Consider the following 144,179-nt stretch of genomic DNA (forward strand, 5'->3'; position numbering starts at 1 on the left):
AAGTTGGGGTATCTCTTTGGCAACATATTATCCAACAGCTCAGGGGAGAAAATGTTTCTATACGCTGTACTGGCAACTTTTTTATATGAAAAGAGTGTATCGAAATTAAAAAATAAAAATTACAGAACAAGTCATAGAAGTGAAACTGCCTTGTAAGGGGTTGTCTCTTCCATCTCAGCCTGAAGCCTGACAATCAAGGGAATTTGGTTTGAGGGAGAGGAAACCCAACCACTTCAGAGCTTGACTTTGCGTGGCTCTTCGGGTAAGGTGCTATTGCTCCTAAAAAGAAAGTTTGGAAAATCGTCCTCACCCATTGTCGGGGACAAGTTGCTGTTTCTCACGATTTCTGATGGTCAAATCTCAGTATCAGTATCTGTGAATCGCTTTATCCTTCCAGTATTTCCAGTGGGAACTCAGGTTGCTATATGAATTGAACAATTGAGGAAATTGCCCACTATATGTAGATTTGAACACATCTCGCAGTGTTTTGTGCACGCGTTGGGGTCAGCTCAACCTGCTTCTGTGAGTGTTGTCATAAAGTGAGCAGTCCCTTTCATGCCTGAAACTCCTTTTTCAGGGGCAAAACTTTCTTTGGGTCGAAGCACTCAGTCTCCAGTGTTCCTTCTTTCGCTATGGGCTGTTATTCTCCATTGTCCCACGATACCAAGATTATTCTTCACCCCTTTCTGTCCTGCTCCACATCTCAGAAGACTGACCTCTAAATCACCATCACCCCGGGGGTGCCCTGATCCTCTGGCTTCTTATGGGTTCAACTAGAAGCTTGGCTTCTCCATGATTTTAGTATTCACAGAGGCTCATTTGTTAGTGCTTCTACTGAGAAACCCTTTCTCCAGGGTTCCAAACTATGGTTCCGTACCCTTACTTCTTCAGGGCCACGGTGGTGACAACTTCCCATGATAGCCAGCTCCTGGACTCTCCTCCTCTCAACCCTCCCTTAATTCTTCTCTCCCCTTCTGCAAAGAGTCCCTTTATTAAATTCACCTCATTGAAACCCTGTGAGTGTGCCAGCTGCTTCTTTCAGAGCCCCAGATGAATTTTTATATGCAGCTGGTCTTGGAATATCAGCTAACGAAATGTGAAATTTGGAGATCACCAACTGAAGGAATGGGTCAGAGAAAGGAAGCTTCTCTACAGTGTTTCATGCAATTTGGAGCCCGGGGTGCAATCCAGGTTGTAGAAGAGGGCCGAGCAAGCAGTGCAAGGTCTGTGTGAATTGTCTCCTTGGGGTAGAAGGAGACAAGGTGCAGGGAAAAGAAAATGTGAGAACTGAAAAGGAAAGTCAACTGGCTGTGCCAGCACCATCGGTAGAATGAACACAGAAGGCCAGCCAGCGTTTTATTTTAGCATCAGCTTTGGTAGTAATCATGCTTCATAAACATATGTGTCCACTCAGGGGCACCTGGCCCGGTCGGTTAAGCGTCCGACTTCGGCTCGGGTCATGATCTCGCGGTCTGTGAGTTCGAGCCCCGCTTCAGGCTCTGTGCTGACAGCTCGGAGCCTGGAGCCTGCTTTGGATTCTGTGTCTCCCTCTCTCTCTGCTCCTCCCCCGCTCATGCTCTGTCTCTCTCTCAAAAGTAAAGATTAAAAACTTTTCTGAAAAAAACAAAACAAAACATATGTTTCCACTCACCATACATTGAAAGCAGAGAGTTGAAAAGATCTTTAAGGATGTGTTTGCTGAGAACTGCTCCCATTGCATTGTGAATGCCCTCCCGTTCGGTCAAGGCAAGCTGAAGGATAGAACATAACTTCTGACCTCTTTGAAAGTTTTCATAGTCCTTCTCTTTGCTACAATAAAAGTATTACATAGCAAGAATGAAAAGTCTAAATAGTTCTGTTTCTAAGTTTATTTTAAAGTTGTATCTACAGATGCTAGCCTTTATTTGAACTTCCTAGGGATGGATTTGCTGCTTTAGGTCATACTGAAAAGCCTGAACTGTTTCTTTGTTTGTTTGGTTGGTTGGTTCTTTTTTTTTTTTTTTTTTTTTAATTGTAGAATTATACTCGATTTTTGAAAAGAAGAAAGGATATGAAGGATCCATTATCTATTGAAGTAATCACATTTTTTAAGTTGGAAATTAAGATGTGGGTCAGAACTTCGAAGAGCGAGGTCATATAAAAATGGCCAGTAAAGTCAACCAGCTGTCAGGGATTCTTTTTCAAAACATTCTCAGGAAACTGCCCTTAAATTGCGATCAGGTAGGAAAAATGAAGACACATGAGTCAGTACTAACATTTCATATTTTCTATGATACTATTATATTTCAGAGTTACCAACATTTAGTACCAGGATTAATAAATGCACTATTTAAGTAAACAGAGTTTTTAAAACAATTTTTTAATGTTTATTTATTTTTGATGGAAAGAGAGAGAGAGAAAGAGAGGCAGAGCGTGAGCAGGGGAGGGGCAGAGAGAGAGGAACACACAGAATCCGAAGCAGGTTCCAGGCTCCGAGCTATTAGCACAGAGTCCGATGCAGGGCTCAAACTCACAAACCGCGAGATCATGACCTGAGCCGAAATTGGATGCTTAACTGACTGAGCCACTCAGCTGCCCCTAAAGATAGGTTTTTTTTAAATGTTTATTTATTTTTGACAGAGAGAGAGACAGAGCATGAGTGGGAGAGGGGAAGAGAGAGAGGGAGACACAGAATCTGAAACAGGCTCCAGGCCCTGAGCTGTCAGCACAGAGCCCAACGCGGGGCTCGAACTTGCGGACCACGAGATCGTGACCTGAGCCCAAGTCGGACGCTCAACCGACGGAGCCACCCAGGCGCCCCACATAGTTTTTGATACAAAATTATCGCACCACTTGGCACTGGGAGCATTAGGCACCTCGAACCTGTTTGCGAGGGCACGTGCTGCATCAAGGACCCAATTTGCTGATGGTGGAGCAGGGATTGGAGAGTGTGGCCTCGGCTGCCTCACTCCTGGTGCCACCCCACGGGAGCAGCTCGGTTAGGGTTCAGAGCAAGGCCCTCAAATTCCCAGAGTACCCGTCGCCTCGCCTGTGAAAGGGATTTATGATAACCCCTCATGTGGTCGTTGTATCAGATCAGCAACGCGTGTGGAGGCCCGTTCGAAACCTACATAAAGACAACACCAATCGTGTGAGTGTTTGTACTATATCACACAATGCCCTCCGTGTACCTGATGAGAAGGCTGGGGCTGGGGTTGCAGGTTGAGTTGTGAACGCTCACCCAGGAGGCGATTCCAGAATTGGGTCTCAGTTCCAGTGCCAATTCTTCCGTCTGTATGTTGTTGCTACAGTCCTCAGCTCCCTCTCTCTGACATACCCACCAAAGCTTTACAGCGGGGTGTGATGCGGACCCAGAGAACAGGACTGGGAAAACCTACTTTGCATAGGATCGAACAAATCTCCACCTAGGAAAGAAAGGGGTATTCAAAGGTTCAACGATGCCAGTTCTGGTCGTAACGGCCATAAAGATAGTCTCTCACTTATAGATCTTAATCTAGTTCGTGAAATGTTATAAGAGAAGGAAAAATCTTACCCGTATCTACCTAGCTGTATAATAATGGAAGTATTTCAAATTGTCAGAAATTTTAAGTATCATATGTCACACAGCATGGCTAATTGTATGTAATCCCTAGGACATGCTTTTATTCTGTGTGCCCCAGGTATTCCAAAATACATTACAAGCATCATAATACATGCAGCACAGTATGGTAAATATCCCTCAAATATATTCGTCAACATAAAATAGAGTTGCCTGTCTTTATGCCTTGATTTTAGATATTAATAAACACCTTGAGACAGGTGGATCTAAGGACAGGAGCGTGTCGAACTCCTGAAATCCGTAGTGGCTTCGAATAATAAAACAGCAGATGGAATCCTGACGTTATCACTCTGTGCTGGTCCCAGTACATTCTGTTCCTTCGACATTTCAATATACGTGAGAGTAACTGTCAACTGAACAGGGCATGTAGGAAACATGCGCCTAGTAATTCTAACAAAAATTTGTAAGTTGCTCTGGCCTGACATGAGGTGTTTTTAGTAAACTCACGAGATTCTTTTCTAAAGATTCTTTTTTTATTTTTAATTTTTTAATTTTTTTTTTTTTTTAGAGACAGAGGGAGAGCGTGAGCAGGGGAGGGGCAGAGAGAGAATCCCAAGCAAGCTCTGTGCAGTCAGCGGTCAGCAGGCCATGCCCCACGCAGAATTCAGACTCACGAAACTGAGCTGAAATCAAGAGTCAGACACGTACAGGGGCGCCTGGGTGGCTCAGTCAGTCAAGCGTCCGACTTCGGCTCAGGTCATGATCTCGCGGTCCATAAGTTCGAGCCCACTTCGGGCTCTGTGCTGACAGCTCAGAGCCTGGAGCCTGTTTCAGATTCTGTGTCTCCCTCTCTTACTGACCCTCCCCCGTTCATGCGCTGTCTCTCCCTGTCTCAAAAATAGATAAACGTTAAAAAAAAAAATTAAAAAAAAAAAAGAGTCAGACACGTACAAGTAAGTAAGTAAATAAATAAATAAATTTAAAAATGGGGCACCTGAGTGGCTCAGCCAGTTAAGCGTCCAACTTCGGCTCAGGTCATGATCTCACAGTTCGTGGGTTCGAGCCCGGCGTCGGGCTCTGTGCAGACAGCTCAGAGCCTGGAGGCTGCTTCGGGTTCCGTGTTTCCCTCTCTCTCTGCCCTTCCCCTGCTCGTGTTCTGTCTCTCTCTCTGAAAAAATAACTAAACATTAAAAAGGAAGAGTCTGACACTTAACCACTGAGCTACCCAGGCGCCCCACTAAACATTATTTTCTAAATACTACAGAGTATTCACTACAAAGAGTTAATTGCATATTTCAGACAAAATTCACAAGAGTCTCTAGGTTTCTGGAAATTCCAGAAGATCTGTAATATTTGCCATTCTCCAGTAAAAAAAAAACAAAAAAAAAAAAAACACCTCTTCGTACAATCCATACATTTTTTAATTATGAAGTGTTTCTGAGATTATACATATGTATTTAACACATTCAGATGTACTTCTCATGTACATAGAGATTTGAAATTATTTAAAATGATAAGTTTAATCATATCTGTTCTTCACAGCCCAGCAGATTCGCCCTGTTTGGGACCTTGACGGTCTGGGACCGATTTCAGAGTCGAAGGCACTAAAACCAAATGGAAATTGCACTTCTACCTGTGGCCAACATTGAGTCCTTTGTCCCCAAGGCCTATGCCTTCTTGATTCTTGTCGCTTCAAACAAAAAATCTGTATTTTTCCCCCAGGGTTTCTCATGACTGTTATTTTTCACGGGCTTGAGCCTTTCCTGACATTGTTCTTACGGGTTTGTTTTATGCTTTCCTCGTATTTCCATTTAATTTTGCCTGGGTACATCCCACTTACAGAGGAGAAACCCGTTTTGTGTGATTCACCGGAAGGTTAGTCAGAGATGAAGACCATCAAGAGAACACGCGCGACGCGAAGATTCGTATCGGGCTGGCACATCTGAAGACCTGCACACACACTTTCCAGAACCCTGTTGCCTAACGCTTACCGCCGCCTCCTCCTTCAGAGGCCATCCCTCGGGAGAGTCTTCCTGGGAAAGTTCCTGGCAGTGACTCCACTCACTCTGGGACGGGAAGCCCCTAGGTCCCTGAGCCACCTCCCCAGCTTCACTCCTTCCAGCTGCTTGTGTAAGAAACTCCTCATGTGGGGCGCCTGGGGGGCAAGGTCGGGTAAGGGTCCGACTGCAGCTCAGGTCATAACCACCCAGTTCGTGGGTTCGAGCCCCACGTCGGGCTCTGGGCTGACGGCTCGGAAACTGGAGCCCGCTTCAGAGTCTGTGTCTCCCTCTCTCTGCCCTTTCCCTGCTCATGTTCCATCTCTCTTTGTCTCTCAAAAATGAATAACTTAAAAAAGTTTTTTAAAAATAAAATATTAAAAAAAAGTAACCCTCCAACTCCCATGCTTCCCAGAAGAAACAATAGGAGCTGAGCCTTCATTCACTGATTCATTGATACATTCATTCATTCATTCAGCTGATGTTTATTGTCCACCAAATGAGCCAGGCACCATTCTGGGTGCCTAGAATACCTCAGGGAAAAGAAAACAAAACCCCTTCCCTCCTGCAGCCTACTGCTGACGTTGTAGGCATTCTAGTGGATCTTGAAGGACGAAAAGGCAGAGAAAAGAAACTTCAGAGAAAAAAACCCCAGCACACATGAAAGCAAAGAGCCAGAGAACAGCCCGGTGTTTTCCAGAAAGCAGCTGCAGGGTCCTCAACGAGATGAACACCAGCCAGGAGTCTGGAGAGACGGGCCGGTCTGTCAAGGGGGCTCTGGCCATTGCAGGGTCCACCCAAGTTCCGACTTACGATGACAAATATTTGTGGAAATGAAGCAAAAAAGTGATGCCATGCAGCTTAAATTTGCTTTTGAGGGGCACAGTAGTTCTTATAAAAACTATGAGTTTATGGGTAGTGTTTTGACTCATGAATAAATAAATGGAGGAAGGAAATGGTGACATAAGGAATTAGAACAGAGTCGGATTTGCATTTTCGGAAGGTAATTATTGTGCCAGTTTAGAAAGTAGATTTGAACGGGGAAAAACAAAAAAACAAAAAACAACCAGAACAGATAAAAAAATCTGTGAGCAGGATAAAGTAGCGGGAGCTCCAGGATGAGAATCAGAGCCTTGTGGTGGCCTCAAGCCCAAGGGACCGGAGGGACACCAAGGGAACGCTCACTGCGCAGGCATGCCCCCTGCCCCTGGAGCTGTGCATTGGGCCGGCTTTTGGGTGGCCGGTGGCAAGGACAATGGGAATGAAATGTGGGAGCAAAATAAAAAATACTTGGGGAATGAAAACAGGTGGACTTGATGACTGCTTGTGTTTTTAAATATAAATTTAGTCTATGGCTAATGACAGGGGTACTGAAAACTACATCTAGCCTTCTTTAAATTTTATTTGAGTGACCATAGTGTCCATTTTTAGGTTAGCATTATCGAATCGTAGGGGGCACCTGGGTGGTTCAGTCGGTTAAGCAGCTGACTCTGGGTTTCAGCTCAAGTCATGATCTCATGGTTTCTTGAGTTGGAAGCCCTCGTCAGGCCAGAGCCTGCTTAAGATTCTCTCTCTTCTTTCTTTCTTTCTCTCTCTCTCTGTCTGCCCCCCCCCCCCCCCACCTATCCTGTCTCTGTCTCTCTCTAAATAAATAAATAAACTTAAAAAAATGATCAAATCAGGGGCGCCTGGGTGGTTCAGTCAGTTAGGCGTCCGACTTCGGCTCAGGTCATGATCTCACGGTTTGTGAGTTCAAGCCCCGCGTCGGGCTCTGTGCTGACAGCTCAGAGCCTGGACCCTACTTCCGATTCTGTGTCTCCTTCTCTCTCTGCCCCTCCCCAACTTGTGCTCTGTCTATGTCTCTCAAAACATACATAAATGTAAAAAAACCCAAATTATCAAATCATAGAATACAAGTAATTATTCCGAAAAATTTTTTAAGAAGCATTTTTTTCACCTGTTATTCCCTGAAAGCCTAACAAACATGAAAATCTGTCGCTGTATCTATATGTGTTGAATTCATTGCACAGGTAGTTTCCTTCAGGAAGATTTTGGATTTATCATGATATCCTCCTGGCTGCACCCACTGTCTCCTCTTTGTCTAGATGTCTGCTGCATTCAAATGCTTTAACACATTACTTAATGCTGGGTCATATATTGCTTTCTAATTATTTCTTCCTTGCTACTATAGCATCTCCAATACTCCTTTTATAAACCACCATGAGAGCAAACTCCTCTTTGTAGGTTAAAGGTGGCATAAGGATTGGTGGGGTAAAGTCATGAAATTAATGTAATTAATTACATTATTCAAGTTGTGCACAGCCATAGCCTCCCTCTTGCCAAAAAATCTTTGTTTTAAATTTATATTTTCGGTCCAGTGATTTCTGAAATGTCTTCATATAAAAATTAATGTGTTAGAAAAGATAGTAAATGTCTTCCCGTCTTAGCATTAGAATGATTAAAAGTCACCGATCTGTTCTTTTGGGGGCCATTTAATTTTTTCATCTCAAAAGTTTATTGCAAGTTTGTAAGATTTCATGTTTCTCAGTTTCTATTTCCAATGTGTGGATGTTATTTCTATATTTGTTAAAAATGTGTCTGCATTTTGCACATTTCTAAGATGATTTGCAGGTGTGAAGTTTCTGTTCAAATTCTTAAGTAACTTGGTTTTTAAAATCTTATCCTTACATTAGAAACTCTAAGGTGCTGGAGGCTGATTTAGTTTTCAGAAGGCAGCCTTGATTTTTAACGGCTTATTCATTTTTACAGTTAAATTCAGAATGTTTATAAAAGGCCTTCCTAATAAAATGTTGTTGTTCTTCACATCATGATTTGGGACCTTTAGCAAGATGAAGAGACTGTAAACCAGGTGGCACAATAAATTTGGGTAGGAATAAAAGAGGATCGTTTATTTTCTGGCCATTACTGAGATTTCCTGGAAGAGTAATTTTGGAGTAGGCAGGGGTAGGGAAGCGTGTTTCATCATATTTGCTGTGAGCTGACTTTGCACTTGAACTCCGTTGAGTGCTACCCTCATGTGTAGGTTTCATCAGGGGGCCTCAGGCAATGAGAAAGCCTCACAGGTCAAGGTTAGATCGTGGACGTCAAGGTCATCAGGCTGCAGCACCCATCACACCGGAGGCTGTACAATTGACCTCCACTTAGCAAGGCCTTCCTTCCTCACTAGCTGCTGCCCACTGTCTCCGCCTGAAATGGAATCTGAGTCAAGGCACTCAACAAGAGGGGTACTATTTGGTCAAGAATATTGGAGTAGTTCTGCAACTCCACTGGAAGTCCAGGCAGACTTCTGTGCAAATTTTGACTTCCTGCCCGGGAGCATTCTGCTACCCCAACTGCCCTGGACTGGTGAGGCACAGGCAGAAAACAAGACAGCAGGAAAGGGACTGATGGCTACATGATACATCTCAGGTCAGCCTCAGCCCTGCTGACTTATGACATCGACCTTTCTGATCTCTGCTTCCTCATTCTGAAATCTGGCCAGCCACGATGGTTCAGGAAAGAGGTCAAGACCAAAGAGCACTGGCAAATGTCCACCATCTCTTTATAAACAGTCAAGAAAGTCACTTGGTAAATTTCATCTTTATTGGGCCTTCTTTGTGTTCATGTCGATTCTCTTATTGGATGCTGAACTCTTTGAAGACACATCTCCTGGCTCGGTTCTAAGCACCCAGACCATCTGCAGTTTGCTTCACATGTAGAATGATGAAATCACAGAATCTCAGAAAGGTTCCCAAACTGTGAATCACCAGCCAGGTTCCTGACATTTTACTACATTTCTGCCTAGTGTGCATTGAGTTGGTTGATATTCCCTGTTAACTTGGCTAGACTATGGCGCCCGTTTTTGGTCAAAAGCTAACCTACATGTTCCTGTGAAGATATTTTTTAGAGGAGATTAGCATTTAAATCAGTATATGCTGAGTAAAGTGGATTACTCTCCATAATGTTGGGAAGGGTTCATCCCATCAGTTGAAGGCCTTAAAATTTCCCCAGGAAGGAGGAATTCCGCCTCCAGATGGCCTTTGGATCCAAGACTGTAGCATTACAACATCAACTCTTCCCTGGGGCTCCAGCCTACTAGCCTACTCTGTAGATGTGGGACACGCCAGCCCCCATAATCTCACGTAGGCTCTATTTCTATGGAAAACCCTGCCTAATATAAGCATCTAGCCCCTTCTAAATATTGTCAAGTGACCAGGAGTGTTTTGCCAAGATTGACCCTGTAACAATACAATCTGAACCCCACCTCAGCGAGGTACTAACTACGATTTTGAACAAATTACTTAGACCTTTCTGAACTTATCTCCCCATCTATGAAACAGGTATAATACAACTACCCTGATAGAATGTCTTAGACATTCCAGATGATATGTATGAAGCGTCCATAACATAAATATTTCTTCATTACCGGTAGTCACCATTTTGGTTTGATTAACTGAATGTGAATAAATCCTGCTATTAACCATACCAGCAGAGGGGCACCAGGGTAGCTTAGTTGGTTAAGCAGCCAAATCCTGATTTGGGCTCAGGTCATTATCTCACAGTTTGTGAGATCTAGCCCTGCATGGGGCTCTGCACTGACAATGCAAGAACCTGCTTGAGATCTCTCTCTCTCTCTCTCTCTCTCTCTCTCTCTCTCTCTCACACACACACACACACACACACACACACGCAAAAAAAATAAATACGTAAGCATTAAAAAATCTATAGTACCAGCAGCTAATAGCATAGCTACTTTGAGCTTCTCAAATGAATTCATCTTTCTTGACTAGAAATGATCTGGGTACTGCATATTTTAGGATGGTCTTTAGTTGCAATGTTGCTGTACAGACTATAGAGAGATACTTCTAGAATAGAGTCAACTTAGTTTTCTATGAGGCAGGGAAGAGAAACTGCTCAAAATGGCTCTCCTTGGCTAATAAGAGCAACGGTTCACTGGGGGAACCACAACTGATAACCAAGGAATTGACAGACAATGGTTTGAAGAGTTGATTGGTCCATGGAACTTGCCTTAAAAACACATAGTATAGGAATTCAAATGAGAATCTTTCTAAGGATGGTTTCATTGCCATTAATCAAATTCCCAAGTGAATCAGATTTTTAAAAAGTGATAATCAATAGCCTAATGTGCACGGGAGACATGGGATAATTTTTTATACATGAGGACTCACATTTTTTCTAAAGACCATAACTACTGAGTAGGCGGTTATTTTCCAAATGTAAGTATTAAGGATTCTAAGGGCATTTCAGCATCACAACTGACATTTTGGATATGAGGTCATAATAAATTATTAAAGATAATTAAAAAATTTTTTAATGTTCATTTATTTTTGAGAGAGAGAGAGCATTAGTGGTGGAGAGGCAGAGAGAGAAGGAGACAGAATCCGAAGCAGGCTCCAGGCTTTGAGCTGTCAGCACAGAGCCCGACGTGGGGCTCGAAACCACAAACCGTGAGATCATGACCTGAGCCAAAGTCAGACGCTTAACAGAATGAGCCCCTAAAGATAATTTTTTAAAGGGAAAGCATAAGCTTATGTGAAATTGAATCCTTATATCTCATATTTAATTTGATGTTACGATGGTTTTAGAAAGATATATTTCAATTTGATGTTATCTCGCTACATGCACGCTGTAACAACTTTTATAACGTTTCTATTCTAGGTCCCAAACTACTTCAGACAGGACTTTGGGACATAATCTTTGTTATTAGTCAGTGTCTAAATTCATTATCTCCAAGAAAAATATCAGAACAACTTTCAAGGAAGATTTTGTCACCTGTTCTTAAAATACATTTCAAACTGATAACCCAGGATTACATACAGCACAAGTGAGACCGTGTGTTTAAGAATCAAGAGAGGCAGACATGACTTTAAAGTGGGAGAGAGAGAGAGTCTGGAAACACAAAACCTCTTCCCTAAGGATAATTTGGTTGTGCACTGTAGATATTGCCAAAGAGTTACCTACTAAACTGTATTGAAAATCGCTAGTAAGAACTTATTAGGGTGTCTAGCTCTATGCCAGGGGCCCTTCCTTAAGCAGAGGCAGCTGGCCCATAGCCTTTGGCCATCTGAATAATCACACAGGAATAGGAGTCACTCAGGAACTCTCAGCCCAAGCCTAGAACGGTGACTGCAGCAACCAGAGACAGAATCCAAAGGGTAAGCTAGGAGGATCAACCAGGACTTGTCTGGAGTGTTCTGGAAACAATGGGTGGGAGAAGGTATAAATCAAGGACGTTTAATAGTGTTTTCTTTGGTAATAAAAATAATATGAATACTGATAAAATTTATATTTAGCTACTACCTATGTTTAAGCCCATCCCTTCTGGGGGAGAATTGGGAGAAATTATGTTACTTTGAATCGGTCTTTGAAAATAACCAGAAACTTTTTCATAAATGACCTTAACATCCATCACCCAAGAGTTTATTCAACTTTAACATTTGTCATTTTATCTGCTTCCTGTTTATTTTATCATTTAGTGTTACTTCTTAAGGGATTTTTTTTTTTGATTTGTCAACAATATGGGATAAGACTCTTTATGACCCTGTGAGAGAGTTCACAGGATCAGGATTTAGATATACATCCACAAGAATAAAAACTCGGTCCTCTAGACTGTCCTTAAGCAATCAATTTCATATTGTTTCTTTCCCTGACCTTATGATTATTCAGGAACAAAATTATCGCTCTTTGCTTGACTTTGTAAGGCATTTGATATGTTGGTTTTGCTTTTTCTGTCATTTGAAGCCAGTCTTATCTATCTATTCGTGGGAGCTGTCTCAGCAGTTAGCTCTCGTCTTAGGGCAAAAAAGAATTTGTGCAGTAATATTTCATTTTGTCATCACAGATAACAAATCGCAAAAGAGTCGTAGCTCATGATGTCCTGAAAAAGAATAGTTCTTAAGGAAGCTCGTTTCAAAATAACACTAAAAAGAGAAAGACATTCTCTTTAGTGATTTTGAGAATTACCAGCTCTTGCTTCTATGAGTTTAGGAAAGGTATAGTCTATCAAATAAATATTTTTATATCAATACTTAGGCAGTCTTCATAATTTTTTAAAATTCAAAATGTGTAAGAAGTTAAAGTCACATGTTTAAAGTTCGCTTCTGCAGCCTATGCTGTTTCATTATGCTCTATAATATCCATTGCTAAATTTGCATTTAATTCCTGCCCTGCCATTCACGGTGGGAACATGCTTATTTTGAAAGCCCCTCCTCATGTCCTTTCCTTGTATTCTCATTTCTAGTTGGCAAAGTATGAGGATAAACCACATATTTACCTGTAGGAGTTTTAATGAGATGAACACAGGTCCCTGCGGAATGCGTAAAAAAATAAAAAAGTTGAAAAGTCTTTACATTCGAGACCAATATACTGAGGTGTTTAAAAACAAGGATTCCAGTCAATGGTTAGATTAGACCTGTATTTTTGGCTGGATTCTACTAAATATGAAGTACGTGGCCTGGAGGAAATTGTAATTTAGTCACTCTAAAACTATTGTTCTATGAAATTAGCATAATTTTCATAGCTACCACATGGAGTTGTCGTGAGGCAGGAAAGGGCATTTAGCATATATCCTGGATCTCAGGGCTCAGCTGGCATTGGTGACCATTTACTATTACATGAATAAGAGTTGATTAATCTATTTCCATCTAATTAAAACTATTTCCTTCAGGCTGAAAAGCAGGGCTCGTTCCAGTCTCAACCATGTTTCTCATAATAAGAAAGGGGTATATCACTGCATACACCCTGCTGGAAATGCAGGCTGGGATCTTGGGTGAAAAGTCTTAGCTAGACCTTGCTTTTCCAGAGTCATCGGTCGTTGTGCAGTAATTGAAGCCACACACTTGGAGGAAACAACCCAGTAGAATACAGAGGGTGGAGGGGAGAAGGAGGTGAGAGGGGTAAGGACAAATTCATAGGGAACACATGTAGTGAAGGTCAGGAAAAGAGAGGAGAGGGTGTGTATTTTCCCTGAAACAAAAGGGACGCAGCTCAGACTGGGTACAGACACAGCCAAAGACTTTAGCTGGGAAGGGGGTAAATAATTGACATATTTAATGATCTCTACTTTTGCCGATGTGGGTTTTGAGATAATTAACTAGAAATAAGGGAAGGACAGAGGTAGGAACAGTCAATGGACCAGCTTCAGGGATGTGTAGAATTCATACCTGAGACTTGAAGGCAAGGCTAGAAGGAGACCTGGGGCCAGTCGGGAAGATCTTAGCTGTGAGAATAATATTTATCTTCCCACTGAGGGAAACGATAAGATGAACACAAACACTTTAGAATCTCAAATTGCTCGTAGAGAGCAGGATACGTGGTAAAGAACTTCAAGTATCACTTTTCCAGGGTTGCTCTCCTTGCCATCGGGTCCGATCTTAACATCCCTCCTCAATATTTCCGGAGCACCCTGTCAAGAAACTCATCACACTGGCTCATCTACCTGTCTCCCCCTACCCCACACTAAGCTGCAAACTTCCTAAAGGCAGAACCAACCTATGTGTCCTTATTCCCCGGCATCGAGCACATAACCTGGAATGTCGTTAAAATTCAGGGAAGGGGAAGGAAGGTGAATAAATGAACGTACAAATACGTATATACAGAAGCTAACTAGGTACTATTGATATAAATAACAAAATCAGAAACGAAACATGGACATGGCACATTTGTAGCAAGCATGGAAGGAAGGTGAATAAATGAACGTACAAATACGTATATACAGGAGCTAACTAGGTACTATTGATATAAATAACAAAATCAGAAACGAAACATGGACATGGCACATTTGTAGCAAGCTATGTGAAAATGGGTGCTCGGAGAAATGAAGGATAATTAATGAACCCTTTTTGCAGCAAGGGTCAATACATTCTTGGTAAGCCATTGTAGCCAAAATTTGCATTCATACAACAAGTGTGCCCCTCACTATTGCTTCCAAGTTATTCTGCAAAGCACTGAACAGAAGCGCTAAGCCTTCGCCCCATCAGCTGAGCGCCAAGGGGGTGAGAAAATATCCAAAGTGCTTTCTTTTCCAGGAGTTCTTGAACAGGCTTTTCTGTTATAGGGCCGAATCAGTCTGACCTTCCCTGCGACAAGTGATGTCTCTACGGTATTTGAGAAAATGCCACGCGGAAGGCAGTGCCTTTTCTATGGCGAGGCTTCGCCTATGGTCACGCCGAGTCAGTGATTTTACGGAATTGGCGTGCTAGTGACTTGTCACAACTTGGAGATGATCTGCCAGAGTGATTGGGGGGAAACCTCTCGTGCCTTTTATGGAGGCCTAGAAGAAATTAAATCTCCTAACTCTGAGAGCATAATTTATTGTAGCATCCCTCTCTACACTGATTTTCAAACCTTTTTAACATGTTCCCATGCGACTATGACCTAGTCATCTCTACAGGCATATGCGCATCAGAAGATTCATGAATTTTCCTCTTTTCTCTCTTGCCTCACTCCACTGCTCCTCGGCTAGTCTTTGGAGAGCCCCCTGGAACCCACACACTGATTTCCCAGCCCTCACGGGTCTCGGTCACAGCGTGACAGGCACTGCTTTGATAACGACCCCGTGCTGCCATCCGAGGCAAGCAGGGAAACCGTGGTCTTCACACACTCTGCTGTCCCACCTTTATACCTGCTTTAACTCTTTTCCCTAATTTCCTTAACCCAGCCGATCGATGCGGTCACATTTCAGGCTCGTGTCTTCCAGGATTAATTTTATCTGTCAACTAACTCTTCCCCCCCGCCCCCACCTGTTTTGTCTTGTCGTTTTGTTTTGTTTGTGGTGGGAGTGAGTGGAGAGAGAGAGAGAGGAATGAAGGACCACGTGAGCTTTGTCTTGGGGTAAAAAGTAAACTCTGGGAGTCAGGAAAGATAACTGGGATGTTAGCGTGGTCCTCCTTCACATGTGTGGACTTTCACCTTGATTTCCAACTCATTCGCATATCCATTCAACGGAGATTTTGTGGCTCTCAGTATCTGTCAAGTTCTGTGGCCAGGCCAGAGCAATTCAAAGATGACATCCAGCTTTCTGCCATCAATAGGCTCGTAATCTGGGGAGGAAGAGAGGGGGAAATTAGGGCGCCTTTATTTTGAAAAGTCAACCTGTTGTTTAAATGTCAGTTTCGTCATCTGGGTGAAACATACCTCAGTTCAAGAAAGCGTGGTAAGACACGTTGCAGCGATGCTTAGATTCCAGTCGATAGAAAAATTCATTTCTGGGTCCGGTACTTGACCGCTTTTTCTGTCTTGCTTTCAGACCCTCATCTTTTTGGAGATTTGAGATTCTTCTCAGTGATACTCAGTGCACGGGGGGTGGGGGGGGGGGTGGGGGACTCGATACCTTAATAAATCCATTCTGCTGATCTTTGTGCCTCGACTGCTCTGCTCTGGGGCCGGTAGCCGCGTCATACGGTTAAATAAGCCTAATGTGTAAAAGACTTAAGAAAGCCAAGGTGTAGAGCACTTTTAAGTGGCATTCAGTACATATTTGCTTTCCTCCTGCGGCTAGCTGGAGGAGATTATCTTGCGTCTGATACCATTTGCTAATAGTGATATAAAAATGCATGTCAGAAGAAAGAAATCCAAAAGCATGAATAAGCCCTTAATTATTTTCAAGGAAAAAAAATGTATAAATAGACCGCTTGCTGGGAAAAGATTTACATTTTACCTTATAAGTCATTTTAATGGCTTATGTTTGAAGCGAAATGTGATATCTAAACTAGTGACTAAAAATACACAGAAAGTTCCAACCAGAAGAGGAAAATGTTGTAGGGAGAGGAGGAAGCAGTGAGAGTAGGTTATAAAGCATTGTCTGATTTGTATTTGCTTTGAAAGTCAAAGCCAGCGAACCCAGGCACATGTGAGCTTCTCAATAGCAACTGTCAGCTCTGTGCTCCGTGTCCAATATCTACCCCTTGGGCCCCGCTCTGAAGCTTCTGTGGCCCTGGGACACAGACAGCTGCCCTCGGTCATGCTGTCCTCAAACCCCAGGCCTCTCGACAAGCCGTGCTCCGTTTCTCATGCCCAGGCTCCTCCTCTACCACGTGTGAGGTGTTCGCGTCTACCTCACCCCATTGTGGCGATGATCACACGAGGTCATGGAAGTCCTGGGGCGCAGTGTGAACCGGAATGGCGGTTGTGTTCAATCTGAATCCGAATTTGTTCTCTCTAGTCTCTTGTCCTTGGATATACCATCCAGTCCCGAGACTCCCCCTATCGTCTTTACACAACAGGTTACCAAATCCTTTCCCTGCAGCCCTAAATCCCCATGAGTCGCATGGCATGCTGAGCATTTTCTCCTGGGTAGGTCACCCTCCCTTCCAAGTCTGTGTGTTTAAATTATTGCGTTTACTTTCCAACCAGCTTCGTGCCCCAGCTTCGTTTCCTCTAACTGATAGAACGATTGGTCAAAATATTGGTGTTATCTTCAACTCCGTTCTTCCGTTCATCAGTTCCACACCTACTTGCCATCTACACTCTGTCAGGCACTGCCTTAGCACTGAGAAGACACACAGTGAGAGCACCCCAGACTTTCAGACTGGTTCAGACCCCGTCTTCTTCGTTATTTTCCTCCACCATGGCCCGGTCGGCTCAATTTTCCTGTGACCTTCCCCTGCCATCACCTTAGCTCAAGCCCTTAAGCGCAGCAGTTGAAGCTGCCTTCCCACCCTTTTGCGAGGTCCCCAAACTCCTGCCAGGCTGCTGCATGGGCACCACACCCCCATACAGGGCTTCCTCAGTTCCTCTCACCTCTAGCCGGTGCACACACTCCTTAGTGCTCTGGAATGAGACAAAAGGACCCTTCCCATATTCCCCAGCACAGCTCCTTGTTACTCTCCTGTCCTAGGACACAATGAGAGCATTTGTACTCCTCTGTTCTGACTTAAATCTCTTCTCTGGACTCCTAAAACATGGGGGAACATTTTTTCCTCCACTCCTGAAAACTTTGCTCATCTTCAAGATAAGTTCTATTATCTTTTTTCCCTAAAGACGCGATAGAAGATGCTTAGCCAGGTTCTGATACAGCCATTCATTCTGGCCGATGCTTTATTTTATGGGAAGAATAGCTCAGAACTTCTCACTTAATTAACGTTGAAAGTCCAGTAGAATCTCGGGTTGCGAGCAGCTTGTTCTGTGAGTGTTCCACAAGGCGAGCGAACAATTCTAATCCGTTTTAACTTGGTGTCTTGCAATATGAGTGCACGTGACACCAAGTGTCCCATGATCACAACTGAGCCAATGGTTCTTGGACTCCACTTTGATGTACAAGTACTTTGGATGACCAGCATGTTTCTGGAGGGAATTATGCTCACAGCCAAGGTTTTACTATACATTTATTTTCCTTAGTCTCTCTGCAAATTTTTGAAGAGAGTGTGCACTGTTCCCACTGTTCATCTCCCTCTGTCTCTCTGTCTCTCTCTCTCTCTCTCTCTCTCTATATATATATATATATGTATACAGATATATATATGTGCCTTTATTTATATATAAAATATATTTGTATATCTATACTTATTTTTATTAAGAGAGAGAATCCAGAGCATCATTCTACTTATATGAAAAGCACAATATAATTTGGAAATTTCGAATCATGTGTTATGTCTGCATGTAAAGGATCATTTGTTAAATCTAAGTGGAAGTGATTTGCCTCCATGGCCTTCAACAATATACCACCAAAATGGCTGAGCTCTGCATCCAACAGGTAGGACTGTAATGAAATCTTGGATAAAAATGGCCTTAAGTCCTTGCAGTAGGGACCTCAGTTTTGAAGTTCACTTTAGTTTCTTTTCTGTAACTCAGTTGTGATTGATTGTTCTGAAACAAATGCCAGCAGATCAGAGAATTGATTAAGGGAAACCTAAATGTTTCTCCTTCGTGTGTCTCCATTCCCAGTGCCTGTCGGGCAGGTGCACTCAGCGCTGGTAAGCAGGTTATTGTTCCTTAGGGGGTGCAGAAAATAGCAAATGTTCTGATTAACACACCAAAGGGGTTTATATTGAGAAAAGGCTGGGGCACCTGGGTGGCTCGGTCGTTTAAGCATCCAACTCTTGATTTTGGCTCAGGTCATGATCTCACGGTTCATGAATTTGAGTCCCGCATAGGGTTCTGTGCTAACAGTGCAGAGCCTGCTTGGGATTCTCTCTCTCTTTCTCTCTCTATCTCTTTCTCTGCCCCTCCTCTGCTCTCCTTATCTCTCAAAAGTTAAATAAATTGGGGCACCCAGGTGGCTCAGTAAGTTGGGTGGCCGACTCTGGCTAAGGTCATGATCTCACGGCTCGAAAGCTCATGAGTTCAAGCCCCGTGTTGGGCTCTGTGCTGACAGCTCAGAGCCCAGAACCTTCTTGGGATTCTGTGTCTCCCTCTCTCTCTGCCCCTCCTCCCCCCTCAAAAATAGATGAAAATTTAAAAAATTTTTAATAATAAAAAAATTTTAATTAAATAAACTTAAAAAAAATTTTTTTTGAAAGAGAAAGCTCAGTTATGACCTAACAACTAAAGACTATTCAAAGAAATCAATCACAGTTTATCTAATAGGTGAACCAATATGTACTAAATTAAAAAAAAAAAACCTAAAATTAAAAAAAAAAAACAGGGAACCAAACTAATATATAGTCTGAAAAAGTGATTTCATAAAGTGCACACATTTGGAGTTACAAATTTATAATTTCACATGAGATAAATTACCCTCCGGTCGTTTCATGCATTTCTTTGAAGTGGATTTATTACCAAAAAAGTTTGCACTGCAAATATTTATACATTGAATTATATCTTTAAATGCACTGCTACCATTAAATATATTTTTTTAAAAGCACCTACTACAAGGTTGTTTTGGGGGAGAGAGATATTCTAAAGTAAAGTGATTTTTTTGCCATTTGTGTAGTGCACTTTAATTAATATACGTAGGATATAGGTCTGTAGTCACTTGTTCCCCGCTGCTTAGAAACAAATGAAAACAGCTTTTTACTTTTCAAAATGTTTAAAATTGCTTTTTAAGCTTTTGAAATGTGAGTTCCAAAAATCCTTCCCTGAATGTAACTTCCTCTTCCCTTCAACCACTGCATGGACAGACTGTTCCTCTGTCCAGCCCAAATCCCTCCCTATCCCAACCCATTATGATCTTAATATATAAATTATGATCTAAATAAGCTGTGGCTTATTTCCCACACAGAAGAGCTTGGGATTTGGTTAACATCTGTTTCTATCAGTGTGTAGTGATTTTAGGTGTGTGGATCGATTGCCCAGCCTTCAGGTTGAATCTAGCCTGTGTTTCCAATCAAAGTTCAAAGTTCATGAAAGAAAAAAACGGGATACAAAGGTCAAGGAAGGTTTCTCTTTTGGATAAAACCATCCCAAAGTTCTCGCCTACAGTCTGACTGCGTAACAATACTTGAAGTGTATGTAGTCAGATGTGCTATTTTAGAGAATATCAGAACCCAGCTTTTTAAGATGGTCTTCAAGACCCTTTATGAGCTGGCCTCTGCTAGCTTTTCCTACGCTTCCTTTCTCACCGCCATGTGTCTGAAATATTGTAGTTCATCCACACCCAAATTCCTCCAGGGTCATGAGGCTCCATGTTCTGTGCTCTCTGTGCTCTCTCCGCCTGTTTCCATCTTTTGTTACTCGGCCTTAGCAGACGCCAGGTTGTCACCTCATCCATAATGTGGGCAAGGATCGTCTCTACCCAGCCCCCATTATATTCCCTGAAACCCTATTGTATTTGAACTATTTGATGGATTAATCCCCACCCACATCTGCCTTGAAACCCCCGCACCTAGACTGGCACCTGACATCAAGCAAGCACTCAAAATAACTTAAAAAAATTTTTTTAACTTTTTTTTATTTTTTGAGAGACAAAGAGACAGAGCATGAGTAGGAGAAGGGCAGAGAGAGAGAGAGAGAGAGAGAGAGAGAATCCAAAGCAGGCTCCAGGCTCCAAGCTGACAGCACTGAGCCCAATGCAGGGCTCAAACCCACGGACACGAGATCATGACCTGAGCTGAAGTTGGACGCTCAACCAACTGAGCCACCCAGGTGCCCCTCAAAAGAACTTTTTGAATGAAATAATAAATTAATGCATGTGGGGATGGATAAAGTTATCAATGAACGTCTCTCTGAGCCCACCATGGATTATACTACACTGTTCTCTTCACCGTGAGTGATATTCCTGCTCCTGAGGTGGTTCTTCTGTGTGTAGACATGCTTTGAATATGGAAGGAAGGGTTGTTTGTTGATCCCCATTCTGAAAAACTTCCTTCTTGAGTGCAGAGTTTTGCAGCTGTGAATCTGGTATAACAACAGAGGAGCATATAGATGAAGAGGTCAGAGGGTTTCAGAAGTTATATTCTATAGAGCCTTCCCAACCACATGAGAAGGCCCTTGTTTTTTGTTGATTCTTGAATAAAAGCCAGTTTCCTTTGCTTTCTTCTTCAACAAGTTACATTTAAGACACATCTTTATCCTTGTTTGATAGTCTCCATGGTGGGAGTAGGGAGCTGGAAGAGAAGCTTATGCCCTCGTGTCTTTCTGATAGCCCTCTGCACAGAGGTTCTTAATATTTTGGACTGTCCGTGTGTCATTTCCAAAAAGTTAAAAATATATTCTGTGTACCCACGTAGAATGAAGGTGTTCAAAGGTTTCATTCAACTCCTTAATTAGTGAGGGAACCAGGAAGGTGATAAATCTGGATCCAAGAACATCTGAGGAAGAGGGGTCTGGATACACCTTCAAGAAATGCATTAAAAAAGCGAAATACTGTAATGAGATATGGGTCAGTCAAATATAAAACTCGTTAATATCCTATAGGACAAAAAAGAGCAAAGTCTAGTGGGATTATTTTTTTCCTGCTGAACAGAAATCTACAATTAACATGTAACTTCATGGCACCTATGCTGTAGTCAAAGAGCAAACAACCAAGTCAAACATGTTGAATAACACTAGGGTGAGTGTGATGAACAATAACCCAATATGATATGGAAAGGGCCCACAATTCACTTTTTGCCTTAATTCCAAGTTTCAAATGATTGTTCTTGAAAGCAGTTAGCCTCTTTGAGAATTGACGGAAACTATGTGTCACTCACTCCACAGCAACATGCACACTAATTGAGGAGGTTCAGGATCTCCCTGAAGCCCATCCATAGCTTCCATGGATAGCTTCCCACTCAAGTGGTCCATGACCCCAAGAGTGGGAACTCCTTCCCAGTTCTTATTCTTCATGGCTGAAGACTGTGCACAAGACAGGAGACATTTGGTCACAACCAGGCTGACCATACCCCTTGGTTTTCCTTTCAAGGAGAGCATGCAAGATACCCAGGACAAGCAAAGTGGATTCAAACTCAAGTGACTGGGTCAGCTAATTCCTCCTGTCTCCAGCGTAGCAGAGGCGTGCCTTACACCACTGTTTCCGCTCGCCAACTCCAAACCACAGCCAGGTGTGGGTGGCCTCTGCCTTGTGCTATGATGGTCACGAAGCCACTGAGCTGCAAATCAGTTGTCTCCACAGGACATGGGAGAAACTCTAGGCTACATAGACATGAAGATACGAGTAGGAATTAGGGGTTGAGCTGTCACGAAACAGGGCAGATGGAGACGAGTCTGTCCCCTGTAATGTACAGTGAAAAACAAATGCATCTCTTTATTATGGTTTTATGATGCTTTTCCTTATTTTCAAGTAAATATTTTGGGTAACTAAATGCTGGGAAAAAATTATTTTCACTGAAAATACGTCACTGAGTTTCCATTTTCTAAGAAAGTTGATGATGCCGTTGCATGGATTGGGTTGTTTTTCAAAGTTTACCTTCACAGGGGGAGAGGAATAGGGCCCTAATGATGCATCAACCACTTCTGAAAGCTCCATGGCATATACCTTCAAAGTTATTTTTTTATTTTTGAGATTTGACCCAAATATTATTTAATACCTTTAGAAAAGGTCATTTCCATATCAGCCTGTAAGGCACGATGTTTCATTTCGATCAATGACTCTCTTAATTAATTTCACTCATTTCTTTTTTCTTTTTTTAGTAATCTCTACACCCAGCATGGGTCTCGAACTCGCAACCCCGAGATCAAGAGTCTCATGCTCTACTGACTGAGCCAGCCAGGAGACCCACACTCATTTCTTTTTGATTCCAGCTTTTTGTACGCACCTACAAAAAAGTGAAACCTTCTCATGTGTTGGCTTCACGGTAGGAAGAATGTGTCAAAAAGTTAAATAAACAATGCCAGTTTTATACGAGTGTCATCAGGTGCTGTAAAGAGGAAAGAAGTTAGTCCTAATAAGGCTTCTAAGTTTTCATCCAGTTCACAGAATCAAAGTAAATCTCTTGGAAGTCTCCGTCAAAGGTGAAATGTGATTGCAAGTGCTTTTATAAAATCAAAAGAAACGCTCAACATTGAAGATAAGACAACATGCTCTAATTGTCTCATTTATTCGATTTGAATGATATATAAATTTTGGTCAAGAACAGCACTGTGATAAAACAATCCTTTTACTAAATTAAGAAACCTAGGGACTTGCTTGTGGTATACAGAGAATTCATATGTGTATCCAAATAAGTTTCAATACTCTGTCAAATATAGAATGATTATCAATATTGTGATATGTGTATACTTAAAAAAAACTCAGCTGCAAATTTTTGAAGGACGCTGATAAAGAATACAAAAAAATCCTTCAGCAGGGCCATTCACTCTGCTACCCAGCCATCAGTCAGGTTTGGGAACATTTTGAGCCCTTGAAGAATTACAGTTTCATACTTAAAATAATACTGAACTTTAGTCACAATTTTGTTCAAAATCACCTGAAAATTTTTACTCACGTTATTTCATATACTGAGTATCCAAAGAAAGTCAACTTTAGGAAGCTTTTAGCAAATTGCAATAATTCAAAACAAAGCATCTGAATTGGAAGATATTGTAAATTTCTCCTAAAGAGCAAGGGGTGCACCAAACAAATTCAGTGGTGAGAATTCAGAAAGTATTCAAAATTCAAATGTGATATTTTATAATTGCATTTTGAAATAAATTGATTCAGCGTAAATATCACTTGACAGAGCTCCTAGTTTTAATTGGGTAAAACAGTAATTTGTAGCAAATCGAAGTGAACTGAGAAGGGCTATAAATGTGCAACATCTAAATTTAATTCTCCTAAAAAGCATTCAAGAAAAAAAAAGTCTTGTGAAAATTATCTGCGGAATAAAAGTATAGAGAGAATCCCAAGCAGGCTCCACACTGTTAGCGCAGAGCCAAACACAGGGCTCAATCTCATGAACGGTGAGATCATGACCTGAGCTGAAATCAAGAGTCAGACGTCTAACCGACTGAGCCACCCAGGCGCCCCTGAAATATTGATATATTTTAATATGAAATCAAATAAAAAATGAGAATAGTATCCATGTGGAATAGTTTGTTTTCAAATTAGGATCAATCTCAGCTCCTATGACAAGCGTATTTTCTCATTTAAAACTATTGGGGTCATAGATGTATTTCCTTGCTGCGTCAGCTCAGTGACTGGAAACAATGACACGTCAGTGGCAATGACACCTCATGGCCAGATCTTGGTATCTAATACCATGCTCTGAGAAAAGAAAGTGGGGCTCTGGGGACCTTTGGCTGAATTGAGGGCTGTGCAGCAGATATATTTGATGAGACTGCAGCCTCTGGTAGGGACAGTCAACCAGGGAGTGCTAACAAAAATAAAGATCTACATTGATGGTGGGGGTGGGGGGAAGGTGTCAAGGGGACCCAGGAGTCAACTAAAGGAGCCCTCAATGGCCAAAACTGGAACAAGTCAAGCAACAATATGAAGCAGTGTGGGAATCTAACCCAGATTATGAAATAAGCGTCTCAACATCCATGAGATTATGCTATTCCAAATAAATGACTGAATAAATAAATAAATAGGAGACAACACACAAATCTCCCAGGCAGAGTAATTTCAAGTAATTTATGGAGACATTCTGCCCTCAAGGAGGTAGAGCAGCCCTTCCTTCTGCTTAAGTATGGACTGTGAATGGACTTTCTTCCCAAAAGGGACAGTGTGGAAAGCTGGGGGCAGTCACTTTCCGGTGAAGAACCTGACAAACACCACCTCGGTCACGTGATCCGTGTTGGCATCAGCAGTGGTAGCTCATGCTGATAGCAGGTAACCTTGATATGAGACAAGAATGGGACTTTCTTTCTGTGGCTTTCCTCCCCAAAACACACTATCCCAATCCGATCTTGAAAAACAAAAATAATAAAGCTAGACAAATTCCAACAGGAAGAGCATCCTACAAAATATCTGACCAGTCCTCCTCAAAACTGTCAAGGGCATCAAAAACAAGTTTAAGAAACTGTCACGGCCAAGAAGAGCTTCAGGAGACATAATGGTGGGGTGTTATGTGGCATCCTGAGTAGAATCCTGGAATCGAAGAACATCAACTTAAAGCAAAAGCCGTCTGAATAAGCCACTGACTTTAGTTAATAATGATGTGCCAATATGGGTTCACTACTAATAACAAATGTATCATACTAATGTGATGTAACAGGAAACTGGGTAAGGAGGTATATCAGGACTCGCTGGACTTTTTAATCAGTCTGTAATCCTAAAAATGGCAAAAATGAGATCTATTTAAAAAAAATAATAAAACGATGCATACAAGGACACATTTTCCCTTTCACCTTGAGCTCCAATACAGTTCACTCAATAATGGCCATATCCCCAACTCATTCAATATTGGGAAGGTCCCAATATCTGGAATATTCATTTTAAGATTGTTGATGTGTGGGGTGCCTGGGTGGCTCAGTCGGTTAAGCGTCCAGCTTTTGATCTCAGCTCAGGTCATATCTCACTCGCGGTTTGTGAGGTTCTGTGCTAATGGTATGGAGCCTGCTTGGGATTCTCTCTTTCTCTCTCTCCCTCCCCTACTTGTGCTCTCTTTCTCTTAAAATAAATAAATAAATTAAAAAAAAAAAAAAAGAGATTGCCATTGTGTTTCCACTGAATTTGAGTCAAGATTTATTTCAAGAAAAAATCCTGAATCTAAAAATACTATAGCAAGCTATGATTTGAGGCAGTCAAAACCCTCAGCAAATGGATAGTTAAAAAAAAATCATCCAATTGGCTAAAAGAGCCAATTTCAAATTCAGGAATCATAAAATGTTGCTTTGAAAAAACTTGCTGGTAATTTTATTTTAAAAATTAAAAATAATAATACACTGTTGAAAACATGTCTTCAGAAAAATATCAGTGCCCTATATCAATGGTAAATATCTGTAGTTTTTCCTCTCCTACTAATTACTTCCACTGAATGTACTCTTGATTTTAAAATCTCCTAATCAGTGAGAGGGCACTTGCTTTCTATATATTCATCATATAGAAATCTTTATATTTTGTGAATACTTTAGGAAAAAAATCCCTTTGTACACTTTCTAATATGTGCAGCATATTAGCATCTAATACGATGCATACTCAATAAATAGTGTTCATTCATTTTGTTTCTATTAATCTGTCTTGTCTGATGCATTGTTTTTTAAATGCTTATTTGTTTTTGAGAGAGGGCATGAGCGGGGGAGGGGCAGAGAGAGAGACAGAGAGACAGGATCCCGAGCAGGCTTAGCCATGACAGCAGAGAGCCCAATGTGGGGCCTGAACTCGTGGACCGTGAGATCATGACCTGAGCCAAAGTCAGACACTCAACTGACTGAGCCACCCAGGTGGCCCTTGTGTGATGCATCTTAACTCTTCACTCCAAATGAAGATATTCCCATTTCTAATTTTTTTTTTTCACACTGAAGGATGCAAATATTTCATGCAAAGTATTTTCTCACATTGCTTTATGCCTCCATTCAGAGTCGCCTTCTTTAACAAACATTTCGTCACTAAATATTAGATGTTTATATTCTTGTGGTTGTACTTGTTCTCACATCTCACTCTGAGTAATGTTCTTGGGATCATGTAAAAAATGATCTTTCCACATCAACATAACTTGGTATTTGTTCATCTTTATAACCAGTGAAAGGTAACACACAATATAGCCAACTCCAGCTAAAGTGATTGTAGGAGGAACCATAATTTGGACCAAAACCTGTCAGAAGAATTGTTCCAACAGTAGATTGAAGTTAATGACAGGATGCTTCCAGAACATGGATAAACCTCAGAGGCACTATGCTAAGTGGAGGAAGTCAGACACAAAAGACCATGTATTGTATGACTCCATTTACACAAAATATTCATAAAGGCAAACGTATAAAATATATATAAATAGGGGCGCCTGGGTGACTCATTTGGTTAAGCATCCAGCTCTTGACTTTGGCTCAGGTCATGATCTCATAGTTTGAGCCCCACATCGGACTCTGCACTGACAGCACAGAGCCTGCTTAGGATTTTCTCTCTCTTTCTCTCTCTTTCTCTCTCTGCCCCTCCCCCAGTTACATGCTCTGTTGTTTTTTTTTTTTTTCTCTCTCTCTCAAAATAAATAAATAAACTTTAAAAACATTTTTTTAATGTTTATTTATTTTTGAGAGAGACAGAGACAGAAGGTGAATGGGTTAGGGGCAGAGAGAGAGGAAGGCACAGAATCCCAAGCAGGCTCCAGGCTCCGACCCATCAGCACAGAGCCTGACGTGGGGCTGGAACTCAAGAGCTGTGAGATCATGACCTGAGCCGAAGTCGGACTGTCAACCGACTGAGCCACCCAGGTGCCCCAAGTTAAAAAAAAGTTTTTAAATAATAAAATAAAATAAAATAAATTAAATATGTATAAAGACCAGTGATGCCCAAGGTCAGGGGGTAGAAACAGAAACTGACTGAAAATTAGTACAGAGGATCTCTTTGGGTGATGGAAATGTTCCCAATCTGGATTATGGTAATGTTTCATAATTATGCAAATTTACTAACGTTCATTGAATTATACACTTAAAAGGGTAAATTTTGTAGTATAGGAATTATACCTCAATAAGTTACATCTTAGTAATTTAAAAACGACGCTTGACAAGATGGGGGTGCCAGCAGATAACTCAGCCAGCTTGACCTCATCGAGATGAATTTCTAGGCTTCAGAATTATTATCATTACTTTGCCTCTGATTCTGCTCTGAGTCTCACAAAGGGGCAAATTGCAATCCTAGTGTGTAGGAACAAATGTGTTCAGGCTGCTTAATACATGCTAGAAACTACAAAGTACAATGACTCAGCTCTACAGAGAACTTCAGAAATTAATTATTCCGCATCTCGTAATTACTTTCTTTCTTATTCAGCCATTACTCCTTCACTTCTATCATTTCTGTTCGACAACTTTAAAAAAATAACCCCTTATCTTTCTTCTTTTCATAGCTTAACGTCAGCTAGAGTTTTAGATGCCCCTTTTCTTTTCACTAATGCTAAGTTCTTTCTTTTTGTACATGAGATGACTGAGTTCAAGTAATTAGTTGTAGAAAAAGCTATGAAAATTGTATATTTCCAAGTGAACCAAAGTTCCTAACCTGTGAATAAATAAATGTCATTGATGGGCTAGAATCAATAAAGGAAAACTACAAGGAAGGCTTTGTTGCAAGATTGGGTGCTCTTAGGCAACCCTTAATTTCTGGATATTTATGGAAAGCGTTCATGAATGTGAAACAGGGGCATTATTTGTGTCTTTGTACGATTGGGGAAAAGGCCCAGGAAGGAGCCAGTTAACAAAAAATTAAAAAGTCCAGTGGTGAGAAATTGAACATACCAACCATGAAATTGTGTTAATTTGATAATTAAAGTGTCTTAGTTCAAATGTAGATTCTGGACACTTAACAAAATGCTGACAAAATAATTAGGAATGAAGGCATGTTATCCACACATTAGTAGCTGAAACGGACAAAGTGTAAAGTTCCCTTCAAGAAAATGCTTTGTGAACAGCACAGAGCAATTATGCATAGACCTTATATTATTTCATCATTCAAAGAGGATCCGGGAAGGGACACGTGGAGCCTTTCCAGTTGGGGTGAGTTCTGAAGGGCACAACCAGAAACAGAGGAAGACCCAGAAAGGAAAGGGAGGAGCGAGGGATTTGGAAAAGTCACAAATGAAGAAAATTGAGCGCAAAGCACCGTAGCTCTCAGCTCCCGGCTCCCCGTCCTTGGACTCTCCCTTCACCTCCTTCCTCTGACACTTGGTCCCTTTAAGAATTTCTCTAGTCTCTTCCTATATTACATCATCACTCCTTTCTTTCCTTTCATCTCATAAAAACATTCATGAAGGCGAGAAAACTCTTGAGAAAGATGAAAATGAACGGTTTAATTTTTGTACTGAATTCGAGAGGTGGCAATGAGGAAAGGGAAGCAATCCATCACCTCTTTATAGCTCAGACGGGATGGCAACCTTCAGAGAAAATAGCAAACCGGGGGATAGAAACCGAGGGCTTTTCATGGAAGAAGGTGATTCATTACGATACCTATTGTTCTGCGGCTGGGTGTGCGAGCTGATATTTGTACAGTTTCAGCTGGGTAATTGGGTTCTCTTGCTTTGTCTCTTTCCCTTGAGGAGTTTAAATTTTTCCTTTAGAACCATAATAGAAAGATGAGTCAGTGGCCCAGTTTTTTAAAAAGTAGATTTTTTTTTTACCATAGTTTACAGTATAGTTAGAAAAGAAATGGCCCCAATTCACCGAGGGTCCCTTCTTGCGCGCAAAGCACCCATCAAGATGGCTCTGAACGAGGAGAAAAAGGTAACTAGATGTTGTGACATTAAATGGCACACCAAACCAATGTTCGTCAAGTCATTTTATATCACCAAAGCCATCGTGGCACTCACTGCCCCTGCCTGGGCCCCTGGTGCTCATCACTGCTATTCACTGTTATTTTTATGGTATGTTCGTTATGGTTTCCATTTTTTGCTTCTGTTATGTAGATAAGGCAGTTGAGGTTAAAGAAGTTCGGCAGAGTCATTCACATGATGCATCTTTAGACGGAAAAGACCCATCCCTTCATCTTGCAAAGAGGCATAGAGATTGCAGAGAAATTCAGGGCCTCCCCCAAGTTACGCAGCTAACAGGAACGGGGTTTGGAACTACAACTCCGGCCTCCTGGAGTGCCCTGGCCACTAGATCGGGCTACCTTTTATTTAGCCTCACAAGGATGCACTGCATATTTTACACGCGTTTGCATCCCTTTCAACTAGAGCTCGAAGCAGAGAACTCTCGCGTACAAACTGGTTTGGATGCGTTGGCCAGCTCCAGAAACGTCAGATTAGAAGACAGAGAAGGTAATTCAAGGCCAGCCCTCGGCCATGCTAAAGCACCCCCAATATTCCAGGAATTTAAACCTTTGCCAGGACAGCAATGAGTAACAGACACCGGGTAGGAAACCTTGGAGTCGTCCCCCTCCCTCCTGCCCTTCTTGAGAGATTGCTGAATACACCTGGATCTGCCTTCATTGCGTCTCCCATTCCATTTCAAGTCAGCTTTCCTTCAAAGCCTCCATCACTAGGCTTTCTATGTTCGGAAAAAACAAGACCACATTGCCATCCATGGTCCTGTTAATACGCGTGACTTTGTTTTTTGTTTTTGTTTTGTTTTGTTTTTTAATTTTTTTAATGTTTATTTATTTTTGAGACAGAGAGAGACGGAGCATGAACAGGGGAGGGTCAGAGAGAGAGGGAGACACAGAATCCAAAGCAGGCTCCAGGCTCTGAGCTGTCAGCAGAGAGTCTGATGCGGGGCTTGAACTCACGGATGGTGAGATCATGACCTGAGCTGAAGTAGGACGCTTAACTGACTGAGCCCCCCAGGCGCCCCAATACACGTGACTTTGAGGTAGGCAGTGGGCACCTGCCGGCTCCTCTCGCACTGACATTACCGAACATGGATACCCGCCACAGCCTGGCCCCCAAAGGAAAAAAGAGGAAATCCTCCTGAATACTCTTCATCATCAATCTTCATTTTCAGAGATGTTTCGTTTGCATGACATTCCTCAGACAAAACTCGGGATACACTGCGTTAAGGTTGATCTTCTAAGAAAGCAGCTCTTTATTCCTTCCCTCTGGTGGCTTCAGGCCGGTGATCCCACCTCTCTGTGCCTTCCTTTCCTCTTCTGGAAAGTGAGGCTAATAGCATGTACCTCAAAGGCCGGTTGGAAGGATCGAATGAGCTAAAGTTCAAATCCCTCAGAGTAAGGACTGGTCCCTGGTCGGACCCAAATAACAGCTGTTCACAATTTTTCCCTTGAAAAATACTAACGTTGTAGATGAGCTATCACATAGCTTCTGGATTAGATTACCTTTTAGAATAATTGTACCTGGTTAGCTATGGACCATGGACAAACAATAGTGAACAGTACGTATTGATCATAAGAAACCAGACACCCCTTTTTGCCGTGTTCCACACTCACGTCCAGTCCGACGTGCACAGAACTTCATCACCAGGCAGGGGGGTGTTTGAACTCAGATCTTGTTCTTTCCGCCTTAGCACCCAATCTGAGACTCTAGGAGATTTTTGACTCTAATGTTTGCAGTGTTCCTTGGAAATAGTTAACATTCGGGGGGGGTTCTCTTTATTATGGAAATTAATACTCTCACTGTTTTATTCATTAATATTTTAATATGTTTATGATGAGGCTCAACCCAAACCAATTTCCAAATCAAATCTGTCCCTCAGTAATTTGATTTGTCGGAACAGAGAACAAAAGCATTACCGACAGAGTACTTTGAATGAAATTATAATTAATTAGGCATCTGAATGCACTAATTTTGGAGGAGTAATTAGATGACTAATTACGTTGAAAACAGAACTGTGTGCTTAATGAGATGACCATGGCCAATTCTACCCACAGAGAATTTTTTTTTTCTATTAGTTAAACTTCTGACTGCTTTGGATGATCTAGGGTCACCTGTTGCACAAAAGGACAAGTACAGGTGTGAAACTGAACCTGTTTTGACTCGTACTTTCCACTACACACCCACAATTAAAGGCCTCTTTCTGAGACGTGTGTTCTGTGACGATCCTCTGCAGATTTATTGGTTTTCCACCCTTTCCCCTTGACACCCTTCACAAGTGGCCTTCCACCGCCCCTTACCTCCTAAAACAATGGCTTGAAGTCCCTCAACATAGCTCCAGTTTATTATTTCTGCTTAAGTTTGGGACCCACAGAATGATAAATTAAACGAGAGGAGAAATGGCACATTGATTGGGCTATAGATAAATCTTAATCCGTCCCGGAGAAGTATCTGAACTGGCAGTTTCTCCTTTGAAAAAGGCGCTGCCTGAGACCCGCTCAGATCACAGGGACCTTGAAGCACTCAGCAGTTCCGCTTTGGACAGCTGGTTCTAACTAGCACCTACTTGGCAGAAAGCTACGTTCAGGATTTCTGGTTTTAAGTTCAAACCAATATTTCATAGCAATTGTGTTGTCAGAATTCAGGTCAGGAAGATGGCCGATGTTAATTTAAACCAAAGGAGCAAAAACAAACTCTTTCCACTTTTTCTTTTTTTATCACGGAACCGGAAGCTCTGCCCAAATGCCTGAACACGAAATAAACTGCAAGTAGGTTAGAGACACGGAGTGTAGAGGAGGCTTGCTGAAGGTATTTTGGTGCCTGGGAAATGCAGGATAGATTCCAAAATCAGGCAAATAATATAATGGTAGGAAAAGTGAGCGTCGCCATATATCGGAAAATAATACCGTTGATTTGCTTTATTCTAAAGAGCAAGCTGAACATCACAGTGATCCCAGCTTTTGTGAAAATGCTTTTCCTGGTCCATACTAACCAGTGAGCCAGATGGGGAGAGCAGTCCCCAGAGAAAGGTACCAGCCCTGGTCTCTTCCTGTGTCCCAGACTTCCTCCGAAAAGACTCCCCTTTCGGAAAGCGCTACATCTGCAAGAAAATGCATAGTCCTACCTAGAATCCAGATAGAGCCAAATCTACATTCTGATAAAAGCTTAAGATTCCCCATCCTTTTAAGGTAAATGCAAAGTTGTGGAAAGGCTCTATGACTCTGCATTCATATATCTGTACGTGGGCATGTGTGTGGGGGTAACGTGCTATACATCTGTCTTTCTTTTCCATCTGTTGTTAGTTTCATAAGGCAAAGAAAGACCTACCTGAACATCTCCCTTTTCTATTTTAAGAGAGCATTTAAACCTCGTAATTCCTCACATTCTTCAAGGGACTATATACTGAATGAAATGAAGAATTCTTTTCACACCAAAGCAATTATTAAAAATTATCCTCAAATCAGTCACCAGCTATTTGACTAGTGTTTGAAGATTACTAGGTGAAATTACCTGCCTGATCAATATTGTGTTCCCATGAGACCAATAAACTATGTGCGCCCCCGAACCTTTTATGGCTTGCTTGTTGACCAAACATTCCCACAGAGATTGGCCGTCACCACTGAGCAGTTCTGTTAAGTGATAATCTTATCTGGTTTGCCATTTGATTTTGGTTATTTTTGCTGACCTGTTCCTTGCCCAAGAAAGCTTTCAGAAATCTGGGTGCTCTCCCTGAAGATATCGAAACGTTATTTACTTTAGATTTGGCGCTTTGGAAGGCCTTGCTTAAGGACACGCCTCATGCGTCCACATCCTGCCCGGAAAAGATCACTTTAAATACCACAGGCTGCACGTGACTTGTTTCCCTGCAGACGGTGTTATACCCCAGGAAAACTGGTCGCTTTTTGCTTGTGCTAGTTTAACCCAAAAAGTGAAACACAGAAGTCCACTTTGTAGTTTATTCCTCAATGGGAAAAAAAATACAAAAGAAAGCTTTGAAAGAGAAACGTGGCTCTACAAAGGTCCTTACGTGGGAATGTAGGCCACATTTGGGAATTTGCTCAACAAAATCCTGAGAATTGCCTCGGTTTGTCCTCTTTTCATGGTAATTTTTCCCCAGCTGGGCCAAATGATGCGTTCTCCTTTAAGGTAACAGTTCCTCCGGCCTCAGAAGGGTAGGCATTGTTTCCTTTCTGCATTGGAGACTTCCTAGAAAAACTGATACTGTGCCAGACAAGCTGCGAATAGGAACAAAGGAATTCAAAATAGTCACCTGCTTTCGGTTTTTTAAAGGTATACCTTTAGCAGCCACCGACCGGCACGCTTTCACAACCTGACAATATTCTGTCCTCTGTTCCTGCGTCTATGTCGGTGTTGAGGATGCTATGGGAGATGGCAAGAGAATTTGACAATAAAAACACTGTTTACTCAGTCCTGTCCCCTACTGCAAATTTAAGCGTCTTTCCATAAATCGGGGAGTCTATACATAATCTTGAACTCATTCAATTCAGGTAACTCAAAGTTAACAAATATTTATTGAGCATCCCTAATATGTGCTGAACATATGCTTGGCCTTATGGCAGGGAAGATACCAGCGGGGCGCCTGGGTAGCTCAGTAGGGGAAGCATCTGGCTTCAGCTCAGGTCACGATCTCAAGGTTCATGAGTTCGAGCCCCACATGGGGCTCTGTGCTGACAGCTCAGAGCCTGGAGCCTGCTTCAGAGTCTGTGTCTTGCTCTCTCTCTCTCTCTCTCTCTCTCTGCCCCTCCCCTGCTCGTGCTGTTTCTTTCTCTCTCTCAAAAATAAATAAACATTAAAAAAGAAGAAGAAGAAGAAAAGACCAGCAATTCAGGAGAAAGAAAAATCTGTTTGCAATTTATTATTGATCAAGAGTTAACTTAGTACTAACACGTTAATGTGTCAATGTACACTGTGTGCATATGTGTATTTGTGTGTGTGTGTGCCCGCATGCACGTGTATGTGTGTGCATGTGTGAATATACACGTTGGTTGTGCGTGTGTGTTCCATGTTTGCTAAAGCATGTGTATTCAAAATTAGATATAATTCAGGTTGGTGTCTCCTCTCCAATCTAAAGCAAAAAGTCTTCTTTTTAATTTTTATGTCTGATCAAACTATATTTGATTTCATGCATTGCTTATTACAGAATTCTGGTTAGTATTTGTATTGAGAAATGTTTCCCTAGCTCTTGGATACAGTAGAGTACACATTTTTCCAAAGCAAATGCATCAAGCACATGGAACAGACTTTAAATTTTGTATTTAATTGTTTTGATGTTTTAATTTATTTTTGAGAGAGAGAGAGACAGAGTGCGAGCCGGGGAGGGGGCAGAGAGAGAGGGAGACACAGAACCCAAAGCAGGCTCCAGGCTCTGAGCTGTCAGCACAGAGCCCAACGCAGGGCTCGAACCCACAAACTGTGAGATCGTGACCTGAGCCAAAGTCGGACGTTTAATCGACTGAGTCACCCAGGCGCCCCTAAATTTTGTATTTAAATGAGCTAACTTTGCTGGCTATGTTTGTCTGATATGTTAATATTCACTTTTTGGTCCTTTGTAGAAAAGACATACATTTATATGGGCCACAGGAATTAGTGTTCCAAATAGAACTATTTCTGTATGTAACATTCCATGATTCAGAATGCAAAGTATGTCTTCACTGCAGCTTATTTATATGGACACTCACTGAAGTCCGTGTTCTAACGACGACATTGGAACTCCTTCAGCAAGTTACATTTCAATACACGTTTATAAAAGATATAAGCCTCGAGAAAATGGATCAAAGAAGTCAAGAGAAGGGTATCACACTTTGTTCTTTTAAAATTTTCAGACCTAGCTGGTCAGTGAGTTCTATTGTTTCTAAAATTATTTTTAAAAGATTAGATTGACTTTAGTGTGCTTTATTGCTTTATAGTTTGTGAGAATATGATAAAAGACTATTAATGCTGCACATGGGTTAATTCTTCCTGAGAATGTCTTAGCCACTTAGCTACCAATTAAGCTAACACAGACCTCAGAGGCTGGAAACCAGGTGTTAGAGCCCCTTATCCTGCACAAGATCCCGAATTGTCACTTTAATGTCAGGCACGTGGTAGGTGGGTGCTGAATGGCCCCGGGGTGGATGCACCCAAAACAAAGAAGTCATGGTTTCTAAATGAAACAAATCGAACGGTAGAAAATGGCTACACACTATCAACAACTCATGAGCTGAAAGGTCAAAGAGTCCGATATCAATTCTAAGTGGAAAATGGAGAAATAGACAAACAGATGTTAGACACAGTTTCTGCTTTTCATTCTTGGTTTCATATAGACCTTAACAAGTCACCCCCTGTCACACGGCGAGCTTCTATACAGATCTAAAGGATCCATTTGTCAATAGGAATTCTTCAAAGCAGTGGTATGTACCGTTACTTTCAAATAGTAAAAAAAAAAAAAAAAAAAAAAAGCCATATTTGGGGAATGTACTTAAAATAGTTAAAAATTATTGGCTCATCAAAGTGAAATCTTGCTCACAGTCCTCGTCACCTGAAATGCAAAGAGGCAAATCCTGTAGTTTCAACAACCATTTTCATCACCTTTTATAAAAGCAGCAACACTGAGAACACAGGAGGAAAACATTCATTTATTAACCTGAATGCACTCAGCCACGCAATCTGAAAGAACCGGAAGTACCACAGCTATAGGGCAGAGTGGAAACCGGGCCACTGGGTGATGTTTCTCTATGGTCGGTCAACTGGGACATTAAAGGAATTAAGTCAATTCTGAAGACACAAACCAAGGAAAATTTGAGGTCAAATAGATGCAAGCAGTTACCACAGATGCATGTGGGAACTGAGCATCCCGGGAAGATTCAGAATGGTGAAAAATATGTAGTTCTTTCCCCGGAAGAAGAAGCAAACAGTCCAGGAAAGGAAGTATCAATGTACGCGAGTAATCCTACTCGTGTCTTTAAAATGCAACCATAGCGTTCAAATTGGTGTCCTTTATTGAACCGCGTGAAAATTCTGCCACAAATCAACCGTGAGATAACAGAACAGCTATTCCGGTCCCTGGTTCACAGGCGAAGATACTGAGAATGTGGCCATTAGAGTCCCGGGGGCATTTCCCAGCTCGGTGGCCTCGCTTCCAACACGTATCATCATCAATGTCATTTATTCTTTGTGCCTGTTTCCCAAGCTGCCAAATGGGATAATGGCACTTGTCTTCCACATGTGTTGACAGGATTAAGGAAGTACGCATGGAAAGCACTTAGTACTACATACACATTTAATAAATAGTTGCATACATAAATATTATTTAAGAACTAATGTCTTCTGAGTTTTAGGTGAGAGCTCATTTCAGTACATAAAGCGTCTTATATTTCTTTGACATGGATGGATTCCAGATAGCTATATCGTTTTAACAGATATTTTATATGTAAACCCACCATAAAGATACACACACTCATACACATACTCAACACATTATAAACTTCCACAGACTCTCATACACCTCACTTTGTCCAATCTGTGAGAATTTGTCCAGCTAGAATTTGCATACTAATGTTCACTGAATATCAATAACTTTGCTGTGGCAGTAGCGAAAATATTAGTCCATTTTTTGGAATAGTCTAATTATGGGATATATAAATTCCTGTCATTGCATGATTATCAAAAATAAAATTTGTAATAAGCACCTGAATTAGTATGAAAAAGAATGTGTCTCCTTTCAGGACAATGTGACGCTGGTTTTAGCTTTGTTTAGAACCCTTCTTTAAGTCTGACTTACTCTGAAGATAATTAAAGATAACAAAACAAAAAGTCATGGAAAATTCAACTTCCAATAGGAAAAAAAAAAGAATCATTATCAAGGCAAGAACAAAGGGGGAGTTTCATCTTTAAAATGTGTCTCTTAGCTTTGATAATATAAGTTTTCAATAAAATGTCTTCCAAAAGAAGTTCAATCAAATGAAAAAGCACCCAAGATGTGTATGATTAAAAAGTATCAGCAGCCTAATCCATCAAGTGTATTCGGGATATTGCTAAGAAACCCATAAAGAAATCCTTTCCAGATTTTGTATGCTCTTCCCATTTGCTCAAGAGCAAAGTATTTTTCATTCATTCATTTTATCCTTTATTCATGTCTTCCTCCAGCCAGCCAATAAAGGTTGATTTAGCAACTAGGAGTACCAATATGTTCCAGGGGCTGGAGAAGCTATGTCCTTGCTTTGGAGGAATGTAACATACATGTGAGTCAAGACACAAAAATATCCAAAACCAAGATATGACCTGGTGTCAAGAAGCATCAGAAAGAGAGTAAGACACTTCTAGCAGCTGTGATCTAGAAAGCTTGATGGAGAGGGAGTGGCTGGACCGAGCAGATCGGGCAGAGATGGGTGGCAGGGCTTTCTGGGTGCAGGAGAATAGAAGTAATATAAAAGGGAGCAGTACGGTAGGGACTCAAAAATAAGATTACAAAGGTTTTTGAGAGCAGATTTTAGAAATATTTGCTATCGGTCATTCATTCCACCAGTATTTGGGGAATACACATGCCAGGCCCTTTTGGTCTCAACTGGCACAGTGAGTAAAACATGTGCCGATCCCTGCCTTCATAGAATCTACATTCTACGGTGATTCGGCGTATCTATCGGTGATTCGGGGGTGGAGGAGAGAGACAACAGGAGAAACACGCAGTACATGTCATATATGTATATATGTAATAGGTCAACTTATATCAGAAAGCTTCTTGTGTACAAGTTCGGCTTAAACTCACCTTTCACAAATAATTGAGATAAAAGCTTATGTAGTTCCCTGTTAGGGTTATCAGAAATTACTAACCGCCCTAGCTCGCTTCTGTAACTTCGCCTGCTTGCTAAATGGATAATTTAGGTTGCAAAACGCTCCCCCATCCCTTCTACCAAGATCTGGCCTAGGCAAAGACCAACATGTAAAAAGTCAGGAACTCGCTGCCCCACGGTATCTTAGGTGTCTAACTATGATTGGTCATTTTAAACCCTCTTAGAACAAAGAACTTTAAATTGATAGGTTCCTGCCAAAACTGACGTCTGTATGTCACAATATAATTGGCTACCATGAAATGCTGTAAATTGTAATTGGTTAACTAAATAATGACGTATTCTGACTTGCTAAAATCCATGTCAGCTCACTGCTACCTTTGTTCGGGGTCATTCTCTGCACTTTTCTCCTTAAGATCAGGAGATCAGGTTTGGCCTGGCCGTGAATAAAATCTTGCCTCACTTCTATTCGGCGTCTGGTGGTTTTTTTCGACAGCACCCTGTTTCATACAGCATATTATATGAGGGCTGAACGTTTGAAGTAGGGTGTTAGGGATGGTGTCACTGAAGTGACATTTGAGTGGCAACCAAGCAGGAAGGGGTGATGTGGTAAGCCCTAATGATACAGGAGGGAAGAACATTCCATGTTAAAAAAAAAAATAGCCAGCGCCAAGGGTCTGAGCTGAGACCATGCCCTCTGTGTCAGAAGAACAGGGAGGACCCATGAAGTTGGAGAGGAGTGATCAAGACCTGGGAGAGAAGGGGGTGAGGGCAGCAATATGGAGGCTCTAGAAGCAGACCCCAAAGAGGTGGGCTACTTCAAAGGCTCTGGCTCTTACGTGAAATAGTATGAGAAGTCTCAGAGAGTGAGTCCATCTCCTTAGGTAACTAAAGGACCATCTACTGAGCGTGTATTCTAGGGGGCAGGGGTGGAAGCCAAGGCAAGAGCTGCAAGGCTGTGGAATGTCCACAAGGGGTAATGGCGGCCGGGACCAGTGCGGTATGAATGGAGTGGTGAGAAGAGAGCAGGGCCTGGATACTGTGAAGGTGAACTTGACGGGATTTGCTGTGGAGGTGGGCAGGAAATGGCAGATCAAAGATAACTCCAGAGTTTTAGTCCTAAACCATTGAAAAGAAGGAGTTGTCATTAACTGGAATGGGAAGACTTTGGGAAGAGTGACTCCGGGGTGGGGAGCGGTTAGGAATGTGGCTCTTTTGGTACCCAGGGGGCTCAGTTTAGTCATTCGTTATTTACCCATTGTTTGTTAATTATGCTTATTAATTATGCTTGTTATGCTGAGATAGCCTCACACAAACCTACAGAATAAGGCTGCTTCATCAACTGATAGTTAAGAGCTTTACCTCTTTAAAGAATCCAATATTGCCAACGTCAAATATCGTATTTTATTTTGGTTGTTTTCTTTTCAGCATGACACAGAAGTGAATAAAATAGGTGAGGAGCAGAGATGGGGGAAAGCATAAAGACGAACTATTTCTGTGAAGCAGGTTCCAGAAATTCCATAATGCCAAGGCAATGAGAGAAGTTTCCAAGGGGTCTATCTAGTCAGATACCGAAATAGACAAAATGTACCATCAAGCTCCACATATCCAAAGCTAACCCAGACTGAAGAAAATGATAGAGCCTTTCCACGAGAACGGGGGCTAGCCATTCCTCTCCTCCCCACATCCAAGAATATCTTAAGTACCGACTCCGATTCCAGTATTGAAAACTATGGAAACATAAATTATGCCTGGTGGCCCCAAGGTTTAATAACCTGCCATATTACAATGAAAAGCTGTCCTATCAATATCAATCACTGAGGACACACGAAGAAATCTGCCAAACGTATAAGAATCTAAAGAGCAAGGCATCTTATTACGCTTCCTGTGCAAATGTACACTAAATGATTTTAAATGCCTGTTTTTCAGTTTTATAAATGGGCGAGCATCTATTTTTTGGCCTATGATTTGGCCAACACTGGCCGTCCATAGAGAAACATGCATGTGTGTGTTTTCGAGAAGTGTTTACAATATTGGATGGTCATATCTTTTAAGGATGCAACTAAAGCTTTCATTTTGGAGAATTTAATTATGAACGCTGTAGTAACCATTATTACCCGTGTCTCATACATCCTCAGGTTTGTTCTATGGAACTTCTAAAACAACGCTTTTTAAAAAGCATTATATACCCTCATTTCTAATTTGACACGCTGGTATTCTTTTATTCTTTAAACTTTCATCTTTTTAATAGGAAATAATTGTCTAATTCATATTAATTTTCTGTATATAGGGCTTTTTTCCCCTAAATTAAAAATAGAAACTTATTTTCTATTGGCTATTTTCTATTTTCTATTGTCTATTTCTATTATCTATTTTCTATTGGCTATTTTCTATTTTTGGTTGGCTAAAGGGCTGCCTGAGGCCCGTTTGCCATTAATGAGTTTAACCTCAGGAAAAACAAAAGCAAAGCAAATTTTAGTCCATCGTTGCACATTGTTAATGCCAGCAGCAGCTAAACTGAACAGTATAATGCTGTTTCATGCAAGAGGACGGAAGGAAGGAAGGAAGGAAGGAAGGAAGGAAGGAAGGAAGGAAAGAAGGAAGGAAAGAAGCAAGGAAGGAAGGGAGAGAGAGAAAGAGAGAGGGAGGGAGGGAGGAAAAGAAAACTAGACAGGAAAAACTGGAAAGCAAAACAATAGAATTTTTAAATGAAAATGAAATAATGCTGGGGCACCTGGGTGGCTCAGTCGGTTAAGCATCCAACTTCAGCTCAGATCACGATCTCACAGTTTGTGAGTCGGAGCCCCTCCTTGGGCTTGCTGCTGTCAGAACAAAATTCTATTCCCATCTGTCTCTGCCCTTCCGCCGCTTTCTTTCCAAAATAAGTTTACAAAAATAACAAGTAGATACATACATACATACATAAACAAATAGAATGGAATAATACTGTATATGAATAGACTGTGCCAACTTCAGTAGTGCTCTGTTTCTCGCTTCTGGTCTGGCTTCTTGTGATGGACCATGTGTTCATGTCTCCCCCAGATCCACATGTTGAAAGCCTCCCCCACTTGGGATGATACTAGGAGGTGGGGCCTTTGGGAGGTGACGGAAGAGGTGCCCTTCTCAGAAGAGGAAGAGAGACCAGAGCTCTCCCTCCACCAGAGCCCAAGGTGAGAAGACCACAATCTACCAGCCTGGAAGAGGACCTACCAGAACCCCCCGGATGGTGACATCCTGATCTCAGGCTCCCAGCTTCCAGAACCATGAGAAAGAAATATCTGTCCTATGATACTCTGGGATGGCAGCCCAAGCCGACTGCACTTTCCCTTGCCCGCCCCCACCCCCCCCCCCCCACCCATCTCGATCCAGGCTGTGGTCTCTTGGCTGTTCCTCCAGGGTCACCTGAAGCCCCAGTGTGCAGTCCTCCTGCTCACTGTGCTATGCGGGTGGGGGGTGGAGGGCTACAGGGCTGCGCCCTGACCTCAGAGGACCCAGACTCAGACACTGTGGGGAGTGAGTTTACTGACTTTTTTGCTGGTGCATTTGCTCGCATGCAGACGGGTATGTCTGAGTAAAGCCTGATGTACAGGGTCAAAAGTGTCAAAAGAGCTACTTCATCCTAAGTCCTTCCTGCAAACGTCAAACAATGGGCTATTTAGTTTCCCAGTCTTTAGAGTGGTCTCCTGAAATGAACCATAAAAGGAACTTCCTTCACATTGCGCATTGCTGCTTGGAATACGCATTCATTTGTGTCTAACAAATGAAACTTACCATTCAGTCTCGATTTCCACCATGTGGTCTAACCTGTGACTCTAAGGATTGACTTCCAAGTGCATTCTTTTTTTTTTCTTTTAATGTTTTTTTTATTTATTTTTGAGACAAAGAGAAGAGCGTGAGCAGGGGAGGGGCAGAGAGAGGGAGACACAGAATCCGAAGCAGGCTCCAGGCTCTGAGCTGTCAGCACAGAGCCCAGCGCGGGGCTTGAACCCACAAACCGTGAAATCGTGACCTGAGCCGAAGTTGGATGCTTAACCGACTGAGCCACCCAGATGCCCCCCAAGTGCATTCTTAAGAAAAGTAACTCATGTCTTTCCCCTCCAATATTTTGCTGCCCACCTGTGCAGCTTTGCTTTTAGAGGTTTGCATTTTAAACTAGTCACAACCCAAACGTATTGCTTGTGTTAGCTGACTGAGGGACACATTCCTTTCATGATAAATATGAGCGAGCGTTACTACCTCGCTGTGCAATCTTGACACCATGAGAGGGACAGTAGGCGACCGCGGGATGTATAAGGTACTTCTTAATATTTAAGACATATGCTTCTTTCTTTAATTGAATGCTTTCTAAAGATGAGAAAAAACAAGTCATTGAATAGAACTAAATTTACACATAGCAAAGTCATGCTTCATGATTTTCTTTAAACAATTTTTTTAATGTTTATTTATTTTTGAGAGAGAGAGAGAGAGAGAGAGAGAGAGAGAGGAAAGGGCAGAGAGAGAGGGAGACACAGAATCCGAGGCAGGCTCCAGGCTCCGGGCTGTCAGCACAGAGCCCCACGCGGGTCACGAACTCAGGAACCGAGAGATCATGACCTGAGCTGAAGTCAGACACTTAACTGACTGAGCCACCCAGGCGCCCCGCTTAATGATTTTCTTAAATACAAATGTTATGTCCATCAATCTCTTTTCATGAGTAATGATAAAGATCAGGGGCTGATCTCAGTTCTGTGGAGCCTCCAGCTTAACGAATTTTTGTGTCTTCTTTAACAGAAAGAAAACAAACAAGTAATACATTGCTAAGCACAGCCGATGGCTCACCGTGAGGCAGCTGGTTCTCTTTGTTTCCATATCTCTACACCCTCCCGAATTTCCACGTACCTCTGTCTCCTGTGCTGGCCTCATTTCCCCAATTGGTGTCTTTTAAAGGGATGCTTTGGTTTAATGCCACGACTTCTCATGCAAACTCCCCGACCTGCTTTCCACCCGGACCTCTCTTCTAAGGTCCAGACCCAACTATGAAATGGGAAGTCTTCACTTATAAGTCACACAGCTTTCCCAAGCCAGAGCAGTTACTCAGATCAGATCTGGAGGAACTTCAAAATTCCCTAACTTCACAGCACACCCCCCTCCCCACCACACACACACACACACACACACACACACATTTCCAATCAGTGATGAAGTGCTCTGTGGTCTCTACCTCCCTACGTGACTCTTGGGTTCACCAAAATCTCTGCTGTGTCGTCAGCATACCCAGTAGTCTGAGCTGTGATTGTCACGTTGACAGAGTCTTTAAAATGCAGCCTTGTTTGACTTCATCAAGTGTCCCTTTATTGTTTGCTAAATTTCAATAGACATGAAAGCTTTTCAAGGCCAAAGGCTGTCTCTTATATTCTTCCCCGTTACTTGATATGCTTCCCCCCTAATTAGCTCTGGACTCTCAGCAGACAACTTCAACATCTCCTAGACAGAAAACAAAAATATTAAGAAAGAGCTGAACTCCTTCAACATCCGAAGACCAAGTATATTGATTTATAGGCATCTGAATCCGTGTTTATTTTTCATTCCTGTTATGATAGAAGGGAAGCCCTCTTGAAAACTCAGGCTCCCCCCACCCACCCCTTCACCGGGGAAGGATTCCACCCCATTCTTTCTTCTTACTGCTTGTTCAACATCTCCAATTCTACCAACATTCCTGACAATGATTCACCATAATTATCTTTCCCACCATTAAAATCATTCACCCCTGGGGTGCCTGGGTAGCTCAGTGGGTTAAACGTCTGCCTTTGGCTCAGGTCATGATCTCACCGTTCATGAGTTCGAGCCCCATGTTGGCTCTGTGCTGACAGCTCAGACTGTAGAGCCTGTTTCGGATTCTGTGTCCCCCCTCTCTCTTTGCCCCTGCCCCACTCACACACTCTCTTTTTCTCTCTCGTAAAAAAATAAATAAACTTAACAAAAAATGAAAAAACAAAGCAAAACATTTACCTCTTCCTGGTTCTCCTGACCTCTTCAATCCTAACACTTCCTGAAATAAGCTCCACATTCACTGCTTCTTCGGTCTAAGCATGAAAATAGTGAGAGGGGCTGGAACGGAGACTGGCAGGAGGGAAAGTTTTTGGAAGAGGCAGGCCAGATATCGATGCACTTCCCTCGAAATTTTAAATTTGAAGGGAAAACCCGGCAATAAAAACAGGTAGCGCTGGGAAAGGTGGAGAACATCAAGTTCCTTCACAAACCCATCAGGATCATCTACCACAGTGAATAATCAACGCTTCCACGGAAAGCACTCATTGTTATAGGAGTTACCTGAGATGTAAATCACGCTGGGTCTGCGAGAGAGAAGTCAAACCACCTGAAATTTGAAACCGCATTGGTAAATTCATATTAAGGAATAAAATAAAAGATGGGGTGGAGCCTTACAGGAAGCTTTCTCTCTCTGAAGTTGCAATTAATGTTACGTGAATAAAAAAAAGGGGGGGGGCGCCGAACTGTAGGCACTTGAGTCCTATAAAATTATAATAGAGTCCACATTATAGAGACCAGCACTTGAGATTTGCATTTGGATTCACAATTGTTACTCGTCTGGGTTTCACTGTGAATCAAACTAAAAGAACTTTCTGACACCCCGTCTCTCCGCGGAGATTGTCACAGCTCTTCCTTTTGAATGTGTCGGCGTGAAACACAGGGGCAAACACATTCGTGTTCGTTCTTGTGCTCTCCCCCAACACATTCTACACCTCCCTGATAGGGATTAGCTGTTTTAGAGCATAAATGCCCCGAGGTCAAGGACTAAATCCAACTCTTACGTATCGCAAGGCACACAGGAGGGCACGTCATTGATATTGTTGATGGTAAAAATGATAAGCATCAGGGGTTGTGAACTCTGCTCTGCTGAGGCTGTGGGCTGTAGAATGCACCGTGCTGGGGCCCGGCCTGTGCACTGCAAGATATTAGCAGCATCCTTGGCCTCCACCCTCTGGATGCCAGTTCCATGCCCACCCCTGTGGTGGCACCGAAAAATGTCTTCGGACATTTGCCAGATGTTGAGGACTACAGCTCTGAAGATGTGTGGGGACGATGACTCGTCACCAAGGTAACACAGCACAGGGCAGAGGAAGGACGCGGGCCCCTGCCACATTCCAGCCATATCATCTCGGTGTGCCCGGCCAGGGAGAGCAGAAAGAGGTATATGCAAGCCATAGGGTCTCCCTAGAATGTGATAAAATTGCCCGCTGGAATCCAAACTAGTAGACAGCATTCTATTTTTAAAACTTTTTCTATGAGGAGGCAATTGAGAATTGATGTCCCAGTGGTAGTAGGCATAAAAAAGCCATTGGGGGGGCATAGGTAGATTAAGCTTTTTATAAATCAACAGTGCAATGTGACTGACTGCCAAACCCACTCCAATTTGATCGATTTGGTCTTCAGCTGCATTAAGAGTTGCATAATTTATTTAATGGAGAATTTAATACTCTGTACTTTTAAGATACATTTTGGGAATGCATAATTTAAGATAATTTCTGGAATGCCCTCAGACTACATTTGAAGAATATCTAGGCATATAGGGGGAAATACTCAAGGAATTGCAAACTGTCAGAGAAATCATTCCTCTCAATACAGAAGAAACAGTCTTAGGAGGTATGAGATGCTTCAATACTGCTTAAACTCAAGCACACCCCCAAAGACCATTGAAAAGGATATTGTAGGAAGGTCTTAAATTCCACATGAGCAATTAAACTTGAATACTGAGGCCCCTTCTAATCCTGACAGCCTAGGTTCCTTAAAATGATCAGTTTGTTTTTTTTTTTCTCTCTGGCCCACTTAAGACCAGGACCAGAAGGGTGCCTGGGATGGGTCTTCCCAAGCCTTCAGTGGAGAATGAACCCTCCAGCACTTTGTGTCTTGATTTCACATGAATTTAAATAACTCAATACTTCTTCACCAGCGTCTTCTCATGGTCTTGTTCTCTTAAGAGCAGGATAAATATCAAGTCCCTGGTCAACCCTACTTGGCCTCTGCAGATACGTAGAATGTATTCCAGACCAAATAAATTATTGACTCTTCTGTTCTAACACAACAGAATTTATCTTTTCTAAACAGCTTTAGTCTTTATTACCTAGTGCATCATTATTTATACAGCTTGGGTTTATCCATGAGAAGGTCACCACTGAGGGTATGATCAGATTCAACTGAAGTTTCCCACCAATAAAGCTGTTCTGATACAGCGGGCTTGTGAAGACGTCCTCAAAGACAAACTTCCAGAATCACTTGCTATTCCCCATACATTGAGTTCCCTATTTCCTGGGAAATAAACAGGGTCTTCTTGTTCACTAATGTCCCAAGTATTAAGTTTGAGTCACTAGTGAGCCCAAAGTGACCCAATGCCATCGCATGAGTGGGTCCCTCTTGTACAGTGTATACTTGCAGAATATGATGTGTTCTTGCCTAAGAATATAAAATTTCATTTGTTTCCCATTCAACCTGGAGATGGCCAGCGTGCACAAATCTTGTTTTTTCTTGTAGAAAACATAATATTTTATTTTTAAAATGCAGCGTTATATCTCCAGCTAGAAAACATTCCAAATCATTGAGATCCTCTCTTGTTTAAATATCACTCACACCCTTTTGTGTAATCCCAATCTTTAAATTCTAAATCAGTTAATCCTCTACCAAGTAAAATATCAAGTTGCCTCTCACTGCAAAGTCAAACATAATATAAGGGCAAAAGTATTCTACAAATAAAATCATCTGGCGAAAGTCTGCCACAAAGGGGCCATCCATCTTTCAGATGGTTTCAATCTGAAACCAGACTGGCCAATTTTCATTGGCCCTTTTCAGCAAGGTCCTTCACGTGGACTTACATGCACCAGTGTGCTTGCTTGACTCAGGATTGTTGTTGAATTTAGTTGGTGGTGGTAAAATTAAGCATCAGGAAATGTGCTTTTCTCGTAAACATGAATCCTGAATCTTTTCATTTCTGCATTCGATATTTCCTACCTGTAAGGTGAACTCTGGTCCAGGCGGACCAGTGTGATTAGGATTAGTAAATAAACACCTAAAGGTTTGCAAAGATCCTAGATGGATTATGCCACAGAATTTTAGACTAGTTCAATGACTTCATAGGTGATCCTACGGTTCTCATAGTTACGCACATGGGAACTTAGAAAGCCCGGGAAAATGTAACACATGGGAGCATGCCCTTGTAAGGTCTTTGAGGAAAGATGTTCTATTGTTTTCTCCTGCTTCTGTAAAACACGCATATGCAGTTGTCAATCTGCTCGGGGCTCCGTGTTTTCTTCCCCTGTGACCCTCTACAGGTTGCTGTCATGTCAGCCCGGAGGAGAGAAGAGAGACCACTGGACACATCCTGGAAATGTATCCCTCTGTGTTCATCACAGGATAGTATCTGGACACAACCTGCCCATCCACTCACAACACTCTCCAGGCTTTTCTCTCACTCACTCCTTGGTTTGTCCATTCAACAAGCTCTTGCTGGGAGTTGAGCAGATGCCAGGATGCTCCACACCATGCCTCCTCTGCCCACCTCTGGCTTCAGCTGCAGCTGGATGGACAGCTCTCCGCTTTCTGACAGCTTCCTTCCACATTCAGCTCTGGGTGGCTCTCGGCTTTTTTTTTTTTTTTTTTTTTTTTTTTTTGTCTCTACGCTTCCCCCAAAGCCTTGAGAGCACTCCCAGTCCGGGAATCCAAGAAATTGGGGGTGTGGTTCCCCGGGACAACCATTACTGGTGGTTGGAGGGATGGGTAGACAAATGCCCCAACCTGCCTTCCTTCAGAGGAGAGTTCTGGATTCCACGAGATGCTGTTTCTTGGTGGGTCTCCAGAGGATCTGAGCCCCATTGCTCACAGTGATAACCACTTTTTCTTGGCCTTTTCAATGACACACACTTTACTGGCTTTTTCCTTCCCCATGCCCTCACTCTTGGAATCATCTTCCAAATAGACTCCCCAACACCCAAGATCTTATCTCCGGCTCCCTTTTTGAGTGAACCCAAACGAAGACATTTCCCAGACCACTTCAGTTCAATAAACTTTATTTGGCTATTAACCCTATTCTAGGAAATGTGCTCAGGTTTGAAGATGAACAATGCAATAGCACATTCTTTTTTTTTTTTTTAATTTTTTTTTAATGCTTATTTATTTTTGAGACAGAGAGAGACAGAGCATGAACGGGGGAGGGTCAGAGAGAGAGGGAGACACAGAATCTGAAACAGGTTCCAGGCTCTGAGCCATCAGCACAGAGCCTGACGCGGGGCTTGAACTCATTAACCGCGAGATCATGACCTGAGCCGATGTCGGACGCTTAACTGACTGAGCCACCCAGGTGCCCCTGCAATAGCACATTCTGATCCCCAACAGCAGGTGTTTTCTTTGACGGAGTGACACCAATAGACACATCATCACAACGCAATACTATAATTGCTGTAAGAACAGCATGGCCAAAGGTTTATGGCAGCTCAAAAGAGACAACAACAAATTCTTGCGTGGTGGTGGGAGTAGAAGCAGGGAATCTGTTCTGGAAGGCTTCCAGATAAGGTGTTATAACTGATGCTAGGTGTATCAAATAATAGTGTGCTGCATGGAAAAAAAAAGAAAAGGAAGGAAAAGCAGAGGTAATCTGAACAAAGACAAAAATCATGGAATATTTATTCCTTCCATGTGAGTTACAGAGCACTTACGACGCGCCAAGTTTCCCGCTACGCCCTGGGACCACGTCACTGAAGAAGATAGCATTTCGTGTGAAATTCTGTCAGGACCCACTGTTCTGGGTCCCCGAGAACTCCACTGACTTTCCGCTACACTGTGAACATCGTCACATCAGCGACTATGTTGTCTTGTTTGTTTGTTCTTTCTTAATTTCGTGCAGAATTTATCAAACCCTCCCCTCTCTAAAGTCTTATGCCACTTATCCATCATTTTTAGGCAGCCTAACGTCTTGAGCCATTTTGAAGAGTGGTTTGATGCAGAGGTGAAGGCACCCACGAGGATGTGTCTGAGGAGCTTAAAAATGTTTGGCTTTCTTGCACTCGAATTTCTAAAATGAAACCATTTTCTTGGTTCAACGCTTCCCTTAGCTTCTCAACCCACGCTACTCTCGCCCTGGAAGCTGCAGCTTGTGAAACCTGCAGCCGAGTGAGGACCTCCCCCAGCGATATTCACTCAGGAAATTCTGATCTGTAAACCCGGAGTCATTCAGAAACCAGCTCTGAGACCTTCATCTGGAAAGCTCTGTCAGTGTGGTGGGATCAAAAGTGGAAATGCAGGTGAAGGGGGCTCCCAACCTAAATAACGCCCCGCCACCGAGGTCTGTAGGACAGATTTGTTTCCTGCTAACACCTGCGTTTCCTGTCTCCTAAACACAACTTGAGCACACGTTTTCACACACCCAAGGAGAGATGGAAACCCGGGGGCAGGTAGCGTGAGCAATGGGACTGATGCACCCTGGGTTTGTCTTCAGCCATGGAAGGTCACGCTTCTCGTTCTAAAGTCAGGGTGCCCCCCCCCCCGCAGCCCTGCACCCCGTCCCGGTTTTTAAATGATGAGCCCAGTTTCTCAGCTCAGTAAACTGCCTTGTTTAAATATTCCTCTCATCTATTTTTTTTCCTCCTCCGGGGAGCAAAGTATTTCCTGACATCTGTTTTGAATTTGTTTTTCTTTTAATTTCTGTGTAGGCCTCTTTTTCCTATCATCTGCCCCGAACTGAAAATAACATATGGGGTTGAAGGGTTTCTTGCCGTTTCTAGAATAATATGACCTTTTACCTCAGGGGACGCCAAAAGGGCACTTGTGCTACCTGTACGTGGATCACGTGGCCAGTGCAACGTAGCCACCTTGGTGTTTGGGGACTGAAACAAAGCTGTGTGTACCTGGAAACTCCCCACCAAATATTTCATAAGCCAGGAATCCTTACTGAGAAAGAATGATGGATGGCCTCTGTTACGGACTGAAAGTTTGTGTCCTCCCCAAAACTCTCATGATGAAGCCTTAACCCCCAACGTGATGGTATTTGGAGATGGGGTCTTAGAGAAGCAATTAAGGTTAGATGAGGTCAGAGGTCAGAGTGTGGAGAGCTCACGACGAGATTAGTGCCTTTCCAAGAAGAGACACTAGAGAACTCTCTTGGGATCTCAGTCTCTGCCGTTGTGAACACACAGCAAGAAAGCGGCTGTCTGTAAGCCAGGAGGAGATCTCACACCAGAACCTGACCCTGTTCCCACCTTGGTCTCTTGCTTCCGGTCTCCAGAACTGGAGGGAAAATCACAGTTGCTTAACTAAAGCCACAATTGTTCAATCACGGTTGTTTAAGCCACCCGGTGGCTTAAATGGTTAATTATGGGAGCCCCAGCAGACAAAAACATCTCTGTTACAGAGGCTGTACCTGTTGCCTCTGTATATCCCATAATGTCCTCTAGAGATGCATTAGGGGACACTTACCACATTTGGAGCTCTACTGACTCAATTGACCATATTATATATTCCTTTGGATTCCCTAAACTCTGGAGACTCATATCTAGGACAAAGACTTTGCCTCTCCCATAAGCAATAATGTTATTTGGGGCATGTTTTTAATGTATTCGTTATAGACTTTTTGGAGAGTAAGTTGAAATGGAATTTATATGTACGTATACACACATACTTGCCCGCACACACACACACACACACACACACACATTGCATCTATGACGTCAGCAAAGGATTCTGCCAACCTAGATTGTTTGTGATTCACAGTCTGGAGAATGAGTAAACAATTGGAAGATGGAGAAAAGGAGTTTGTGAGAAGTGTTGCTGAAAATTGCAAAATGAATTCCTTTTAATGTTCTTTGAGAAATGAAAGTAAAAATTAGAATTCCTTTTTATTTACTGCTCAACAGTGGGACTCCTTTTCCAACACCACTCCATGCAAAGACCATGTCACGTGGCTCCCTGCTTGTATTTAGGATAATATAAAACCTGTCACCGAACGGTGCTGACAAGGTCAGTTCTGCTCCAGCTTGTGTCTCTTTCCAAAGGACACCATCATTTTCTACACTGAACATCTCTTTGACTGAATGAAATATTTTATGAAATAGCCACTTTTTGCTTTTTTAAATTTTTTAATGTTTATTTATTTGATTTATTTTTGAGAGAGAGACATAGAACACAAGCAGGGGAAGAGCAGAGAGAGAGGGAGACACAGAATCTGAAGCAAGCTCCTGGGCTCCGAGCTGTCAGCACAGAGCCTGATGCGGGGCTCGAACCCACGAACCGTGAGATCGTGACCTGAGCTGAAGTTGGACGCTTAACCAACTGAGTCACCCAGGGCCCCCACAAATAGGCATTTTTTTTTAAACAGTAAAGTGGCATATAAATATGAAACAGTAGAGGGAATGGAGGGAAAACTCAGAACTATCAAAGTAAAACGTGGATACGGGGGGAAAGCACCATGAAGATCTGGCTCTTGCCGTCACCTCTGCCAGGACTGCAGCAAGGTCTGCACCGAGGAGATACAGCAGGACGAACGTGTGCCCGAGGGCCACCGCCTGCCCAGTGCAGCTGGGCTCCGGGTCAGAGGGTGGCTGTACCCTCTATGAGTGATACCGGCAGCCCTTCTGCATTCCCTCGTCCATTGCCCCTGGCCATCTGTATTTTGGGATGCTCACCAAAGAGTGGGAAAATACTTTCCTCTCATTTCCAGCAGGAAATGATTTCTGGGAGTGATTGACTACTCTAAACGGTCTTCGTTCTAGCATCCACATTTCCTTAGCCGAGCATCTCCTTTTATAAAATGGAGTATCTGTTCAGACTGGCCCACAGTCCGATTCTCACGGTCTCCCGTGACCTTGGAAAGGAAAGAACAGCCTTGGAGGAGCTTGTTGGGATATGGTGTTCCTTAACTGTCGATTATGAACTTCTAAAATTACGAAGATGAAGAAAATCTTGGAATATTTCCTGAAGGTCCTTATTCCGTGCTTTTGTCAAAGTCAGTTCAAAATGTGGCATTACGATGAAATGGGAAGACATAAATAAATGATTTTTAAACATCCTAAGAGCTTTTTTTCCCCCAAATTAAATGATTACATGAATCTCTTAAAAAAAAATGGATACAGGTGTTCAGTTTCTTTACAGTTACCTGAAAAATGATTTCCTGAAGCTGACCAAGTAAATGTCTCCATGAAGATTTTGCATCAATTCTAAAGGATGTGGGGCGTCCAAATTGGGTGAGGAAGGGGGAAAAAAAAAAGGAGCATGGGGCTATGAGATCAAAGCATGGACCCCATAGGAGAAAATGCTTTTTCTCTGTGGCTTTGAAAATCTCCTTTTCAAGGGATCCCCTCCCCACCTACTCCGGGCTTTGGCATATGGTATGTGCTACAGACAGATAGGCAGTAATACAGCTGTTAAGTAGCTGGCTCGCTTGCTCTGTGCTCCATGCCAGCTGGCCAGCAGCAGCCTGAGCTCGGAGAAGGAGCCGATTCCTGCCAGCTGTTGTGCACAAGAAAGTAGAGAACTGTTGCTGCTTACCAGCTTCCCCCCTAAGCCACTTTAGCCGAAGCTCCAGCCCAACCAAGTACCCCGACGGCTACCCCCGGCTAAGCGCGTGCACTCTGTCCACTTGCCGCGTGGCCGTGAACGCAGGGGCTGTTGGGGAAGGTTTGGAAAGGAGAGCACTCAGTGGAGCAGAGCCGTGAACAGCGCAGGAAAGGAGGGCTCTCAGTCCGGCGCAGGGGTGTGTCGGGGGTCCCCCGGGGCTGCCCGCGCACACAGGCGGCCAGGAGACGCGTCTGGTCTGCGCAGCCAGAGGACCCAACGCGAGGACGTCACCTGGCTCAGTGGCTTCTTTCTGGCAGACGATGCATCAAACGAGAGCTCTGAACTTGAAATGAAATTCAGAAAGGAGGCTGCACCTTTCAAAGCCTGAAGAGCAAATCCTGTCTGGAAGGCTGGGGTGCAGGGGAAAGGTCATGTGACCAGGGGTCCGGGGAAGTCACCAGACCATTTCTTTTAGACGGTGTGCGGGCCGCATGCCTTTTAGTAATGTGGGGTAGAAAGAAGCCTTAGCATTTTATATTTTCCTGAAGACCAGGAGTGCATTTTGTCCATCATGTTTTACCATGTTTTGAATGGACACTTTTTAAGGGTGATTTGTTATCTAACTCTGGGCTGTAGAAGAGAAAACTCCAGTCCCCCACTGGTCTCTCCAAAGCCCGCCCGATACCGTCTCCCACCACAGCCTCACGTATGTCCTCACAGGCCTCTTGATCTTTGTGCCTCCTTGATCCTGGAAGCTCTGTGAGGTGCGGAGGAAAAGAGCAAAGACTGATTCACTGGAAAACGAGAGGGTTGCAAGATTCTCTGAAGGGATTCGCACCATCAGAGATACTGCCAAGGCCTACAGATGAGCTGACATCTTGACCCCTGGGCAGACGTGAAGGCGAGAACGGGGACAATACACGGAGGCCCTGCCCTTGCCAGAAAGGCACAGACCACCAAGCAACGCTGTTTGCCTCCTGTAATGGCTTGCTTGAATAATTGCTTTCCTATAATTGCACTGGGAACTCCCAAGCCCAGCATGCATGGCGAAACCTACAAATCACTGGTCACGAGCAAGTTCATCTGACCCAGTGGAAGGCAATGTGCCAGGGCCTACCATCCCAGAGAACCCCGGGAGGGTTCTAACAAGACACCATCCTTCCGACCTGCCTCATAACTATATTGTGATTCATTGGCTGTCCATCTCTTGAGATTTGATGGGCCCTTTTCTCTTTCCCCAAGTGCAACGAAAAGCTATCAGAGAACTTAGTTGTGCTGCCCATGACTGGGGAGAAGACAGAGAAATTGTTGTAGTGGTGTAGCTATTGTGGAACATGGAACACAAAACAGATTTTTAAAAAACCCAAATTTATAATTTACAAACATCAGAGGCCGGTTGTTGAAAGGTCAGAGAACAAATGAATGAATGCTGATTTCCCTCAATACATAATGATGAAATATTTTAATTAAACAGAGTTGGGGAAAAGATAACAAATATTTTTAAATAATATTTTTGAAGTTTATTTATTTACTTTGAGAGAGAGAGAGAGAGAGAGAGAACATGAGTTGGGGAGGAGCAGAAAGAGAGGGAAAGAGAAAATTCCGTGCTGTCAGGGCAGAGGCCGACGCGGGGCTCAAACTCACGAATGGTGAGATCATGACCTGAGCCAAAATCAGACGCTTAACTGACTGAGCCTCCTGGTGGCTTAAATAAAAAATACTACTTAAGAGGAACCTGGGTGGTTCAGTTGGTTGAGTGTCCAACTTGATTTCAGCTCAGGTCATGATCCCAGTGTCATGGGATCGAGCTCGACGCTCAGCACAGAGCCTGCTTAAGATTTCCTCTCCTCCTGCCTCTCTCTCTCAAAATAAAAATATAGTATTTTTTAGACATTAGGGTTGAAATTAAAGAACAGGATTTCTCTTGTAATATACACTGTATTTCTGCGATTCATCTAGGGCCTGTGGATAAAACACTTTCAAATACTCTTTTTATCTCCCTGGCCGCCAATTTTATCACAAGTAGAAACAGTGCTTTAGGAAATAACAGAACATTGACTAATAAACACTGTCTGATTCAGTGATTTATTTTCTTCAAAAGTTATAGCTGTGTTCAAAATGATCCCCAGTGAAGGGTCACACATTAATTTAAAAATATTTCAACAGGAAAATTTATCTGTGAACTCTGTGATGCCACCACATTACTGTAAAACACCTTCTCATTTTTTTCCCCCTCTACGGGCAGCAATCATATCAACATACCTCTCCAATGCTACTAAATACTCAACAAGATGAATATGTTAATCACCTTCTGTGTGTAGAATGCTGTACAAGACAATATGGCGGGGTAGGGGATGGGAAGGGAAGGAAGAAGACAGGAAAGGAAAAGTCTGCTTTAAGGAGACTTTCTACTACTTATGATCCTAGTGAGCCAAATTCTTTCAATGCTGAAGAAACTATTGATTGAAGTAGAGTTTCTGGGGGCAGCAAGAGAGGGGAACAACTTCTGTTAAATTTTTCAGAGCAGATAGGTTTAGACGAAGAGGAGTCAAGAAGGTATAAAGATGGATAGCAGCAAGCCATGTCTGTTATGCCTCAGAGTTAAGAAATTTCTGAAAATATTTGAAGAAATAGGAGTTATTATTTTAGTGAAGAGAAAAAAGTCATGGATCTTCCAAAGAACCCTTCCAAAAATTGAGTGACTTGGTCCTAAGATATTGCTTCTCATACATATACACAGGTCATTGGACCAGATTATATTATTTTGATCACATTGGTGGACTTGAGGTTTATGATGAAGAACCATAGGTCAGCTGTTAATTTCCTGCCTTCACCAGTATAAGGCTCCCTCCCTTGAGATTTGTTGGGTAGTTTCTCTTTCTCTACTGCTGAAACCCAGGGACTATTTGCCACACTCTTACCCAAGAACAGTGCCCCTGGAAATAAACCTTATAATGTAGGAGACACTGGGAATGTAAGTAGAAGAGAGACCCAAATAATGTTTGGGGCAGCAGGGAAATATGGGCTTCAGACAACGCTTATTACTATGGTAAATCCACCTTCCTTTCCGAAGTCAATCTTCCTCACTTTGAAAAACAAAGTCTTAGTGCTAGCTAAAGCTAATAAGTATTCGCCAAACTCATTGTGAACGTCTCTACGTTCATATTCTCACTCATGCCAATTTCTTATGATGTCGTGGGGAACATTAAATGAGATTATACAAGTATGGTTCTTGCCCCAAGTCCTGGTACTTAACTAGCTGTCAATGAAGATTATCATTTAGCAATAAATCTTTTGTGGTCCAATCTTTTTGTGGTCCAAACCCAACTTTTCTATGTATCTTTTCTGAACATTTGAAGCTGTTGTGATCTATTCGTAGGAAAAGGGGGCTATTCTTCCAACGAATCGTTAGCCTTTTTTATTACATACCGAGTTTAGGAGCCTCTGTCTGTACGTCAAATACCATCCTGAGCTGAGTATCATATATGACAAGAAAGTTAAAATACTAGAACACTATGGCGAAGCATTGTTAGCAGTATCCTAAAGAATAAATACATGTGAAAAGAGCCAGAAAAAAATGATCAGCCACTAATGAACTCCTCAGTCTTTAGAACGTCTTCCTCCTGCTTTGGTTCGACTATTAATTCTCAGTAGTCTTGTGACTTGGCCAAATTCCTTAGTAAGGGGGGATGTGTTCATTGCAGATGGTACTCGGTCTGCCTTCCTTCTCAAAACTGTCTTCAAATTATATTAATTTCACCCACTGAATTTCTGTCATCTCAGCACTCTCCTTCTAATTGCTGTTCCACGTATCCTTGAAGTGCCAGAAAAACGAATCCCTCCTAATATTAATGTCCTCTGGGGTGGGGGGTGGGCGGGGGGAACACCACACCTGTTGAAAAAGATGTGACAAAATAGGTGAGGGAAATGTTATAGAATTCTCTGGTTTGGGCAGAGACAGAGTAATTCCTGAGTGGAGTAGGAAGTAGAACACCCAAAGTAAACTCTTTCATTCTCTGGTTGTTACTACTGTTTTCTGCATCTCTCCAGCTTTAGTGATCCCCTTTTCCCACTGCAAGATCTGGGACTAAAAGAGATAACTCTGCTACTTCATTGGGATCTGTCTATTTGTGTTCATCTCACTTAAATTTAGTAAAGGCTATCTTGTATATAGTTATTGTCCATTCATTCACTTTTTAAAATGTTTTTAAAGTTTACCTATTTATCTTGAGAGAGAGAAAGAGAGAGAGAGAGAGAGAGAGAGAGAGAGAGAGAGATCAGGGGAGGGGTGGAGAGAGAGAATCCCAAGTAGGTTTCATGGTTTCCGCACAGAGCCCCATGCAGGGCTCGAACTCCACGAACCTCGAGATCATGACTGGAGCCGAAACCAAGAGTAGGATGCTCAGCCCACTGAACCAGCCAGGCACCCCATTCATTCACTTTTTAAATAAACTCATCTGACAGCTACTGTGTATCAGGCACAGCCCCTAGCCTAGGGATATAGTGGTAAACAAAATGGACAGCCATCTTGCTCTGATAAAATTTTATTTGACTTGAGGGGAAAGGCTGTATATATATATATATATATATATATATATATATATATATATATATATATATATACTTTTCATCCTATAGCTTATATTGTGTGTGTATGTGTAACACACAATATGTTAGATACTCTTAAGTGCTAAGGAGTAAAAATGAATAGATAAAAATATGAGGAGGAAGATTGAGATGACATTTTAGATAGGATGGCCCAAGGAATGAGCAAAGAGAGAAAGACAGAGATGTCAAGGATGATCCCATAGCATTTAGTCTGAGCACCTGTAAGAATAAAGTCCAGTACCTGGAAGGAGTTGGGTTCAGAGTGGGTTCAAATGTCAGGAAATAACAGATTTTATACCCCTTAACCATTTTCAGTATGAGAGTCAAATGGGAATGCCAAGAAGATAGTTGGACACTTGGAGGTACAGGGCAAAGAGGTCTGGATTCAAGATATCAATTTGGGAAACAACCTCCAGATGCGGGTTAACATCACGTGTCTGGATAAGAGGCCCCAGGGCAAAAACAGGTGCAAGAGCAGAAGGTCTCAGCCCTAAAGAAGTCAGGGAGATGGAGAAATTCAAAGCCAGGAGGAAACCCAGACCGTGTGATTTCCGGAAAACCAAGAAAAGAAAACACCTGGAGGCAGAGCATCATCTCTATCACACGCTCCTGAGGGACTCAGAAATGGCCCCTGGATTTGCAACATGGAAGCCAACACTGGATGACTGAGGTGGATGGTGGCATTAAGAAGCTAAACTGTGATAGACTCAGGCGGAAAAGGAAGAGAGAAATTGGCTTCTTAAGCATCAGGCGCTTTCCCCCAAACCTTTCTTTATTGCGCGGATTGGCAATAAGAACTTTTTTTTTTCAGCCAAAGAAATAGATGGGTTGTTTTCTTGGAAAAAAAAATATTTGAAAGACACAGGGACACTTGTTTAGCGAAGGTGTTACTTGAGCAGCTTAGCAAACCCAGTCTGGTTTCCAATACCAGTGGCAAAACTCCTTCAATAAGGATGTTCCAAAACAACACTCAAGTTAGCTTTCAATCCAAAAAGCTTGAGGCATTTTTTTCCTTGAAAATTGTAGGCTAGAGTATGATTACTAAAAAACCCTGGAAAGCTGGCATTTTCTTTTTTTAGGAATAATCTCTTAAAAGCTTTTTCTCATGTACAAGGACCAAAATACCAGAGTCAACATCATTTTTCTTTTAGTTTCCATAGCCCTTCGTGGAAAATATTTCTCAACCTGGGAGCTACTCAAATTTGCACTCTGGAAAAATAAAAGCTACATCAACCTCAAGTACTAGAGAGGAAAAAGCCAGAAGACAAATCTTCAAGTAGTAGATAGAGGGGCTCAATTATTAGCTTCTGTGCCAATGAAAGCATAACTGTGTGTGTGTGTGTGTGTGTGTGTGTGTGTGTGTGTGTGTGTGTGTGTTTCTACCTGGAAAGGTACAGGTACAAGGCGACTCTCATCTTGGCCATGTTAGATAATTAAAGGAATTATGTTGCAGTAGAAAGTATTACCGAAATCTCACTAATGATAGCTACCACTTGGCTTTCTAATAATAACTCACTCCCTTTACAATGAATAAGAAGCACATGGGTGCATGCCAGCGTGCCCTGAAATCAATTTCTGACTACTGGCAAGGTTCTTTTGCATGGGAGGAAAGATAAAAACCTGAGCTTTGCAGTAGAATTTCGGTACATTTAAGAAATCAGAGATCTGATGCTGGTTAACTCCCAAAATGCCAGCCAACGTTATTAGAAGTTCTGCATTAAGGTGAAACGGGGTCCTCTATTCAATCACCGTTTGAAATCCACATGGGCAACACCTTTGTAACTTGGATTGTTATCCGTCAGCTCGCCTGTGATCAAGGAGCCCCGATTCAGCATGGAGTTTCTGAAGTCTAATATTTACCAAATGTGCAGTCTCGATCCCATGCAATCCCCTTTACAAGTTAGAAAATGGAGACCACTGGCTTCCTCAAAGTCCCGCAGTGACTCGTGATTTCAACTAACGCACATCTCCAAGTTCACGCGGTTGCCAGTTTTCTCATTCCACAAAGCTGGATCCGGTTCGAGACTTCTTTGGGCAAAGTTAAATCAGTTTGCTCGTCTAACACAGTGGCACGTGCCTTAATTTAGGGATAACCATTTTTTAAAAATTTTTTAATATTTACTGGGGGGGTAAACAATTTAAAAAAAATTTTTTTAACGTTTATTCATTTTTTGAGAGACAGAGAGAGACAGAGCGTGAGTGGGGGAAGGGCAGAGAGAAAGGGAGACACAGAATCCGAAGCAGGCTCCTGGCTCTGAGCTGTCAGCATAGAGCCCGACGCAGGGCTCAAACCCACAAACTGTGAGATCATGACCTGAGCCGAAGTCAGACGCCTAACGGACTGAGCCACCCAGGCACCCCAGGGGGGTAACCAATTTTAAAGGTACTTAAAGAATATAATTAGACCCCATAATTAACTAAAAGTGATCACCCCAAGTTTGCAGCATTATTATTTAAAATACAACATGACCTGAAATTTTATTTACACTTTCAGAAATTATGGAAATTTTAATATAGTCACAGACTATATATATATATATATTCCCATTAAAATAGTAATTTGCTTCATTAAGGAAGGACAAAACAAATAGGCTATGAACTTCCTTTTCATGACTAAATGCAGGGTTTCTAAATTTAACAAATTTATCCATGGCATATACTTGCACTGAAAAGCCGTTAGCTGTTTATCTTACAGTCAAATTTAACTAAGTGTTCTGTATTTTATCTGTCAACCTAGAACAGCATCACAAAAAAACAAAATACGTGGACAGCATTTATGTGATTCCTTTCTCGAATGACAAAAGGAAAAATCTTCCTTTAACAGAACACTACTGTTTTTATTTTTTTTTAATTTTTTTAAATGTTTTTATTTATTTTTGAGACAGAGGGAGACAGAGCATGAGCTGGGGAGGGGCAGAGAGAGAGAGACACACACACACACAGGATCCAAAGCAGGCTCCAGGCTCTGAGCTGTCAGCACAGGGCCCGACTCGGGGCTCGAACTCACAGACCGCGAGACCATGACCTGAGCCCAAGTCGGACGCCCAGCCGACTGAGCCACCCAGGCGCCCCGATAGCACTACTGTTTTTAAAGCATGATACAAAACTGTTTCTAAGCTGAACGCAGAAGTAACAGTTAAGAAGAGTGATTCCCAAATGCGGTCCTAGGGTCCACACATTACTGTCGCCTGCAAACTGCTGCTCATGAAAACTCTCAGGTCCCCCCTCCCCACACCTACCGAATCAGAGATTCTGACACGCTCCAGTTGGAGACCTGCTGACTGGCAAACTGTTTTGCTTGCACTGACAGCTCAAGCCAACTGGAAAACCCTTAAACACTTAAGAACCTAAGTCTTCATTGTTGTTGGTCGTGTTTTTGTTTTCTGGTTTTTGTGTCTTCTTATAGACGCAGAGAAATTGAATCCTCTCTCGATTAAACAATGAACAGATGGGTCTGGAGAGAGGGAAGGGGCAGAGAATAAGTTTTGACATCTTATTTCGTGCAGCCCTTCATCCGAAGGCTGGCCTGAGATGGTTTCCTAAGCAGCGAGATTATTTATTGACTACAACTTACAGCCATTTAATCAAATCAGCTCCATTGTAAGGTCAGTTTTGCAGATAGCAAGGCCACCTTATCTAAACAAAGCTTTATAATGGCTCTTAAGTAATAGCAGGTAATGAACATTTTGAAGCTGCTGGGTAAAATGCTAGCTACGATGCTTTTCCTTTTCGCCTAGATGTCTGGATCCAAGATGTAAATAAAGAGGTGTTGTAACAAAGAACTTCTAAAGCGTTGGATGTTCTGGGAACTACAGTCCTGAGCTTAAGAACGTTTTCACTTTGGGAGAGTTTAGTTGGATAATCTCTTATCTTAATTGTGTAAACAAGGAATTAAATATCCATGGGCTCAATATACATATTTCATGTATCTTAATGATATGAAATTAGAATTATATCACATGATGAAAAAAAGCTGTCACCTAGCTGGCATCCGTGATCTTTTAGATCTTTTTTTGTTTGTTCGTTTACTTGAAATTTTGTCATGGTCCAAAGTTTGTGATCAAATAAGTCTATGTTTTGTTTGTTTTTTAGATAAAGGAATAAACATAAATTGGCGTTGAAGTTCTTAACGTCTTTGTCACTATTCCCTTTTGAGTTTTCTGTCCTTGCTTCTGAATGTAGGAAATAACTACTGTTTATGTCTGAAGTAATTTTCGCCCTTTCCGATATAACATTATATCCTCATTCAAAGAAGTCTGATGAAATGTTTCATTAAATATTTATACTGTTAAAGTCCTAATACATATAAACATAAATAAGTACAGATGTGTATAACTGTATTTATAACATAGATATGTAAATATATATATTGTATAGATATTACGTCTGTCAACGTTTACACAAGATTACAATCATGTAGACGATGTTGTGGTTTTTCTATGCTCAGTATATACCATGGCCATATAGAACTGCTCAGTAAATATACTGGCTGCCAACTCAGAGAGTCTCAAGAAAATGGGGTACGAACTATGATGTCAGGGAGAACCTGGGTGGCTCAGTTGGTTAAGCGTCCTACTTCAGCTCAGGTCATGATCTCACAGTTCACGGGTTCAAGCCCTGCATCGGGCTGTTTGCTGACAGCTCAGAGCCTGGAGCCCGCTTCGGATCCTGTGTCTCCCTCTCTCTCTGCCCTCCCCCAGTCGCACTCTGTCTCTCACTCAAAAATGAATAAAGATGAAAAAAGAATTGTTTTAAAGAACTATGATGTCAGAGAAGCTGCCTTACCTGATCCCAATGACAGAAATTATAAATGAAGGATGAGCAACTCACACACACAAAGACTTTTCTTAAGACAAAGGATGACAAAACATTACCCTTCACAATTAGACATAATAACCAATTTCCTACACAAACTCTTGAACTAAAACTCAAAGGGTGTGATGTTGATCCTTGACAAGCAGGTAAGTGCATGTATTAGAAAATAATCAGTTCTCCCAGAATTTGTTAATCTCTCCAGGACAAATGCAGTCCTAACCCCAATGCTGCAAATCCTATCTGGCCTGGTGCCCTTAAGAGTGTCACACACAATGAAACTTGGTTAGTAGCACAGATGACCAAGAAAATGACAATCGCTCACGGAGGCCTCGAATAAGCTAACCAGGTGGCCCATGCATCTGCAGGAAGAGGTGTTCGGGTTAATCTTATTGTGAAGCTTGACAAATCTTTAGAAAATAGAACATTGCTACTGTGCATAAACCTGTTAACTTCACTCGAAAGAAAGAAGAGAAAAGAAAGAAAGGGAAAGAAAGAAGAAAGAAAGAAAGAAAGAAAGAGAAAGAAGAAAAAAAGAAAGAAAGAAAGAGGAAGAAAGAAACAAAAGAGAGAGAAAGGGAGGGAGGAAGGAAGGAAGGGAAGAAGAAAGAAAAAAGAAGAGAAAAGAAAAGAAAAGAAAAAGAAAACAAAATATCCCTCTTTTGTCATACACTGACTTTAGCTTAAAGTAATGCGAACTGGAATAAACTGCATCTGTTTGAAAATGCAGTTCCCTAATTCTATCATTCCCCGAGGCAGAAACAGCTGTGACAAATAATTATCTTTGTGCCACTCAAGCATGAAGAGCCTAACGCCATTTTGAAACCTCATTCCAACTGTCTTCAAGGACAGTCCTCTAAATTCCCTCGATGATGAGGATGTTACCCTCTCTTGTGAAGCAGAGGAGGAAGTATTGTAGAAGGTTCAAGTCACATTTGTTTCCTACGACTCATTTCTTTGAGATGAAAAAGATTTCATCTGTTTGACAAATCCCAAATTCGTTAGTATTTTTTTATGGCCCAACAAGTCGAGACATGCTTTTGTAGGTAACACCAAAGCAAAGGAACTTGCTTTATTTTATCAAATGCTCCAATGTTTGTGAAAAATCTTTAGACCTAAAAAGGCTTCCATTGAACAAGTGGAATTACAGTAAAACTAGAGACAAAAAAATCATAAGAAAGGAACGATTCCAGTAAGAGTCCTTATGTTTGATTTGTGTTTAAAAACTATTTCAGCTGAAATGTTCTGATGATGTAAATCGCTTCCTTGCTAAAGGGAACTGAAAAGCATACGATGCAGTTGTTTCATGATACAGAGTTTCTGTAGATTTTCTCATAGCCCAGTGTTTGTAACTAGTGTTCACAGACTACTGAGATAGTTTGACTAAAAATGCTCACGTGACTAAATTCTTCTTTTTTACATGGCTAAGTACATTCTGGATAGTGAGTCGTTTTATTTTGTTTTGTTTTTTAATTTTTTTTAATGTTTATTTATTTTTGAGGAAGAGAGAGAGACAGAGTGTGAGCAGAGGAAGGGCAGAGAGAGAGAGAAGGAGACACAGGATCCAAAGCAGGCTCCAGGCCCTGAGCTGTCAGCACAGAGCCCGACGCGGGGCTCGAACTCACAGACGGCGAGATCATGACCTGAGCTGAAGTCAGATGCTTAACTGACTGAGCCACCCAGGCGCCCCATGAGTCATTTTATTTTTGTTCAAGAGAAAATAGTTTGAATATGGAGGCTGAGCAGAAAATTTAATCTTGAGTTGTAAAATGTGGCATGAAATGCTATGAAATTAAGATGTAAAATCCTGCCAAAACAGGCTTTCAGAGAAATAAGAAGGAAAAATGTTCCACTAGACCGAGCTCCTCTCTTCTTAATGTTTATGTGCCAGGGGATCACTCGCTAGAGATGTGTGTCCAGGAGAGACAGTGATGTTTGGGATGAGGAGGAAATCTGGGCATGGAAGATGGTGGACCGGAGCATCCCCAGACTCCCAGCTCTCTGGACCAAACCAAATTCACATTCCTGAGAACTCGGGTTCCATTCAGCGCACAGAACGTGCTTTCACTCCAAGCAGGAAAAAGTCCCAGGCATGATAAGGACTCAGAAGAAGAGGTAAACGCTCTTGGATTTCGCAGCCTGTTAAGGATCATGTGTGTGTAGCAAAAGGGGGAAGAGAAACCAGAGAAAGTCACTTGGGGTCTTGGTATAGGTGATGGTAAAAGCCATTGTAAGGAATCTGAATGGACTTCATTTGATGGTCACTGAGGAGGACCAGAAGTTATTTCGGTGTAGGGGAGAGAGTTTTTCAGCCAGGGGGAGAAGCTGGAGGATGAACAAGGATGTGGGAGACAGTGGAGTGCTTTAGGGGAAAGATCAGCGATGTCTGATTGACCTGTAAGTAACACGCTCCAAACTTCTCCCATTTTCTCCCCTTGCCGTAAGGAGCTTACACAATGACAATGTGGGTACCTGGTAAATAGCCAACTGCCATTTATGTACACAGGGAGATGTCTTTACTAGTTATACATAGAATTTTAACTGGAACCCACTTTTCCCATGGGAAAGCTGAAGATCGGGTGATTAAATCTGATTCCAGTCTTAATACATTTCCCACACCCCTGTGCTGCCACTTGAGGTATTATTAGCGGCCTGTATGATCAAACCCAGGCTTCTCAAGTGTAAGAATCACCTGGAGGTCTTGTTAAAATGTGCTCAGCCGGGGGCCTGGACTGAGATTCTGGATCTCAACAAGTTCCCAGGTATTGACAATGCTGATGGTCCACAGACCACACCTTGAGTGCTGAATGAAGCATCAGAATACTTTATTTTTGCATCATGTATCACAGGGAAAGTGGTTGCAAGTTGGACAGAAGCAGATCCACTATGCATAAAAGTAGGGCCTTCATTAAAGATAGTAAGGATAAGAATACTGGCTCACATTGATTTAGCGTGTTATAGTGTGCAACGTTCTTTTAGAACATTATCTCACTTGCCACCCTCCAAATTACCAGCATATTCAACCAGTATCCTCTAACGTGTGTGTGTGTGCGTGTGTGTGTGTGTAAAACTGACATCATGTGTATATATTTACTTTGCTTAAAAATGTTTATTCAGGATGACCTCTAGTGATGACTACCTATATTGAAACATTTTAGATTCTCTTGGATTCAACAGAAAGTAAGAATTGAATTGCCAATTGCCACGTTACCTTAAAATCAGAACTCCAACAACAACAAAATCAGATGTGAATTCAAAGCTGTTTGCTTACGTCGATCCGCCAAAGTGTATAGATTTTTCCATAGGCACGTGTCTCGGTGGGGAAAAGTAGGGTGCAATCATAGAAATCGCTGTTTAAGAATTTTTCCCCCTAGGGGCGCCTGGGTGGCTCAGTCGGTTGAGCGTCCGACTTCGGCTCAGGTCATGATCTCACAGTCCGAGAGTTCGAGCCCTGCGTCAGGCTCTGTGCTGACAGCTCAGGGCCTGGAGCCTGCTTCAGATTCTGTGTCTCCCTCTCTCTCTGCCCCTCCTCTGCTCATGCTCTGTCTCTCTCTGTCTCAAAAATAAATAAAAAAACATTAAAAAACATTGAAAAACAAAGAATGTTTCCCCCTCAGAGCATTTACCTCGTTTATTTCCATACAGAGTTTTCTAAGAGTCATGTCCAGAATACAAAGTATTGAAGAAGAGAATTGGGAGTTTTCTTTATAATTGTATACCAGATTTATCTCCTGTAAGATGGATTAAGAAATACGTAGTTAACAGTCTGACTGACCAACAGGAAAATTCAACATACATGGCATTTTTTGCTTAAAAGTCAAGTCTACCTAAGGAATAAGGAAGCATGAAGAAGGGCCACCATTCCAAGCCCCTTTTGCCAAAGTAAGCCTAATAAATCCCTATCTTTAGCCACTTCCACTTAGTCCGTAAAATTCGGGGAGCTTGGGGTGGGAAAAATGGAGGGTCAACCATTCGGTGGCTTTGCCAGGTTAGAACACGTCTCTGGTACTGGAGGGCCCATCCAGCCAGGGGTGGTGATGAGGGTTCTCAACTAGTCCAACCTTCGTCCGCTTCCTTTCTTCTCGGATCATAGTAAATGGGATTCCAGAGCACTGATCCTCACTTTGGTTACTTAAAACTCCACAAATGAACATTTTGAACTCTTCCTTCCCTGATTGGGCCAATTCTGATTCCACTAAAGATTTGATGGGAAATATAAAAAGGGGGCAAGAAGCCGGCTCGGCAAAAACAGAAGACACCGGTACCAGTGAGATGGATCTATCTCTCCATTGTAAACATGTCAGCCTAGCGGTCCCCCCTTACCAGGTTCATAAATTGACTGAAGGACCCTTTCAGTTTCTCCTGATTTTCTCAGCCCTTTGGTTCTTGGGTGTCTGCCCCAAACACTGTTGGGCCAACTTCCTATGTGGGCATGTTCCAAAGTTGAAATGCATTTTATTAAAGCAAAACAAAAAAACTCTTGGTCAAAATTTAGATGATAGTGGGGTATCATTTGTGCGTTTGTGTAAATACACGAAAGAGAAAACTTTTGTCTGGAACCGCTTGGATCTGTGCCAAATGTGTCCAAGGCAGGTAGATAAACTGGTACCCCGCCTGGCTTCTGCTTGAAGAGGCTGTTGATGCCACGTGCTTGTCTGGGGACATAGTTCCGTGGCTTCCGACATTCCCAGAGTCCCAAAGAATAGCAAAACACCCGGTTTAAATATTATGTAACTTTTTTTTTTACGCAGACAGGGGACCTTGAAAATCACTAAGACGTTAAAAATGTGGCTGTGTCAACATGCTGGGAAGATGGGAAGAACTCACAACCGAGATCCCGTGGGTTTCCGCTTTGCCTCTTCCCCAAAGCTACAGGCGACTTCTGGGAGAGCATCATTTTCGCATTTCTGCTGGAGAACATGCCCCTCGGGCCCTGTGACACACAGTCAGCTCTTTTTATAAAGAGAAAGTGGACCAGCTCTCCCATCTCCCTCCTGATGCTTGGAAACTGGGAAAAAGAAAGGGAACCAGAAAGCAGGAATGGCCCACCTCCGCTATCCAGTGAATGGTCGCACAGGCTAAGGTGAATAAAGAACAGTCAGAAGGACCAATACAGCCCCTTTCGTAAGGATTTTGAATGTTTTATAGATATATTAACCCATGTGTTATATGCTGTAATATTTCTCGGTTCTGAGCTTCAGATGCCCCACTTCTTGTCTGTGTAAGCCTAGTGTCATCAGATGTTAAGGGTGCCTGGCTCAGTCAGTTAAGCGACCAACTCCTGATTTCTACTCAGGTCATGATCTCACAGTTCATGGGATCGAGTCCCATGTTGGGCTCTGGGCTGAAAATGTGGAGCCTTTTTGGGATTCTTTCTCTCTTTCTCTCTCTCTCTCTCTCTCTCAAAATAAATGAATAAACTTAAAAAAACTATTAAAGTTATGACATATCCCCTGCCCCCAAGAAAAAGGTTAAGAATTAACCGAGGTAGTAATTTATCAAGAACGGATGAATGAAGGGGCACCTGGATGGCTCAGTTGGAAGATTATGTGACTCTTGATCTCAGGGTCATGAGTTCAAGCCCTACATTGGGTGTAAATAAATAAATTTAAAAAAACAGAACAGATGAATGAAAATCTTCAATAGGGATTACACAAGGGAGCAGATATTACGCAGGACATAAATAATTCTGTTCCAAAAAAGTTATTTGGAAACCAAAGCACATTTTTCCATAGAATATTTTTACTCATGCTGGAACCCTAGAAGTCCACGGGGTTAGAACTCTCTGAGTACCATGCCATGTAACCACCATTTGAGAGAAGAGAATTCCGATTTCGGACCTGACGTTGCAGGAACAGGAGCTGGCAGGACAGTCCCGAGGCTGAGCACCACTCAGGAGCCAGGGAGGCTGGGGCTGAGGGACCAGATTGGAGGGGGGGAGAGTGCATCTCAGCTGCCACCACGGCTCAGTTTTACCCTCAGAGAGTTTCTCTTCCTCCTCTCCCCCTCTCTGTCATCCCTTCTACACAGCGAATCCCTGGGGACGCTGTCCTGTGCCATTCGCACACTTAGCTTCTCAGTTCTCTGGTAACCTGACCCTCCCCTAAACTTAAAACTCCACTAAAATCACTCAGGACCACTTCCTCTGTTGGATTCCACCAGCTCTGTTCAACCCTGCTGCTTTACTCTTCCTTCTGGGAGTTGGGCACTGACCACCGGCACAAGAGTCCCCTGAAACTGCCTCTCAGCTTGGGCTGTGTCTGCCAGTTTCCTCCATTAGCCCTGCTCCCTGTGTTTGCCCATTACATGTTGTGTTTCCTTAGCTTTCTGTCCTCCTTGTGCCTCTGAGTCTGCACGCTCTTTCTGCGCCAGGGCACCCAACCTGGGGCCTGCCTTCCATCTGCCTGATGGCTCCCAACGCCCTCTTCCTGCGCCATGAAATCTAACCTGGGGCCGCCCTCTTCCTGTGGGATATCACTCACCCTGGGGCCCCGCCTCCTTCTCAGTAATAGTCTCTGTGAAATGGAAAGCAAGGACAAAATACTCTCCAATAAACACTAGTTGTTATGGACATTACTTTTCAATTTAGTAATTTGTTACTTCCTATATTTTGTAATGTTAAACATCTCTTTCATTTTTTATTAGAGACAAGCATGTTCCCAGATGGAATCAACTTAACCTTCTAATGATCCTAACTTGGAGAAAAATTAGATACACTATATCTAGCTTTGTCACCAGGCCTGACAAGTGTCCTATGCAGTGTTTCTCATATTCTCCTTGACCCCTAAATTAAGATTCCAATAGCTTCACCTAACAGTCGCCAGTGTCTTTGTCCTCAGCCATCCCAGCACCTCCTTCTTGTATAGGCAGAGATACCTCCATAAAACTGCAATTAGTTGTGTATCTATTGTCATAAATGTTAATTGTGTTGACAGGAATTCTATTCTTGCATACTTAGTCTGCCTCTCTCCGTGAAACACTGGATCTGCAAGAACAGAGAGGTCATTTTCTGACACCAGGAAACTTCTGGTAGTCACAGTACAGACCTTTGTGCGGAAAGGCTTATTGCTGGCTGACCAGCTGGTTTGGAGGACAAGGTAAGGTCCCCAAAGCCGGCAGAGGACTCTGGCCAAGTGTGAATTGATGCACAGCTTCTGCTGAAATGAGAGACGCCTGCATTCCACTCTAGACCAACACAGCTCCGTGCTTTGCTTATATCGCTGTATCTGGAATTTTCAACTTTTGCTTTTTTACCTCGCAGCATTATTCTCACACACACATACACACATACACAGCTCTATTTTTAATAATTTACCCTTTTCTTATTTCCAAGAGCAAGTTAAGTAACAAAGATGAAAGCCACAGAACAAAATAAAATTAACTAATGTAGGTAATGAAAATCTAAGAAAAGTTGAAAAGGTTGAAAAGTAAAATGCAATCTGGAGTGAAGTCAGATTGCAGAATGCCCCCCCTCCCCGAACCTCCTGCACCTGTCTAGGGCCGCCCCACGAACAAGGACTCAGGTATTCTTGTAGTCACGTGGATGGGAGTAACCAAACGGATGCAGGAATTTACATGCTCTGAAGTTACAAACAAAGCAGGTGCTCAAAGGGACCACAACCCTTTCTATTATTAAAAGCAGAAGAAATTTCTCCGGTGGGTTCCATGCGATGAACATAATTCTATCAGTAACAATGATTTTAGGGACGACATCCTTGACATCCTTCCGAGACTGGTCTTTATTAACTCATTTGAGAAATGCACTTACCATGTCACCATAAAGGTGACGGTCTAAAGAAAAACAACATCCACATTTATCGTCTCCCACTTTCCTGGAATACAATGGTCGATCATGCACCTCTTTGACAATGTACATCACACTCTATGATATATGAATGAGAGACGTCTTCCTTGCAGAAATAAATGCAACTGAATTGTAGTTTCCACATGCTACATTCTTGCCTTCCCCTTTTCTGATACAATGAAAAACAGAATGCAAAGCATGTGGAACAGGTAATTCAATTGCATGTATTTTCTGCAAGCAAAATGTCTCTCATTCATACATCAAAAAAGTAATTTTGAAAGCACTCCATCTTAATTTCGGTTTTCCTTAAAAACATTTTATCCATCAATAGATTCGATTTTGAAAACAGCTCCCGTTGCAAACGATTGCATTGATTTTTTTTTTCCTTTAACATACAAAGAAATTTTATAACAGATACTATCAAATTGACCTCATGCTTGCCTTACTGGATTCACCACGGTACAATAATACAGGAATTCAAGGAGCAGATTCCAAATTAATTGGCAATTTGAACTTTGAATGATCATTGCTTTGTGCCTGTTTGGGAAACACGATTGCTGGATTTAGAGACGGATAGAGACAAACTGCTCTGCTCTGACAAACCATTCTTCTGGGAAAATTGAACTGTTCTTTTTCCAACGGGGTAATGATACCTAATCCATCGAGATGTAAAAACTCTATAAAAAGGCCTCTTTACGGAGCACTCGGTCAGCTGGTTAAAGAAAGTGAGCAGTGTTCTTAATGGAAAATAAACGGTTGCCCCGTAGGGTTTTATCTGTCAGACTAATCTCAAAAAGCATCTCACATAAAACTGGAGTTGAAAAGACCTTCAAGGCCAGCTGCCCCACTCCGTAAGCGAGTACCGGAGCCCAGCTCCTGAGCCCTGGGCATGTGAAATGTTTAAAATATCTGCGAGAAAGCTTTTCCCCCCACATTAGTCTAGGCATACTCAGTGAACCCGATGTGAGATAATCCAAAACAATTCAGGTTCAACAAAGGTTGGGAAAATATTGTAGTCGACATAAAGCTTTGATGGAGAGCTTCTTTGATCTAAAGATTATAAAATACACAGTTTCTAATCTGACAAATTTTGAGCTGCAAAAGCACAGTTTCTAAACATTCCTCTTTTGTCATAACAGTTTAATCCCTTAAGAATGTGATTTAAACCACTGGGGAGCAAAGGTTACCATGAGATTTGTATGGAAGAGGAAAACTACCTCAGACACCTTGATAGAAGTATGCGAGGGTCACTAAATTATATAACAATTGTCCTGCCAGGTCACCTTCAGTTCAAGGCATGCCAAATGTTCCTTTCTTTTCTTGCAATTAGGTAAAAGATGAAAAAAGTCTCCTGCCTCCCCCTCCCTCTCTCTCTCTCTCTCCCTTTCCCTTCTCTCTGTTTTTACCTTTATCTCTACCTTTCCACTTCTTTTTTCTTTAGTTGAAGATTAAATTTCCTTGCTGGCACAAACCAAGTATCTGTAGATTCCGCAGCAGGTGCAACGAAACTCTTTATAAACATGCTACCCACCGGCAGGCACGCGCTTTCCATACATACAGGTTCTACCAAAACTGTGTAGATAGTATTTTAACCAGCAATACCAAATGTTAAGCACAGGCATGGCCATCGATTGTGACAAAATGAATACAGGTGCTTTGGGGTGGGGGAGGGCACAAATGAAATTTAAAATACTCAGGGTGACCAGATGTGCTTCCTACTTACCTCTGATGGATGAAAGTTTATGCCTCTGAAAACAGGAAGACAAAAAACATGTTAACCACAGTGAATCTTAACTTTCTCACACTACGAAGATAGATGATAGATAGATAGGACTGTGGTCTAAGTATGCTAGGTATATGATTGCCTGTCCGTTGCTCGTTAGGAACTTGGGTATAAGTGATGCATCCCCATATGTTAAGCGTCCCCCTTTGAGATTTGAATAGAAATAGATTATCAATGATGTGCTGGCGTGAACAGCAGAAACCTTGTGCGCGTGGCGTTTGGGACTTATTTAAATTAAAGATGTGTGTTGCACCTCTACTCCACCTATCACTTTTTTTGCTTTGAGAAGGGGGAGAGAAGGCTGGCGTGGGCAGAGAGATTTAGCGCTTCATTCAGTATCTGCTGCTTCCCAGCCCCCACAACTCCAGATGGTTTGGAAAGCCTAGAAAACATGCATTCTATTCCTCCCAGAAGTGCAGAGTTAGGCGGAATCTTGCAAAAATCATCTGCTCCAAGTAGCCAGATTTATGTATGTAAATGTCTGTATGCTTCGGGAAACAGATATTCTTTTCTTAAATATTTTATAAGCAAATTAACCCGCAAACCGAGCTTTGCCAGATGACTAATTTGACATCTATTTGTCCGGAATAGGTACCAGAAGACAGAGATGCCCGAAGCTGAATCTGAGGCCCCCGTGCTTCGGGTTCCTGTCAGTGCCGAGGTGGTAAACTGCCTTGAAATGACGGGTAAATACAACAGGCTTCCCTCCCTCAGGGTCCAAGTCCTTCATCAGCTTGATGCGGAGACATTCATGGAAATCCAAGAGGAACTCTGTACAGTGAATGGGGACACAGAGTTGTTCTTGGGGACAAGCATCTGAGAGCACCCTGGTACAAGTTAGGAAGAGCCTGCACCTTTCAGGGGGTAAGATCAGACCCCAGGGGCCAGGGGCCCAACCCCAGCAGAGCTCCTATCCGGCACGGTGCACCCAGCCATTCACCCAGCATTCCCTAAATGCCCCGCGGCCTCTTGCAGAAGCACGGTCTCTGCCCACACAGAGTTATGGGCCCTTCCCTGCCACCTAAATACCAGTGCCAGGTCTGATGGGCTGGTCCAGTTCTTGCCAAGGGCCTGGACTTCGCTATGGGCCACTTGGCTTTGCAATTCTGATTAAGACATTGATAAGAGAAACAAGTGTTAATGTGGAATCTGAGAAACTTAGCAGATAGGCTGAGGGGAAAGGACGGAAAAATAAGATAAAAACAGAGAGGGAGGCAAACCGGAAGAGATTCTTCAATACGGAGAACAAACTGAGGGTTGATGGGGGTGGGGGTGGGCTAAAGAGGTGATGGGCATTGAGGAGGGCACTTGGGATGAGCCCTGGGGGTCGTATGGAAATGATGAATCACTGGGCTCCACTCCTGAAGCCAAGACTACACTGAATTAACTTGAAAATAAATAAATAAATTAATTAATTAAATTAAAATTAAAAATTTTTTAAAGATAAAAAAAAAAAAAGAATAACACCTGCTATTCTTTTTTGCACCTGTGGCAGGAGGGGCATAACATTAGCAGGACACTCTTTGGACCCAATGTTGGGTTTGTATAAGGAAGACCAGAAATCGCCCTGAATGGTCCTTTCCCATCAAAGCTTGATGGTGTCCTCCCACCAGAACAGGCTCCCGTCCATAAACGGTTGTCTGCCTTTGTCTTGTTAGTTGTACCATCTATCTCTGGCTTCCTTCTACTTAAAAAAAAAAAAATGTAAAGCTTAGATTTTTTTCAAATGCCCGGGACTAACCTCTTAGTATGTCCAAGGACTCAGCTGACATGTCCATCAGATGACCAGCTATTATTGTCAGAACTCGTGGAGGACACTAGAGGACCCGAAAAGGGCAGATGTAGTGTCTATATTTAAAAATGGGATGAACAATGACCCTAGAACTACAGGCGTCAGCTTATTTTCCTTACCTGGGAAAACCAGAACAAATCATCCAAAAATCAATTTGCAAGCACCGAGAACAGCACCCAGTGCCAGATAATAATTCACAGGCCATCGTGAGGCAAAAGGTTGTCAAAGTTTTATAATTTCTTCCTACAGTAGTGATAGCCTGGTAAATTAGAGGGCAGAAATGGCATCATATTTCTTCCCTAATAAAGTTTATTGTCTCTTATAACGTTCCCATATAATCTGAGTACATATGAACTAGGGCTGGAGGTCATAATAAAGTTACATGGGCACAGACATAATTGTGGTGTTTCACTGAGATATTAATCAATGAAGAATTCCATTTCAATGTTACAGCTTAATAAAGTGGGATTTTGTAAGAGGTCTAGCTGCGATCCAGTCCTATTTAATATTTTCCATTTTACCACATATAAAATAGACTGCACACTTGTTAAGTGAACCAGCGATAGTCTAAGAGGTACAATTATCACCTTTAGCCACAGAGTTAGAATTCAAAATAACACTGAAATAATAAATAGAGTGCGATTTAGCAGCAAAGGGAAAGATACGGGATATTTTTCTTGTTGAACAACAAGAAATCTATGAAGAAAGGATCATCAAGGAATTGTTCAAGTATGAGCTGAAACCAAAAAGACTTAGGGTTTCAACTGACTAATTGTTTAAGCTCAACAAAAAAATCATCACAGAAACAGAAATTTGCATTTTTTCAGTGATCAAATTCATGATTTTACATTTAAATGTAACTGGCTTTTAAATTTCCTTTTCAAAGTTTATGTATTTACTTTGAGAGAGTGAGAGAAAGCATGAGTGGGGGAGGGCAGAGAGAGAGGGAGAGAGAGAGAGGGAGAGAGAGAGAATCCCAGGTAGTCTCTGCGTTGTCGTGCAGAGTCCGACTCAGGACTTGAACTCACGAACTGTGGGATCATGACCTGAGCTGAAGTCAGGAGTTGGATGCTTAACCCACTGAGCCACCCAGCTGGCCCTTGAATATAACCGTTTTAAAAAGGGGATCCCGGGGCACCGGGGTGGCTCAGTGGGTTAAGCGTCTGACTTCAGCTCAGATCTCGATCTCGCAGTTTATGAGTTCGAGGCCCGCGTCAGGCTCTGTGCTGAGCCTGGAGCCTGCTTTGGATTCTGTCTCCCTTTCTCTCTGCTCCTCTCCCACTCACACTCTGTCTCTGTCTCTCTCAAAAATAAACATTTAAAAAAATGTTTTTTAAAAACGGGGCTTCCAACAAAACTATGCAGGGTTGAGTTGAGTTGACTAGCATCTGATCTTCCTGAAAGGTAGCATCAAACTGTGAGCGCTTTACGGGTGGGATTTGGCTATGACTCATCTGGAAAACCTCGCCACCGACCATGGGCTGATCTCCTCAGCAGGCCCCTGGAGAGTGTTCAGGTTCAGCCTCAGACCCCCGCTACTTACAGCCTACAAATGTAAGCCTCAATGCTTCAATCCTAGTCCAAAACTACTACCCGTCCTTAACTAGACAGATGTTGGAATTGAGAGCAACCATTTAGAAACACCTAGAACATTTTGACAGTTACCCCTGTTGAATCCCGGAATACAAAAATTGCGGCTTACATTGTACATTCCTTTTCTTTTTGTTTTTCCTAGTATTTCACTTTTTTTTTGTAGTTTAAAAAGGCATGGTTTTACAAAGAGTTGGGAGTTTTAAAACCTGGCTTCTCACCACAATAGTTTGAGAAAAATTGATGGAGAGCACTTGGAAAAATAAAAAAAAATTACATTCTCTCGTTATATGAACATTAGTTTGGTTGATTCAAGACCATTTCCAGAAAACAGACTGCAATATGTGGGAAACAATATCAAAAAGTTTCAGAGTTACAAACATGGTTCCAAAGTAAGAAATAAGATCCATGCATTCTCAATCTATGGGCATAAAATGATCTCTGTAAATATCTCTGTTTTGTGACATCACCTTTCTAGCATTTCAGGGTCATTTTTAAGTGTCTTTCTCTCTTCCAGAACACTTAAAGCAAGCATGTTCAGCGTAGTGTCAATGGCCATGCTAATAATGTTTTCCAAATTCCTCATGGGAAGAGATTATTTATTACACTATCAAGTGGTTCTGGCCCTGTCACTGTTTACGTCTCGAGTCAGTGCAGAATCAGTTGCTAGGTGCTATCCATGATCAAAAGCCTAAAGTCCACACCGATTGTCTATCTGTTTCCCCTTATCTCTATTTCTATCACTCCCCAAGGAGCACAGTGGAGCCATCCTTCACACCTGATTTCTCTAGGTTCAGACCCAATTGGCATCTTCTTTTATCTATCGAGGAGGCACTTTCCATCAAAACTCACATCTTGTAATGTCACTTTACAGTGATATATAACAGAAGGTCTTTCAAACATAAAGATAATGAGAACTGTATGAAAAAAAAACCCACAACTTAATAGCCTGATGGGCAAAACTTTACCTCATCTTTTCCGTCTACCATTTTCATCACACTCCATCCCTCGAGGTTCCCAGGGAATGACAATAGTGAGTTCCCATAAAAATTAGACTGGCGTCACTAACTGAAATATACACATACCAACCTAAACGAACCATGTGGATGGCCAGGCATTCGCCAGTAAGACCCCATTTGTAACTCTCCTGTAGAGACTCTGTCAATGTGGGTGCCTTCTTCTCTCTTAGGACCAGTCTTGAGTTTCCTCGAGACCGCCCAGGGAGGAATCATGGAGACCATCTGAAGAACAGAACACCGTCCTCACCAAGAAGGCAGGGCCTCATTAGTATTTGTCTCCTGCTCATCTACTTCAGAGGAACCCACTCAGTTCCTCCTCAAAGGCTCAAGACCAGAAGATTTACCCAAACCTTGCAGTCCAGTATTCAAGGATGTCACTACAGTAGAGCTGTGGCATTCAGACCTCCCCCTCCGGTCCACCCACCTGCCTCCAGTCAGGTGCTATGCCTTGAAACCATCTGGAGTGCCCCCTGCTCTTACACCTTCCGCCAACGGCACCTTATCCACTTGTCCAGAATCACCAGCCTTATGTCTTCTATAAAGCCAGCCCCCCTCTATGTGCCCCTATAACATCCTGCTTACACGATTCTTTCCCCCCATGGACCCACACAGGCAACTCCTCCACAGCCTAGATCATAGTCTTGGTCTTTACGGTGCCTGCCGCACACTGATGAGGGCACGTGCCTTCATCCTTCCTGAGCATGGCCTCCCTACATCCCGGGCCTGCATGCATCAAATGCAATGGTCAACTGGGAACCAAATAAGCATTCCACATCCCATGTCCTTATCATCCCTTCCTACTCCCCAGAATGTGGGTGTCACTGCTCATTAGTTCTCTGCTGAGGACCGTCACTGACGCTGTCACTCTGCAATTCTCTGCGCTTTGGCTTGGGTGGCATCCTGTCCCAGAGGCTGCCCTGGAACTTTCTTTCCCTGCGTCTTCTTCCTCGCGCTGGCCCTACCTGGAAACTACGTTCCTCCTGGCCCTCTTCAAAGCGTGTGCCACAGCCTCAGCGCCAAGGAATCAGGAAAGGACGTACATCTTTCCCGTAATATTGCCCGCTTCCTCTTCCTCCATTTCTTTCTGGTTCACTCACCACCACCCACAACCAGAGTCTGCAGTGTCTCCTCAGCCAGAACTGCCCTTCTCCATCATACCTGCCATCTGACCAACCACCTCCTGGTCTTTCAGTCTTCCCTCCCTCGTGCCCACTCGGTCTCCTCATTCCTCCATTTTCTCCTCATGGTTTGGGTCTGTCTGTGTGACCCTCTGAACTATGTTCTCAACAGAACCCTTAATTCTTTCACGCTCACGTCTATCCACGCACAACTCCAACAAAATCCCAGCCTTCGCTCATCTCTGGAATCTCGAAGCAAAGAACCTACAGCCAAGGGACCCATGTTTTGAGAAACAAAAGGGAGAGGTAAGAGGGTCCCAGGAATGGGACCTGATGTCCACCAAGGTGTGCGAGCTGCCTGCTGGACAGAATGTGGACACAGCAGAACACGTGACAGCTTCCTATTAGCCCTCCAGTGCCTTTGCTGGGCGCCTAGTGTCTCAGCAGTAAAACAAGGGTTGAAAATGGATTAATCCTGTTTAACTGATTCTTTCTAGCTTTCTCTACCTCTTCTTTTTGCAATAAAACTTATTTTTAAAAGAAATCTTATTAAGGAATCCTCAACAAAGGGGCACCTGGGTGGTTCAGTAGGTTAAGCTTCTGACTCTTGATTTCAGCTCAGGTCATGATCTCACAGTTTGTGGGTTCGAGCCCCACATCGGGCTCCATGCTGTCATTGCAGAGCCTGCTTGGGATTCTCTGTCTCCCTCTCTCTGCCCCTCCCCTGCTCTCTCTCTCTCTCAAAAATAAATAAACATTAAAAAGAAATTTTTTTAAAAAAGAAGAAGGAACCCACTCCACCAACACCCGATTCAGACCTCCAGCCTCCAGAACTGTAAGAAAACCAATCCTTGTCGTTTTAACCCACCAGCCTGTGGTACCCTGTCACCACAACCCTAGAGAGAGAATACACAGGCCTACCCTCTCAGTAAGGCAGATCTTCCCATCTGTACTGTTTCCCACGTGGCTGCCCGCCCTGCCCATATGTTGAACAGTTGTCAGACCCTATAAAGAAGGTGCAGTGAGTGATATTTTGTACTCGGTGGCCCCCGGATTCAAATGCAGGAAGAGTTCAACTCAGGGATCTAATCATTGTGTGTCTGGCTTGGAACCATGTGATGTATGATAATGTAACGACTGGAATATAATAATATTCCTGCAAATGGAATGAGAGTCATCACATTGCTTTATTTGAGATCCAACTGAATCCATACTACACTATTGATTATCTTTCCCTCAACTGTCAGTAAAGACATGGAATTGAACCATGAATATTTCACATCAAGAAACCATCAATCTGGAAAGAGCCTTCAAAATTACACACATAACAGGGATCTGAGGTTAATCCTCACGGACAAAGTGCGCTAGGTTAATTTTAATTTGAAAATGTTGCCCACATAATTCTTGGGCAGCATTATTTTCCCACTATCATACATTTCTAGGATTGGGCTATATTCTATTCCAATTTGTCACTGAGAATAAAATCACACACTTCAGGTGGGAGAGGAGATGGCGAGGAGAACCTCACGTGCAATAGAGACACCCACACGGCTGGCCTAGAAACATCCTATAACTGTTACAATAGCTGTCTTTGAACTTAGCCAAAAAAACCCCTCATAATTTCCTGTCCAAAAAAAAAAAAAAAAAATCTCAGCTTGGCCTCTGGAACCTATAATTAGCCAGTTTTCAGATTTAATTTTTTTCTATTTTGTTTGAAGCTTCTCTTTCTAGAAAACTCACAACCTCCTGATGAAAAGTATTTGATATGAATGGCCCTTGACCCAAACAAAGGTATTCACGACGTATTTAACGTTGTCCTTCTGTACACCAAATAGTGTAGTCTTCGTGGTTCAAGATACAAAGCAAAAAATGAATATAATGCCTTCTTTGATTAAAGTTTACCCATTAATAATTCATCAATTACACAAATGGAAGAGATAAACATATCAGTAAATCCAGAAATAAATAAAAGTTGGGTCCTGCCCCAGCCGTGGACTCATCCCTGAGCTCTCTTTGGGTGTTTGTACCAGAAGCGTACTCTTCCTCTGGAACCATTAAGGGGTGAGGTATCAGTTGAACATCAGTCCCTCTTAATAACTGCTGGACTTTCAACTCTGCCTGGGGTGGATGAGCGTTCCAGGCACGCCTGTGTTGATGAACAGCATGCCCTTGTCCCAGACCACCCCAGGTGTGGTCACCTCCTCTGCCCCAGCCCTCCTCTGGGGCCTCTGTGCATGCGTGTGGTGAGCCTTGGTTTAATCTAGGGCTCAGGCAATTACACTGCTATTTTCACCTGCAAGGTGCCCCCTGCTCTCTGCACATGGTGGGGAGGTGAGGGGGAAGGAGAAGAAAACTGAGAAGTGCAATGAGAAAGTGACAGTAGAAAAAGTAGTTGAGAGACAAGTCAGGAAAGGCATTGGATGCTGGCGAAGGAACCATCAGGTCAGATCTTTCTTCCAGAACAATTGCTCACATCCTGGATTCTGCTGATATGTAGGCTGCCATTTTCTTTTCTTTTTGTAATTGTTTTAATCTGGGATATGTTGTGGGCCGCTGTGTTTACGTCAAAGAGTCACAAGTGCCAAACTTTGTAGATGACTTATTTGCTATATAAATTAAAATGCAATCAATATTACTTCCATAATAATAGCGTTTCTCAAACTTGAGTCATATATGCGTACACACACACACACACACACACACACAGAGCAAACAAACTTTTAATGGTGACCAATCATTCTCACTACAGTTATTATGGCAGGCTGAAAATACACCCCCTCTGTCAATAATCCAGTCCTATTTTCTGGAAATACTACCTTCTATAACAAAGAAGAGGGGAAGGTAGCTTGGAGATGTGATTAAATTGAGAATTGGAAATAGGGATGTTCTCCTGGGTTATCCTGGTGGGCCTTAGATGCAATCATGAGGATCCCCATTAGGAAGGAGGCACGGGGCAATTTCACCCACACAGAGGAGAAGGTGACGTGAAGGCAGAACACAGGAAGGTTTGAAGACACAACCACAAGCCGAGGAACACAGGTCACCGTCAAATCTAGAAGAGACAAGGAACAGATTCTCCCCTGGAGTTTCTGGAAAGAGGGTGGTGTTGCTCACACCTTAATACTGGCCCAGTGTTCCCCAAGCTCAGGGATCCACACGTGTAAAATCTCACCTGCCATGTGTAGCCTGACCTGTGCGGCCACAGAGAGGGCCACCAGCATTGGCTCAGAAGTGAACAACACATTGCAGGGCACCCGGGTGGCTCAGTCAGTTGAGCATCCAGCTCTTGATTTCAGCTCAGGTCACGGTCTCATGGTTTGTGAGTTCAAGCCCCACATCGGACTCTGCCCTGACAGCGCGGAACCTGCTTGGGATTCTCTGTCTCCCTCTCTCTCTCTCTGCTCCTCCCCACTCTCTCTCTCTCTCTACAATAAATAAAGCATTAAAAAAAAAAGTGAATACATTGCACTCCTGCTGGTCACTGAGCTCCTAGAACTGGTCACCTGCCCGCATCACTATAAGAGGGCGGGAAATTTGGGAGAGCTCGTGGATATTTGGGGACCAGTCAGTATCTCTGGCAAAGCATTCACCTATAATAATGTCTCTCTCGGTCACTTCCTCCAAAGTATTTGATGTAAAGGAGGAGTGGAAAGTACAGAGACCGCACAGAACTGGTCCTGCTCAGTCAGCTCATGTATGACTCGGCCTGTAGTAAAACACGTGCACTAATGTGCTCTGAGCCATAACACTGATAAAAACTCACCGTAGTTAGGTTATCGCCCAGTAAACTATAGATACTTTAGGAAGACAAAAAGGGGTTTTAAATGTCCATTCAAAGGACGTTCACTTCTGCATTGTACCTGGGTTAGATTAACTCTATAAATATATCATTTACTCTAACAGAATCAGAGATAGACAAAGTCACTATCTGTGTGACATTGGCAATATCATACTTATATTAGGAATACCATGTTAAAATTATGTAAATTTTATTACTTATGTTTTTATTTTATTTTATTTTATTTATTACTTACGTTTTTAAATAAAATGAGAATTTGTGTAGTTACTGTTTAATAGTATATGCTTACTTAAAAAAATTCTTTTAAATGTTTATTTATTTTTGAGAAACAGGGACAGAGCATGAGCAGGGGAAAGGCAGAAAGAAAGGGAGACACAGAATCCGAAGCAGGCTCCAGGCTCTGAGCTGTCAGCACGGAGCCTAACGCCGAGCTCGAACCCACGAACCGTGAGATCATGATCTGAGCCAAAACCAAGAGTCAGACGCTTAACCGACTGAGCCACGCAGGTGCCCTGGTATTTGCTTATTTTTTAAAAAATTTATATATAATGCCTGTGATTGAGATCTGGAAAGAGCTCAAAATTATATTTTTTGAATATATATATTCAAATATATATATATTTGAAGAGCTCAAAATTGTTTTTTAACTGAAGTTTATTATTTTTTTTTTTTGAGAGAAGCTGAGGAGGGGCAGAGAGAGGGAGAGACAGAATCCCAAGCAGGCTCTGTGCTGTCAGCACATTACAGATCAGTGGAAATATGATGGGCTACTCATAAAGAGATACTAAGATCATAGACCATATATGAACTAATGAAATTAGATACTTAACCATGCATACACACACATTTGGATTAACATTTTTTAGATAAAATAAAGCAAAAAAATTTAGAAGAAAATATAAGATTATGTTGTTGTCAAGCAGTTTTTCTTACGTTAAGCTCACAACACTAAAAAAATGAAATACTAAAGATGATTAAAGTTGGCTTAATTAAATTAGATTATAGAATAGGTTACAAGTTAATTTAAAAAAAAAAAAAGACAAACAACCCAATAAAAGAGTGGGCAAATATTGTGAATATTCTGGCATTCACAGAAAAGAAAATGAGATTAGCCAATAAACATATGAACATATTCCTGCAACATCATTAAGAATCAGGGAAATGCAGGGGCTTCTGGGCGGCTCAGTCACTTGAGCATCTGACTCTTGATCTCGGCTCAGGTCATGATGTCACAGTTCATGGGATTGAGCCCCCATCAGGCTCTGCACGGACAGCATGGAGCCTACTTGAGATTCTCTCTCTCCTTCTCTCTCTCTCTCTCTCTCTGCCCCTCCCTTACTTTCTCTCTTTCTCAAAATAAATAAGTAAACATAAAAAAGAGGAATCTGGGAAGTGCAAATTAAACCCATGATGAAATTCCATTTCAATTCATCAGACTGGAAAAACCATTAATGGCTCTGTGGGCGACAATGAGGAAGGACAGAACCTTCAGACGAGACTCCTGGGTGAGCAAGCCAGTAATACTTAGTAACGCTGAAGGTGGGTACTCTTTAAATTTGGGGGATCTGCTTCTAGAGAGCAAACTTTCTACTCTAGGACTAGAATATCTGCCATGTATGCTCAAGGATAGTCAGGAGGATTTTTGCAACCGTATTTCTAACCGTGAAAGAAGGAGAGAGAGCGAGAGCAAAATTGCCATCCCTCAGTAAGGGAATTTATAAACAAACGAGTCGATTCAGACAATTGATTGAATAAGCTATATCAACACATACCCCCATATGTTGATGACAAAAAGTAGGGTTCGAAAGGGCAAATATAGTGTGATACGATTTAAGTAAAAATATAAGCAGAACAACAATATAAGTTGCTTACCAGTATAAACACACCCAGTAAAACAAACATCTGCGCAGCAATGATATACAAAACCTCAGCCTCTAGGGAGGAAGAGAAGGAAAATGGACAGGAGGCCAGTTTAACTGTATTTCTAACTATTTTTTTTTTTTTTTTTTTGCTTCAAAACAAAGAAGAGAACTCTGAAGCCAATGGAGCAAAATGTTAACATCTGTTAACTCTGGGTGGTCGACACGTGGTTAACTGTTCTATTATTTTCATTGCTTTTTGGCATGTTTGAATTATTCCATACAAAAACAAAAATGCTTGAAATCAAAACTGTCAATTTATTTATTTTTCGAGTGAAATGACATTTTTTATATCTTCACATGGCTGACTTCGTTACTTGCATGCTTTTAAAATATTTTAATGATGGTCACGCCAAAAAAAAAAACAAAAAACCGTGGCCGTATTTGCTTTATTTTTGCATACAGTGTGTGGGGAGGGAGAAGGAAGAGCCATCTGTATCCATATGAGTGTGCTGCTTATGCGACAGTCAGAGCTTCTAGAAGATTGAGAGCTTTTTGGCATAGGAAGGTAAGCGGATAGCGGGATCCTGGTCGGAAAGAAAGAGGCCAGAAGCAGAGGTCAGCTACCATAGATCCAGCAAAGTTATGAAGTTCTAGCAGGGGGAAAGTAAAGTTAGAAGTTTTTAAAAATCTATTTTCCTGGCAAATTCAACAAGAGCCGACAATGAAATCAACGTAAAGTGAAGTATAAGATAGCACCCTGGGATTTTATGTCTCAAAGGAGGCTGATACATTAAGGTCGGAAAACGGAGAAGACAGGGGGTCCGGTTCTGGACATGCTGGATTTCTTGAGACTTACTTGAAAGCACAAGATGGTTTTCTAATGCGACCACACGTCACCAGAATGACCTGGAACTTAGGGTGCTAGTGGGTCATGAATATGCGATCTCCCACAGGAAGCGGCGAGATGCCAGGTCACAAACACAGGGGAGGTCCACAGTTAAAGGTGGGAGGTTCCCCTCAAAGCTCTTTCACTTGGTCTCCACCCCTTTCCATACATTTGCTTTCCTCTTTCTCCAGGTCCCTTTCTCTCCTGTATTACAAAATATATCATACATATTTTTATAGAGAGAGAGCTTTTTTCTGGGGGTTATTGCCCTATAAGAATGAACAGAGGGGTGCCTAGGTGGATCAGTCAGTTGAGCGCCCAGCTTCAGCTCAGGTCATGATCTCACAGGTCATGATCTCAAGCCCTGCCTCGGGCTCATTGCTGTCAGCGCAGAGCCCGCTTTGGATCCTCTGTCCCTCTCTCTCTCTGCCCTTTCCTTGCTTGCACGCTCTCAAAAATAAATAACCATTTAAAAAAAAGAAAGTGAACAGAAACTTCCCGAAATGTTTCCAGATCATCACTACCAACAAGGTATGCCTCCCCCGAGTCTAAGGATGCCAGGTGTCGAACCACTGGTCTACACAGCCCAACCTGCTTTGGCCTCCCCAAACACCCACATTCACCAATTTTCTGGAATGAGTCTAGGATACAGCATTCCAATCTGAAGAATTTCAATTGTCTCGTGACATGCTTGTTCTTTGCCAGAAATGTCCAGAACGTCAATTGCTTTCATGTCATGCACACTAACACAAAAAGATATTTATCATTTCTCCTATCATTTTAGCTTAAATTCCCCCCTACTTTAATGTATGACTCATAAAGAAAAAAAATATGGAAACATTAGTTTGGCCCCAAATTATTTATTCAATAAGTTCCAGGCAAAAATCTGGACACTAAGATATAGTAATACATTTTAAAAAGATAAAAATTTGTGTCCTTATAGAGTTTATTTTTTTGGAGTATAGCGCATTAAAAATATGTAAGTAAAATATCAAGTAAATCAGTAAACTAAAGCAAAAAAAGAGAATAGGTATTCAGAAGGGTTTACAGTTTTATTTATTTTTAAAAATTTTTAATGTGTATTTGTTTTTGAGAAAGGAAGAGACAGATATGAGCAGGGGAGGGGCAAAGAGAGAGGGAAACACAGAATCTGAAGCAGGCTCCAGGCTCTGAGCTATCAGAACAGAGCCCAATGAGGGCCTCGAACTCATGGACTGTGAGTCCGTGTCAGACACTTAACTGGCTGACCCACCCAGGCACCCCAGGAAGATTTATAGTTTTAAATGGAATTTGCCAGGGAAGGACTCATATAACATGTAATTAGAACATATAATTGAGCAAAGATGTCTAAGAAGGGATTTTATGTGCAGCTGATTAGGAGATGAGTGTCTAAGCCAAAAAACACAGCGCATGCAAAAGCCCTGAGGTAGGACTTCTTGCTGTGTCAAACAATGAAACTGAAATAACTGGAAATAGAGTAAACTAGAGGGAGAATCTTGATCAAGACGCTGTTAGCGGGTGGGTGTAGACCTACAGAGTCATTAAGACCACAGTAAAGACTTTGCCTTTTATTCAGAGTGAAACATGAGGACACTGAAGGATTTGACCAGAATGATATGCTTGGGCCGCTGTGTTATGAACATACTGTGGGGTCAAGCACAGAAGCAGGGGGAGGTATTGAAACAGTGCATGGAAAAGATGATGGTAAATTAGACTTTGATATTAGCCATAGACCAGCAGTATTTTGAGAATAAATCAAATGACTGCAAACTGTGAGTGAAAGAGAAAAATTTAAGTTTTTGCATGCGCACACACACGCACACACCCTTCCCTCGGACTAAGAATAATTTTTGAAAGACAGCAGAGTCCAGCTCCGTTTGTAAGAAAAATCACAGTGCCCTCTAAAGCAAATGACAACCGCTCTACCCGTCAACTTAGATTTTTCCAAAGAACCCCCCCGCCCACCCCGAGAGTATCGGTCTAGAGCAAGTTTCCCCAGCGAGTCTGGGTAGGTCCACGTTTCACATCTGTGGGATTCTGAAGCTCAAAGGTGCCTCCGCCTAGAACAATGACGAGCACCCCAAAACAAACCGTAGCTCACACCTCGGAATGGAGAAAGTGTTCACTGTTACGCTAGCTTAAGAATTTTCTACCTGAACCAAATTTAAGTCTTATGCTACATCAAGGACCCTTTATATGAACCACAAAACATTTTTCAAAACACAACCTAGAGTCACTTACAATTAATAGTAATTGAGAACAAGCATTTTTGGATACAAGAGAACTACCCTGGAAGTCCGGCAGTGAAATGGGCTTGACGCTTATTATTCTGAACCTTGTCTATAAGAGATTTCACAAGAGCTTCGGACTTCAGACTTCCTGCCTCCCTGAAATTCTCTTCTTGCTGTTGGTCATGACAAGCTGGGTCCTTCCTGCTCTGGGGCCTTCTTTCCTTCTTAAGATAAGATATATGATCAGGTCTCCATGTTTTTCCTTTCGTAGTGATATTTTCAGTTTGGTTTTCATAAATCTCTCTTCTTTTTTTTTTTTTAATTTTTTTTCTTAACGTTTATTTATTTTTGAGATAGGGAGAGACAGAGCATGAACGGGGGAGGGTCAGAGAGAAGGAGACATAGAATCTGAAACAGGCTCCAGGCTCTGAGCTGTCAGCACAGAGCCTGACGCGGGGCTCGAACTCACAGACCGCGAGATCATGACCTGAGCCGAAGTTGGCCGCTTAACCAACTGAGCCAGCCAGGCGCCCCTATAAATCTCTCTTCTAATGCTACTTCTAATTCCTTCTAAAAGGATAATGAGGGGAAAAAAAGGCTTTCAAATTTTCTATACAATAAAGAACTCTGTTACTTGTGTATAACTTTTTTTTTTCCTGCCGAAAGAATTTCCATTATCTTCATGTGAGTGGGAGATATTCAAAGGGACTAAAGGGACTCCTTCTTAATACCGTCACGAAGCTAACACTGTCACGTACAACGTGTTCTTTGTTCACCATTTAAGAGGGGTGGGTCACCCCACTTTGAGGGGGTTCAGAACCTGGTGGTGCAGAGATACACATGTATGTAAATAAATGCATCCTTGTGAACAACACTTGGATAAAAATATGTAATATGGATTAGAGAAAAGTCAAAACAGCTTTCAGGGAAAGTCGACAGTCAGATGAAATGTTTGTGCCAAGATTGCTCGGGTAGGTAAGAGTCCCCGGGGGGAGGGGGGAGGATAGGCAATCAGGCAGATGGGAGAGCAAGATGCAAAGGCAGAGGGTTTCTCTCATGTCCCTTCGGCCAAGTTCAGTGACCTGAAGGTAACTGGAATAGGGTGAGGTCGGGAAGGAAGTGACAGACAGAAACCAGCCTCGCATTCGGAGGGTGAAAAGATGTGTGGGTTCAGCCAAGCACCCCAGAGTTTATCCACCTGTCAAAGGAAGCTTAAGAATATTTAATTTTTTTTTAACATTTATTTATTTTTGAGAGACAGAGCATGAGCAGGGGAGGAGGAGAGAGAGAGGGAGACACAGAATCTGAAGCAGGCTCCAGACTCTGAGCTGTCTGTTAGCACAGAGCCCGATGCGGGGCTCGAACTCACAAACTGAGAGATCATGACCTGAGCTGAAGTCGGACACTCAACCGACTGAGCCACCCAGGTGCCCCAAGAATATTTAAATCAGGAAGTGTGATGACGGACACTCTGGATGGGCTGATGTCAGCGCGGGGCGACGCTGTGTCTAACATACCACAGGTCCACAAGGCTTTGCCACCCTTTCCCCAGGCCGTAAAATTCTCCAGGTTGACCTTGGTTCTTTTTTTTTTTTTTATTCGATTGCCCTTTCAGTGATATACTTTTCAGAGACCTTCCTTTTATTAAAACCAGACAAAATAAAATGGAGCACACCTTCCATTCCATTTAAATATCCTTTGGAAGTTAATTGACAATAATTGACACGTAAGTGTCGTATACATGTCTTGACGAGATTTAGCTGATTTTCATGTCAATCAAGGATGAGTCTTGTGTTTGGTGTAGATTTTTATTCTTTCTTGTAGGGTTAGACGGTGTTGGTCTGACAGAATCTCATTTCACTGTAACGTGTAGTCAATGGAAAGCATTTCATGGGTACGAGACTCGGGGAAAAGAGGGAAGGAGAAAGAGAAGTCTATGAGTCAGGTTTCTTCAGAGAAACAGAACTAATGGGAGGTGTATATGTGTATATATATACACATACATACAGAGAGAGATTCATTTTAAGGATGTAGCTCACACAATTATGGAGCCTGGCACATTCAAAGCCTGCAGCAAGCTGGAGCCCTAAGGAAGAGCTGCTGTTGCAGTTCAAATCCAAAGGCCATCAGAATGGAGAATTTCCTCTTGCTGGAGGGAGGTCATTCTTTTGCTGTATTCGGGCCTTCAACTGATTGGATGAGGCCCACCAACATTATAAAGTCCCATCCCCATTAAGAAGGGCAATCTGTTTTACTCAAAGCTCATTGGTTTGAATGATAATCTTACCCCCAAAACACCCTCACAGAAACTTCCAAAAGAACACTTGGCCAAATAGCTGGGCACTGTGGCCAAGCCCAGATATCACATGGAATCAGCCATCCCAAGAAGGGACAGTAAAATGAAGGACAGATGGAATGCGGAATGCATCTCTGTGCAGTAGAAACCGCGTCCCGTTGCCGAGTGTGGGCCGGGCTTGGCGTGCTGGGGACATACATGAAGCATGACCGATCCCCTAAAATAAGCAACGCATCAAAAAACGCAATATTGTTTTAGGTTTTAAGTTCAAGACTGAGATACAAGCAAACTTTGTCCACCTGATTCTCTGTAGGTTCTGTAGAAATGTACTCTTGCTGCACTAACGTGCCTCAGCACCTAGAGAAATACTTTCGGGGTAGCCGTTCAGAAGACCAATGCTCTGCGCCTTATGTCCACGCAAAGCAAACTATTTTTGCTACCTTCACAGATCCCAAAAATTGCCAGGGGAAGGATTCAGCGATGACATCCCACCAGGCCCCACTCCGGGACCCTGTCATGGACTGGCATGGCCCATGTGGCTTTGAAATGCTTTTCAAGCTATATTTAGAGCGTCTCAGGATATAAAAATCTGATCATACGTTCCTTTATTTTTATGCTCAATTTCCCACTTCTTCCCGTGTCACTTACTTTCCACTTCAAGTAATACCTCCTGTCAGAGTATGTTGTGTCTGAAGCTCTCCTCCCTGGCTCTCTGGGGCGGGGAGCTTTCTCCCATCGAAGACCACCCTCCTTCCTTCACATCAGGCTGTCCGACCCGTCCGAACTCAAGCTCTCACAAGGAGGAGAGAAGTTCAGACCTTGGTGCCATGGTTTCCACCCTCTGGGGACTCCCTGGAAGCAAGGACACGACCAAGAGCACCGAATGCCCACCTCGTCCCAGAGCCAACGAAGCCATTTGGATGGTTGTCAAGAGGAACCTGGGAGAAAGTTTCCTCCACCCAGACGGACACGTCGGAGGAGGGGATGTCTCAGAGCGGCACGGGTGGTAGAAGAGTGTTCTGGAAATAGGAAGTTATTTAAGATAAGATGTGAAGTGAAGCGCTTACCATGTCGATGAAGACAACATATATCCAACCTTCAAAAGGATCAACGGTACAGAGTTCTCACCTTGCTTTACGTTTTTAAACTCAGGGGGCAGATGTCATCTTTTCTAGACTCGAGACTATGTGATAGTCAATTAGCAGGAAAGATGAAAAGTAACATTATAGCGGTATAAAGGGACTTTGCACAATGGCCTGAGAAAAAAAGACCTGTGAGGATATAGATGACCCTCACACAGCGGAGGATAAGACGAATCCCGTTACTGAAGTAACATCTTTCCTGACTGATGAGAAAAGGCATTCTGCCAGCTTCTACTCGAGGCTTTAGGGAAAAATGATTTTTCTTATTCAATATAACCATCTTCAAGATTCCTTGACTGTGAGGAAATGTTTCTAAAAGATTTTTAAAAATAGAGACCTTTAAAAAATGTATAAAAGGGGAATTGATGGCTGAATTGTTCTTCGCCCCTCCTCCTTCATTTTTCTGGAAAGCAGTGCCAACACAGAATGTGAATAAATGTATCTATCTGCCGGGAAAAAGTGCCAAGAAATTGCCATCAAATTCCTGGAGTTTTAATTTTAAAAAGAATTAAGGAACTATAACTTGTCTGGTGTTTCTACCTTTGATATCTTCTCGTATTTTCGCTTGGCCCCTTTAAATGGAATTATATAAAAACTACTGAGACCCAGAACCTTTTTGCTAAATTCACAAAAATCAAACAAAATCATCAAAACTCATGACATCTGACCCCATGATAATTGTGGAACCAGTATCAAATGGTCCTCAGGTAAGGACATTTTAAAAATGAGGGGTGTCTGGGTGGGTCAGTCAGTTAAGCGGCCGACTTTGGCTCAGGTCATGATCTCGCGGTCCGTGAGTTCGAGCCCCGCATCGGGCTCTGGGCTGACAGCTCAGAGCCTGGACCCCGCTTCAGATTCTGTGTCTCCCTCTCTCTCTGCCCCTCCCCGTTCAAGCTCTATCTCTTTCTCTCTGTCAAAAATAAATAAAACATTTAAAAATTAAAAAAAGAAACAGACATTTTAAATGTCACTACGTGATTAATTTAAAAATCAGCTAAAACTGGGGCGCCTGAGTGGCTCAGTCAAGGTTAAGCATCCGATTTCAGCTCAGGTCACGGTCTCACGGTTCGTGAGTTCGAGCCCCGCGTCGGGCTCTGTGCTGATGGCTTGGAGCCTGGAGCCCGCTTCGGATTCCGTGTCTCCCTCTTTCTCTGCCCCTCCCCAGCTCGTGCCCTGTCTCTCTGTCTCTCTCTCAAAAATAAAAAAAACATTAAAAATTTTAAAAAAATAAAATAAAAATGAGGGGCGCCTGGGTGGCTCAGCCGGTTAAACATCTCACTTCAGCTCAGGTCACAATCACACAGTTTGTGGGTTCGAGCCCCGCATGGGGCTCTCTGCTGTTAGCACAGAGCCTGCTTGGGATCCTCTGTCTCCCTCTCTCTCTCTCTCTGCCCCACCCCTACTCTTTCTCTCTCTCTCCCTCTCAAAAAATAAACACTTAAAAATGAATGATAACGTGCCTTCTGCTACATTTGGTCCCAGTGCTGCAAAGTCGAGCAGTGTGGACACAGGGCCACGTCTGGAAGAGGCCAGGGGTTTTCCTCCACCACCTTTTTGTCCAGCCAAGACGAACCATAGCTCCCTGTATGTTCATTCTGTAGTTTTCTTCATGGAGAGACTGGGATTAAGAGCTATATCATCTGTATCTTCCCTCATTTCTGAACCGTTTCACTGAAGGAAAAACAGCTTCTTTCCACCGCATCAGAAGCAGCACCCAGTCCCACAGGCAAAAAGTGACGTAAAGCGACGAAGACATCATTTTTTTTCTTCCTTCCCTGCTAATGATCGGATCAAAGCAATCTATTCTCCACCCCCCACCCACGTCTGTATCTCTCTTTTTCTATCTTTCCCACCCCCACCTCACTCATGTTTCTGAGTGAGCACTGGGCTTAACCTTCGACCTTATGCAAGAAAGAAATCACTACTCAGCTAATAAATAGCAATTGAGAGCAATGTCCTTCCATGAGAGGGAACGTTCTCTCAAACCAATACCAAAGGGGGAAATGTAACCTGTCCTTACAGTCACCTGACTTCCTGTGATGGTCTCCTGTTGACATAAATTCTCATACTGCAAATTCTTTTCTAAAGGCATAGCTCAGCTCCTGTTTTCTAATTTTATGAAACTTTTAGCTAATATCCTAACCTTATTTCAAGGACTTTTCACTCCCTCCGTCACTTCCAGAAGGAAAAGGAAATTATTGAAATAAATAAAGAAAGAAAGCTTTCCTTTCTTTAAGGAAAGTCATCAGTTAGATAGTGAAGAGATTTAAAAGCAAATCTGAAGAGTTAGAAAGTAATAACAACAACAACAAAAAGAAGAAATCTTTAGAAATAGGGATCGCATCTGTAATATTTTATTTTATTTTATTTTATTTATTTTTTTATTTTTAAATTTTAACGTTTTATTTATTTTTGAGACAGAGGGAGACAGAGCATGAACGGGGGAGGGTCAGAGAGAGGGAGACACAGAATCGGAAGCAGGCTCCAGGCTCTGAGCCATCAGCCCAGAGCCCGACGCGGGGCTCGAACTCACGGACTGTGAGATCGTGACCTGAGCTGAAGTCGGAGGCTTAACCGACTGAGCCACCCAGGCGCCCCTGCATCCGTAATATTTTAAAGCATCTCCGTTGACTAAAAGAAATGGGTTCATCAGTAGGGTGCATTAAGCAGTATCAACGGACATGATTTCTAGTCTGAGGATAAATGTGGAAAAAAAAAAAAAAAAAAAAAAAAAGGCTGCCAAGCCAAGCTTTGTTTGTTTGGAGAGTTTCACTCAGAAGGGACAACTGTAAAAACATCTGTATTCAGCTGCAACTACATTTCCTTCACCACAGGGCAGCTGAGATCCATCCAACATCTCTTCTAGGACATCAGAAAAAGATGAGCCTAATTGCTTTAGCCTTGGCTGGTTAAATATTTAAGTGCAGGGCTGTGCCTCGCTGTGTGCGAGGGGAAATAAACGATCTCGGGGTGAGATCGAAATGTAGCATCTTGATGGAACCTCCCTTTCCAAGAAGCTTTCCCGAGCGTGCGGTCTGAACCAGGGTCAGCTTGGGGTGCTCGCTAGGACTCTGTGGCCTCGCGGCAAATGGGAGAGGCTTTTCAGTCGGACGCTTTCAAAGACTGTGCCTAAGAAATTTATTTTTCCGAATGGGAAACCCAATCTTTTGGGTGGGTGGGGGGGAATGAAGCTTCTGGACTGAAGCTAGGCAGTGTTCTTTTGAATTTAAGCTGAACAAAGTATGATCTTATGAGACGAATTAGGCTCATCCTAAGAGCAAAATGGACTAAACTTATTTTGCTAGAAATTGGCTGCTACTGTTCACGGTCTTTTTCATTCCATGTTTCTCCCTCGATGTTCTCGTGGTTGTAAATATAGTTGTAGCCATACAGACCATGCCTTTCTCACAGCTTATGACTCTTAGTGTTCTAATATGACGTCCCTCCCCCCTTCCTTCCCCAACACAGTGGCCAATTCGAACAGACAGCTACCGGAACATCCGTGAGACATCTGGAGAAGCCACCACCACTGAAATGCTGTGACAAAAGACACTTGACCCCAGACTCTCCATTTTCTCAAACTTGACACCCCCCTCAAAGAGGAAGTCGCACTTTTGTATAATGCCATTACCCTATCCCTTCATATGATGTAGCATCCAACTATTCTATGTAATTTGGAACTCTCTACCTCATTACAATTTTGTCTTACTAATGCTTCCTGTCCGTGTTGTTTTGTGTGTGTGTGTGTGTGTGTGTGTGTGTGTGTGTGTGTGTATGCAGTCACTTATTTCCATTATTGTATCGTCCCAACTTTCCTAAAAAGGGCAGAAAAGAAAGAAACCCCCATTTGTTCATTACATGTTAACATACTTCTTATCACAGATGGAATTAACTATAAGAACTTAACTATTTTCCTTGGACACAAAGATAAAGTCCATTGTGAAGAATTCTGAGTGAATCTAGGGGACAGAAGAAAAAAATTTCCATTTTCCATTAATGGGAGACAAAGTGTTACGTGACTACCACGTCTAAAGCAGAAGATACCTGGACCCACGGATGACTTCAGGATCCCCGAAATCCCTGAAGTGGAAGGTAAAATATCTGCTAATCATGAATACTTTCTACAAAAACGTTGCCTCAGATTTTCAAATGACCCAGAAAGTTTCAAAGTAACTATAAAGGGAGAAACTGATCCTATCTATATTTCAAAGAACTACAATCCTGAACGGGATCTGGGAAGAGGTAATTATATAAGTATATCCTACAATGACATATAGACATACAGTTACTTGTGGGCAAAGGGGTTGGGGTGCAAAGGCCCCTGGTATGAATCTCCCATGAAAAAGGTGCCAGAGACCTATCTACATGCTGACCCACTTGGCTTCCTGTAGAAAAGCAGACACCATGTAAGCTATAGTCGTCATGCTGTATGTTACGTCCCTTATAATTGGAAATTCGTACCTTTGGACCACCTTCCTCCAATGTCTCCCTCTCCCCACATGGATACATGTTCCCTGCCCCTTCTGATAACCAAATGTCTGACCTTTTTTTTTTTTAGATTCTACATGTAAGTGAGATGATATAGTATTTGTATTTCTCTGTCTGATTTATTTCACCTAGCATTATGCCTTCAAAGTTCATCCATGTTGTTGTAAATAGTAGGATAGCCTCATTTTTCATGGCTGAGTAATATCCCATTATATATATATACCACGACTTCCTTACACACTCGTCCATTGTTGGGCACCTAGGTTGTTTCCATGTCCTGGCTATTGTAAATAATGCTGCTGTAAACATGGCGGTCCACGTATCTTTCTGAATTGGTGTTCTCTTTTCCTTTGGATATATGTGCAGAAATGGAATTACTGGATCATACAATAGTTCTATTTTTAATTTTTTAAGGAAGCTCCATACTGTTTTCCACCAATTTACATTCCACCAATTTACCTTCCCACCAATAGGGCACAAGGGTTCTCTTTTTTCCATATCCTGTGCCAAAATTTCTCTCTTGTCTCTTTGATAATTGCCATCCTGACAGGAAAGAGGTGATATCTCATTAAAGTTTTAATTTGAATTTCCCTAATTACTAGTGATGTTGAGCATCTTTTGAGGTACCTGTTGGCCTGTCATATATTTTCTTTGGAGCAATGTCTATTCAGGCCTTTCACCCATTGTTAATTAGATGATGATGGTGATTGCTATTGAGTTGTATAAGTTCTTTATATGTTTTCATTGTTAACCCTTTATCAGATATATGGTTTGAAAATATTTTTTTCCATTCCATAGTTTGTCTTTTCACTTTGTTGATGGTTTTTTTTTCTGTGTAGCTTTTTAGTTTAATTTAGTCCTACTTGTTTATTTTTCATTTTGTTGCTTATGCTTTAAGTATTATGTCCAAAAACTCATTAGTAAGACCCATAACAAGGAGCTCTGTTCCTATGTTTTCTTCTAGGAATTTCATGGTCTCATATCTTACATTTAAATCTTTTTTTTATTAAAAAATTTTTTTATTATCATTATTTTTTATTTTTAATATAATTTATTGTCAAATTGGCTAACCCACAGTGTGTAATGTGTGCTCTTGGTTTTTGGAGTCGATTCCTGTGGTTCATTGCTTATATACAACACCCAGTGCTCATCCCAACAAGGGCCCTCTTCAATGCCCATCACCCACTTACCCCTCTCCCCCACCACACCATTAAGCCTCAGTTTGTTCTCTGTATTTAAGAGTTTCTTGTGGTTTGCCTCCCTCCCTCTCTGTTTGTAACTATTTTTCCCCTTTCCTTTCCTCCATGGTCTTCTGTTAAGTTTCTCAAGATCCACACATGAGTGAAAACATATGATATCTGTCCTTCTCTGACTGACTTATTTCACTCAGCATAATACCCTCCAGTTCCATCCATGTTGCTGCAAATGGCAGGATTTCATTCTTTCTCATTGCCAAGTTGTATTCCATTGTATATATAAACCACATCTTCTATATCCATTCATCAGTTAATGGACATTTAGCCTTTTTCCGTAATTTGGCTATTGTTGGAAGCACTGCTATAAACATTGGGGTACATGTGCCCCTATGCATCAGCACTCCTGTATCCTTTGGATAAATCCCTAGTAGTGCTATTGCTGGGTCAGAGAGTAGCTTATTTTTAATTTTTTGAGGAACCTCCACACTGTTTTCCAGAGCGGCTGCACAAGTTTGCATTCCCACCATCAGTGCAAGAGGATCCTCATTTCTCCACATCCTTGCCAGCATCTATTGTTTCCTGAGTTGTTCATTTTAGCCACCCTAGCCAGTGTGAGGTGGTATCTCAGTGTGGTTTTGAATTGTATTTCCCTGATGAGGAGTGACACTGAGCATCTTTTCATGTGTCTATTGGCCATCTGGATGTCTTCTTTGGGAAAGTGTCTATTCATGTCTTCTGCCCATTTCTTCACTGGATTATTTGTTTTTCAGGTGTGGAGTTTGGTGAGTTCTTTATAGATTTTGGATACTAACCCTTTATGCTATATGTCATTTCCAAATATCTTCTCCCATTCCGTCGGTTTCCTTTTAGTTTTATTGATTGTTTCCTTTGCAGTGCAGATTCTTTTTACCTTGATGAGGTCCCAATAGTTCATTTTTGCTTTTAATTATGGAGCCAGTTTCACTCTTTTACATGTGAACATCCAAAAACCCCAGCACCATTTATTGAAGAGACTATCTTCTCTCCATTCAATATTTTCAGCTCCCTCGTCAAATATCAGCAGACCATGTATGCTTGGGTGCATTCCTGGGCTCTTGATTCTGTTCCATTGGTCTGTTGGTCTGTTTTCATGCCAGCCCGATACTGTTTTGATAACTACAGCTTTATAGTATAGCTTGAAATTAGGAAGAGTTTTACTTCCTGCATTATTCTTCTTTTTCACAGTTTCTTTGGTTATTTGGGGCCGTTTGTGGTTCCATGGAGAATTTAGGAGTGTTTTTCTACTTTTGTAAAATATGCCACTAGAATCTTGATAAGGAGTGCATTGAACCTATAGATGGCTTTGGTAGTATTGATATTTCAACAACATTAATTCTTCAAGTCCATGAACACAGAAGGCCTTTCCATTTATTTGTATCTTCTTCCATTTCTTTCACCAGTGTCTTGTGGTTTTGAGCGTAAAGATCTTTCACCTCTTTAGTTAAATTTAATTCTAAGTATTTTATTGTTTTTGGTGCTACGGTAAAAAGAATCAATTTTTTTATTTCTTTGTCCGAAATTTTATTGCTAGTACATAGAAACATTACTAATTTTTGTTTATTTGTTTTGCAACTTTACAGAGTTCATGGGTTAGATCTAATAGTTTTTTTGGCTTGGTCTAATAGTCTTTAGGATTTTCTCTATGGAAATCATGTCATCTGCAAATAAAGACAATTTTAATTCATCCTTTCTAATTCGGACTCCTTTTATTTCTTTTTCTTGCCTGATTGCTCTGGCTGGGACTTGCTGTTCTATGTTGAATGGTTGTGGTGAGTGCAGGCACCCTTGTCTTGGTCCTGATCTTAGAGGAAAAGCTTTCAGTCTTTCACCATTGAGTATGATGTTAGCTATAGGCTTGTCCTATATGGCCTTTATCACGTTGAGAAATGTTCCTTCTATGCCTAAATTGCTAAGAGTTTTTATCATAAATCATTGATGAGTTTTGTGAAATGCTTTTTCTGCACCTATTGAGATGATGATAAGATTCTTTTCTTTCGTTCTATTAATGGGATGTATCACACCGATTGATATGCGTATTGATTTGTGTTGAAGTATCCTTTTGCCCCAGGGATAAATCCCACTTGATCATGGTGAATGATCTTTAAATGTGCTGAAAATTTGGTATGCTGGAATTTTATGTTATTTTTTTTAAGTTTGTTTATTTCTTTTGAGAGAGAGAGCAGAAGAAGGGCAGAGTGAGAGGGAGAGAAAGGATCCCAAGCAGGCTCCCTGCTGTCAGCACAGAGCCCAACACGGGGCTTCATCTCACAAACTGTGAGGCCATGACCTGAACCAAAACCAAGAGTCGGATGCTCAACCAACTGAGCCACCCAGGCACCCCTGGTATACAAGTATTTTAATGAGGACTTTTCATCTATATTCATCAAGGATATTGGCCTGTAGGAGTAGTGCCCTTTTCCGGTTTTGCTATCAAGCTAGTGCTGGCCTCGTAAAACTAGCTTTGGAGTGTTTCCTGCTTTTTGGTTGTTCACGACAGTGGTGTTTAATGGCTGGTATTTCCCTGTCGAACTTCTTGTTTTGTTCATGTACTGTTTTCCTATTTCATTTAGTTGCCTGTCTGTGTTTTCTTGTAGTCCACTAAGTTTCTTAAAAGGATTATTCTCAATTCTTTGTCTGGAAGTTCATAGATTTTTTTTTGGGGGGGGGGCAGTTATTAGAACTCTATTGGTTTCTTTTGCCGGTGTTAGATTTACCTGATTTTTTTGTGATCCTTGATTCCTACATTAGTATCTGTGCCCTTGAGTAATGACCCCCCTCTTTCAGACTTTAAAGGTTTGCTTTGACAGAGGTAATTCTTCACTATTCAGCTCACTTTGGGTTTCTGGGTGTTTCTGCTGGTAATGTCTTTGGGCAGGCCAGGCCTGCTCCTATGGTCTATTTGAGCCAAGGCAACTGTTTGAACTCTCAGGATGGGGATAAGGGGTGTACTGCTAAGGGCAGTTGGGTAGGACCACTGGCTTGGTTCTCTACCCAAGTGAGGCTGTCGGATGGGCTCCATGGTAGTATGAATTCTCTGGTCAGGCGTTCAAGATGGTCAGGTCTGGGCCCTATCTTCAGTAGTAAGTGGACCTCTGAATTAGCTCACCTGCCCAGACAGGGAGGGAGGCCAGGAGTCGGGGCCTGTACAGCTCATGGTCTGGGGACCTGAATCAGGCCTGAGTATGTACAGAATTCCCAGGATGGGTGAGGGCACTGGTTTTGCTCTGCAGAGAGGGGAAGCCACAAGCTCTCTGTTCAAACGCCATGTGCAGAGAACTGTTGATTGAGATATGCAGCATCCTACAGGCTCTGGTGAGCTCCCCCGGCCGTATTCAGAGATGACTGGGGCTGCATATTAGATTCCCTGCCTGGGTGCCGAGGGAGAAACAGCTTTAAAACAGGTAAGGCTCGGGGCACCTGGGTGGCTCAGTCGGTTAAGCGCACGACTTCAGCTCAGGTCACGATCTCGAGGTCCGTGGGTTCAAGCCCCGCATCGGGCTCTGGGCTGATGGCTCAGAGCTTGGAGCCTGCTTCTGATTCTGTGTCTCCCTCTATCTCTCTGCCCCTCCCCGTTCATGCTCTGTCTCTGTCTCAAAAATAAATAAACATTAAAAAAAAAAAAGAAAGGTAAGGCTCTTGGTTTATGGTCTTAACTCAAGCTGACCTGCAGCCCGAGCTTTCTGACCAAACAGGGCCACTGGCCATGTGCTGCAAACCATTGGCTCTGCTTGCCCGCCTCTCAGCTTGAGCCCCTCTGGGCCACACAGCACCCAGGAGTTGTCACCAGCCTTTCTGGTCAGATGGGGCTGGAAGACACTCTCCGTAGCAGGTGGGGCTGCGACTCAGCACCTTGCCTGGACGTAGACAAACAAGGCTCTGAGGGCGGCAAGATTCTTTGTTTTGTGACCCAAATAAGGCAGCTCTGCACCCGGCCACGTTCTCTGGTCAGAATACGTCCTTGACGTGGTTCTGCAGATGAGCAAAATCGCTGGTTGGGATTACTGCTTGGGCCCTGCAGCTGTGAACTCAGTCTCCCCAGATTCGTGCACAGATTGCTGCAAGCCCCTCCCCCCTTTCCCATCACAATCAGATTCCAGGGGGCTGGGCCCTGAGATCCCCCTGTAGTCTCCATGATGTAAGATCAGAGTACGGGCATCCAGGAAGGGACCCCCAATGCTGGGGAGGAGTTGCTCGTCTTCCCCCTCGCCCACCTTCCCGTTCTCTTTTCCCACTGGAGGAACCACCGGAGGGTCAGTGGTGACGTCTCTGCGTGGTACGGGGCTGCCCTGGGGGAGGGGAGATGTAGTCCACAAGCAGCCTCCTCTCTTACTCTTCCAGGGCAATCTGTCTTGGTCCCTGAGATGCAGGGTGCTTCAGCCTAACCCCTGTGCTCTAGGATTCTTTTGGTGTCTTCTTCTTGAATAAATGTTTGCTGTTCTTGTGAAGGAAGGCAAAGTCAGGAACCACCCATGTCGCCACCTTGGTGACATCATTCTCCCCGGAAATGCAATCCACTAGGTAAAATACACACTTACAGAAGCAAATGTATTTGCATTTATTTGCATGTATGTGAACAGTCATAAAGAAGCAGTTACATTTATGACTAGGCCTATTTCTAATTGAAATTTATGAGATGCACGTTGTGAATGAAGAAACTAGTTGATGGTAACTGGAGACTAAGAATGGATTTACATAGCGTCTCAAAAAGGAAACTTGTTGCCGTCACGTACAACAATCAGAAGACACAGTGGAGGAAGAGTCTGGAACAGAGACAAACCGGATTTAATAACGGGAAAGGCAGAGAAAGGGAGGAAGGGGATCAAACATATTATTCTCTTTGCAGTTACCTACACAGATGAAGAATATCGTTTCCAGTAGCAGTTTCCAGGGATCACACAGATGGGGTGATACGCCCATGTGGGGCATCCCGTGTATGACGAAGTCAATGCTGAAGGCCAACCTCCTCACTTTCATGCTGCACTTAACGACACTGTGACTATTCCCCCTAAGCCCGTAGGTGGAACCTGGCCCCAGAGTCACACGTTGCCGAAGCATTTCCCAAGCCAGTGTAGCGTTTGTGACAGAATCCAAGTTTTTATCTGCTACTTCTACTGAAAAGAATTCTTTTTGAGAGAAGAAATACCAGAGTCGAGTAAGGAAACAGTACCAATGGGCTGATGGCAACAGTGTGAAAAGTAGTCCCGTTTAACCACAAGAACAACTAGGTTGGTAGGCTCAGGATTTGGGTTCCCCATTAGAGCCCCCTGTCTTCTTTCAAAGCATATTCCTTAGATAAACTATAATGGTGGAAATACCAGTCATGCTCACCAATAGCACCACTAATGATAATAACCAAGGAAGGCTTGTAAGGATGTAAAAGCATGGATGTAAAAGGTTGCCCAATTTTCATGGGACCAGAGTTGGACACAGACAGAATACTGTCTAGAAATCTGTATGGGGCCGATCCCCACGAGCTGTCTAGCCAGGAGGTGACAGTTGGCCCTGGTGAGCACAGGAGAAGCTAGCCATGTCTCCTGGTACAAAAAGCGACAGGGGGACCCTGATCCTGAAGAATTGAAGGGAAACCTGGCAACCCATTGGAAGAAGTTCACGTCACTCCTGCAAGGAGGTCTCATCAAAGCCCGAGATGACTCTGCCGTCACCCCCTAACACGGAACAGATTAGAAGCATTGGAAGTTTGGGTTAAATTTATGGAGAGTTTTAACGTCCTGAAGTTTTAATTTGCTCTACTTGTAGCATCTAAGGGTTCCCAGGTGGGAGCGGATTTGTACGTATTGGTGTGAGGCACTGTGCTAATTATTTGCCCCCTTACAAAGTCGAGGATGAAAAATACCCCTAAAGCTGCAAATATCCCGAGGGTGCCTAACACACTCCCCTAAAGCCTCACCTGGTTGGCTGTGCGTTACCACTCATGCTCATAATATCTCTTTCGAACCCTGACTAGTGAATGTGAGATCTTAACATTTGGGGAAGAGGGAAACGAGGCCACGGTGTCCGAATATTTGGATGGGAATGACAGAGTTGGATCAGCTTGTCACAAAGGTAACAGGCTTATGAAATAACTATAGTAGGAGTTATTGCAAGCCAGTGCAAGGGGCTGACTACCTCAACCTCTCGAAGGTAAACATTTAGATTCAGGAACTCCTAGTTATAAGCTCGATTTTTAAATTTCCTACACATACCAGACACAGTGCAGGTTATCGAAGCCCACCTTATCCAAGCCAAATTAAGGCTCAAACGTGGACCTCTCTGATTCCAAAATGTTTTCTCTTAACAACGATGCCATGGGTCTCTAGGATTCACTGTGGTGTTTGTCTTGCTTTGGTTCCATCAAAGGGTCTAAAATTCTGCTTTCAGGGCACCTGGGTGGCTCAGTGGGTTAAGCAGTTGACTTTGGCTCAGGTCATGATCTCATAGTTTGTGAGTTCAAAGCCCCGCATTGGGCTCTGTGTTGACAGCTAGGAGCCTGGAGCCTGCTTCAGATTCTGTGTCTCCCTCTCTCTCTCTGCCCCTCTCCTGGTCATTCTCTGTCTCTCAAAAATAAAACATTTAAAAAATGTGTTTAAACGTTATAAAAATAAATAAATAAATAAATAAATAAATAAATAAATAAATAAATAAAATTCTGCTTTCAACATTGTGACAGAGGCCCCACAAAATTAAGACTCTCTAGTTTAGCCTGATCTCCAATTTGTCTGTATAGTACTTTTCCGGAACACAGATACATTAACCCTCAAGGATAATATTGGTATTTAATTAAGATTAATGAGAAGATAACATTTTTATAAAGTGCTGGAAGTACAACAGTGGATACAACCTGACCTTTGCTCTTGCAAAGGCTTTATAATTCCCCGGCAGACACAGACATGTGATTAATTCCACTGGGCAGAGGGCTATCATGGGGCTCCATATACGCTCACAGAAAAACAGTAGAACGCAGGGTAGAAAAGTAGAACCTGGAAAGCAAGGGTGGATCAGGCTGATGCTTGAGGATGTTTGGGGACGCTTGACAGAAGAGTTAGCATTTAGACTGAATCTTGAAAAGATGGGAATTTTGCGTTGGAAGGACTGTGGGAGGGCACAGCAGGCAGACAGAAACCAGCTACTAAAAAAGAAAGGAGCGAAGACGTGGAACCATAATGACAGCTAACACTGGAACATGTTTTCTGAGCCAGAACCTGGTCCAAGGGCTTAAACTACTGCCTTATTTAATCCTGCCAACCACCCAAGAAGGTAAGAAGGCTACTGGCCCCCACCTGACAGATCAGAAAGCCCGGAGACATGGAAAGTAATGTGCCCTGGTTTACAAAATCCCTAAACGGTAAATGAGAAGGTGGACCCAGGCTAACACTCTCCAGGGCGCACACAATGTGTTTGATGAGCTACGGGTTGGCTTGACCGGACATTAGGTACATATGAGGAAAGGGGGTGACCAGATGCGCAAGGACACCCGCGTGGGGTGCGTTGTCTCATCTTCCAAGCTAAAGAGTTTGGAGCCTATCCAAAAGGAGTTGAGGGACAATCATTACAGAATTTCAAACCAAGAGAATTAAATGTGTTCTAGGAAAGTTGTTTTGGCAGCCTGCGTGGATTGGACCAAAGGAAGGGGGAGAAATTAATTACAGGGTAAATTGCAAAGGAACAGTCAGGGGACACAGGACCAAGAAAGTCCCCTAAAATCCACCCAGGTATCTCCTCTGTCGAGTTAGTGAGAACCAAGGAGTCGTAGCTTCAGGAGAAGACATCCTGGTGGGGGTGTCATGTGGACCTCGGAAGAGAGCTGTGCTCGAGAGACAGGTGCGCAGTGTAAGACAGCAGCAGAGGGTGGGGCTCCTGCTTATTACGATCACGTCTTATTACGTCTTATTACAGTCTCTTCTCACAAGTCAGAAGAGAAAAGGCTCCTCCTGTCCCCTTCCCCGGCTCCCACATCCTTATGCTCTCTTGTTATTTCTTCCTGGTCCTCCCTCCCTCACTTGTCTCTCTAACTTCTAAGCAACGCGGCTTATTTCACAAAAGGAAATGAAATCAACAACGTCCCTCCGACTCCCTGTAGCTTCCTTGCTCCTGCCTTTGGCTTTCGTTGGTTTCTCAGCCAAGCTGCTCCAAAGCGATAGAAGTGACATCTTCCTCCCCTTCCCTCCCTTTGTCACCTTCCGTGGATGCTTCCACCAACCCCCATCTGTGCTCTGACTCCAGAACTCCACAGAACTGACTCTGACAAGGGGTGGCAAAGAGGTCCTTCTCTCAGAACTCCTAGACACTCTCCAGCCCTGATCTGCTGGGGTCTCCATAATCACTCAGTATTTTAGAACTTCCCTTGGCCAAATTTCAATCTCCTTTCCAATGTACAAACCTGTCAAGTAGTATTTTTTTTTTAACTCAGTGTTCAATTTAATGGGTGGATCTTTAAAGCTTCAGAGAGAGATACCAGTCGGAAGATTTGTTTGTTTGACTTTTAACAGATTCTATTTGCTAGAAATACAGTTTTCTCTGCTCTTTGCTGGGAATGTCCATTTCCTTAAGCTATTTCACAACTTAGGTAGAGAAAAAGCTACCCGAGAAAAGAAATTCATCCATGGTCTCCATGGACTTAACCTAATGAATACTCTTCCCTTGTGGGGATGAACTGCCTCCCTCTTTCATTTTTGAGAGGATTCACAATGATGTGATGCCGTTGCAATCTTTTTTGTGTCCTCTGGGACCCTGAGAGGGGTGTTTCCTGTGGACTTTAACAAAAATAGCATAAAATAAAAAGCATAAAAACCATTCCTAAAGGGAGTTCCCCTCTACTTGCTCTGTGGGGTGCTGCTCTATTCATGAATCATTTAACAAAACCAATTAGATAAAAAAAAATTTTTTCCAAGGCCAGACTAAGAGATACAGAGTGAAAACATTCCTATGTTGATAGCCCCTCCTCACCGTACAATTTACATAAATTACTTGTAGAGTATATATGGATCAAGCCTTACAACTCCACGCTCTTCTTGCCAGAGTTTATCAACTCCTGATGCAGTTTCCAGATAAACAGGCATTGTTCCATGACAAATGCTCCCTGTAAAGATTGTAGAAGGATCAGCTGATACAGTCATGACTATGACACTAGTCCCTTAGGATTCTTCTTCTACATAGTGTTTTTAGAACTCAACTTGAGGTCCTCCTCTCCATGCCATTAAAACTGGTGTTCCCTGGGTTTTTTCCTTGGTCCACTGCTCTCTCCTCTCTCATCACCCTGGGCGATCTTGGTATTCTCAAGGTTTTGACAATGTGTATAGACCAGACATTCACAACCCTGCCCTGTCCCCTTCTTTCTACCTGTGCTCAGAGCCATCACCTTCTGGATGCAGAAGTCTGGATGTGCCATAGGCTAGCCACCTGTGTCATCCCACATACCCTAAAGCGGGTCTGTGATCTCCTCAGCTTCCCCACCAAAAGGGGTGCCTCTTAATATTTTCCCAATTGTAAATATTAGTGCTATCGGCAAGCCAAAACCTCAAGCCAGAAATTTTAGAGTATCCTTAGGTTACTCCCCCAAAACAAACTCTTTGTTAAGCATGCTCCTATCCCTTCCCCCGGCTCTCCAGTAGATCTCCTTTGCCACAAATTTGTTTCCTGCTCTTCCTGGAATAACCCCTGACTCTAAAGTCAGAGTTCAGGGAGAATCGCTATCTTCTGCATGCCCCGGGTAAATAGGGAGCATTTTTCTTAAAGGTAGTTTGACATATTTTTGTACCCTTTTATCTGGGATTTTTTTTTCAGTCACCACGTAGGGAAATTTGTGAGCAAAAATATTTGGATCCAATACACATAATCTGTTGCTCTTGACCAAGATACTGAAACTATGGCTTAAGAAGAGAGCACACAAGAAATACGACACTAGGCATATCCATTAGAGAAGGAACATAAATCCATAATTAAACTGGTAGCCCACCTTCTGTGTGGCTTGCTTGTCTGTACTGTGAATTTGATCAAATCCAGAAACTACAATATCAATCACTTCACAAGAGGGGAGAAAAAATTCTCCCAACATGCATTCCACTTACCAGTATGTCACCCTAACGCAGAACCTATCTACGCGGGCCATTTCCCTATATCTATCTATTCGTGTCAAATTAAACGATCTGGTCATCTCATTTTGATTCCCCATACGTATCCACTGCAAAAGAACTCCTTCCCCCCAAAAGGAAAACAGTCCAACTGAACAAACAGAATGGTAAAAAGAAGGGCTCATTTCCCATCCAAGTGACTTGTTCCAGAGATATAAATGGGATTCAATTGCATATGGGATGCCTGCAACTTTCAGTTTCCAAATCAGCAAGATAGAAATGTGTATGTCCACAACTTGTTTCGTCTGAGAACCTAGTTGCCATCTGGCCCATTCAACTACGTCTAAACTTGGGAAATGATTTAATGAAGCTCATTCAAACCCTGTAAGTATTGCCCGTTGCTGATGCGAATGAATAAGATTCCATTTTCAATTGATCGAAACCATTAATTCACTCAACAGATCTATAAACTGGCCATTGATTTTCACAGAGGGAAATGATTTGTCCCAAACAATTACAACTCTGAAGTGGAAACTGAGCAGCCCCGGCCCCCACCCTCCCCACAATAGATTCATCTGTGTTGACAACTCTGAGTCTCCTTGGTAAAGTCTGAGTCATTTTATCCCTTTCCCTCTGAAATCTTCTACACGGGGAGTGGGGGTGGGGGGGGGTGGGGGGGAGGAGGAACCAAACAAACGCAAAGTGTTTTAATATAGGTGCCTCCCATGGGGGTCCAGCTGTGGTTGTAGAACTGGTTTCACTGGGGAACTGTTTACTATGGGGGGGGCGGGGTCTAATTGGGAATGAGCTCCTGGGGGGGATGACTTCAGAGTGTGAATTAATCATCATTTTCAAAGAATGGCACCTGATTTTTAGCAAGTCCTCTACTACACTGTGTGTTAGCTTTTGCAATCAACAAGTCCCGAAAAGGCAGATTCGTTGCTAAAAAGGCAAAGTTAGAAAAAGATTTTTTAAAGTTTTTACTTCGCTGGTACACACATAAACAGGTCAGCCATTGTGGCGATCTACTTTTTTAAGACGCAAAACACCCACATGTGCTACCTAAGACAAACTGTTGAGTGTAAAAGTAGTTCAGACTGAGAGCTGAGTATACGTTAGGCAGGTGTCTCTTAAATCCCAACTCACTGGGATACAGGCGGACATTTGCCTAGAAAAGCTTTAGAGTGTTTAGTGAAACTCAAAATAGCAACACAAACATTGACTTAAAGAAAAACAAAACAAAACAAAACAAAAAAAACAGAGCTCCTTAGGTCTTCTGGCACGGCCCAAATGGGTTCTCAGTGTTTTTTATAACTACATTTAGGGTGGCGGATGATGCACTTGGTGATAAAGCTTTTTATTAATAAATAATTCAGTAGCCAGAGAGTGTAAAAACATCGTTTGTTTTGTGGCTGAGCGGCTTGTTTTCTAATTATAAAGCGGCTGCTAGGCCCGCAGCGCCAGGCCTGAGTGATTTCACCAGGTTTGTTCTGTGGTTCCCCATTGTCGCCCTTGAAAAGAACATTCCCACAGAGCGGGCTCTAAAGACAATAAACATCATATGTAAAAAGAAATGACATAATATTCGGCACTGATAAGAGGCTTTTCCCAGGAGCTGCGTGGGACCGTCTGCTCTGGGTGCCTGGAAGGAAGTGTCCACACAGGCAGTTTACTGGGGCCTGGGGCAGGCTCCACACAAAGAGCCCAGAAGTGGCCAGGTCCCTCCCTGCCTCTGTGAAAATCAATCCAAGGAAGTCTGATGCCATGGAACAGTTTCCTGTCCGCTGTGTGGGAAATTTAACTGAGTGCAAACGGCCAGCAACAATGGGACAATATATTATCATAAACAGGAAAAATAGCATTGGCCACGGAAATCAATGGCTGGAGTTCATGAGGCATTCATGAGATTGACAAGTGAATAAATTAAAACCAAAAGGTTAGGACATTGAAAGAGAAGTTAATTTTATGTCTGCCCTGGAGCTCCCCTTTTCAGACTCAAATTAAGACTGTGTATAATAAAATGAACATAAAGTCTTAGATGTACAAAAAAGACTTCGTGAAGACCTACATCGTCCGAAAACCAGAGATTCTTTCATAAACGTCCCCATGCATGTATAGTCGTTGCTCATGGCGCATTAACAACCCCCTTGACAGCGTGACCAAAGACTTATTTAAACGAGTTTCTTGCTTTAAATAAACCTGCTCTCAGCAGCCAACTGTTCATCCAGGAAGTGATGTGACATCCCAATACGCTGAAGAAGTTTACTCAACCAGAACCAAATGGAGATGTGTGCGACTCGGCTCTTTTTAAAGAACCCGAGGAAAAGCCACATGAGACCCCTCCAAAACCCCAAATAATTATGAACAACAGAACATAAGTAATTCTAAAGCAGACTTCAGCTAAATAAACAATGATCAATCCATTTCCCCGCCATCGTGGTTTGCCTTTTTCAAGAGGTTTTAAAGTTGTTTTTTTTTAAATAACAAAATGACTTTAATTAGAATTCACCACTGAACCTTGGTTTTGCAATAAAGTGTGTGTGACCCACCAAGTTCTTTCTCCTAATTTCTATTAAAGGCAGAACGTTGTTCAGCAGACAAAACAATGGGCTAAGGATTTTGAGACAATTAATTCTAATCCACATTTTGCTACTAACTCACCAACTTGCTTTGACAAGTAAGCATGAATCTACTGCGTGGTTTATGAACATTTGTTTTAAGTTATTCCAAAGCACGAAAGGGTCTGGTGACTGTTGCTAGTGAACAGATCTATATTCCCTAGTATTTAGGAACTGTCTCTCAAGTTTGTCTCTGGCAAAGTTTTGCGTGGACTTCAGGGATCTTTCCCTGCTGTGGTCACTTTACTCTTTCATTTTGGACTAGGATGATCTCTTTACACATCGTGGATTATTGATGGGATCTGATATTTTGGAAAGTTATAGGGTTTCATCTTCAGGCCCAAAAATTAGCCCAAGAATTTCTAGCCTCATAAGAATAGTCTTCCGGACATAAAAGCAGAAAGGTAATACCAGGGAGCCAAATTCTGGTTTTATTTTAAAATAAAATGTCCACTATACTTTTAGGAAGGTACAGAGAAGTTAAGAAATAACATTCTTCCAATCTATGTATTATTTTAAATGTGGCAAGAGCTTAGGTATTTTTGGGGTTTGCTTCATAAGGAGTTAAAAATAAAGTCAGATTTATTTATTTGTTTAAATTAATCCAACCTCATTCTTAAACCCTTGGTCCAGCAGCCGGTAAAAACGCAACAGAAGCGGCCAGCAGAGGGCAGGATATAACAGCAGAAACCGTCTGTTTATCTGAAAGGTAAATCCTATTAGTTCTACCAGACCAGAAAAAAAGAAAAGAAAAGAAAAAGGATATATATATATATATATAGTTTTATGTGAAGCAATTTCTGACCAAAGAAACAAAAATGCGGGCATCAAAATATGAATTAAAATGCAGTAGGAGGGCTTCGGGGCTTCCTGGAAAAGCCGCTGCGTTTGGTGGCGTGCCCCCAGGAAGCCACCTGCACACTCCTGACTCCATTTTGTCTCTCAGCACGCAAAAACTAGCAATTGACTTCTTCGTCCCAGCTTTTTGTTTTTCCGTTGAGATTCGACGCCACTGAGCAGCACACGTGGCCAGGCTCAGGCCGGCTGTGCACCTGTGTCGCCCCTTGGGCCGGGCTCTTGCCCCTGTCCTCCTCCACCTCGCCCCTGCCCCACGACACAGGTTTCTCACCTTCTTTGCTGTGCTGGGAGTCACCAGAACGTTCAGAGTGATGGCAAAAAAAAAAAAAAAAAAAAAGGCACAAAAGATGGCCCAGAAAGCCCCAATCGTCCAAAGAGCCTGTACCTCCGGGTTGGCCCTCTGGGTCTTGTATGTCTTTTCATAGAGTCATTGAAATTAAAAATAGAATGCTTTCATTTAGAGCTTAGGCGTTGGCCCTGCTGTCTCCTCCCTGGACCAGTCCAAGGCCAGGTTTTCATAGGTTCCCTCCCCAAGGCAGCCCACCCTTCCTTCAGCTTCTCTGCACCCGCAGCAGGAACCCCACCACCAGAGGTACTCACTCCCTCTTCCCCTTTGCTGGTTTCCACCATGGGACTGGATCCATGGAGGGCCCTGACCCCCCACCCCCAACCGTTCCTCTGTGGCCCATCCCCCACGCTGCCCCCAGCTGCTTACTCACCAGGCTCCTAGCCCTCATTACTTCTTGCCTAGCTTTGGGTTTTTTTGTGTTTTTTTGTTGTTGTTGTTGTTGTTTCAATCTTTTCCTCAGGAAAGCAAAGTAAAGGCCAAAGGCCAAAGCGGACGATTAAAATAATCACAATAAGAAGAAGGGACACACTCCCCAGGGTCTAAGGGCATTGCATAACTCCCAGGACTCCAGTGAAATCACATCCCTTGGTGAGTAAGACCTTGGTAATTTGAGTAATGAGTGGGCTCGCTTTTTAAAATTCATTGTGTTACGAAAAGGAAACACACACACACACACACACACACACACACAACTTAGTTCCTAAGCAGCTGCATCAGCCAGTGAAATTGACATGCGCTGCAGGTGAAAACGCCTTTCCTTCCCCCCTACTGACAGTTTAGCACATTTCACTTCAGATATGGACCCAAGTGTGCTGGGTGGCAGCTGGTTTGTACAGAAAGGTGAAATATACCCAGCACTTTCAAACATTCAAGTTCAAAAAGAATGAATGAATTCTTATTCATACTTTTAAAAGAAATATATGTGGCCATCCAGATTATGCATGTTTCGTTTTAAAGGAAAAGGTATTTATTTTTATTTTTTTAAGATTTATTTTATATTTGGAGAGAGAAAGAGAGAGAGCAGGAGCAGGGGAGGGGCAGAGAGAGAGAGAATCTCAAGCAGGCTCTACATCAGCACAGAGACCTTCGCCAGGCTCGATCCCACCACCTTGGGATCATGACCTGAGCCAAAATCAAGAGTCGGATGCTCAACCAACTGAGCCACCCAGGAGCCCAGGAAAGGGTGTTTTTAAAAGCTACCTAAGGATCATGTGATTTCCAAGGGTGACACAAAATTTTAACATTCCCTTGCATCTCACTGCCCACTTCATACTTTAGCTGACTTTGACTCAATCTTGTCAGAAAGATTTCACTCTGCAAAAAAGGATTCCACCGTTTGCCCCTAACAAACCCTACCTTTGAAAGAAACCCTTCTGTCAACAATGACATTTCCTGAAGAGCCTGAAGTCCCTTGTCCAGCATGATTTTGAAAATCATTATAGCACTGTCAATATTTTCTACTCTGTTCAAAACTCAGAAGCCTGGTTATTCTAATTTTGTACAAAATTTTCACGTTTTAATTATTTTAATCCATCTCAGTGAACAGCATGCTGGTTCTCAATATGGAGTCTGAGATTTACGGGCAGGGGTGTTTTGAGCGCTGGCTTGGAGAATTCACCCTCAGGCCAGCCTCTGAGGGCAACCCATCGAGAGACTCTCTGGCAGGACTTCATCCTTCATTTTCAGAACATCCAGTGATGTTGGCAAGTCACTTTCTCAAAAGGAGGTTCCCTCCATGTTTAGATAGTTTAATGGTGAGATAATTCATCCTTATAGTAAACCCAGCTTTGCTCAAGATTTCTATTACTGGATCCTAATTCTAACTCCTGGGCACACATTGGACAAAACTCCAAACCTTCTACAATTGAACTGAATAAAGCTCTCGCATCTTCTCCAGAATTCTCTGGGCTGAACAGTGCTGGCTCCTCTGTCGTGTGTGGAGAATCAGGACAGACCCAGCCTCCTGTCTCAGGATGTGTGTTCCCAACATGAAGCACCAGGGACTGAACACAGTTTGCTGAGGGTGGCCTGGCCAGCTCCTGGTGAGACATCTCAGTTTTCTTTATGAAGCAGTTCTCAAACTTTTGCGTGTCCAAGAATTATCCGGGAACTTGTTAAAAATGGATTATTTCTAAGCTTTGTTCCTAGACATTCAGGTTACTAGGGGCCCAGAAAGCTGCCTTTTAAACAAAATAGTCTGGGTTTCATGGACAGGTATCCCTTACCCCATATTTCAGAAGCATTTCTTTAGGTTGTCTGTTTTTTTAAGTCTAGCCTCAGATCTCATTATTTTTTTTAAGTGCACTATAGACTCATAGTGATATCACAATGTACCTAAACAATAAGTCTTCTTCCAGGAACCTCTATCAGAGTTCCTCATCCTACAATTGTATAACTACGCTTTAAGGCTGAAATTCATGAAAATGCATTTATTTCTATGTACTGTTGCCAGATAAAACACAGGAAGTCCAGGAAAATTTGAATTTCAGATAAACAATAAGTCATTTCTTAGTGGGACATATTTATACTGAAAAAATTATTTACTGTCTACCTGAAATTCAAATTTAACTGGAGGTCCTATATTTTTATTTGCTAAATCAGATAATCCTATCCATATGTCACATATTCTGCTTAAATATGATTTTTCTAGTCATGCCTGTTGTGGCCATTTTGGATCCTAATTCTGTCCTCAAATGTTTTTCATTCTCAAAAATACGGATCCTGTTTCTCAACGGCAAGTTACGATTCCCTACTTCTATAAACTTCCAGAGACAGGCTGAGAATAATGTTTGCTCACCAGTGGTAAAAAGAGATCCAGACCCTGTATCTCACGGAAGTGATTTTGTACAAAATTCTCATTTTTATTTATTATTGCCAACCTTCCCCAAAGTCTACGACGGCTAGTTTCTTTTCAGCTATGGTATAAATAATAGCACACACAGGTTAGGATCAGAAGGCCTGAGGTGAAATACCATTTAAAAGCTATGCCACCCCAGGCAATTAGTAGACTTCTCTGGACCTTAATTTCCTCACTTGTAAAATGGGAACGCTTAGGGTCATTATAGGAAGTTAGCGAGCTGATGCAGAGGAGAGTCTCAAGCTTTGTGCTTAATAATTAATAATTCCTCAGAAATAACTCTTCATTCATGAATTTTTTAACTTGGTATGAGAGCTTCAGGTTCAAGTTGGCAGAAGTAAAGTGCATGGATCACTTCCCATTTCTCTTAGAGTCCATCAGAAGTATAAAAAGAAATAAATCCACAGCTATAAAGAAAAAGAAGAGAAAAGGAGAGGAAGTCATTATCAGATGTATGTTATCAATGAGTTACAGGAAGACAGAAAGCCAAGCCAAGGCTATAGGCATATGGAGCTGAACGAAGGTAATGGAGCCCAGAATGGAACTCCTCTGTGAAGGGGCCCCAGGGAAGGTGAAGCCATTCTGTGCCTCTGAACCCACAGGTGGTGATATAATAGAAAACTGGCAGGTGTGGGACAGGACGGGATCAAGTAATATGGCTAAAAACAGGGCAAACATGTGAATATTTATTTATTTTCACTGAAGGTCTTCCATGCATAGGTAACCAGGGGTTTATTATCACTAAAACAACAACAACGACAACAGGAGAAACAATGTGGCTGTGACAATCCCCAGTTCTGACATTTTCTTTTGGTAAGAGGAGGTCCCTGCAGCCAACAGAAGGCTCTGCCCATTGGCTGGAGGGAAGCTGGCTAGGAGACAGGCTGTCCCCACATTTCAGGGGCTCCCAGCCAGTCTGCCCACAGAAGGGAGAAGCCTGAAAGTGTGTATGTAGAGGTGGGCTTTCCTGTGTTGCAGTAGAGAAAACCCCAACCAGCTTCCCTATCTTTCAGTCTTAAAAAGGAGCCAGTGTCAAGGAGGAACCTCACCAGTATGAAAAGGCAAGATGGAGAAAACGAACAGGAAACCCGATTCAGAGACGAAAGAGAATTTTAGGAAGAAAGAAAGAAAGAAAGAAAGAAAGAAAGAAAGAAAGAAAGAAAAGAAAGGAAAGAAAAAGAAAGAGAGAGGAAGAAAGAAAGAAAGAAAGAAAGAAAGGAAAGAAAGAAAGAAAGAAAGAAAGAAAGAAAGAAAGAAAGGAGAGGAAGAAGAAGGAGACCTCTTCTTTATAAAATTAGAAAGGTTTGGGGAAAAATCTGTTTCAAACAGAATTCTAAGAAAAAAGCACAATGAAGACAGGCAAGAAACTGTATGTGATTGATGAAATTAAAAACACGTATATCAGTGAAAGAGACAGAAAATAAAATCCAGGCAATCTGCCAGAATGTGTAACAACTTTATAAAAGTAGAAAATCCAGAAGAACATAGAAAGCATAGAGGACAAATCCAGGAGGCCTAATATGCAAATAATGCATGTCACAAACTGAGAAAAGAAAAAAAAAAAAAGGAGATTATCAAGACATAACAGAGAAAGAATTCCCCAAACCTGAAAAAGTCACCTGTCTTCAGATCAAAAGAATCCAATGAGTATAAAGAAAAATGCATGCAAAAGGCCCATGCTGAGGTACAGTGTGAGGCATTCCCACAACAGCAGAGATAAAAGTCTCACATACTTCTGTAAGGGACGGGAGGGGTGTCCCATCAAAGAACACAGAGGCATGGCTGTCATATCCCTTGTCAGCAACGCTGGTGGGAGGAGAAATTCCTTTAAAACCTGTCGGAATATGATTTGGGACTCCCATGATAAATCAAATTGAGATGCTAGACACCTTGCCTAACATTCAGGATCCCTAAATTTTGCCTCTCGTAGACCCTTCTCTGAAAATTCGTGCAAATATAAGCCACCAAAGGCAGGTGGGAAAAAATACAAAAGGATGAGCCGTGGGATTTGGGCAGCAATGGATCCAACCCTGGGAGTCAGGCAATGGTGCATCCAAACCAAGACGAGACAAGGTCAATCCCAGGATGAGAGCGAGTCTAGAAGCAAACGGCCCAGCTTGGACCACTAAGGAGAAGGCGCATAGCTATAAACTTCAGGACAGGCCACAAACTGGAAGTGGATTGTGGTCCAATTAGGAAGCAAACCAATGATGAGGTCTTTGGTCCAAGGATGAACAGGCGCCCACAGGTCCAGGAGTCACCCACGCTGCTGACAGACCTTGAGAAAGAGGAGAACTCCGAGTGATGTGCAGAAGCCATGACACTTTTGAGGTTAGAAAGTAGGTAATAGCAAGAGACATGGAGACTTGTGTGAAACACCTTAGGCCTCAGAAAACTTGGATTCGTTGTTGCTGTAGCTTCATATTCTGTTTGCAGGAGAAGCGGAGGAGCTGTTGATCTGAAGGCAGCAATGGGGAGCGGGGAGGGCCGATGCGTGTCCTGTCCTGAAGGACGTCAAGTGCGAGAGAACGCGCAGCAGCCATGGGGAGCTGCAGGGTGGATTCCGGCCCCAGACCGGAGCCGGGTAAGAATGCAAGAGGCTGGGGGGAATGCCAGAAGAAGGATTAGAGGACACAGGGTGTCTGCCTCTCAGAGGGCTTCGGGAGGTGGATGGAGGGCAGAAGCGGGACACAGGGAGCGGTGATCACCACGCAGCATCAGAAGATGGCCAGGCTTCCCCTGAGCGCTGACTGATGGAGACAGCAAAGGGAGGTGCACTGGGTTTGGGTCTCAACAGACTGATTTGGGTGGATTCTAGGTTTGGCTTGTCTTTAAGTCACAGAAAAAAGGCACATTTCCACCCTCAGTGCCCTGAAGTAGCATAATTTCTGAATTTGTGGAGTGTTCATTTAGAAAATGCTATAATAATAATCCAAGATAAAGTAAAATAATTGTGGGGAAAAGGGACATAAGAAAAGCTTCAGATGGAGGGGGCACCTGGGTGGCTCGGTTGGTTGAGCGTCTGACTCTTGATTTCGGCTGAGGTCATGATCTCTCACGGTCGAGGGTTTGAGCCCTGTGTCTGGCTCTGTGCCGATAGCCTGGAGCCTGCTTGGAATTCTCTCTCCGCCCCCCGCCCCCCGCCTCTCTCTGTCTCTCCCCAACTCACACGCACTGTCTCCCAAAAATAAATAAATAAAACTTTAATAACAACAACAACAACAAAAGATTCTCTCTCTCCCTCTGCTCCTCCGCTGCTCATGCGCTCTCTCTCTCTCTCTCTGTTTCTCAAAACAAAACAAAACGAAAAAACAAAACAAAAAAGAAAGGAAAAGGCTCAAAGGGAAAAACAGAAAGTCACTCGAAGAAATCAGTGATGTAGATTTCCTAGCCCAGGGAGAGGAATGACACGAAAATGCTAGTATTCAAGAGAAGAAGGAACGGTGTGTTAAACTGGGAGCAGAAAGTGGGTCATCGTGCCGAATGGTGACAAAAGACACCCAGGAGGGCTGGGGGTGACGATCGATACATCAGTTCACGTTCGGACGCAGGCGTGAGGGGTGGTGACGCAGGCCCGTGCTGTTGTGTTCCATTTCAATCCTTGTCACACATGTCAGGGATTTACATTTAGGACAGCGACACGAAGATAATCGCGCAAACAACAGTTTGCTTCAAATACGTCCCACAAGGAGACTCAAAGTCAAAGGTGATTCGAAGATGAGAAAGTCTGAAAAAAGACTCAAGAAATCATGCAGAATGAAGAAGCTAATAGTTATCTCTGTGGAGAGGACTTTTCTGTAAGAGCGCTGTGTTATCAGAATTATGCTTAAGAAAATTAGCCAACAGCCAAACATTAGTATCAGAAGAGCAATCAGCAGATACAGCGGGAGCCATTGTGGTCTTTGCAAAGACCCATAAATATCCCCAAGTGCCATTAGTGTGACAGTGTAGGTGATGAGCGCAGGTTATTCTGACGAATAGACGCATATTCCAGACGCGCTGAACTGGTTCCAGAATATATCATCAAGGGACACCAATGACATTGGAGACAGGGGACCTCAAAGCAATACAGAGCAAATCATAAGAAAGATGGGGTGTAATTAAAGCAAATGGTCAAAGGTGTCTGAGGGCACAGAGGAGTTCAACAGGACCAGGAAAGTGGTGATGGCCATGCGGCTTTAGATATGCACACGGGTCACCGTAGAAGGACACGGAGGACAGCGAGATGCCTGAGATGACGCATAGCAGATCGATTCTAGGTTACACAATAATGGAGATAAACTGCCTGGAACAAGATTTATAATTATCGACCATGCTAACAACGCACCATAGCGATGGTCAGGACTTTATCTTAAGGGGAAACAAGAATTTGTAAAACACATTACACCAAATCAACACCCCCCCCCCACCCCTGCAAGTTGTATGTGTGCGGGGAGGCTGGTGGGAAGAGGTACCTGCAGTAAGGTCCCCTTCAGGAGACATTACTCAATGTGAACTGCATGTCAGGCAAGGGGCTGGGAACTGGAGGCACAAAGGCAAACACGAGACCCTGAGGAGTCTGCAGTGTAGACAGGGAGCGGAACCATGGACACATCTCAGTGTTCCAGAATAGGAGAACAACCGGGTGCGTTAGAGACAGAGTATAGTCATGTTGCCATGGCCCGGGGAGGTTGTCCGTAATGCGCCAGGCATGAAAAAACAAACCATCCTGTTTACAGCAAGACTTGGTGAAGGGGCATCGAAACAGAAGAAAACGCAGGTCCAAGGAAGGGGGTGGTGGGCTAGTATCCTGTGATCGGGGCTTGCGCTTCATCTGGTCTTGGTGGGGGAGAAGGTTCAAAGAGGCAGAAGGGAAGTAGGAGATGAGATGGGGAAAGCAGGGCTCGGTGAATCACCGGCCACCTTGTGTATCCAGCAAGAAAGAGAGATTTTGTCTTTAGGCGATGGAGTCAGCAAAGGGTCTAAATCAGGACGCATCATGGGGAGCTCTGGGCTTTCTGTGGACTGTTGTGGTGGCAAGGTTTGAAGGTAGTGAGCCACATCACCAGATATGCACGGTCAAGTCCTGAATAAGAAGTGATTCCGGAGCCCCTCCCCCGGCATTATGATAATAGCTTCTGACTACGAACAACTTCCTGTGCACCCCGTTAGCTGCGTTATCTCAGTCGCTCCTTGGAACAACTAGCTATCTCTGGGTGACAGCTGTGGAGTCCTCCCTCAAGCTCAGAAGAGGTAAACGGCCTGTCAAATGCACATCTTAGTCCCAGAGCGCCTGTAAAACTCACCCTCTTTATACCACATGTGCCTGAGAAAATGTGTTTTCCTAAAAATCTGGAAAACTAAGTCAATCTGAAAATCTGTAACTCCATGTACTTTGGTAAGAAAAGCAGCCCACGCCTCTTCCGAGGACTTCCACCTCGCGCCTCGGGCTGGACCCCGAACCGTTTCTTTCTGAAATAGTCCTCTTGAGTTGAGCCTGCTGCAAAGGCTTCTCCAGCCTGGAGCTTCCGAAGGACAGAGCGTTCCAGCACCTCTCAGTTCCCTGTAAGTGCTTGGCACACAGTAGACTCAATTATTGGCTGGACGAAAAAAAGAACTTCCTCTGAATTGCTTTTTAGCCCTGGAAGACAACACTGGTAATGGCCACATTACGGCTAAGGTAGTGGTTTTAACTCTGAAGAGTTAATGTCCCTCATCAAAGGACAGGCTTCCCTCAGACGATTACAGTGGATCTTGCTTCCTTCCTCCGACTGGCCTGGTGACCAAGCTTTTAACCAGTGAGTGATAAAGACACAAACGAATACAGATCTTTATTCATTGAACTCTTATGCATGGTGCAATCATTAAATAGGCTGGAAATCGAAGAATACCATATTGCGTGCATTTAAAGAGAAGGTCTTTTGAAGTGCTCAAGTCAAATGTCCATTTTTCAGTCTTTGCTGACTCTCACATACAGCTTAATGTAGCCGTTCTGTCTCTCTTTAGACGGCGTCTTCCTAACCAGGTGTGAAGTTGGATTTTAGGGTCATAGCGCTTCTGGGGCTGACATACATCTCAGAAACCTCAGTCGTGGGACACTGGACCATCCTGTCTTCTCAGGCGCTCCGGCTTTCTACATACGCCAAGGGCCTTCTCCCCATTGCCTGCCCTAGATCCACTCAGCAATTGAGGCCACTCGTGCTAATTAAATGGTAGGTGTCTCAGTGTGCCTGTTCTTATCATTCCAGAAAGTGCTTTCTCTTCCTTCCCATCCCCTGGCTCTACCCTCTACTAGGGACCCAAGCAGGCAGGAAGCAATTAAGGTAATAAGAAACCAGGCTGCTTTTTATCTCTCAGTCTAGAAGACCCCTTCACACCTGACTGCCTCAAGGGATTTTTCTCTACTTGCTGCCTTTTTTTTTTTCTTTCTTTTTCTTTTTGAGACAATTCCCTTCAAGTTGTACCTTTTTTCCTGATCAAATCTTTATTTTATAAACAAAGACTTTTGTCGCTAACTCCCTTACAACCTTCAAGTTTCTACATACCTGTGAAAGAGACTCTACCATTTTGCACAGATCACGAGTTTTAAAAACCTAACCTAAAGTGGACTTCAAGCTCATATTTTACATAGTTTTCCCCCTAATCATCTGACCTTTCTCTTGAGTAAATAAGATTCTCATCTTTCACTCAATAAAGCAGGTACATTTTGAAGGAGTTCAACTGCATTGCTAAATATATTTTCCCAGCCGGCGGATGAGGGAAATCAGTGCCACCCAAAGGGAAGCCCAGAGCCCCGAATCAGGGAGGCTATCTTACAGAGCACAGAATGCTGCTTGCTTATCGCAGTTAACGATGGATCTCTGTCCTCCCTAAGAACCTGCATCGTAAACAATGCAGCAAGAGCAGAGCAAGAAATCGTAGCCCTTCTTTTCTCCCCTTCTTGATCCCTCCGCATCTACTAAACAGACACTGGGGGAACAAAGGTGACGTAAATAATGATGATGATGACCAAGAAATCTAACAGCAGAGAGAAACCCGAAAACCTCGCCGTCGTGAGACGAACATTATTCATCACCCTCGTTGAGCGCTTTGGCCAATTCCCTCTGCAGAAGTGGGTGCTAAAATTATATTAGGGGAGATATGATGACATATATTATTATCGTTTATTTATTAGTCTCTCCCAGCTAGAACTGTGTTTTTTCAACTCGAATTTTGTTTGGTGTACGGCTGAATCCCCGGTGTGGAATATAGTGGCTGACATACAGGAGGCATTTAGTAAATGTTCAATTAATTCATCGGTCAACTCATACCCCTGTTGCCATCCAGCTTCTACATAAACCCCTGTGAATAGATGTTCACCATCCCCTTAGATAATCCATTCCATCCATAGAGCATCCGTGGATTCCTGTTGTCCTCCTCTTGGGCCTTCTCCCTCTTACCCAGGATGCAGTGCGACACCGGAATTCAGGGTTGGTGCCTGTAGACTCGAAATGCCCTAGACTTCATGACACCACGCTATTTAGGGACACTTCCTTTGTACAACCAGCCAGAAGACAGTGGATCTGCAGGACCTCCAGGAGCATCCGGCGTCTGTCCTGCCCCTGCCTACTTCTCACTACCAAGCTGTTCTTTGTGGGTCCTCCCCTGGATGGCTGAGTGCTCTGAGAAGCGCCTCATGAGAAAACATCCCCCTCTACCTCACGGAGCCTGAAAGAATAAGCATCCTCAGATTAAAATAAAGATTAAAATAAGCATCCTCAGATTAAAATAAGCATCCTCACATTAAAAACAAGGCATTTGAAATGAGAAAAACCTATATTTTAAGCTCAGTTCTGATATTCATCTCTGCTTGCATATCAGAATCATCTGGAAACCCAAAGGGAAATAACAATGCCAGGCCACATCCAGAGACTCAGATTCAATTCGTTGAACTGAATGGGCATCATGTGTTGGCTTCCCCAGTTATTCTAATATGTAACCACCATTGAGGACACGCACACATGCACACAAACACACACATGAGTCATGAGACTCAGACAAGCACTTAATCTCCTTGCATGTCTGGTTCCTCGTGTGCAGAATGGGGTTGTAACTTTGCACGTGACTTGACAAAGTATTACAAAGATTAAAGATCGTGGGTAGAGGAGAGTACACAAAATATCCATCACTATGTGAATGTAAATTATGTCTCAGATAATAACAACTCAAAATACATGTTGCAAGAAAATTTGCTGACTTATCAGCTCCTGTTAATTCTTTATCCTATTGTTATTTTTCTCCCGGTCCCAAAAAGTTAGTAAGGACTTTGTGTCTTCTTGCCTCGTGTGTCTACGTGCATGTGGGTGTGATTTTTTTAGGACAAAACAGAAGCTGGTGAGAACTCAGAAGCCTCTCCAACCCAGACTATTTGGAAAAGCCTAGACCCCTGGGAGAGCTGGAGGTCAGGAGCTAGGACGCTCACACAAATCCTCCTCAACCCGGGAGGAGGGAGATCTTGAGGTGTCCACACGCAGGAAGAAGGGAGTCGGAAGGAAGGGAGTTTGGAGGAAGAGTAATATAGTCAAGCAGTTCCTCTGAGTCAGGCCCTGATTGTCCAAGGGCAGCATTCAAAGCCCCAAGCCTGATTCTTGTGGGCAAGACGCCTGACCTGTAGGATGGAGGCCGGGCAAGTGAGCCCCAAAGGCTGTAGCCTTGTGTACTTGCCCAGCCGGTCGCTGGAGTAGCAGAGCTGACCACTTCACACAACTGACCACTTCACGCTTCACACAACTGATCACTTCACACAACTGACCACTTCACACTTCACACAACTGACCACTTCACACAACTGACCACTTCACACTTCACACCACTGATCACTTCACACAACTGACCACTTCACACTTCACACCACTGATCACTTCACAAAACTGACCACTTCACACTTCACACAACTGACCACTTCACACTTCACACAACTGACCACTTCACACTTCACACAATTGACCACTTCACACTTCACACAACTGACCACTTCACACAACTGACCACTTCACACTTCACACAACTGACCACTTCACACAACTGACCACTTCACACTTCACACCACTGATCACTTCACACAACTGACCACTTCACACTTCACACCACTGATCACTTCACAAAACTGACCACTTCACACTTCACACAACTGACCACTTCACACTTCACACAATTGACCACTTCACACTTCACACAACTGACCACTTCACACAACTGACCACTTCACACTTCACACCACTGATCACTTCACACAACTGACCACTTCACACTTCACACAACTGACCACTTCACACAACTGACCACTTCACACTTCACACAACTGACCACTTCATACTTCACACAACTGACCACTTCACACAACTGACCACTTCACACTTCGCACAACTGATCACTTCACACTTCACACAACTGACCACTTCACACAACTGACCACTTCACGCTTCACACTACTGATCACTTCACACAACTGACCACTTCACGCTTCACACTACTGATCACTTCACACAACTGATCACTTCATGCTTCACACTACTGATCACTTCACACAACTGATCACTTCACACTTCACACAACTGACCACTTCACACAACTGATCACTTCACACAACTGACCACTTCACGCTTCACACAACTGACCACTTCACACAACTGACCACTTCACACTTCACACAACTGACCACTTCACACTTCACACAACTGACCACTTCACACAACTGACCACTTCACACAACTGACCACTTCACAGCTCACGCCCCACTTCATTGTCACTAGATGCCCATCTCTGTCAGCTCGGAGGGATCCTGGAGCAGACTTTTTAAGTCATAGAAATAAAGAAATTTAACTATGTATTATTGTACAGCTCTGATACTGTATAAGAAAAGTTAGGAGAAATAGTTTTTCCTTTAACAAAAGTTTAACGAGACCTGCCATGGAGCTCACAGCTATATTAGTTTCTAGAAATTTCCTTTGAACTCAACAAATTAGGTTCGGGATAATAATGATAGAAATAGTAAAAGAGGAAGAAGGGGCAGGAGGAGGAGGAGAAGAGGGGAAGAAGAAGAAAAAGAAGAAGAAAAAGAAGGAGGAGGGGAAGGGGAAGGGAAAGGGGAAGGGGGAGGAGGAAGAGAGGAGGAGAGGGAGGAGAAGGAGCAGTGGAGGAGGGGAGAAGGAAGAGGAGAGGAGGGGGAGGAGGAGGAGGGGAAGAGGCGGAGGGGAGGAAGAGGAGGGGAGGAGGAGGGGGAGGAAAAGGAGGGAGAGAAAAGAAGAAGGAGAAGAAAAAGGAGAAGCATAAAGAGAAAAGAAAGAGAAGAAGGATAAAAAGAAATAGTGATAATATTAATACATTTGTTCTCCCCCCCACCCCCCCGAAAGGGTAAGGCTCAAATGACACAGTATATCTGAAAGGAAAATCTCAACTGTCATCAAAATGAGTAAGGAGCCGCATCTGTGCCATAGCCAGATAAAGACATGAGTCGGGCAGAATCAAGTTCGGTAACTTCTGAATAGCAATGAGTATGAGGCAGATTCAGATGAGCACCAAAGAGTAAATGCTATTTCATATTAATTGTTAGTTGCTTCCACACGAGGGATGAAGGAGCCTAGATACTTTGCAGACTCACATCAGCTGGGAATTAGAGATGTCACAGATCCAAATCAAAATGTGGTCCAGGTCCCCGGCCGGGTGGTCCCACCCAGAAACCGTGACAAGAAAGCTCCGTCTCTCACAGTTGTGAGAAAAATTGCTCTGGGTGTCTCCCACTCCAGATCTCTTACTCTAGCCGGAATCTCTGAATAATATGCAGACTCAGCCCGCTGATGATGCTACCCAATGTACTTGGGATAGGAAATCGTTTCCATAAAAGGTAAATAGACACTATTATAAATAAACCAGGAAGGTTTGGAATTAAGCACACTGATGACATAAATCAAATTCATAGTGTGAAGACTTTTGTAAGTTTGGGAACAACTTGTGCCTTTGATGTTTAGAGCACTTCCAATGCTTGAGAGAATTCACATCCAAGGGAATCCAAAAGATTAGCTTTGAAATTGCAATTTTTTAAAGGTTAGGAAATAATTGATTTAGACTAAGAATTTTAAGTTGAAGGTTAAACGATGATTTGGCCAAGTCTTCAAATTATGCCAGAATATATAAAATCAGCTAAGTCACCAAGGTATCTAGAATAAATATTAAATCTGTCCATTTGTGTTGTGTTGCAGGCTATGTCTTTGCCCCGATAAGGTATAGAAATTTTTCAGCATTTAAGGACAAAAAAAATAATAATAATAATTGAAGTATTTCTAATATCAAATGAGAATGCCCGTACCCTTTTTCTAGGTAATCTTTGCAGCATTCCACACATCTGACCTGTTCTTTTCTAGAGTTTTAGACACAAATGGGTTGAGAAATGTCATTAGATCAATCCTTAACCATATAAATGAAGAAACAGACAGGAAAGTTAAGCGAATTGCTCAAACTACAGAGCAATTTAGGACAATACCAGCAGGAGATTTCATGAGCCCCTCGTTGAGTACTTACTCTAAAGTATCAGCAGGTTGGCTTATTGTTTAATAGAATGATATTGTCCCCTGGGACATATCATTGATAATATCTTCGTCTGAACACAATAGAGGGTACTTATTTTTCCAGCCAAAAAGAAAGCACTTAGGTTACCCCAATCTTTACAACCAAGAACTTTCCTCCTCCTGGTTATAAAAATTCTCTTTTGCATGCATCATAGGGAGGCTGCTACCCTAAGCAAACTACACCCTCTTCTTTCCTAAAACCCCTGGAAAATCCCACTGACCTGAGCAATAGACCACGGCTTATCCGTCACTCAAAAATACTGACTTTTACAATGTCCCATGTTCTGTGTTCAATTACACGAGTGTAACGAATAACTATTCCATATGAGATTTTGTGAAGTGCTTAAAACACTGAATAATCCTCCCAGGACCTATTGGAGAAGTATCTTCTGCTATAAGAACACTGATTACTTTATTTCTGCTGTAAGCACAAATCAAGGTCCTGTTCTAAAGTGTTAACATTTCTCCAGGGGTACATGGAGAATAGCTTGCTCAGGGGAAGAAATCTGGCTCACTGTCGACGAAGCACTCACAGCTCTTTGCCAGAGCGGTATTGTGTAAATGCAAAGCTATTATTATATAAAAGCATTCAGAGGGTAATATTAGCCATAATTGTATTAAATATTAATATTAATGCAAATGGTGGCTAAAAGCTTAAAGAAAAACCGCAGTAGTCAATAACATATGGCACAAAAGTATACAAAATTCGCGTCGGTCTAACTACGCATATCATGCAAGCCCGACACCCTGGAGACAAATGATGAATTAGTCGTCATGGTGTCCATCTTTGTGAACTCTTTCAGCTCAAAAAAAAAATGACAAAAAACCAAGACTGTCAAACTTTTTTCAATAAGCATTGAAAATGGGACTTTATTTTATTTTATCCTCACGTGTTATGACTTGCTGAGATGGCAAGTTGGCTAGACTAAAATAGTCTTCAGTTAGTTGTTCAATCAAACGTGAATCGAGGGATTCTGTGGATGTGATTAGAATCCCCAATTATTTGACTTTATGTGAATCCAAAGAGAGACTACCCTAAATGAGTCTGACCTTACCAGGTGAGCCCCTGAAAAAAAGAAGGTTTAGGACTTCCCTGGGCCTTCAGACATAGTTCCCACAGTGGTGTAAGCCAATTCTTTGCGATAAATGAAAATGCCGATTTTCTATCTATCCATCCATCTATATCTGTATCTATTTACTTTTTATCACCTCCTACTCCTCCCCCCTATTGGTTCTGCTTCTCTGGTTGGACCCTGACTGACACACTATATTTTTCAGGAAACATGTATGTGGATTATTGGATTTTCATGGGTAAAAGAATGCGTTCTAAAAAAAAAATAATACAGTCTTCTTTTGTATCTGTAACACATTAGGGAAAACAGTTGTTTAATTTTGCTACCACTGTAGGTGATATAATCTGCCATTGATTTTGAAGGATACCATGACTCAAGATGGACGAGCTTTTCAAATATTTTTAAATTGGATTTCAAATGAGATTCTAAGCATGATAAATCATTGAGTCCTCAAAATAAAAGCTTCAATACTTCAGCTTAAAAGAACGTTTTGAAACATGGAGATCATACATGAGCATATGCACATAAACATTTACTCTAGCAGAGCAAAGCAAAATGTAAGATTGGGGCCATTTATTTTTTTTTATTTTATTTATTCATTCAGAGAGAGAGAGAGAGCATGAGTAGGGGAGGGACAGAGAGAGAGGGAAAGAGACAGAATTCCAGACAGACTCTGCACTGTCAGTGTGGAGCCCCACATGGGGCTCGAACTCACAAACCTTGAGATCCTGACCTGAGCCAAAATCAAGGGTCAGACGTATAACCGACTGATCCACCCAGGCACCCCAGAGTGGGGTCATTTCTTGATAAGCCTTAGGAATACTGACAATTTTTAAAATAAATTAAACTATAATTTAGTTAAAAGTTGAATAGTTGAAATGATTTCCTCTGGTTGTAGTAATTATCTTCTTCTCCATTTCTCCTGAGCAGCTTTTGGTATCTTAGTAGATGTCACGCAAGCCACAATAATTGACATCATATATCAAAAAGCAGTTAAATTAACTATTCCTTCTAACTCCATTTTTAGTTAAAACTACTCAAACAATAATGCCTGACAATGAAAAGCCATCAGGGAAAGTAAATTATAAAACGTTCATAAAATGAAATATTATACAGCCGTTGAAAATCACATTATGAAGTAATTAATATAGTGGGGAAAGTGATGTATAATCAACAAAAGCAAGACGGAGAATTCTTTACATATAATCTGATTTATATCACATATAAAAAACATTGGGGAAAATGTCCACAAATCTTCAAACAATATTTATCTCTGGGTTGTGGAGTTATGGGGGGTTTTCTTTCTAAATTTCTATGGCTATTATGTATTATTTGTACACCTAAAACCATTCCCACAAGAAGGAAATCAAGTGCTCGCTTCGGCAGCACATATACAAAAAATGAAACCAATCGTTTTAATTATGTATTGCCCAATAGCGGCCGTATTTTGATATCAACGTAGTGAAGCCTTCCTCGGGGGGGCATCCATTGCATTTAAGGTAGGAACTGCACACATTCGGCAACAAGCTCCTTGTGCTCCATGAACACATGGTTCCTGCTGTGGGTCAGTCCTGGCAGGTGGTTGACGCGAGACCGCGTTCTGGCCACCCCAGATGCTTCTCGACTGGCTTCCTGTGCTTTTAAACTTTGGGTGATCAACGCGACCTGACTTGGTAGAAGTCGAGAGTATATTACGGTCTTGGTAACGCAGGCATGCATACACGTGCACGCAACAAGTTGTGACGTTTCAGTACATCAATGAATTGTATTTCATTTTTGCAGAGACCTAGTTGAAATTCATCGCTCTAGCCTGGCTGTTTCCCATATACCCCTGTTCTTATGGCTGGATTTTCTGTGTATTCTCAAACAGATGCTTTGCTTTCTGTCTTCTTACTGCATTTACTACTTTTCTCCCTCGGGTATCATGGCTGCCTCTGTTAGGGAACTTCTCTCTCTTATCTAAAGTTCTCTTTTGTCAAAGTTATCTTTCAAATTTGAGGCAGCCAGATGGACAGAAAGTATAAGAAAAGGAGTTCAAGACACAGGATATTGAAATCAAACTTTCAAACACTAGCAACTCCTCCTGATAATTTATGGGTAATAATCTCCCAGCTTTTCTCTCACATCTGTGTTCCCTACATATGGAAAGGAGTCTAGAAGGCTAGTGACTTCATACATTTTTTTACTCCATGCTGGATGTCACAGCATACTCTTTTGGCTTTTAGTTTGTGAAACATCTAACTCTGTCATCACTTAAAAAACAAAAAAAGTCTTAGAGCATAATGTTCCAGCCCATAGGCTTGCCTGGAGGAAATATTTGGTGGTGTATACACAGGTCTGTGGAGAATCCGTGTGCTCTGGATGGAGAGGAAATAAATTCTCTTTTCACCAAAACCGCTGAGAGGTTTTCTGTTGCTTGTTGACAACAAATCAAGAATATATACCCGGGTCTGATGGCCAAAGTTGTAATGTTTTCCAAAATCAGATTCAATGTATTAAATGTAGCTTGTTATCTGGCACAACGATAAAGAAAACACCAACTGTTGAAAAATAGTTTTAATAATAACAAAAGCTTGATTATCTGTGTTATAAATGTGTGGTCCTGATGTAGCAAGGAAATAGATGCAGGTTGTTTGGAATATTGAAAGAATCCAGTAACAGTGTTAAAAACAACAATGGCAAATAGCTTGGAAATTATATAACGTGGGTTTAGAACCCCGTGCACACCACAGATGACTTTGCTTAAGGTTCCTGATGAGAAATTTCACTTAGAAATTGGAGCTGCTCCAGTCCCTGTCATGATGTCAAACCAACGGGGAGCCACCAGACCTCTCCGCCGTGCTCAGCTCTGGAGATCCATAGCCATGAGGTGAAATCTGGGGTGTGAAACACTGACATTAAAGCCATTTGCCAGCCCTGGGAGGAGAGAAGGTGGTTGTCTCCCAGGGCATACAAGAAATCCTGACCCAGAACTGAAGTGGGCCAGGAGCATGCATGTCTCCCAAATGTTGAGGGAGAACATTTTCCTGGTGACATTTTCCTTCTCAGTCAGAACCCAGTATAGGTCATTGCCTCCCATCAAGTCAAAAGCTTCCAGAAGGAGCAAGCAGATCACCCACCACAAAATAAGAAGCAGTCAGGCATCAGACTGAGCAGTCCCCATCATGAGCACATTGTTAGACTGTCTTCAGTGACACAAGATGCTAGAAGACAATGGAGAACATAATTTCAGTTTCGATAACATTGAAACTGGAATCTTCCCACTTAATTAGATTATCTATCATATGCATCCACTGAAGTTTCAGTAGACAAAACTCTCATGAAAGAAACAGCTCAGAAATAAGGAAAATAAATTTAGGTTCTATGAAATATATTTCACATGATTACAGATGAATAAATAATTTAGTATCGTGTGCTGTTCGGTGAAAAGGCAAAAAAGCTGATCAGGGGAAAGGATGAGTTTGTTTGGGGGTAAAAGACCAGGCAAGAGTTAGGTTTTAGTTGTGTCTGGTTCTGTTTTGTTTAGGGATGAAGATACAGATATTGGTAAGCCTAAATATTAAAGAAGAAAATGTAAAAAAAATATGGGCCTCTAAAAAACTAGAGCAACTTGACATAAAAATTTAACATAATTTTCTAAACCAAAAGAAGAAAATACTGATCTATTACAAAAAAAGAGAGAAAAGGAGAAAATTTTAAATATATGGTTCAAAAAACACAAAAAATAATGCCACTGTAAATCTGACTCTAAGACTAATGGACATATATGAATGGTTACACTCAGTGATCAAGACATTCTCAGACCTGGAATCCTCCAACAAAAGAAAAAAAACAAGATACCATCTACAAGAGACCCAGTTAAAACCAAAGGATCCAGGTTTGTAAATCAAGAAATGGAGAAAGATATAACCAGCAAATGTAAGCCAAAAGAAAGCCAAGATAGTGATTTTTAATATCACAGAAAGTAAAAACTCAAGGTAAAAATTTCATAGCTGACATCGAATAATAAAATAACAATAGATCTTAGGATATTATTATTATTATAAACATTTATTGACCTGACAATATTGCCTCACAAAAGATAAAGAAACAACTAAGAAAATTATAAGAAGAAAGAGATAAGTCAAAAGAAGTTAATTAGTTGTGCTCGTAGGGAAAAGAAAGTATATTAAACTTCACTGAGATACTGTGCATTATTTATAAGCCCAGTAAAGATCCAAATATTTGACAACATATTTTGTTAGTGAGACCATGGGGAAACGTGTGTGCTCATATGCTGCCGGTGGGAATAGCAAAATCATCCAACACGTGGAAAAGAGTTTGTCTATATATAGAAAAGTTCTGTATGAATTAACTCTTACGCAGTAGTCCTACTCCTTAAGATCCATCTCAAAGACACACTGACAAAAAATGAAATTGACACAGGGTACCTCTTCAGCATTTGATTCTAATGCCAAAACAGTAGAGACAACTCAGATAACCAGGAACAGGAGAACAGTTGAAAAACCTTAGTACATCCCCAAGATGAAAACCATGGAACTTTGTAGAGTGATATAAGGTCTCCAGGCTATATTGTTAATAAAAGACGCAAAGTGGAGACAGTGGTTACTTTATTCAAACTCTCCAGTAAGTAAGGGGGAAGGCAATTTTTTTTTTCAGAAGAAACAGTGTAAGGATAAATAATAAATGGGTTGGTTATCTCTGGGAGAAGGAGTGAAGTAAATTTCCTGAGCAAATAACATAACCTAGATATGATAAAAATCTGGTAATATTGAATTTAAATTGGAAATAGCAGCACAGTTTTATGATGTGCTTTGCTTTAAAAACCGCTTGTATGTTCCAGACTAGGAGTAATGAGCTTAGGAACTTTGCTAGCACCTAACCTGTGCTCTCCCAAAATAATTCCCATGACAGGAGCCTGGCCACATAGTCATACAGCTGATGCCAGGTCTGGGGTGGAAAGTTCATACGTTTATATCTTTCTGGCATAAACTTTTTGTTATGCCAGAAAGTAAGGAAGTTATCAAAGACTAACAGAAATCTATTAAAAGGACACAGGAACTCACCTAAAGGTGCTTCCGTTGGCTTAAGAGGGAGAAATCTGAGCATGAAAAAGAATCATGACAATAAATGGAGCTGTTTCGCGCACATTTATGTGCACGAGTTCTTGGTATTAAAATACACACATTGGTCACCATTGGAGGTTGCTAGGACACCAGCCCATGATTCTGAAAATTGATAAAGGCAAGAAAATCAAACATGCATCCTGAATTACTTTTGCCAACTCTATTTCAGGGTAAGAAAACGGTTGCTGAGGGATATGTCTTCTGTATGGAAGAATTCCAGCTAATAAATGCAGAAAGAAGGGGAATTACAAAATCACCATTTTGCTATTTCTAATGAAATAATAAATTTAGGCAACCATGACCCAAGATCTCTGACTTTGAGTTTAGCAAAATTAGAAATCGGTAACAAAAAAAGACGAAACAAAATTCCAGATGTCCTGAAACTCAAGAGAGTACTACTAGATGAGTTTTGGGTTAAGGAGCAAATTAAATGGGAAATTATGGAATATTGAAGCTGAACAGTAGAATTCTCCATGTCAAAATGTGTGCGACACATCCCAAACAGCATGTAGCTTATGATGAATTATTTGCTGAATAAGAAAGTTGAAAATAAATGAGCTAAGCAACTTAAGAAGTTGAAAAAAGAACAGCTCAAAGGAACGTGATGGAAACAAAAAATATACAGATGAGGGTAAGTCAGTGAACTAGAGAATTACAACAAACCCAAGAATAATAGTGCACCATGGAGTGAGGGACACAAACCACTCAACTTTCTGCCCTTGAGATCCAAAGGCTAAACCAGTGCATAAGCCAAATAGACAAAATACATAAAGGAGTAAAGTCTAGACCTTGCAAAGGACTTTTGATACACGATAGTTCACCTTCAAATTCTTTTTAACTGTTCCTAGTTCCTTTCGAATGTACTAACTGCAATGAGCTGGGTGAACTGAAAAGTCTGAGGGAACAATCCCCAGAAGACTGCTTTCATTTCAGACATCAGCGGCAAGTTCAGGAACCTCCTTCATTGCCACCAGCTGACTACAGACTGGAAGGTCTCCACATCCGCCCTCAGTTTCAGTAATTCATTAGAAGACTCACAGAACTCGCGTGAAGGCTCTTACTTATGGTCGTGTTTATTACAGGCAAAGGATGCAAATTAAAACCAGCCAGAGGAAGAGACTCATACGATGGAATCGGGGTGCATTACTGTCCTTTCATTATGAGTCAGCTGGGGAAGTTCACCTAGACTTGGTGTCCAAGGCTGGAGAAAAACGTTCAGTCTTGCAGGCAGCTGCCTGAACTTTATCCTCTCACCCCTCCTGGAGGTTTGGGCTAATACCTTTTTTCTTCCAGCTCCTCCAAAGGTGAAAATTAGTATGGCATACCCTTCAAAGTCCCCATCATGAGCACATTGTTAGACTGTCCAGTGGCCAAAGTCCTGGGCAGACAAAGACATGCCTATCTGACAGGACACTCCAGGTACTAGAGGTCACTTCTCAGAAGCAGAGAGTAAAAGCCAGACCATTCTTTAGGTAAGATGAATTCTTCACTGCATACCAAATACGAATTGTGGGAAGTCAGACAGAGAAACCATGTGTTTTGAAACATGGCTGGTCATGATAAGCCAGATTTGGAAACCAGTGATATAGTTAATCTTGCATTTACAAATAAAAAATCTGACGACCCGAGAAATCCAGTGGTTTGTTTATGGGGTGATGATCCCACAGACAGTAAGAGGGTAGAGAAGTCTAGAACTTGGGAGTTTGACCGAGCCATAAAGGGCCTGAACCACAGGCCACTGACACGCACACCTCTCCCGCATTGTCAGCTGGTTGAACAATTCCTGCCTTTCCCATGTGTCTGTAAACGTGTTCGCATGTTGTTCCAATTGACACGACATGAATTTGTGCAAGACACCTTGATGAATTCTTTGTGACATTATAATTTACAAAGTGGCAAAGGAGGTTTCAAAGGTGCGCTCCATAGAGAAGGGTGGGGAACCATTCAATAACCCCACTTACCTTTTACACCAACAAACTCAACCTTGCCTTAACCAATCTCTGTGAGTAAATTTAACTTCCTCCAAGTCAAACATTAGCAAATGTCATAGGGCTATTGCTAATTTGATAAAGCAGAATGGAAAAAAAAAGTCTCGTGGCTCAATAATCTTTTAAATAATTTACCATTCATTCGGGACACCGGGGTCACTGAGTCGTTTAAGTGACAGACTTTGGCTCAGGTCATGATCTCACAGTCCATGAGTTTGAGCCCGGTGTCTGGCTCTGGGATGACAGCTCAGATCCTGGAGCTTGCTTCAGATTCTGTGTCTCCTTCCCTCTCTCTCTGTTCCTCCCCTGCTCACACTCCATTTCTCTCTGTCTCTCAAAAATAAATAAGCAGTAAAATAAAAAATAAATAAATAAATAAATAAATAACCATTCATTCAACTTCACCTGTGCAAGAATCTTATCTACTATCTTCATTGCCAAGACCTCATCATCCCTACTAAACTACCAACTCTTCCTTTTGTTCAGTCGTACCTCATAGTAGCACTCAATATCATAGAAATATAAGAATCAGATCAGAGTTTCCTATTCTGAGTTGTTCATATTATTAAGCTTTGCTGCATAAATATCATATTTTTCTTCAGCAATTGAAATAAGTCACTCTACTCAAGTTGATTGTTATGCCCAAAATTTCTGAGATTGCTGACATGGAATTAATGATGTGGATAAAATGTAGGTCAAAATAATTGTTACCAGAAAGCAGATAAACAAAATCTAAATTATACTCAACTGCTAAACAAATAACTTGTTGAGTAGGGATGAATTTTCTTTCAATCTTATTGAATCTAACTCCTAATCCAGTAGGGATGAATTTTCTTCCAATCTTATTGAATCTAACTCCTAATCCCATTCGCCAAGGTGGGGATGCCCTATCGTTAGCTCTCTGCTTCCAGATTTGTGTAAATATGGAGGCTTGAATAACCCAAGAGTTCCTCTGGTCATCTGTCCATTCTGGTCACGACTGATAGGCTCATGGCCCAAAACAGCAGGATTTGAAGGCTATCTCTTTGGGGTCAAGCTTGGGTTCTGGGATTTGGGTCAAAGATTGGTGGTGACATCATTCTCATAAGATGCCCAATATATCCATTCTCTTCCAAGTCTTCCCTTTTCCCTGCATCCTATAAGAGATAAGACATGGTCTCACCCCTCTATTTCTGCAAATTCTTCAGCCCCCTTTGCTTTAGTTTCTCCTCCAGGCAAGACATGATCTCCTTTCCCCTCACGTCTAGAACAAACCAACAACATCCTCTCAACAAGCAAAGGTTTTAGAATATAAGACCAGGATTGGGTGTCTGCAGGTAACTTCTGCTTCAGGCTTCATAATAGAAACCTCAGTGAGGCTTTCTCAGTGGAGATGGGAAAAACACAGGGAAACATGGCAAATTCATATCTCATTGAGTCATCCTATTACCCATGAATCCACAAGACAAGGACGGTCTTTTGAAGTGACAGCAGCAGAGATGATTTGGAAACATGAGGGAAAAAGTGTTGTTATCGTGAAATGGTGCCCCACGTTACTGCTCTCATGACTCCGCGGGAATGGATTGGTCCAGAATATCACCTCGCGATCATGGTATTATCACAAGCTGCACCACTGTCCTTCACCGGTAGCTAGAAAAGGCATAAGATGTGAGACCGTAGCCACTTATTTTAATCTGTTTGATGTATTGGTTGAGAAAATGTTGCTATTCATTCATAAGAGCTGTAAGAATTGAACATACACAAATTATTAGTCGAAGTTATTAACCTTTTGCTAAAAATGTAGCATGGCTAAATAAGAAAGAGCCGGTGTACTCTTCTCTTTGAAGTAATAAGATACCATAACTATCTTGCCCTCTGGACAAATATTTATAAATGCCTATCAGTTACATCATGCACCATCATTCTGCCTAAACTTCCCTCAAACTGTCAGGGTCAACTTGGAGCGGAGGGGCATTTGGCCCGAGCCAGAGCTAAGAATGATTGTTACGTTTCCAAATTTTCTTTTTAAGTCAGAAGCAGAATAAGATTTCATGGCATTGGACATTTGTGAATTCAATTGTCGATGCACATGAATAAAGTTTTATAGGAATGCAGCCATGCCCAGTGATTTATAGAGTGTCTATAACTTTTTGTGTGTTACGATGATGGAGTTAGGAGTTGCAGCAAAGAAAGTGTAGTCCACAAACCCTAAAATATGCACTCTCTAGTCCTTCCCAGAAAATGATTGCTAACTCTTGCATTAGAATTTATTGGAGCATGGAGGCAGGGAGAAGGGAGGTTTGGGCATGTTTCCTGGTTCTATCCCCAAGGTTCTGATTGTGTAGCTCTGTATAGAAGACCAGGAATCTGCATGTTTAATAGGCATCCCAGGTGATACTGTAGCAAAAGATCACTCTGAAAGAAGCATGTTTAAATCCAGATGTGAAGATATAGATATAGATATAGATATAGATATAGATATAGATATAGATGATATAGATATATAGATACATCACCTGTGGATATTTCTTTTTGGGCAAATAAACATTCCTTATCTCTCTAGGATACTAAGGGGAATAGGTACATTTAAATAATAAACTATAAATAGATGTTTAAAATATTTAAATATTATTTGTTAAGCCTCGGGGTGCCTTTGTGCCCTTTTAAAAAATAAATTTGCTTCCTACATACACTTGGGAAAAAAGAAATCATTCATTCCAAATAACATTTGTCAGAAATAATAATTCTCTTCTTCCCCAATCTAGCTCAAATTTAAACGTTTGAACAAAAAGAACATAACTAAGAATAAGATGTGAAGGGAAGGAAATATTTCCATAACAATGTGTGCAGAGACTAACCCTACCCGGGAGGCATGCATGGCAGAAAATGCTGTATTTAAGGATACAAAACGCTTTCTGTTTCAAGTTGCAATTTTAAGACACTTGTAGGTTTCCGCAATTTTTCTTCAAGTATAAAATTCCCGAGATTATGCCTAAGAATGTTGGAGAAATACATCACTGGGAAATGGTTCTTTATCCACCACTTAACCGATAGTGGATGCTGTACATAGGGTGTATATTGGCAAACTAAAAAGAAAAAGGAGTTGAGATGTCAGATTTAAAACTTTTAAATTTAGCCTGTAATTAAGTCTTGGCACATTTATGATATTTTAAAAATTCTAATGAAATAAAATATGATGGATTTAAAGAATATCACTAAATTGTGACTCCATCAATTGGGTTCAGTTTTCCCATTGACGGCCAGTCAAACTTATTAGTGTTTCTATCCTAACTCCCCTGAGATACTTTGATTTCTTGGTTCTTGGTGCGGAGAGTGTGGATCATTATGGAACGTGGTCCAGTTCAGTTGCTGTTAGGAACCGACCTTCCCTAAGCAGAGGGTCTAGATAGTAGGAGCATCGAACCCCATTACAACACGTTTGCTGAGCCCTCTCTCAACGTTACTGATTAGCATTTCAGTTCAGCCTTACTTCAACTCCACCAGGTCAACCTTGTCTGACCCCCATTCTTTTCTTTCCCTCTTGGCTGTATTCTACCTCTGCCCTCCGCCCCAAGTCTATACTGAGAAGAAACTCTTGTGAGGATATTAGTCTTGGCCGTACCAGGGCTCCGGATGCCTGCCCATCGGTCCTGGTTCCAAGGTAAGGATCCCCGAGGAGGCACTGCAACTGTGCTTCTTAGTCGCTCAACCCATGCACCTCTAAAAGCAAGAGAAGAGTGAATACGTATCCCCAGGAGGGTAAGACATGCCCCAATCTGCATGCAAGTGCCTTTCACCATCTCATATAGGTTTGTGTAGGTTGACCATATGCCTGGTACCTAGGGAGACATTTTTGCACTTGTAAACCAGAAGGCTATGAAGTAGCCTTGAATCCAATCTAATCCAGTAACTGCAGCAGTCCCTTACATACTTCTAAGCCCTTTCGTTTTCTCAAGAGCATTTGGGTAGACAGGAAAGAGAAGGCTGGGGCACTTACGACCGCTTAAGAGTCAGGATCCTTGCGATTGGTGTTCTTTGCCTCCTCTGGCCTCCAGAGGGACGTCCCCATCTATCTGGCATTCAAGACTACAGTACTTTAGCATGAAGTCTGGTCTCTCTCGGTGCCAGAGCCGGTACCTTCTCTACGTAACTGAATCTCACCGTGGTCCTCACTGGTGTCGCAGATGTCTTGCCTAGACCGTATCTCGTCAAGAAACCCTCCGGGAGTCTTTCTGAAGGGTGACTTCATCTCTTAACACAGATGGCTTTGGGCAGGGTTCAGCTATCTTCTGAGTCTGACATGAAGGAATCTCAGGACTTCCTTTACCCCATCTCTGCCACACAGAAACCAAAACTGACACAGCAAATCTCAATTTCTGGGAATTGTATCCTTCCCAAAGACAATATGTTTAAGTCCTAACCCCCAGCACGTTAGAATGGGAATTTGTTTGTAAATAAGGTTGTCGCAGACAGAATTCATGAAGCTAAGATGAAGTCATACTGGAGGAGGGTGGGCCTTACTCACATGTGACTGGTGTCCTTACGAAAAGACAGAGCCCTGGAGACAACACTGTGGGACACACATTTACCAGCCAAGGAACTCCGAGCATTGTCAGCAAACACTAGAAGCCAGAAGAGACCAGGAAAAATTAGGCCCTGCAGGTTCCCAAGACAGCATGTTCCTACACATACTTCTATTTCCAAATTCTAGGCTATGAGATGGCATGTGTTGTTGTTTTTTTATTTTTTTTAACGTTTTTATTTATTTTTGAGACAGAAAGAGACAGAGCATGAACGGGGGAGGGGCAGAGAGAGGGAGACACAGAATCTGAAACAGGCTCCAGGCTCCGAGCCGAGCCCGACGCGGGGCTCGAACTCACCGACCGCGAGATCATGACCTGAGCTGAAGTCGGACGCTTAACCGACTGAGCCACCCAGGCGCCCCTGCATGTGTTGTTTTAAGCCACGCGGTCTGTGCCACTTTGCCATGGCAGGCCCCGAGCAACGCATGCGATCTCCTCCTGCCGGTAGCCTACTGTCATATGAGCTTGTCTGTCCTGGATTGAAGAGGAATCTTCTAGACACCACGGGGCACCGTATGACTCAAGTGTTCAAGTCAAAAGCCTGGTCAGTTAAATAGGATCTACAGAAATCTGGCAATAAGGCTCTGTCCTCAGAAGAAAATGTGTCTCCAGAAAGGGACTGAGAAGGCCAGGAAGATCTTGGACCCTTATGTGAGTCCCTGTGTGTGCATATGACCCACAGATGTCAAGCACAGTGATACTGGGCTTAGGAAGAGGTAGTCATTTTATATTTTAATTCTCTGCTACTATCCCAACGATTCGCTTGAGTCTGTGACACGTGGTGGCCTCTGTTGGCTTTGGAGGGAAGAGCAGTGGGGTCTGTGCTCCCGGCTCAGGGATGCTGGACACGTATGGGTATTGCTAAGTCCTTCTAGCGGGGACCCTGGGAGGTCCTGAGGGAAGGGGACAGTGACTAATTACAGGTATAAATTATATCTAATTTCTTCACCTGCCCTGAGACCCCAGATTTCCACTTTGCTTTGGGCACCTGCCCTGTTCAGAGTGATCTTAAAGCTTATTGTCTTTACTCTCTCCCTCCAGAATAATAGGAGGTGGGTAATGAGTGCTCCGGGCTTGAGGACTGAGGTGGGGACAGCTTAGGAGAGCCTGAAAATCTGGGGAGGAGAGCAGGGAATGGGACAATGACAGCAGAGGCTGGGACAGAGGGCAGGGGTGACAAGTAGCGGGCCACCCTCTTGGACATAGCCCGAATGCAAATCAGTTCTTGTGAAGTACCAGGAATACTTTCTGCTTGCCGAAGTGAGAGCTAGTCATTGATTAGGTACCCCGATTCTTAAAGCACCATCGAGAGGTTTGTAAAGATGCAATTTTCCACCACACACGTCTTGGGAACAAATGTTTCTGTACTTCAAGAAGCGCCAAGAAATGCGTGCGTGACCAACACTTCCTTGAACAAAAGCCCACGGTCCTGTCCTCTGACTTTTCCACGTAAATTTCGTTCCCTCTAAAAAATAAAAAATGTACAGGGTTTCTACTCTGGAGAGTCTTAAGGCAAAGTCAGAAAATGCCAGAATTTGACTTTGAATTTCAAGGTTGAGTCCTGACACGCGTGCGCTTTATTGCAATGAGCACACGTGTTTTTGTGCGGGCATGTGCCTGTGCGTGCATGCGTGTGTGTGTGTGTGTGTGTGTGCACGTGACACAGAGACAGTCACCGCTGCACACCTCACCCAGAGCCCAATCCTCTGAAGTTGTGGGAGAGCACGTGGAAACGTGGGAGAGCATCGTGCGGTTTCGCCCGAGGTGGGAAAGAGGACAGCCAAGTTGTGAACCGGTGCAGACACAAGCCTCAGTGGGTCCGAGGCAAGTGGTTTTCCTTCCCTGCCGTCTTCTTGGCCACAGGGAACATGCGGCTGTTCCTGCAAAGCCAGAAGGAGAAAAGAAACTGATCTTCTGTTGGGTCTTAATTCCTGGAAAGTCTTGTCCTTAGGGACATAATGTTTAAATGACTTAGTGGGCACTGATTCGGGCAAGTGCTATGAATGCCCAGTTTCGCAAGAAAATGCAATCGTGGCTGTAGGACTAGAACGCTGGCGACAAGTGTTTTACGAAGGCACTTGGATCCACAGTGACCCTGCGTGTTTGGTTACGTCTCACCCAGGGATGGGAGTGCTGTCCCAGCCTCCGTGACTTCGGGAAATCTAGGGAAATCTATCTGATCCACATTACAGCCTTTCCACATGTGTTTTGTAGACGTTTTGGTCACCTGCGCAACATCATTACTGAATTACTTGCTTTTCTTATCAATAATTAAAAATGTATTGCCTGTTAATTCTGTGCGAAGCCCTTGAAATAAATCATCCATTTAATACGACAGCCCTGTTAAGGCAGGTGCTAGTGTGAGATGCCCTTTGTGCAAGGTGGGGGAGTGAACTTATAGGGCCAAGGGGAAGGTCTGTATAAGTTCGAGTTTATTTGCTTTCAAAGCACATACTCTTAACTAGGTTTATGATATGTCATAGATACAGCCAAAGAATGATACAGTGCTTTAAAGAGACAATAAAAGTGGGAGAAAAATATATTCCAATAATTCTATTAAGCTGTATTCTGAATTCTTCCCATAGTAGTAAAAAAAAAAAAAAAAAGGCTTAAAAAAGCTCAGCATTTTCCATTATTTCTTATCACAGATTCCCTTTTCTCCTTCATTCGACTACTGCATTGCTACAAAATGTATTATAACAGTGCACTTGACCTTTTTCTATCCCCTGGGGCCCAGATACAAATATTTAATAAATTATTAATACATACTAATTAATTTATCATTTAATTTATAAATACCTTAATCTGGGCATTTAAATTACAGGTATAAATTATATTTAATTTCTTTCTTTTTTTAAACATTTTTTAATGTTGATTTACCTTTGAGAGAGAAAGAGTGAGAGAGTGGGGGAGGGGCAGAGGGAGAGGGAGACACAGAATCTGAAGCAGGCTCCAGGCTCCGAGCTGTCAGCACAGAGCCCGATGCAGGGCTTGAACTCACAGACCGTGAGATCATGACCTGAGCTGAAGTCAGATCCTTAACTGACTGAGCCATCAAGACACCCTAAAAATTATATTTAAAAAATGGAATGAGACATGTGGCAAAAAATTTTTTAAAGAAAGAAATTTTTAATAAGTTTTTAAAAAATATTTATTTATTTATTTATTTAGAGAGAGAGAGAGAGAAAGAAAGAGGGAGAGCGTGAGCAGTGGAGGGGCAGAGAGAGGGAGAGAGAGAATCCCAAGCACAGTCCAAGCCATCTGCACAGAGCCCAACACGGGGCTCAAACTCACGAACTTCTAGATCATGACCTGAGCCCAAATCAAGAGTTGGACGCTTAACCGACCGAGCCACCCAGATGTCCCATAAAAGAAAAGAATTTTTCTTTTTAAATTTTTAATAGAAATAACACATATAATGTCTTTCATAATAAAGACAAACAGCAAGCAGGTACTTCAGGGCTTAGAAAGAAAAACAGTATTTCCCTGATCCGCCTCCTCCAATAACTCTGTTTCCCAGAGACAACCACTTTTGCACCTTTGTCTTTAATTTTCCGCTAGTTATCTTTGTATCGCTAAGCAATGTGGCCATATCGCTGCCTTGAATAATCAGATCTAAGCATTATGAGTTGATTTCCACCTGCAGGCAGCAAGGAAAACAAAGGGAAGCCACTGAAAACTCCCAGTCAGATCCCTGCCGAGCCCTGTCCCAGGGACTTAGCCCACGTCTACTGCAAACCGGTGGAAATAAAAGTCAGTTTTGAAACTAGAGGGAAGGCCAGGCCTTCAGTAACCAACGGTTATTTGTATTGCCTTAAAAAAACTAAGAATGTGACCTTTGGCCTCTCTGAATAATGAAGTCCATCTAAGAGTCCTTCAGGGAAGTTCTAGGCACCGACAAGTCAAAAGGATTCTTGTTGAAGTCCTTTTTCTTTCTACTTTGTTTTCACTCACACCCTTTCTTGGCTGGCTGGGTAATCCAGGACTTTTGAAATTCCAGGGTATTGTGTACGCTTGGCTAAGAAACCCAACACCAGTGTGAAGGCTCCAGGAAGTCGTTTCAAGGAACCAAGTATATTTTGTAAACAGACAACTAACACTGGATTGAATACAAATACACATAAGCCACTGCTTGTTTGTGTTTGCTAATGGGCTTGAGGGTTTGAGCCAAGGTTTTAGCTTACACTCCAATACAGCCCAAATTAGTACGGGCTAGCAACAATCACACTGTTTCCTTCATTTACAAAGTGATAAATTTTGCAAATAAAAGGCACAGCATTTTCTCTATGTGAACCTCCTAAAAGGCAATCCTAGCCATCTTTAATAAGACAGAAACGAAGAGCGTGGTTTGGAAATAGAAACAGACAAAGTGTAGATAGACAAGAACTAAAATAGCTGAATTTGTGGAGTATTTCCCAGGGCTCGTTCCTAGAGACCTTGGGATTGTTTACATGATCTTAAAATACTCTTAACGGTCTTCAGATAGGGCAAAGCCAAAACAGTTTTGATTCGAGCACCAACATAACAATCATTGTTTCTGGCAGATGTTATAATACAATTTAAGTAGGAAAACCAACAGTGAATGTACGAAATGACCTGTCTGCTCACATTTGAGATGTGGATTCAGTTACGTGTGTGTATGTGTGTGTATGTGTGTGCACAGAATACCTACCCAGGGGCGTCTGGGTGGCTCAGTCAGTGAAGCGTCCGACTCTTGATTTCGACTCGACTTCGGCTCAAGTCGTGATCTCACAGTTCGTGGGTTCAAGTCCCGCATCGGGCTCTGCACTGGCAGTGCAGAGCCTGCGTGGGTTTCTGTCTCTTTCCCTCGCTCTGCGCCCCCCCCCCCCGCCCTCCCTCTCTCATAAATAAATAAATAAATAAATGATGAAAAAAAATGCCTACCCCAAATTTTTAGAAAACCGGAAATGAACCTTTGGGTCTGTTACCATCACTTCATGCAAGTCAGTGCATGAGAGTCTTGAGAGAGACTCTGCTTCTGTTTCTCAATTTCCCTCACCCCGTCTGCAATAAAATCAGCTACTCAGGAACATCATTATCACAGCATCAGGGAAATAGGGTTTTCTGAAAAAATTCCCTGAATGCTGATCCATTGTACATTTTCCCACCAAAGAAGAGACATTAGCGAATGTCTGTCACAACTGTGACTGCATGCACAAATCCGTCATGGAAGAGCCAGCTGAGCCCTCTGCGAGAAAGAATCCATGGTGAAAGGAATTTAAAAATAAGAACAGAAAAGGGTCACAGCTCAGGCAACGAGGACTCTGCGAAACAGGGGAAAAAAATACAAGAACTTTCAATGAACTCATTAAACTTGGAAGACAACCTGTTTTTCTCAGTCAGAACAACGTCTTCAACTAGAACATGGACATCGTCGCCAGGGGCACTTGTATTTTTCCCTCCATGACTTCTCGGCGTCATCGTGCAGTGGAAGTGACGCGGTGACCACCCTACTACGTCGTGAGTTGATTTGTACATACTGATGGAAAATTTTCTGTGCATGCTGTCCGAAGCGCAATTCTCACTGGTGTACCTTGCGATACGGATGCTAAATGTCAACGGATATCGATCGGCTTAAGGCTGAGTCTCTTTAGTGGGGATGCATCTTTTGTTTTGTTTTGCTTCTACTACTCTTTCACAGGGAAGAAGAAAAGAAAAGCCAAGATTGGACACCTATTACAGATAACAGCTAAACGGACTCCAACGATGAAGTCCTCCTGGTGTAAGGGCTTATCTGCCAAAGAGCTTGTCGGAAGTCCAGAAGTCGCCGGGTCACAGATGTGCTGTGTCACTTGAGGTGTGTTACCAGCCCCGAAACCTAATTTCCTTGATCGCAGTAGCCTCCTTCGGAAAAGGTTAGTGAGTTCTCTGATTGACATGACAGGCTGAAATAAATGTGGTCTTTCCTCTTCTGTTATCGCTACTGTTTATTGGCTCCCGTCATGGCCTGAGCACCGGGTGAATCCTCGGAGGTAAGGCGGTGCTTATTTTTAGAAATACTGTATGCTCCTCAGGTAAACACAAGGCACTTGTCTTAGCAGTAAACAAATCGCCATCATGTCACCAATTTCCCTCTTGCGCTGCTAAATCACCAAGAACTCAAAGTAGAAAACATGTTATCAAGCTGTGGGCTGTGATTTACAAAGTCTTTACCTAGCAGCATCGGATACTCTGATACAGAAAAGGAAGTTGGATTGCTCATCGAAGACTTTGCTTAAAATCTTGTCTGCATCCCTGAAGGCTGAATGACCTTGAGGAAGTCCCCTCGACCTTCACAAAATCAGTATCTCTTCTTCCTAGTGAGCAGAATAACATCCACCCTGAACATTAAGTGAGCAACAACAAGTAAAATAAAGGCTTGTGGGCGCTGCTCTGAAATATTCCAAGAACGTACATCTAATTTTGAGATTCTCACTTCCATTTAGAATGTTTCTGCACGCCAAAAACAATGCAAATGATTCCACGAGAGAAAGAAAACAAAATGGGATTCAGCTGATTTACCGGATTCAACCTGCCACAAACCACACAACTATTTCACTGGATGTACAGACTCCTAAGCAGTTATTCCGGCATCGTGCGGACCCATTCACGGACGACCCGACAAACGGCAAGGGTTGACCTTGAAACGTCAGGAGCATCCTCTGATAGTATTTTTGTTCATTTTGTTCGTTTTTGTTCATTTTGTTCAGTATCATTGTTCTCGCATCCCCCCTTCTGAGAAAAAGGCCGGCTTTCGGAAAGAATTTCTGCCGATCCCACTGCAACCCCACAAGCCCACTGTAAAGAGGTTCCATTTTGTTCCCAGAGATAATATCGCTGCTGCAGGCATTGTCACAGACTGGAGAATTGAGACAACTTGAGAGATAATTTAATATCAAAAATAATTACTCTTCCCACCACTATTGTGCTATCTCAAATGGTATTTTCCCCTTAATTATGTAAGTAATTGCCTGAGTGCTTCATTTCACTCCGATGGAAATCCCATGAACCACCACAGCCCCCGAGAACGAGATAGTATGATTTTCCATCTTTGAGAAAAAAACTGGGAGGTAGACAAAATAAAACTCCGTGACAAAATACATACAGTTCCAAGAATCAAGTGTCCTGTGTTTTTGCATGAAAACACATGCTCGTGTTTATGAGGTTAATACATCAGTGGTGACAGCGAACTTCTCCGCAAGAGGGCAGGGGTCGGCGGATCAGGTATTTAGATGGTGCTCTGCCAGCTGGAGGGGCTTTAAGGAGCACGGTAGTCACGGGTACGATCGTTTGGTCACTGTCATACGTGCAGCTTACGGTGGTCTCTGGGCGACCCCACATGACTTTCCAGGTTTTGAATTCAGCTGTAAGGTAGCGACTCCCAACTGCACATCCCCAGGGTACATCCTCCAAACACTATTCCGAGTTCCAACCAATAAACCCAACTCTCTGGAGGACCGTGCTCTTTGGATAGAGCAGATATCTCTCTATCCAAAGAGATAGAGGGGTAGAGAAGGTCCCTCCCACGTTTCTAAACTTCTAGTGTAATGAAGTCTTTAAAAAAAAAAATGGGCTCGAGAGCCGGATGGCCTGGGTTCAAATCCTGACTCTTTTGCTTTACAAGCTGTGTGACTTTGGCCAAATCACCTAGCCTCTCCATGCCTTAGTTTCTTCATCTGTAAAATGGGAGAAATAATAAGACACTGTCATAGTCATTTGGAATTAAGTCCCTCAATTTCTGAAAAGGGCTGAGAATTCTGCCCGACCCATAGTAAGCACTCAATAACTGTCAAGTTCTCTTGTGATTCTTCTTCTTCTCTGTTTCAGTGAATGGCTCCAGGAGCTGCCCAGCAGTTTTAAGCCTGGATCCATTGGGGGAAATGGGCTTCACAGAGATTTCTAATATGCACGCAGTGACACAACCTGAGGGGAATGCTTAGGGCAAGACGTGGCATTCGGATAGTACAAAGTAAAGATAAGCAATTGCTACTCTTATCTTGGACTCATCCTCTCCTTTGTTCCTTCTTTTTTTTTTTTAAGAGAGAGAAGACTCCA

The 144,179-nt window shown here is 42.5% G+C and overlaps 1 long non-coding RNA gene across 1 annotated transcript; it reads right to left on the bottom strand.

Annotated features, from left to right (window-relative positions):
* Positions 1-33,278: 33,278 nt before the first annotated feature.
* On the bottom strand, positions 33,279-109,510 carry LOC109264081 (uncharacterized). The gene is made up of 3 exons (XR_002078571.2): positions 109,307-109,510; positions 33,558-33,641; positions 33,279-33,496 (listed from the first exon to the last, which is right to left on the bottom strand). It is a non-coding gene; the product is annotated as an uncharacterized LOC109264081 (long non-coding RNA).
* Between the last annotated feature and the right edge of the window lie 34,669 nt (positions 109,511-144,179).

The sequence above is a fragment of the Panthera pardus genome, unplaced genomic scaffold, assembly GCF_024362965.1.
Source record: "Panthera pardus isolate Hobbes unplaced genomic scaffold, ASM2436296v1 HiC_scaffold_1, whole genome shotgun sequence".
Lineage (NCBI taxonomy): Eukaryota > Metazoa > Chordata > Mammalia > Carnivora > Felidae > Panthera > Panthera pardus.